The sequence below is a fragment of the Gopherus flavomarginatus genome, chromosome 19 (genome assembly GCF_025201925.1).
Source record: "Gopherus flavomarginatus isolate rGopFla2 chromosome 19, rGopFla2.mat.asm, whole genome shotgun sequence".
NCBI lineage: Eukaryota > Metazoa > Chordata > Testudines > Testudinidae > Gopherus > Gopherus flavomarginatus.
This window is the reverse complement of record NC_066635.1, coordinates 15,536,952-15,641,655: the sequence shown is the minus strand read 5'-3', so window position 1 is coordinate 15,641,655 and position 104,704 is coordinate 15,536,952. Positions and strand designations below refer to the sequence as shown.

General features: G+C 43.9%; 1 protein-coding gene across 1 annotated transcript; it reads right to left on the bottom strand.

Moving 5' to 3' along the window:
- Positions 1-1,882: 1,882 nt before the first annotated feature.
- Positions 1,883-69,667, bottom strand: MNT (MAX network transcriptional repressor). Its single transcript, XM_050929160.1, has 6 exons — positions 69,387-69,667; positions 44,788-45,373; positions 41,801-41,842; positions 41,023-41,134; positions 5,871-6,063; positions 1,883-3,363 (listed from the first exon to the last, which is right to left on the bottom strand). Exons 1-6 carry the CDS (start codon positions 69,457-69,459, stop codon positions 2,648-2,650), a joined length of 1,722 nt encoding a protein of 573 aa, XP_050785117.1. The 5' UTR covers positions 69,460-69,667; the 3' UTR covers positions 1,883-2,647.
- Between the last annotated feature and the right edge of the window lie 35,037 nt (positions 69,668-104,704).

Here is a 104,704-nt window from a genome sequence, read left to right as displayed (position 1 = left end):
AGAATGGGACTTCCTTGTTTTGCCTTTGCTTTCCTTTAGAGCTCCACCAATTGGACCTGTGCAAAGGGCAGGTGGGAGCTCTATTCCCCCTTTCCCTCTCAATAGGTTCAAGAGACAAAGCCACACAGTTATTCTTGAACAGGCAGGCAACCCTGCCACACACATTCCATGCTTTCGAGGCTCTCTGATGAAAAGTCACTGTCCTGCTGGCTAACTCTAGATCTCTGCTGAGATCCAAGTTACACAAGAAATACAATCTTACTGAGAAAGCATCTGAATGCATAAAAGGAGCACGTAACCCTGTAGCAATTCTGTTACCTCCACAATGTTAACAGGACATTAGTAGTGACTAGGAATCAATTTGTATAAAAGGTGGTTTGGGGATAGGGCCTAATTCACTTTAAGATCTGACTGCTCTGTAACTGACAGTGTGCTAGCAACACAGGCTTGTGAACAGGGATTATTTCCCCTGACAACTGTGCTCCTCACTTCATGCAAGGTTTTATAAACACGGGCCTATTACAATTCTTAGGAGAAATATCCTTGTCTACACGGGCAAGGGAAACTGTGTTAGATCTCTGCTAGCAGCAACCACTCCTTTTAACAGTTCCAACTGTAGTGTGGGGCAGGGGTAGATTTTCAAATTAAATTTAAACAACCCTGTAGTAACTATCTGACTCTGATGATGCCAGAGAGTCAAATCCTACAGTACTTAATCTGGTGAAAATCCCATTGAAGTGAATGGGAGTTTTGGACAAATACAGTCAAAAGGATCCATTCCCTAGGGAAGATCTCAATTTAGAAACAAATTTGCACACTAAAGTGGCTAGGGTGGTGAAGGTACCCGATCACTTGACTAGTCAACACACACCTGACATGCTAATCTGGGTTGGTGTCACTTCCAAAGGAGGCTGAGTTAATTGTACCTTTACTCTCACTGCTAGCCATTTCCAGACAGTAACATGATACGAAAGGACAGATGTTTGCATAGGGACCACCATCCCCTGGTCCTGACATGTGCAAAACTTCCCCTCACTGCAGTGGAAATTTTGCCTGTATCAGGATTACAGCTCAAAAAAGAAGAAAAAGGAGAACATTAGCAATAGTACGGCATGGGAAGTGGGACAAGGAACAGAAGATTTAAACAACGGATAATTAAACATGTCTTAAGCAATCACTGAAGAGAATGGCAAGTACCTGTAGAAAATCTGTGTCTCACTGAAGTCAACAGGAATTTTGCCACTGACTTCAGTGGGATCTTGTTCCACCACCACGAAAGATGGAACAAAATTGTACCAAAAACCTTGGGATGCTTTAAAGTAGTCACTTCAGATAAGAAGGGGGTTGCTCTCTAGTCAGATTTCACTGTGTTTCGTAAGACACACTGTCAGGTTCTATATACTGATTTATTGGAATATACTGTTATGCTAGACAAAATTAAATTCCATTTCATTTGATTTTTTTAAAAGCTCTTGCCCCTTGGAGCATTTCCCATGCATATTTATCCATTTTCTAATCCGTTCATTATCCTGCACTAAAACGTGGTCACGTTCAGGCAAAAAACCACCATAAACCAACCTCATTTTTGGCGGCTTTCTCGTCCCAGGTTCCATTCCACCCAACTGGTGAAATATATTGCAAAGCCACTAGTTCTAAACAACCGCCTCTGTCAAAATCATTTTAGGGAATGGGACTGGGGTGAGGAATCTTGAAATAGATAGAGCCGTGCACAGAGAGTTCTGTGAAATCAATTATTGCATTAGAAAAAAAAACCCAACCCCAACACAAAGCATATTTTTAAACCATGAAAACAACAAAGATGACATTTTCTTCTGACAAAGCTGTAAAAATAGAGTCATTTATGAAATCCCAACAAATGAAGTCCGGTTGTGTATTCGTTTTCCTTTTATTAAACAGGACAGAGAATTTCCTTTAAATGCCATAACAAGTCACAGTGATTTCAGATGGTTACTGAAATGTAATATACTGAAGGGAAATACCTTTAACATGTTTGTTTTTTTTAATTTGTCATCAAATATTTGTACCCTGGTCCACTAAACCATCCGTCTTTAAAGTTTCTTTTTTTAAAAGAGGACACTCTGCTTTCTTCCTCCAAAAATTAACATTTAAGTTGTCTAATAATCCTGAAAACAATCAACCTTGTCAAAGGCCTTCTCCACTGTTATATTTATTTATATATATGTAGCTTTGGGCAGATACATATACATATAAATATAGACTTCTATGATTTTTTTCCCATTCTACGCAATGCCTCAATAAAGAGATCAGCCTTTTTTATTCTACAAAGAAGCAACACATGAAAGGGAAAAATTAAAGTCTTAAGAACATCATATTCATATTTCACTGATTACACGTAAAAGGAAAAAAAATCACTATGAACAACTGTCATTAAAGTTTTCTCTGATTAGCGAAATTCAAGTGCAGAGAAGCCCCCGTTTCTCATTACCACTTCCAGGTTGGTTACTAAAAGATTAAGGATGGACTTGGCAGTCCCAACCTTAGGTGTGTCACTCTTCTCTGGTTCACAGAGTTCCTGCACTTTTCTCCCTTGGAATCGGACATGGTTGGAATGTATGGAGTTTCAGGAAAGGTGGCCTGCCAAAGACTTTGCCAGCGAGCTTCCACACTAGGCCAGTTTCAGCGTGCTCACAGGGAATGATGGCATGGTGACCATAGTTACCGGGTTTAGCACTGTTTGCCCAACTAACTGTTGATGGTGGACAACTTGGGTTCCTACAGCAGGTTTGGTCATCACCGCTTGCTGACCTAGGTTTGTGGTTCCATTCACTTGCTGGTGAGAAATCGTGTGAGCGATGTGGCTCACAACCGGTTGGCTGACGGCCACAGGCTGAGGATAAATGGGTAACTGCTGGCCGAGGTGGGTCATGTGATTTATGGTTGCCGGGTGCACAGTGATGTGGCCGATAGGCTGAGCAGCAGTGGTGAGTTGCACGGGGCTGGACGTGGAAGGTGCTATGTGAGCGATGTGCTTGGTCTGCGGACCCTGAATCACGTGGTTGACAGTCTGGATGACCGACGCGTGGGTGGTGGCGGTGTGGGCGATAACAGTCGATTGCACCGTCGAAGCCGCCACGATGTGAGTCTGTGCGGGGACGATCGCCTGCGGCTGGACCAGTGCCTGGGTCTGGAGGGGCGGCGGTGCGTGAGGTGGGGTTTGTTTCTGATGCAGAGGCAGGTGCTGAGGCAAGACTGCCGGGTGGTGGGAAGCAGCATTCGGAGGGATAACTTTCAGTAGCTCGGGGTGCTGGCGCTGGATTAGTTTTGGTAATGAGTTCACGGGCCTGTCGTCTTCCATGTCTTCGTCAATGTTGTCTTCGCCCTCTGGAAAAAATGAAAGGAAGAAACTGGGGTAAACAGAACAGCAGAGGATGAGCCGGACTATCCAGCCTCATCTCCACGGCACGAAGGGAGGAACTGATTATAAATGTAGGACGGAGTTATCACTCTAAAGCATGAAGGTAGCCCAACCACACTCAGGTTCAACATCTTCCTTTGAACATAGGCTTGGCCAATCCTTACAGACAACCTCTCCCCACTCCCACTCCCAGTAGATTGCCAAGAGGGGGATTCTCTCAGCAGGGCAAAGCCAGCCTTAGAAAGCGAGACACCCCAATTGAGAGTGGTGCCCTGAAGATGCCAGGCAGGGGGAGAGAAATCAGACAGTGAGAGTTGCCTCCTGTGATGGCAGCAGGGACGGTACTTAGTCCTCTCTTTACAAGGGGTGAATTCCGTCTCAGCTTCACAGGTGCTCAGGGGAGGTTATAAAAAAAGACTGCATGGGAAACAGATGGAGGTCTGCCCACCCAAGGGCTACAGGACTAGGCCAAATCCTAACTTGGGGAGTTTTCTTGTTGTAGAGAGACCTTGCTAATTGGGACTCTTGTTTTTACTTTCCGCCAAGTCATTTCATCTGTTTGCACCTCTCTTTCAGCCCTCGGATAGGAAGGAAACTGAGATGGGGAAATATGGCAGCTAGTTTCCCTACCCTCTGGCTACAGAAAAAGGAGACTGGTCCAGCCAGTGAACTGCTGAGTCAGTGCAGGACTGTAGGGACCCCAGCGAGACCAGGACCTTGAGCATGGTACTTTGCATTGCTCATTCTAAAGCCAGCAATGCAGTGGCAATTACATATCTTGAAAGATGCGGTGGCTTGGGAGAACTAGGGAAGACCTTTCCCTCTTCCCAACCCTTTAAGAGATCCTTCCCTGCAGATGGCAGCTCAAGAGAGGGCTGACATCATTCCACATTTGCATCAGCCTAAATTCTGAGTCTGTTGGTGCTCAGACACCATGGTGATGGGCATAGTACAAGAACCTGGACAGAACTGCTGAACTCAGGTTTTCCCTTTCCAGCTGCTGCTGTATCGATTGCCTGCAGTTTCACAGGCAGATTCCATTGCTGTTTGAAGGAATTGATACAAATGGTTACAGAGTGCTAACCTCAGCCAAAGTATGTCCTTGAATGGTCTATTCTTCATATGGCAGATCACAAGTCAAGCTAAAAGCATGGCCCCTCCTGTCTTACTGATAAACTTGTTACAGGGCAGATGTGTGTGAAAAGGTTTTACCTCCATTAACAACCGTTTACTTTTCATCATGGGTCCTTTTCAATATTAAGGCTCATTAAACTGTTCAAATGCACTGGTGACTTCCTCCTCCATTCAGCACCCTTCTAAAGGCTCCTGTCTACATGGCAGAAAAAACCTTGAGATTTCAATGCAAATACACCTGTTGCTTTATATTCGCTCAGTTCTGACAGACAGGAATACGCATTGGCATTAGAGTACAACTGGGTTTTGAATGTGGGGAGCTGAGTCTTACAATGTAGGAGGTCCAACATGCAGATTTTACTGGGGAAAACAGCACTTGCAAATAATAACACTTTGTATGTACATAGAACCTCTCCTGCAAGACCATCCCTTTGCTTTATGGAGGTGGATAAGAATGACCTCCCCCCAGGTGAGGGGCTAAGGACAACTTTTACAAAAGTGCTCTCTGACTTTGGATGCCGAACCCAAGAAATTTTGTGCCTGATTTCCAGACGTGCCAAGCACCCACAGTTCCAGGGGAAGTTGGCAAGAGCTTCTAGTGCTCTGCACTCTGATAACCAAGTACTGGGCTGTGAACCTGGGCACCCAAAAATGGAGGACAAAAAACTGGGCCAAATTGGTGTGATTAGAACTCAGGTCACCTGGTTCCTAATTCTGTGTTCGTATCACTAGGGCACTCTGCTTGAAGCCTGATTTCAGGATTGGATGTATTATTACAGCTCAACTTTTGATGATTACCCACCTGTCAAAGGGCATGAAAAAATCCCATTCAGTTCCATCTTCAGGAGAGGCCTGAAGTACCTAGTGCACGCAGCACAATTTAAAACTGGATAGCAGGGTTTGCAAACACATACTATTCTGTAATACGTAAGCATGTCGCATATCTGAATCCTCCAGCAACATTTCGAAAACATTGTTCACATGGTCGGATGCAACAATGGTCCTTAGAAAGGCAGCATGGATGCAACTACCTGCCTGTGAAAGCCATTTGGATGACAGTGTTAAACTGTGCTGGGAAGATATTTCAGTTAGCGTGGACCAGGCTAAAATGGAGCTTTTCACCAGCTGAAACTTGTCCACTTCCACGTTCTGTTCCAAAACCAAAACATGGGCTGGTTTAGTCAAAAGTCTTAATGACCCTGAAAGGAGATTCCATCATTTAGCACCACATTCATAGATCTGGGATGAAACTGAGAGGAAACTCAGGTTGCTTCACATGGTTTCAAGGTCAAATTAGCACCAGTCAATACCACAGCAATAACAGAGAAGCTAACGGTACCTGATGCAGTCGAGGTAGATGCCTGGTCATCCTCTGGCTGAACTGTCTGTCGAATAATCCTATCAATTTCCAGGATGTCCATCCACTGGCTCAACTCATTCTTCAGTTCGGCCAGTCGCTGCTGGGTAGCAATCTTCTCCCTTGCCAGCCGCTCCATCTCATGTTCATATTCCTTCTCCTTTCTCTTCAAAGTCTAAGGACAGGATGAAGAAAGCAATGGAAGAAATACAAATAAAAATGTGACCCACTGTAAACAGGACACGCCCATTGCCTTTGCCATTAGAACATAAGAACAAACATAGTGGGTCAGACCAAAGGTCCATCCAGCCCAGTGTCCTGTCTGCCGACAGTGGCCAATGCCAGGTGCTCCAGGGGGAATGAACAGAACAGGTAATCATCCAGTGATCCAACCCCTGTCACTCATTCCTAGTTTCTGCCAGTTGTCTTCACTTTATCACTCGTTTCCAGTCAAGGCTACACCTTCTAAATCCTCACAGTAAAGGAGAGGGCTGGAGACAACCATAAAAAACAGAATGCTCTACTTGGTCAATCCTATGGAATCTCCCCTACAATAGGAATAGTATTGATCCCAGTGTCTGAGCATAGCACCACAAATGAAGTGATTCATGGGCCAAAATCCAATCAGGTATAAGTAAACTCTAAGGATATAAGCAACCCTAAGCAACTCCACAGACATCAGTAGAACTGCACCTGCTTGCATTAGGTCTGAATTTAGCCCAGAATAGCCACTGGTCTGCATAAATAAGGGGTGTGTGTGGTTTAATAGTGCCAATAATCATTTCTCCTTTGGAAAGTCTTAATAGCCTTACATCAAAATAAACAGCGGCAACTGTGGCCGACCTCCCCTCAAATTACAAAATACTAGGCTAGGAATAAGCCCCAGCTACATTAAAGGCCTAATTTTGATCTCTGAACTGTCAAGGCAGTTGTGGCTCTCTGGAACAATGCAGATCACAAAACCCATGACGCAGTGTCTGAGACACGGGGGCAAAGCATTCTCGGTTGAAGGGAGCCAGCCATGGAACGAACTTCCAAAGGACACAGGAGACTTCAGAGTCGAACCGTCTTTAGAAAAAGCTGCAACACCTTCCTCTTCGAAAAAGCTTTTCCACCATAGCAAGGACGATGCCCCAATATTAACATCCCCAGCTACCAACATTCCCCCTCCATAAAAACCAAACCAAAACACCCCCATAAGACTTATAACAACCAAGGTTATCAACCAGTCAGGCCAAAAAATCCAAGAACAAACAAACAAACAAAAATACCCCAACAAGAGGATTTTACGTAAAAAAGTGAGGGAAGGAAGAGAGAGATATCCTTCCACTGACTTTCTTTCTGCTTCGGTTTAAGCAGAATGTATTTCTGCAGTGCACCTTATTATCACTGAAATCTTCAAAAGTGACTAGTGATTTCATGTCCTTCAGTTTTTGGGTGCCCAATCTAAGATGCCTTCAAGGGGCCTGATTCTCAGAAAGCACTGAGCTTCCCCCTCTAAAAATCAGACCCCTTTAAGCTGTCTGATGTTGGGCACCAAAAACACACACACAAAAAACCCAATAACCACTGTTGAAAATCTTGACCCAGAACTTGAAATCTATACGGAGCTATGATCTGTTTAGCCTTTACATACTCAGAAAGGGACTGCTTAATTTGTTACCGAAAAACACAGTGACCACTGTTCTCACCTCAAAGTGCAATGTCCTGTTGAAAAGGTAAGTCACGGTCATGAGATGCATTGACCATGACTTTGCAAGATCGGTCCCTTACTGTAGGACCACAGCACCAAGTAACAGAGTAGCATAATCTATGTTGTAGTAGCCAAGGCAAATTGTGGCCTACATTATAATAATCACACCTGCTATTTGCTTGCTGATGCTTTTGTTTCTGTATACAGTTTAGATCACAAAACTTACTGTATTTGTCAACCAAAACTTGTGAGAATCATGTTAACTGCAATCTAGAATAGGTGGCACTGGGCCAGGAGACGTAATCAGGAGAAACACACAACACAACAACTTATTGTGCAAGAAACTTCTCGATACTGCTTCCTTCCCTCCTTGACAAACGGTAACAGTTGGCTGCAAAGCTCATGAAGCCATGCTCTTCGAAATGTAAGATTTGCCACATTAGAGTGAACTTATAGTCTGCCAAGGTCGGCACCATGTCTCTGGCAGTGGGTCCTGCTGAATGCTTCAGAGCAATGTGAAAACATTCCCTAATCCACCTGGCAAACTCTGCAATGCTGTGCCAATTCTGGTAGCAAGTGATCCAAATCAACTAGGAAACAGAGCAGGCTTCCTGAAACTCATTCCTCTTTAATGGTAGGAAAATGGGCTCTCTAATGGCCTGATCCAGAGAAGTGCTGAGCACCTACAACTCCTTTTAACTCCAGTGGGAGCTCTGAGTGCTCAGCGCCTCTCAGGATCAGGTCCTAAGCATTCTACAGTGAAATGATTTACAGCCAGAGCATGGATTTGTCAAGTAAATAGATTCTGCTGTGTAAGTCATACCCGCTGGAACTCCATCTTTCTCTGGTCCATATTCCGCTTTGGATGGATCAACAGAAGAGATGACAGCAGCAAGGTGACAGAGGAGATTATAGAAGAGACACTGGAATATATGGATCAGTCAGACCTTCGACCTGTCCGGGCAGCGGTCTCATATGGAAGGTCTTTGCTTCAAGGACATTCTGCTCTCAGTTTTCAGATAACTAGACTCTCAAAAATGACAGATCCAAATCAAAGCAGGATAAACTCAATCCTTCCAAGGCAGATATTTCATATTTCATGGAGCATACCCCATACAGGGTCTTTCAGATGAGGTCTTAAAAGAAAATCAAGATCACATCTGGTCTCAATCAATACTAAAGATCCCACTCCATGTTTCATAAGAGAAAGGGTTTGCCCCGCATGCACATTTTCCCCTCCCCGAAGTGCTCTGTGGCTTCTTTACCCATCTGAGTGCAGCTCTGTCTCCCAGACATTTAAGTGAATTCTGCATGTGCACAGTTTGGGACCCATTAGAATTCAAGGCACAATCACTGATGAAAACTCAAGTAGTTTGCATTCTCCATTATCTAAATCTCAGATTTCATCTGTGAGGGTCGTAGCCTGTGGCAAGGAAGGGAGGAGGAGGAATGATTATAAATGAAAACAAGAAGAAAAATAATCATATACATGTTTTCTCCCATAAAACCACTTTAGCTCTATGCAAATATAACCCGGACTCTTGAACGCGTCTAAGTTCGTTAAGCGTTTTTCTTTCAAACAAACCAGACACTTCACTCTACATTCCGCCACCCCCACCCCCTGAACAAAACGCAGAAATTAAGACCCAAGAAATGAATCTGATTCCTGTGGAATGTGAAAGTCAGATCCTTCCCAGCACCGTGCTTCCACCCCGCTGACTTCCTAAGCTCCCTGCCAGAACACTCTGACTGTACGTGCGTGGCAAACACTGACATGGAAAGAGGCTCTCTTAAGGACATCGGCAAATGAATCACGGATGCAGAGCACATACAAAATGTAGGAAACATAAGCTGATGAAACAGCAAAGAAGGCAGTTCACAGCCCTAGCAGTGGCGTTCAGCCAAAGCAGCAGCATGAGCCTGAATACTCCTTCCACTCCCCTCCTCTATCCCAGTCTGAGGGCGTCCCTTGCTGCTTCTGTGCTGTAACCTGCCTTCAGCGCAATAGGAGTTACTCTCCGTTCCTGACTGTAGTCTCAGTTCACCTCTCCTAGATTCCTGATCAAATTAAGAAGCAGGGCTCCGGAAAGGGTGCAAAGGAGGTGGAATGGGCACAACTCTCTTTGCACCGCTGTGCTGGAGGCGGCCTGCGATCTGTGGTTTGGCCACTGAAGGGATGTGGCCAGTGAATCTGTAACTACACAGTGATCTGCTGTCCAAAATCTGGAAAAGGGCCATGGACAGCGTTGTCATAGTGAAACAGCTCCCCAGATGCTCTGTGGCTTGGGAAAGACAAGTAAACTCTTCCCATCCCAACATCTCCGCCGAGCTCACTTGTTCTGGCCTTATGCCAGGCCCTAAAACATTCATCTCTCAAAATATCTCCAAACAGGATGGCAGATTGCGTTTCCCATTCGGGGGGTGACATGGGCATTCTGAAGAGCAACACAGCTTGAAAAATGCTGCTAACAGGGGAGGGATGGATAAAAGCCAGCAATGCTTGCATCACACGGAAATGCTGAAGTCAAGTAAGAAAGAAAACTTATGCTGTCCTTTTCTGCTAGCACCCACTAACAGAGCAGTGGAACCCTTTAATATATTGATCACCAGAGAAGGAAAAAGATGCTGTATCAATGCAGTCTTCCCAGTACACAAAGGCATAACAAACAAAGCATCACTATGAACCTAGTTTTATTACAGTGCACTATACATGTAAAGTCAATGCATCAGATAGTGACCAATTTAGAAAGAAAGAGGAAGGAAGGAAGAAAGAAGCAACAGCTGATCTTGACAGACGTTTCCATTTGCTGAAGCCTTAAGCCAGCAGTGAGGCACAGGGGGTACGGACCCTAATGGGGTACAGACCCTTTCAGCTCTAGGTGTCTAATTACAACTGCATTCGACGTCAGTGCTGGCTGTGAATAAAGAAAGGCCTTAAGCCTCCTGGGCTTCAGTTATGAGCCCAAAAATGGGGTAATGAGTAAAATCTGCAGAAGTGTCCAAGTCCCACTTTCAAGGCCCCAGGAGCAGAAATCCCATTTTCAAAAGGGACAGAAATTTAGAAGTCTAAGTCACACAGCTGCTTTTGAAAATGTTACCCAAAGAGATTTTCACATAGCACATCATGGCTGTTTCTCCCCACTCACATCCAGAACTCACTGAACTCTAGGGCAAAACTTCCACTGATCTTCCTCATGCAGGATCAGCCCCATGATCTTCAGAATACAGGCACCGAGACCCCAGTTCTACCAGTGTGTTTCCCAACAGGAGATGACCCCATACACTTTAACAATCCTGAAAGTCAACTGACTCAAGATTTCTTTGGGAAACCCTCAGTGCTTGCTTAACTCTAGATTAAGATGAGGCTCTTAATTTGTTAGCTACAAAAACAATGAACTGGGGTGGCTCCTGCTTCCTTCTTACAGAAAAGCTGAGTCAAAACTATATTAGTGAACCACAAAAATTACTAGTCTCTTTTCTTCCCTCTAAAGCAAACAAAGCAACTATCTTAAAACTGAACCCAACTAATTTATACTAATTGGCCAAATTCACCTTCGGCATAAGCGAGGGGATGGATTTAAATCGGATTGCCCTCACTTTATGCCACAGCTGGATTTAGTCCAGTGTAAATAATCTTTTATAAGTTAATATATTCACTCCAAGGGGAGAATTTTTTCATTTTTTTTTTAAACAGGCAAATTATACTAGAATACCCTCTAATCCCAGAGGTATATAATGGAAATCACTGACAACTTATAGCAGCAGTGGCAGGCACTGGGACAACAAAATGCAGGCAAATCAGCTGTTCTATGGATACTCTAAATGGGGAATATAGGGGTCAGAGCTCTTGACTATATTCCAGCTCTGATCTCTAATCTTAGGAGACCTAGTTTAAATTCATACAAGGCTGCAGTGGCTTAAAATCCATACGGTTCTTCTAAAGCCCATTATTCTGCAGCTTCTCATCGGGCTGTGGCGGGTACATTACAAAACTATGCAACACAATACAAGGTAGCTGTGTTCTGATTTCTAAAGCAGCGGAGGAGAATGGGGGAAGACACATATTCCTATTCTCAGCCATAAAAAGATTCCTGCTCTGGAACAGCCCCCATGTGAGCTGAGTAGGAGCTGTCACTTTGCAATGTAAGCAAGGGAGAAATGAAAAGGAAAAAGCCTGCCAACAAAATCCTCATAAACCCATGTGCACACACAAGACCTGCTACCGCTCTCCACAAATAATCTCCCTCCAAAGACATCCCCACGTGATTCTCCACATGGCGTGATGAGTGAAAGAAGAACGCAGAGCCACGTCGCTTTCAAAAATCATTCCGCAGCCTCTGAACCCGTATCTCGCACGTCACCAGAATCCCGACTCAGATTTTGTTTCCTGCGAGCGAGCGAAGAATCCAGACAAGAGAAGAGTGCAACGCCAGGTGAGGCAGTGCAGCTACTTGGGTTTAATTAGCTACACACATTTAATTACCAAAAGGAAAGCAGCCCCCTAGCAACAGTGACTAGACACTCTCCTAGCTGCCGAGGTCAGAGATCGCGTGCTGATGCTCGCTTAGTAATCCACTCCTCCATGGCTCAGGGACTGCCCCTTGGAAAACAGACTGTCTGCATGGCAATGCTCCATCCCTTCCTCCTCCCATCCACCACCGCCTCCGCCCCCCCTTGGAAGCAGAGCTCCACATGTCAGCAGCCTGAGCCCCTCCCTCTGCTGGGAAATGACTTGACCGGGTGCCAGCTCACAACAGCCACCCACTGTAGCTACACATTCCTTGTAGGGCTTGTGCAAACAGCTCTCCTGACACTGGTGCACGCACGTACATGCACAGCGAGGCTCTCCAAGAGGAGGCTCTCCGCGCGCACTGAGATAAGCAGCACTGCCAGAGAGCTCTCTCTAACACCCCAAGCTCCTAAGAGGCTGCACATGCCAAGATGCATTTCGCAGCCACCGCAGCCGTGGAGCCTAATGACACACAAGGTGTTCTTGTTCATCAATCAGTACGGGCAGGATCTTTCCCTCTGCTTTAGTCTCACCCATCCAAGGCTCTCCTTGTCCCTTACAAACACGAACCACCCAGCTTTGCACCACCCAGCCCCTACGCACATATTGCTACAGCTTTTTTTTTTTTTAAATCAGACACTGGAGTTGCATTCACCAGAGACAGAGCTGGATGGAAATGAAACCGCTGGGCACCCGCTGATCCCTGTACAGCACAATGGATTCACCTCCAGCTGGAAACGTGGTCGCTGCGGACGCCCTCTCTCCCCAGGAGTTTCTGCTCCGAGGGCACGGAATCGGCTTTAGTGTGCAGCGAGGGCCCCTCGGGTGAAAAGCTGACTCAAGAGCATTCCCTGGCCGTTCTAGGCACTGGGGCCAATGCAGCAATTGCAAAGGTCTTGCTGTGCTTGCATCTCCCACACCGTAGGGCTTAAGTAGGTCAAAGGTGAATTTCATCCTGATTCTTTTAGCATCATCCAGAGATCATTTTAGACAAAGCATCTGCCTGTCCATAGCTGAGCATTCTCAACACCCACCAGTGTCAGACACGGGGTTGCCAGATAATTGACCTGGAAGGGCACAGGGATATCCAAACCCCATCTCTTCTGGATCTTCTTACCTATGCACCCTCAGCCATGCAAAGCATCTTCCAACAGCCCTCCCAGTTCCCCAGCACAACGGTTGCTAAAAGAAGAATTCTTATTATCGTGCCTCTCACAATGGGACCTAGCCTCCAGGTACTACTGCAACACAAACAATAGTCATCCCCTACAGCAATTGCATGTTTTTAAAAATAGGATCCAATTATCTATATTCTCCCATTTCACCTGATCTTGTCTGCTGGATCTGCAACAGACTTAGAAAATAACACTAGACCGGGCAGGGGAAGAAATATCAGACCACCAATAATGCAGAGCAAAATTTACAAGGAATTTACAAGTTTTGATATAGGAATTAATACCAATACCATGAATTCTCCTCTTTCTAGGTCTGATATTTTGTTAAAGCAGCTGCACATGTATCTGGGACAGTGGCAGGTTTTTAACTGCAACTGACCCACTTTCTCTAGCTGTCACTCCGAATGGAAACTGTAAGAGAAGACAAAGCTAAGACTCCGGGAAGGAGTTTTCAGGGGCTCCTAAATAGGAGGATGATTAAATTGTCTGCCAAGATATGGAGAGATGCATGTTGCCCATGTTTGGCCGGAGTCTCTGAGCCTGAATGGTCAAATCCTTTGCTTAGAGCAACGTCCTTTACAAAGGAACACTTCCTCCTTCCAGGCTGCTTTGCCATTTCCATCAGGATATAGTCCCATTAGGAGCTTCCTGTCCTGAAGTGGAGACGTGCACTTTGCACAGTCTCATCTGATCCCCTCTCACCAGATAATGGTCTGGCCTGACTGTGTTCACAGGAGACTGCTTGCCCTCTGCAGTTCTTCTCTCCCCTCAGCAAAACATGGCGGGTTTCAGCTTGTGAATATACTGAAACACTGCAACAAAGGAACTTTTGTACAACCCAGAGGGTGAGCTCACAAACATACCTAATAATAATACTCAGCACAGTACTCTGCCTCCCCCAAGTACGCTATGAGTATTAACTGTTGAATCCTCCCCAAGCTCTCATAAAGTAGTTCATAGTATTATCATTCTCACTTTATAGATGGGGGAAACTGAGGCAAAGAGACTAAGTGACAACGCCAGAGCTGGGATTAGAATTCCAGAGTCCAGTCTCCCAGTCCTGTCTCCCGTGCTTCCAATTTAAAAGGAAGCTGGGAAGTAGAAGATCCATCAACAAAAGGGGTGTGTGTGTGTGTGTGTGTGTGTGTGTGTGTGTGTGTGTGTGTGTGTGTGTGTGTGTGTGTGTGTGTGTGTGTGTGTGTGTGTGTGTGTGTGTGTGTGTGTTTCTCAAGCTTTCTGAAACCAAAGACTACTGTCTTATCTAGAGAGCATGTGGAGGGGTGGACGTGGAGGGGAGTGTGTGTGTGCATATGTGGAGGTGGGATTTAAAACCACAAATCAGCCATTCAATGTTATAGACAGCCAGACTCCTGCTGAGTCTCCCAAGAAACAGCTTGGAAAGAAGAACCAACTTCTCCACAAGAAGAACCATACAGTGATATCTTCCCATGGCCCTTTTACTGAGCAAGGGATGATCTGGCAGATGGTATATAGTTGATTTTTCCTTTGATGTGTCCTCTGAGCACCTCCCTATCGTCCTGCACCATCCCTCCAGCGGAGGACTGGAAGGAAGCCCATCTATATCTCCAATCATTTGCTGCTGAGCGACACGGAGGCCGTCACTCCTCTATAAGGGGAGAATGCATGAAAAGAGTCAGAACCCATGAATGGAAATCAAACGCAGGTAGTTTGCATGGCAGTGTGGGAAACTAACCACTAGGACACAGGGAGTTCTAGTGTTTTAAAACAGAAACCTCTCAGAGCAGATTGAACCACCAACATAGACCATTTTAAAACAGCAAACTCTCAACTACTCTCAGTTACCCAAGAATTCTTTCCATCTACCACGAAGCTCAAAAAAAACCCAACTGCACTAGATCATCAGGAGATTCATTTTTCACCTGCAGCGCTCCCCTCCTCCAGAGTGACAGAATAAGCACTTACAGAGATGATACATGATCAAGGACAATTGTGATGGTACTGCAGGAGTCCAAGGTTAGTGATCGCTTTGTCAGTGTTAAAAAATAAAGGCTTGTATTATATCATTGCAACACTGACACTATATTTAGGCATTTAGAATGTCCGGCTTTTTCAGGTTTAACCATTTTCCACCCAAAAAAGATCCTTTTGGCTAGAATTTCTCCTGGTGAATATTGGGAGAGAGCTGATTGAGATTTTCACTTAAATTAATTTGACTGGCTTTGAGCTATTGAAGCATGAAAAAATAAAAGAACAAAGCATTCTTCACCAGATATCCAATTGCCCACATGTGGTTTTCAGGCTCAGACTAACTTCAAAGTCGCAGCGCACTTCGGCCATGATGAGGACGAAAACCTTGCCCACGTCCGACAAAAGTTGTAAGTGTTCAAACCCTGCATCACAGAACACATGCAGCATCGAACGTCCAACTAATGTATTCTAATTAATGCACTGAAATACTTCAGATATATGTACCTGGAGATCTGCATATTCAAACAGGGTAAGCCAGTTAAGGCCAACTATCAGAGCTTTAAACTGATTGCTCAATACTCTTGATGCACCCTGGACAGCTATCCAGCCATACCACTTAATGCATTTATGTTTGTCAGAGAAAGCAGCAGGAACTAGTGGGTTAAGCATGGTAATTCACAGCCAAAAAGTCCTAAACTTAATCCTGGTTCAGCCACTGATTTCTTCTCTTGGCCTTGGGCAAATCACTTAAATTGTTTGTTACTCTGTTTCTCTACCTGAAAAATGGATACTTCCCTACCTCAGAGACTGTTGGGAGGATAAATTTATGTTGGAAGTGTAAACTATTACACAGGCAACCAATACTATCATGCAGCAAAATCTGTTCGCAGCGACCCAAGGGCTACTGTTATTCTGGCCATTCTAAGAGATGGACGCATGATCGTGTGAGCTAACTTGGAGGACGTGCAGACTGAGATTTTACTGGCTGTTTGGGAGGGTGACTCTAGTTTGGAGGTGATCGTTAGCATCACTGTATTCAAACGGGCACTTCTCAGAGCTCGTGTTCAATTCAAAATTTGTGGTTCAGAGGTTCCATACCTCAAAGGAAAGCTGAGATTGGATCATGCTACTCAGAAGAAGGAACCTAATGGGACCAGTAAATTTGGTGGGAGTTATTTTTATCCCGGACACCCATGTTACCAGTTTTATATATATGCACGCTCAGCAGGGTGGCGAGAGCCTAGATGTGAAGCTACAACCTGACAGCAGCACACGGTGCAATCTGATTTTAGCCGGCTCCACAAATGCACCACCTCTGGAGCCTTCTGTTTTCTAAGCAAAGAATTTATGTGAAAACCCCTGTCCTTATGTTCATGCAAAATTATGACTGCAATTTTTTCCCCCAACATGTCAGGAAATTGAAAGGACTGGTTGCCAAGGCAACTGTTACTCTACAGTGTTAAGGGGTTGCTGTGACAACCATAACTTTGAATTTCTTGACTTTTGTGCATATAAAAATCTCAGCCACAGTACCGCACTGATGGAGATAACAGACACTGGCCCCAACACTGCTGCTGTGGGAGTCACGGATTCCAGGATTTTCATGTTGTTTACCAAAAAGCATCTATGCCTTTTGACATTTGGGGATTTTTGCATGTGGGCTGGTGGCTCTGATGAGAAACAGTGGAGCCAATTTCACTGAGAATCTCCACAGCTGCTAAATTAAACCCTAAGCTGCGTGAGAAGTTAACAGAGAGCAGAAACTGAGCAATGACACACATGAACAGGACAGCAAGAGCCTGAATTCCTTTGTGGGCAGCAGCTTTTTCCATCCCCCACAAGGTAAAAAGATATTAACATGCTTTCTGGAGAGCACGGTTGTATTCAGAACGAGATATGCACACGCAGGCCCTGATACTGTAATGCATTTAAGCACGTGCTTAACTTTGCAGATGAGTAGTCCCATTGGGACACTTGTATACTTAAAGTTCAGCATGTGCTTAAGTGTTTTGCTGGATCTGTGTGACAAAGGGCTGGAACAGCTGGCTCCTAATGCTTTGGGATTATTCTCTGCTGCGTTGTGCCATCATTTACCCCTGTGCAAAGAGGGTGTAAAATGCAACTGCCAGTCTCAGCGGAGAATCCTGATTTGGTAGCACATTACAGCCACTGTGCACGGCTGTAAACGACGCACAAGGAGAATTAGACCCTTTCGTATTTTATTTAAATGGATGTCCACTAAATTAGGACCTGAACGTGTGTGTGGGTTTTCACGTCTCCCCCAAGAATCAGATTTTCTTCCTTGCCGTGCAACAGACAGGTTCAGGGCAGCCTTCCCCACTATGGATTATTAAACCAAAAAGCACAACATTCACAGCAGCAAATACACAATGCAACACCAGTCGTAACGTATCGCCCCTTCACGTTCCTTCTTTTCAGTGTTTCAGGCTGCTAATATGGTTCTTGTGGGGACATTGCCATGGCCCACCCACTTAGCATCCAGAGCATCATTTGGGCACCTGAAATCCAGGATGGAGCTGTGCACTCGCCCTTCAGAAAGCTACACTCCGGCTGCTCTGCCTTGCCATTTTCTGAGCCGCCCCATGTGCACGCCCAGCTCGGCCGGTGAAGCCCTGTGTCTGGGGGCACCAGGGCTAGGCAGCAGGCATAGTATCGGGGGAGAAGCTGAGCTAGCTCATTCTGTCATTGCCTGTTGGGTCCCACCCAAATTTCCACTTTTAGCTATGCTAGTGGGTCCTTGTGTGTATCTCACCTGCCACCATTTGATAAAAACACCAGAAACAAACTGCTGTTGTCAGTCCACAGCAACAGCCTTTTGTCACTCTACAAATATTTCCATTTTATAGCTAGCTGTGATTAACTTTCTTATGTCTGGATGAAAATAAGGCCCAGATTCTTCCTCTGCGTTTCACCTCCAGAATAACACTTGGCACCCAGGAAGTTTAAAAGGTGTTAATAAAACGCTTCCCTTACATACATTATATCAGCAATTTAAAAACACACTTCCAATCACGAGCTTTTCCAAGAGCAAGTTTTGGCCGTGATGCTACATTACTAGGCATCAGACGATTCAGAATGCCTCATCAGCAGAGTGATCGTGAAATGACTTGTAATTCAGAGCCCAATTTTGCAGTCCTTACTAATGAGAGTTGTGCCACCACACCAAAACGTGACTTTCTTATTTGGTTTTTACTCAAAGAAACTCCCCAGTGAAATCAACCCTACATGGCAAATTGCTACACAGTTTAACAGAAAATGATCAGTTCTGTAGGTTTCTTTGCACAGCACTGAATAGAGACTTCTATCCCTGCCGTAGAATTTGACAGGATGATTGAAAATAACCAGAAGCCTACAGAAAGAAATCTCATCCTCATAGGAACTAGAAGCACTTCCAGTCTGGCAACAGTGGCCAGAACCAGATGCTTCAAGTGAAGGTGCAAAACCACCTGCCCTGTAGGAAGCACTGGAATACATCCCCCACAAACCTAATTCTAGGGATTCAGAGCATGAGGTTTTATATTTTTGCACTATCTCAGAATTAATATAACAACTCTGGATATTTTTGTTATCCATACAAATGGCTAATCTCTGTCTGAATCTTGCTCAATTCTCTATTAAGTTCTATAGCTGTTTAGAATCGTTTCTACAGAACCCTGGTGCAGTTCTATACAAATCACTCCTACTACATTCTATAGCAGGGGTTCTCAACCGTTTTCTTCCCGAGGCCCTCCCAACTGCTATAAAAACTCCACGGCCCACCTGTGCCACAACAACTGGTTTTCTGCATATAAAAGCCAGGGTAATTGCCTGCGCCCCCCTGCCACAGGGGCCCCCATGAAGCTACATTGCTCAGGTTTTGGCTTCAGCCCCAGGTGGTGGGGCTCTGGGCCCAGCCTTCAGCCTTATGTGGTGAGGCTTCGGCTCTCTGCCCTGGGCCCCAGCAAGTTTAACACTGGCCCTGCTTGGCAGACCCCCTGAAACCTGCTCGTTGCCCCTCAGGGGGTCCCAGACCCTTGGTTGAGAACCACTGTCTCTACAGGACTTCTCCATAGGGTGGGATTTTCCCTGAGTAAGAAGAGCATGAAAACTAAGGGCTTGTTCTCTAAGCCCTCGGTCACACTAGTTGCTGCCTTTACCTAACTGGGATTGCTCATGTTAATAAAGACTAATTATCTGAGTCCAAGGTTATAATATCATGTCTTAGTCCTCACACAAAGGGCCTACTGCTATTACTGAAGTCACTTGCCCAATTCTCACTGACGTCAACAGGAGCAGACTCAGGCCCAATAGTCAATGAAGTCCCCAGGACTGCACAGTACAGCGCTCAGCACTTGGCAGGATCAGGCACAGCAGCAGAGGTACGAGTTGTATTTAATACTCTGCATGTGTGAAACCCCCGGCTGGTTTCCAAGGGAACAAAAACTAGGGTTTCTATAGCAACTGTTTCATTCAGCTGGCTTTTACCAGATGAAATCTTGCCATGGCAGCAGTGAAAGTTCCTGCTTCTTTAGCCTCCTGCTACAGAAAGAAAAATACGTGTCTCTGCACCAGAATATCATTATTATGCAAAGAAAAAGAACTGTCCAAGTAACCTCTTTGCTGCTGCAGATTTCAAATGCTTAGGGAAACACACACACACACACACACACACACACACACACACACACACACACGTATGTGCGTACAATTAAAATGAACCACACAGACCTACACCCAGCAATCTGTACCACAGCAAATTCCTTGCTGGTTTCAGTGGCAGTTCTGACTCAGTGAAGACTGGCATCTACGTTCTCCCCAAGCAGATTATGTGCTCATTAAAGGCCGGAGCCAAAGCGCGACAAAGTTAATAGGAAGATTTACATTCATTTCCACCGGCTTTTGATTGGGTGCTAAAATACTATCACTTCTAAGGAAAGGCAAAAATCTATAGCTCTGGTAGCTGATCAGTTTTCATTTGGGAGCCACTGAACTTGACTGTCACCTGATGGCTGTTTGGTGGCCTATGGAGAATGACTGTGATGGTCCCTGCTCCTGGCGGAGAAGGGTCTATATTACACAAACCACCACAACTAGCACCAAGTGCCCCTGTTTGTTGACAGCCTGGGCAGAGACATCAAGGACTGACTGAGCTCCAGAGACTGAATGCTCCTCTCGCCCCTCCTGGACAGGGTTGAGAAACGCGGATGGGGTAAGCTTGTGCTGCCACTGTCTCTTCGGGGACTTCAGTTTCCTGGGCTGTCAAGCCAGCTTTTTATACAAGCACTAAAATTCACATAAGCTGGAAATGGGCGGCAGGGGATGCATCACTTGATGATTACCTGTTCTGTTCATTCCCTCTGAAGCACCTGGCATTGGCCACTGTCGGAAGACAGGATGCTAGGCTAGATGGACCACTGGTCTGACCCACTGTTGGCCAACAAAATGTATGACCAAAGGAATAAAACAAAAGCACAGCCTGGTCAACCACCCCAACCTACCCCTCGCTCTATCACCAATCCCTGTATCCATCAAGGTTACTGTATTACATACAAATAGACAACCTACCAGCTACCTTTCACATTCTTTCAAGAAGGCTACATGAGCTGAAGTCTGACTGTGGGTAAGAGGGGCACAGGTCTACATATGGATCACATAGACCTGAATTGTCATTTGTTAGTGGCCTCGTCTTCTAGTTTTCCCTTAACACACTGGATGGGGATGGTAAACAAAGAGGTTTGCTATATTCTAGGGTGTGATTGCACGTATATAGCCAGCACGTGTTTTCAGGAAGTGAGCAACTCCCCTGCTGCAGGAACAGTGCTGTCCTTTCTACAAGTGGCCGGAGGACCACTTCAGTAAGGAGACTCACGCTGGTGATTAAATACATTTTTGGCACAGTCACTCCTATTCTTTTTAGTTTGATGGAAAAGATCTACCTACCTATCTATACAGAGTGCTTCCCAAACTAGAGGCTCCATGGGGCAGAGGAGAGCAGTGGTGGTGGAAGGGAAACATTTTATTAATTAGATTGTGTTTGCACTCAAAGCCCCGTTGTGCCAGTAGCTGTGCACATACATAACAAAAAGATAGTCCCTGCCCCAGTACCTGTATGAGCCAGGATCCAGCCTGCCTTTGAGAGCCAACGTGGCCCTCTGAATGAAACAGATTTAATCACCAAAGGAGGAGAAGCAAAAAGCAGCTAAACATTTCTCACTGTCAGAGCTGGATCCTGCAAAACTCACAGCCAAACTGATGTTCATGGAACAAACATTTTAGATGGGATATTAAACCTCATGCTCCAACACTTAAGCTAATCTCTCTTACTGACTGTCAGGATGAAACAACATGGGGATAGATTATTCTACATCTACCTGCTACAGGTTTCATACACTTTTCTCTGAAGCAACTGGCGCTGGTACTGGACCACGAGTCTGATTCAGGCTGGCAAATCCTAGGTTCCTTATCTAGTGTTTAGGTTCAGCCCGCTGAAAAATGCCAACGATGAGGTTCTGAAACCCGAATGTCCTCAAAGTTTATGGGGTGGGAGGAACGAACACATATTAGCTGTTTCACTCCTCTCCATATGGGTGACACCTCTATCACATGCAGTTTTGGCACCTCATAATCAGTTGATCCCATCAGGAACTTTCCTCCTCTCCTAGAACAGAAAGCAAAGAAGGTAACTCACAACTGGGCCAGCCCTATCTTAGATAGCAATGCTGGACAACTCGCCCCTATTACCAACAAAATAAAGTCAAACAGCCCTCAGTTCGTGTCCGCTGTACTAGAGCTCTAAGCAATCTGGTCCCATCCCAGGGAATCTGTGGAGAAGGAGTAAAGCCGTTGAGACTGTCCCAGTGAGACAGAGAATAAACTGGATGGATGAAAGAAAACCGTAGCACAGGGAGAGCAAGTGCAGAAGATGCCAAAAAATCAGATGATGGCTGATGCTAGTACACGTCATGAGGGAAACAAAGACAAGGAGGAGGTGCCTGTGACATGGATTCAAATTAGAACATCCAGGGCAAAGAAATATGGAGCCAATATAGCCTCTAGAGTGTATGGGCTTGCCTTTGTGTTTGCACACTACTGGGAATGCGGGAAGTTGGACTCTGAGTCATCTCATTCTGCTAGAAGGGAGAGGTAGGGCCATCCTGGGCCTTGTGAGCAAAGGCAATGCCTAAGCATTGCTTAAATTTTAATGCTACCATGTGTAAAGCACGGAAATGGGAGACAGGAAACCTGGGTCCTATTCCCAGCTCAGTCAATGAATGACTCAATGGGTGACAGGCCAAGCCATGCAATGTCTGTGCCTTGGTTTCCCTATCTGTAAATTGAGGAAAATAGAGTGAGACTTAATCCATAGTATGTAACACACTCTTAGCTTTTCAAGTGGAGAGTGACAGAGAGGCGCCAAACTACTGATCATAATGAATCCTGAATCACAATATATATATATTATCTTAAGTCTAAGGAGTAAAGCACTGCAGGGAATTTCCTACGGAATATTTTAATTAAAATTCTGTTTTATTTATGGCTCATTTCTATTATTAAAGTTTTCATAATTCTCAGCTGATCAGCATTCTGCAGCTTCTCCTCTGAATGTACTATTAGAGCACTATTCAAGTGCAGAATACATTGAAAAAAATGACATTTTTCTGAGGATAAAGCTAATGTCAGTGCTCAGGAATAATGGAACTATGTTTTATGTGCACAGTAGCATCACAGGTTATGGTTTCTTGCTTTGCTATCGTTTCCACTGACCTTTGTGTACCTGAAATGTTTTCCTGTGATTCCACAATGCAAACTGACAGGTTTTTTAGATGCTACAATTGGGGGGTGGGGGGGAAACGGGGCAAAGGGTAAAATTTTAAAAAGCACCTAAGTGACTTAGGACCCATTTTCAGAAGTAACTTTCCAATGATGCAAGCATTCCTGGTGAGCACATGCAGTGCTGACACAAATGTGCATGTACCCGAGTGACACACAAATTCTGGTGGCTATACGCAAATGTAACTTGCGTCAACCACAGTCTGTAATGTAGACATGACCTCAGAAACTTATAAACCTAACTCCCACTCCAACTCAACAGAACTTAGGCTCCTCAATCACCGGGGTGCTCTTGAAAATCTTACCTAAAATTAAAAGTGCAGATTGACTGAGAGATACCAACAAAGCACCAAGATCACAGGATCGTTCTTGTGCCCTGCAGCATCAGGGACAAAAATACAGAATAAGACCCATCAGATTCCTTTGTCTCCCAATGGAGCAATTTGCAGGGGAAAATACAGTGTTGCAGTGATCAATTCCAGAGCGTCCTAGTGACTAATCTCTTAACAGCAGCTGACAGCCAGACCCTCTCACGGTGCTGGGTCACTTAATTAAGGACAATGCACGAGGATTAACAAGAATATGTCAGTTACCTAGAAACACACGAATTAGACACAAATAAATGATGCATCTTTGCTGGGGAAGAGTTTTCTCTGGAAAATTTAATGTAGTTTTTTTTTTAATTGCACTTTCCATTTAATTAAAAATATCCCTGGCTTTTGGGAAGATGAGTACAGTAAAGGCCAGTCTTTCTAAGGCTAACGGAGGATTCAGGTGACACCACAAGGACAGTAGAGCTTAAATGTTAGGAACTGGATCCCCAAGATGGAACTATATCAAGGGAGTCAAAATGTTGCTCAACAGAGGGCACCTAACTTGCATAAAATAATAAGTCAGATGACATCTGCATTCCTTTTTCAAGCATGCTGTACTTTATCGTGAGCTGAGCAGCCCAGCTATTTGGATCAAGATGGATCATGGCATGATGAAAGCTGTAGTCTCTGCAGGATGTCCTCATGATTAGCATCTGTGAGCTGCGTTTGGAACTCTGTCGGCCATGTTTTCACCAGGGGCTGTATATTGGCTGCCCCTGGATTAGCTTTCAGGGCCACAGTGTTGTTATTAGGAAAAAGAATAATACAATGCTAAGATTAAAGGGACGCTCTCAACTTAATCAAACTTCTGCCTGAATTTTTTTAATGTACCAATGTTACAGATGACACTCCAGATCACTATAAATGAAAGAGATCAAAGAAAAGTGTTATTTCCCCAAACTGTATGAACAGTTTCACTTTTTCTCTCAAGATGGCAAGCCAATTTTCTCGTTTGTGTGGGTCTTTCCCATAGCAACAGGGGAGAGAAAAAACATTACTATAAAACAGAGGAGCATGCTGGTAAAGGCCTCAAAAGTTGGCAGGGGGAATCAGGGGCAGATGTAGAACCAAAAACTACATTTAACTCATCTCTGGAAAACGACAAGATTTCAAGTTGCTAGTCTCTGGAAATCCTGTCCTTATTTCCATTTCCTCCAAAATACGTTATATCGATGTCAGCAGTACACAACATCAACGTTATTATTACACCGGGGGGTGGGACGCACATCTCTAGATCTTTCTGATGGTGGGCATTAAAAAGTTGCAGAATCCCTCTCATTTATTATTTTGTAATTTATTAACCATGTCCAGTGAATATTGTAATTCACATCTGTGACTACAGCCCATTGAATAACAAGGATTACGCTCTGTATCACTCTAGTGCAATGCAATAGGCAATAACTGTTGCTTTCCTGTAATTATCTGTTAGTAATTTAATAGATTAATAACTAATTAATGGCAATTTACAAGAGTATAAATGCCTTGAGAATTTCTGGTGACACAAATCGGGTTATATAGAGAGTTTACTCAACAAAGTTATATAAATTATATACATATACACACACAATTATAGATATATACATAAGGTACATATATAGTTGTGTGTATATATACGAAGTTATGTAAGTACATCGTCTGATCTGTCACCACAAACTCTCTTTGCAATACACACACACACTACATATATGAAAAAGGACCTTAAATACCCTGCAGCTGTGTGCCATGGGGGTTTGGAGTGAAGATGCAAATATTCAGTCTGTCTCAGAAGAGCCGTCTGATGGACCAACACAGGGCTTCCTAAAATGGCCTGTTCCTTTGGTTGTTTGAGGGGCGGAAAGACAGATGGAATCATTGTTCTCTGGGTGAGTTGACTCTATCACTATGGATTCTGCAATTTCATGCCATACTTTCTATCGGTGCCTGGAAAGTCCTGTTAGAAAATTAACTGAAAAGTAGGAGAAAGATGATATTCCCATTTGTTTTTCCTCCACAATTCTCTTCGTTTTTTCCCTTCTCCCTCTGTCTTTTAATGGCTGATGCAGATGTTTAACAGTGTCCCAGGTGGAAAAGACACAAGAATCCCTTTAGGATAATAATACAAAAATAATATTTTTACATTTCTATAGACCCTTTCATCAGAGGATCTCAAAGCCCTTGATAGAAAAGGGTATGTATTATTAGCCCCACGTTAAAGACATGGAAACAGTGCAACAGCCAAATGACTTCACCAAAACAAGATATAATCCACACTGCTTCCTTCTCTAACCATTAGGCAATGCATTCCCCCCAGGGACAGGAATTACAAGAGAAAAGTGATTGCACTCACTCTGATTTCTAGAAAGCTCAAAGGCACTGTTTGGGCAGCCCTAGGAGAGATGTAAACTTACTGATTCATTTTTTGTTTTAAATATGAAACTGGGTCCAAAAAGAGCCAGAGAAAAATTTCACTGACATCTTTTTTACACAAGCATTTGTTTCTCTGGAACAAGACATTAGAAGGAAGGTGAACAATGGATCTGGCAAAGGTAGTAACTCATGCCTGTAGCATTGCACCTGTAAAATCCCAAAGGCTGACTTTTAAAATGCCTGTGATGTGATAGTTGTGAACGTTTAGACCGTTTATTCAGGATTAATTTGGCATGTCTGGGTACATACGTTCTGTACACTCACGTGTATATAAGTACAATACATGCAGTGCAAAATTGCAGTTGAACTCATTCACTGACACTCCAGTTATGGAACAGATCCCAGGTGAAGAGTCGTACTTACTAACCCATCACAAAGTGCACAATGCCCATTCCATTCAGTCCCCTGGAGGAAAAAGCTATGGCAGAGAAGCACTTGGCTTGGACCCCTTCTTGGTAGTTAGTCCTTCCTCCATTTGTATGTTAACATCTCTTCCCATTGGCAGTCACCAGAAGATCTGTGATCTGTACCACGCTAATTAAGGAAACAAGAGATCTGTTTGGGCAGTGACCTTAATCTGCTCACTCAGTTAGTGAAAAGTGTCAGGTCTGGAACATCAGGTGGCTTATGTAAACGAGGAGACGGGGTCAATGTGCTGTATGTGCCGCAGCCCTGTTGCGGAGTGCAATTATATCACATAACACGTTATACATTGTTTCGACAAACTGCCACGCTGGAGAACATTTTAACACCCTGGTTCTCCACCTTCTCATGACACTTCTGTGACTCCAAGAACTGAAGCAGCTGTTTCAGTCTCCGTGTGGCCAGGCTTAGTCTCATGTCACGGAGTTGTAATAGGAAGTCTAAGATTGAAAAGCAAAGGCCAACGATAATATTTTACTTATGAGTGAGTCCCAATGGAAGGTGACGGCCTGGGTAAACCCCGGGGACTGGTGGACAATAATGGAAGGCCACCTCCTCAAACGACAGCCCTGGGCACCAAAGTCCTTTCTCTAGACACAGAAAAGGTACAGCACCAGCAGCGCGAGCTTCCTCCACTCAGCCCCGCTAATGAGCCTCCATCCTGACCTGAAGAGACCACTTCTACTAGTATTACTATCACAATGCCTATGAGCATTAATCACGGACCCAGACCCCTACTGCGCGAGGTGCTGTGTAAACACAGAACAAAAAGCGACTGCCCGCCCTAAAAAGCTGACAATAGACCAAGAGAGGCAGCTCAGCCTCCAGGATCCATTCGATCCTTGTTCTGCCTGCTGAGACTGCCAGCAAGGGGTCACTTAGATCTACCCATGGTAGATTTCTTTGGTGCCCACTGGTTGCTGGCCTGGCACCATCAATCTCATTTCCCCATGGCCACCAAAACAAAACCATCAGATGGTCAATGCGGAGCTGAGCCAGATTCAAAACTGTTCACCCAGGAGCGAAAGGCTCTGTAGCCTGCTGCCCAGCCCCTCTATACAACCTGAAAAAAAATACCCCCCCCCAACAAAAAAGAAACAAAACAGCTATTTTGTTGGACAGCTTAAGAGTCTGCATGGCCATTGTCACTCTCTGCATTCAAATCCCTCCTGAAGACCCACTTCTAATGTGATGCCTGCAAAGAACTAACGACCTAATCACGACAAGGTTGGCAAGAGGGGATAACTGCTATATAGCTAATAGAAAATAAAGCCTGTGTGTTATCACGGCCTGGCCAATGATCATCTTGGTTGCTTGAATTCTCTTTCCCCCTAGGCTTTCTCGGCAGTTTTTAAGATCACAAGCACTTTGGAGCAGGGATTGCACCTTCCTTCGTGTTTGCACAGTTCCAAGCACATTGTGCATGCTACCTGATACAAGCTAGACACAAATAGCAATAATAAACACCTGCAGCCTGGGACAATGGTAGGCATCACAACCTCGACAATGGCTCTCTAAATTGCTTATGTGATAATGGTTTGACAGGCGTAGACTTTTTAACATTTAAAACAGATAAAAGAAAACTAATTTTTAAAACCCTGTTTCCATTTTGTGACCTCATGTGTGTCAGAAAACCGCCATCTCCCATGGTTAAGCTAACGTACACATCGATCATCCATCCAACAGGAGACAAACAGTGGGGCTGGATTTTTAAAAAGAGCAGGGTCATGTTATGCAACAGATCACACTGTCTTTTGCAGTCAAACATGCTAACGGAAAAGTCATCTGTTGGCTGCTGCAGCCCTCCAGGAGGAATCTTTCGTTGTGTCAAGAATTCCACGACTGGCAAAGGCTGCTGTACGTGTGGGTTGGAACTTTTCATTGTTCTGTGGCTGCTTTTGGACCCAGTCAGGCACTGGCCACTGCTCAAGCTAGGATGCCAGATCAGATGTATCAACTGTTTGATACAGTATGGAAATCCTACGTTTCTTCGGGTTAATGAATATGCGAGTTACTCAAAGGGAAGGCAACTATTGTCAAATGTAACAATGGCAGGAAGTTGAAGATAGACATATTCAGACTGGAAATAAGGTGTACATTTTTAACGAGAGGAGTACTTAACCACAGAAACAATTTGCCAAGGATTGTGGTAGATTCTCCAACAGTGACAATTTTTAAATCAAAACCATATTGCAAGATTTCTCATAAGTCCTGACTTGCTCCCCCTGAAGCCAGCGGCAGAAGAGTAGAATCCCTCCGGACAATACGATGGTGGCGCAGATCTGAACATCTTCGGACCCAGGCATGAAAGATGTCGAGTGCCCCCAGCACCAATGGACTGAAAGCCCGCACGGGATTGGCCCTTTAAACTCTAGGGCTCAGATGCTCCACTGATGTAAACTGGGATAGCACCACTGAAGTCAATGGAGCCACGCTGATTTACATGAGATGAGAAACTGGTCACAGAAGCTAAATTCTGCATTTCTTGTGAACCCCAAAACTCCCATTGACTCCAGCCCCTATATCTCACCTCCAATCTATATCATACTTTTAACACAGGGTTACAAACTGCTGCTCCACATAAATTTATCAGTGAGTTAAAAAAAAAAAAAGTCAGTTTCTCCTCTTTCTGACACCTGCAGATTACAAAATACCCTAGTGCATGAGCACAGCCTGTTGCTGCTGGAAGCCTTTATTCTGTGTAGTGAAATTCAGGCTAATTAGATGAGATGGAAACAACGGATCAGGTCAGGTAAACAACATGAATAGGCAGCACTTGGCACGTGAATGCTGGCCACATGAAGGAGGAATCCTCCGAACAGAGGCAGGCTCTGATCAGGCAAGTTTTATAAGAGGTCATTTCTCTAGTAATCGGCATAAAATAAAAAGGAACGAACGGGGTTATGTTTGTACTTTCAAAAGGTGGAGAAAGAAAAAAATGTAGTAATCGGATTGGACACCAAAGCTCATTTTCGGGCATTTTGATCAGTAATTCAGCTGTTGTGGCACTAGAGTTTAATGAGCTCAGTTCATTATAGAAGAACAATAGAGGGTAAGGTCAAATTTAGACATGGTGCAACTGGGGTTCACTGTGTATACTACTCCAGGGATGAACATGGGTCGCAGCGTTCGTCAAACACGGGGGGATTTTCTGTTATAGGGCCTGATCCAGCACTCACTGAAGTCAGTGACAAAACTTCCATTTATTTCAATGATGCAGGAGCAAGCTCATAGTGCAGTGTGAATTTCACCCCTGTGCATGACTACGTACCGTTTAAGGACTAGTCTGAGCGTTTCCGTGGGATGTAAAGTGGTGTACAGGCTTTGTTCTGATCCTCTGCACATGCAGGATGAATCCCTTATAGAGCACCACTGTATCCAGGCTCTGATTAGGTGGTACTAACTGCAACTTAAAACAAACAAGAGGTGTTGTGATATCAACTGGAAAACTCAGAACTAAGCTATGGGGCTTTCAGCAAATTCATTTGCCACTAAGCAAAAAGATCCCTCATGTCATCTCATGACAATGGTGTATCCCCAGCCCTCTCCTCTACAGGATCAGCCAAGAGACTGAGGACTAACATTTCTTAGCTGTGCTAATTTGACATCATTTGGATTATATTTGTACTGATTTGCCCTCAGGTAGTCAGTTTCGCTGCTGCTTACTAATGTGGATGGGCAGGGCCGGCTTCGGGCCGTGCAGGACCCGATTTGAAAGAGCTGCGGCCGAAATGCTGCCGAAGACAGCAGCAGCAATTGAACTGCAGCCGAAGATAGCAGTAGCAATTTGGCGGCAGCTCAATCGGTTGCCGCCATTTCAGGTGGCACTTCAGTGGAGGGTCCTTCCCTGGCAGCAGTTGTCTTCCGGGGCCTTACCTTGCAAGGCCCCTCTTCCGGACACTGCAGGGCCCTCTGAGGCACGGGGTCCGATTCACGGGAATCGAAGGAATCGGCCTAAAGCCGGCCCTGTGGATGGGTAATTTGCAGTAATAATTTGTTCACCTAAAGTGATGCAAGTAATTTTTTCCACTTTAAATTTATGAGAGAGGTTAGGCTGGAATTAACTGAAATCTCAGGACAAAAGTAAAAAACTAAAAGTACTTGATAAGAAGCAGCATTCTGATCATTACCAATTAACATGGACAAACTGATCCATGAGCAATCTTCTACCCCTTGTAGCAAGTTGGGAATCCTATCTTTATATATTATTTGTACTACAGTAGCATTGAGAGGCCCCCACAAGATGAGGCCACCACTGTACAAATGAATAGTAATAGACAGGCCCTCTCCTGAAGAACTTAGAATCTAAATAGAAAAGACAAAGGGGAAACCAAAACACAAAGTGATGAAGCTACTTGCCTAACATCACACAAAAGTCAGCGGTAGTGCTGGGAACAGAACCAACACCTCCTGAGTCACACTCCAGGACCTTATACACTGGACCAGAATCTGAACAAGACCCAGCCTTTACCGAAGAATTATTTCTATCGTCAATCATCTGATGGATCAAGCAACTGATCCTTCATTTTGATAATGAATATAAATTATGAACTTTCTTCCTTGCTTTAACTTCGAAGTGCTTGCATATGATGAGCGATAGTAATCTTGCTTTGGACAGTCATGACTTAGTCATAAGGTGAGCTGAGGTCAATGTTCTGTAATTTGAAGTTTGTTTGGGTTTTTTTAAATGAAGAAGCTTGTACTTGTAATTGGATGAGGAAGTCAGACACTCTTCCCTAGGAATGAACAACACACTAGATTCATTCGGGAATCTAAAAAGATTCCAACTAGCTCAATTCAATTATACTTCCATTTTTTGTGTGAATTCAGCTCCTGTGAAAGGAGTCAGATTGATAGCCATGGAAACTGCAGTTCATTACCTCGTTCAGACACGTGTGCACTTGTCTACACTGCAAAAAAACACAGTCTTAACTTGGCTTACAATAGCAGTGAAGACAAAGAAACATGGCTAGCCAGAGTTAAAACTTATAGGGGAGTCTGGAGCAGCAACAGATTCACATGGCTATAAAGTGGCCACGATATCATGTAGAATGGATTTCCATCTCAAACGATCCCTTGCAAGTTGTCTCCCTTCGTCAACAGTCAGTATGAGAGGATACAGGCTTAAATCCTCTAAAATTGCATCTTCCCACCTCATTTGTGGGTGGCCTTGTACTCTACTTCCTTTGACCTCAGCTCTGTAAACCTTTTGTAGAACTACTCTACCTTCTTCTACATGCTGGACATGATGCCACCATTGCAGTCATTGTCTTCTTTGGTTATTGAACCTCCTGCTGTCAGTTATCTACCCAGATAGACAAAACTGTTCATCCACTTGATGTCATTGTCATCATCCTCAGGCACCCCATACTGATATAGCAGTAACCACTGTACTGATTGAAAAACAGCTGCAAAGTCTACAAACATGGTAACTTCCTTGTGTCGCTCTAGTTGTTTTTCCACTGCATTCCACAAGGTACATATAGCATGGATTGTAGACTGACCTCTATGGAAACCACATTGGTTCTCTCTCATTTTAGGGTTGAGACAATATTTCAGTTGGTTCAGTAATATGAACTCAGGCTGCTAACCCAAGCTAAAAAGCTAAGCTGCCGCGTGTTCACTGCTATTTTAGACTCGGTACAGAACATCACCTGGGCAGCTGAAGTGCAAGCTCCTCCCACAAAACTCTGCCAATGTATCTCAACCAGGATTTGGAGGAACTAATGCTAGGGTGAGAGGTTATTTCAGGGTCTATATCCATGTAATGCTTGGCTTCTCAGAGCCAGTTATTCCCAGCTGAAGGCGTGTGGGTTTTATGATGTGCTCTCTTGGCCCCGGGGAATAGGACTGAGAGGACATTTCATAAAAACAAAACAAAGGTTATTTTATGTTATTTTGGAAAGGGGAAAAAATACCTCTCTAGTCAGCTGGTTTGGAGCAGTTCTATTGAATCAGGCCCTTACTGTGACGAGTGCTTTCTTAGTAAATCATTCATACAACTCCCCAAACATCTATGGCTACAACCAAAATCACATTGAATAAAAGTCGACTTCCGAAACAAGAATCCAGCCGATGATCATATGGATGCCTAGGAGGCAAATTCTGTGCCAGCTTAGTCCCCGTACAAGCCCATTGACTTCACCGGGTGTAACTCAGGACAGAATTTAACTTCTGACTTTCCATCTGTCCCAAGGCACAAATAACTCTTACCCTTCTCCCCTTTGCTCCTTCTCATGCCAAATATAGCTGATAGATCACAGTTTGGTATATTTCATTATTTTCCATCTGTTTGATGGCTACTCTATACAAAACCAGGAACAGGAAGCAGGGCTGGCAGACATCTTTTGTGAATAATAAACTAAGCCGACACCCCCTAACCGTAAACATTCCCGTGGTTTGCCTGAGCCTTAATATTTGTCTGTTTTATGCCTTTTACAGCACCCACCAGCATAGTAGCTAAGCCCTGTACATGGTAATTTAGATCTGCATGTCTTTGTCCATTACAGCCTTCACAATGGGATTCTGCCTCTGTAAGCTCTGGGAAGCTCAGCTTGGTCTTATTTTTTGTAAGCAGGTTGTTATTTAGTTGGCATTGGACTTTGGGTGGAGTGGGAAAGCTTTGGCAAATAAACAGGGCTTGCAGTGGGCTCTGAAACCTGTCAGGCTTTGACTCAGTCTGTAGCCACTGATCAGGCTGATTCTGACTGTCCTGATGCCCTCGTGTTACCCGGTGAGCTAATCACTTGGATCTTGTTTTAAACTAACACATAGTAGAAAATAACCTCTGCACCTGGCAAGTGTTCAGAGATGATGGTGATGAGCATGGTCTGAGAACACAAATAGAAGAGAAACACAGCCTTGCTTAAGGGCCTCATATATATCCCAGCTAAGATGCTTACATGCTTCCTGGAGGGGTAGGGGCAGGAGGGAAATCCTTCAAACTCAAAAGATGCTCAGAAACAAAACTCCTATCTGAGTTAGACTCTTGGCTATGCTTTGCCTCCTCTCTATCCTCCACTTACAATGTATATGCTTATTGGCCAGGAAGGCAGGGCCCTATTCAGCATAGCTAGAGACAGGCTCAATTCCACATCTCTGAGGTTCCCCAGTTTTTTGAAAGAAGGGAGCTTACTCCCCTGAGCTCTGAGTGGGCTTCACTGCACTTAGGATGAGGATCTGGCCCACCGTTTCGACCAAAAGAATATACTAAATAAACAATACTCATACTTCCTCCAAAGCACCTTTTCTCACAGCACCTCAAGGCATTTTAGATATACTGAACCTCACGACACCTGTATGAGTTAAGAATTGTTACCCATATTTTACATCAGAGTGAATTGTGGTACAGAGAGGTTAAGTGGCTTGCACAACAAATGCGTGGCAGAGCCTGGGTTATAACACAAGACTCCTAAGGCCCAGTCAGCTGCTCTAACCAACAGGGCACAGTCCCTCCCACTGAAAGCACTGGAGCAAGGTGCTTTGCAGAACAACTGCTACATTGCCTGGAGGTTTATTTTAAAAGAGTATTAACTTCCAACTGCATTCAGGCTAATTTCTTTGCGCAATAATTTGTTTAATTGTAGAAATCCTCATTTGCTATTGCAGATCACAAACCCAACTTGGAGGATAAATTAAAAGGACAGCTACATGGGACGTTCAGAATTTCACTGTCTGATTTATCTGATGTGACGCAGACACAAATATTTAAATCCAAGCAAGGAAACAAACAGGCTCATTTCCAAGAAGTTCCAGCTGGAACGAAAGGGGGGAAAAGTCTTTTGCCAGAAAAGATGCTCCAGAATTCGCACGACGCTTCTTGAGGGCACACAGCATCAGCTAACTGCAGCTTCAGAGTTGGCAAGGCTTACTTGTTTTGAAGGGGATTAATTTTATCGTAAGTTTTCTTTATGGGGGGCGGGGCATGAGAAGTCCTTCACTCTTGTGCTGAACTATTTTGCTGTGTCAAGACTTCTTAACTCTCCCTTGCACAAATCCTGTGCCACAATGGAGAGTAACAGGTAAGTGTCAACTCTGTTAATGAAGTGCTGGGATTCTGAGTGCTTCTTGTGGTACTCAGGACCATAAGAATGGCCCTACTAGGTCAGACTAAAGGTCTATCTAGCCCAGTATCCTGTCATCCGCCAGTGGCCAGTGCCAGGTGCTCCAGCCCCTGAGGGAATGAACACAACAGGTAATCATCCAGTGATCCATCTCCTGTCGCTCATTCCCAGCTTCTGGCAAACAGGAAGAAGGAGAGGAGAGCTGGTAGGGGAAGGGGAGTAGAGGAAAAGAGGAAGGGAATTTCTGACAGACTCAGACAGCATTAGGTAAATTCACTGTTTGTACCAGATATGTAGGTACATTCACTCAAGCTATGTCTTCACTGCAAAAAAGGAGCGTGTATTTTTGGCTTGAGATAGCTAACTCGATGTAAAATCCTAGTTGAGACGAGGCACAGGTAGTTTTTATAGTTGGGCTCAACCCTACACTGGAGTCTAATTTTTACCTTGAGGTAGGTAACTGAAGTAAAAACTCCACTGTGATTTTTACAGCAAGATAGTTATCTTGATGTAAAGACAAACCTCTTTTTTTGCAGTAAAGGCACAGCCTACATGTAACAGGCTGCCACTTCACCCTTCATAATTTCTGTGGATCCCACGCTGTATTTTTTGAGGGGGTGTTAAACTTTGAAAAAAAAATGGTTGCAAACAATAATTATGCATAGATACCTGGCAAAAAGCCAAGAGGGTGGCCAAGGGGGATTGCGGGGAACATATATTCCTGATTGTACATTTGACATTGAAAGCACTACCTAGGGTGACCAGATGTCCTGATTTTATAGGGACAGTCCTGATATTTGGTGCCTATTACCCTGCACCCCTGATTTTTCATACTTTCTATCTGGTCACCCTAGCACTACCGTTTCGGGGATGCTGTCGGATTGAAGGTGGCCCCACATTTAGGTTCCGAGGCTTTTCAAATTCAAACGCCATCGGTATTTCATTTGTAAGTAACCCTGGCGCCTCTGAAACCCTCACCCTGCCCTGCTGCCTTCCGGCAGGAACCTGACTTAAAGTGAAACTGACCCGTTTCTTTTCCTTACGAAAAGCGAAAGCTACAGCGGGGTTTGAAGGATCGCTTTATTACCCTTCATTAATTCTGATTATTATTCACTCTGAGATTCTGCAGAGCTGCGTCCCCCCTCTCGGTGCCCGACCCCAAGGACACGCCCCGCTCTCCGGGGGGCTCCTTCCCTGCATTACAACCCCCCACCTGCCAGAGAGGCGGCCGCTGCCTCCCCCCGCAGCAGGGCAGCCCCGGGCGGCTCGGCAGCTCCGCGCAGCCCGCCCGGCCGGTGACGTCCGCGGGCGTTCGCCATGTGCTCGCTGCACACGTGGCTGCTGGCGGAGGGGAAGGAAGAGGGCGGGCTGGTGCGGTCACCGCGACCTTCACCGCCATCAGGCAGGCGCTGCACCCCGGGGTGTGTGCACTGCACACAGCCTGGCTCCGCCTCCCCTCCCCCGGCCGGCCGGCATTGGCCGCCCTGCAGACTGGCAGGCGTTTACACGCCCCGATCCAACAGCTCTGACTCCGAAATGCTACCCCTACAGCCCCCTCGGTCTGTGTGTCTGCGCGGGCTCCTGGCTAAGGCACGACCCTGGGCCTGGGGAGAGCTGGGTTCCACTCTTTGCAGCCCCCCCACCACTAGGTCATTCCACTGAACCCCTGACATCCAAGAATCAACCCGAGATTTGATCTAATCCATCTGCTCCAAACTGCTCTGCCACGCCCCCAGGGATGGTGGGGAGACACAAAAGGGAGGTGGGTGTAAAACTGATGTGTGCATTTACAGAAGAATAGCGGAAAGGGGGGTGTTCTGTCAAGCAGGAGGATGTGATGATGTAGCCTACTCAGGCCACATTAAAAGGGACGTGTATTGATTCACCAGGACAGCATTCTGGAGGCAGCACTGGGTCATCCCGCTAGCATTGTAACATGCCCCTGGTGGGATGGGGGAATGATATTATCTTGAAGGATCCCAAAAAGATTTACAGAGAGAATCAAGCATTGTGGCCCATCTCTGAGCTACTTAACAGGCCACAGAAACACTCCAGAGCCATTTAGGAGAGGAAGTCAAAACTAGCCAGCTGAAACTGAAGAAGTTGTGCATCTACCTCCCTCACACGATGGTAGGCCCCCGATGTATGCAGCAAGAATAACAGAGCTGAAATTCAATCAGCAGGTGGTAGAAGGAATTTTACAACAGGACAGTCATGGGGATTTCGGGAGGGGAAGTCACCCTGATCGCACTTCTCTGCGCTTTTTTATGAAAAAGGCCTTCGGATCTTTTATGCCTACAAGTTGCTGGGGCCTCGGTTCATCCTCACTCTAAAGGCCTGGCCAGCAGTCCCCTGACACCATGCTGGAATTTGGGTTCACTATTGACTCAGCGTGAAAAAAGTGCCACCTGCTGAATCACCAATATCACTTCTCACAGCACCGAAGTGATCTTGGGGTTTTTCCTCCAAGTACTGTTCTGGCCTGACCTGGTTTAGCTTGTGAGATCTGCCAGGATCATAGCATGAGGTCCTAGTGTGTGGGGAGTCATACAATACAAATTAGCAGTACTATTCCTGTCTCAGCCTCCAAGCCCAGCACAAGACTCAGACGTGGCTATATGTAAACAACCCAGTGTTGCCTATACTGGGAAGAACAGGCCACTGCACTGGTGTTCAGAGGTAATAATCAAAGTGGGGGGACCTGTAATGATTCCCCTTCTGCAGCAAATTCATCAATACATAAGCAGGTGTTGCTCCACTATTGCCCAACAGAATCACACACACTTATGACAACTTCAAATTGGGTCCCCTACACTTATAACGAATCAACTCCACACACTGTCTCCTTAGTGCAAACACCAATTAATTAGCTTCACTTCCTCATCGCCCTGGGTAGGGCTAGCAGGCACAGCCCTACCGAGGAATGGGGAGAAATGCATTACTAACTACTGTGATGTTTCAGAGGCAGGATTGTTGGGGTATCTTTCTGCTCTACTGGTCTCGTCTTGGGGATTGAAATGGCAGGAAGAAAGAGATGTAAGGGCTACCAGAGACTGTACTGATTTTTTTTGGTGTGTGTGGGAGGAAGCATATTATTTCCCTCAGTGCCCAAAATGTGACTATATTAAATCTTTTATATAAGGATAGACAGACTGTCAGCTTCCAACTAGCCCTGCTGAATCCATCCACGGTAACACATTTTCTTATGACCAGCATGGCAAGTTCTAAATTGGTAGTGACATATGAATCTGACTGTAGAGGTGTTTTTCAAAAGGAAAGCACAGAATTGCCCATCTTCCACTTCTTACCACAAAACTTCAAAATATCTTCTAGAAATGATTCACCAGACAATAAGAGCAGCCTAACCAGTCCTGTTAGCAACATTGATGAAATTGCAATGGCAATCATGCTTGGCCTTCTGGTCCTTATTCCTCAGCCAGGCCGAAATGCTGTTCTTTTGCACAAACGCAAAGTGCACAGATCCTGTGGGAGTTTGCCTCTCCCCACCTCCCCGTCACAATGCTACAACAATCCACAAAAGCATCTACAAGCACTGTGCATCCACTATCTAGATGCACCTGCCCCCAGCCCTGTCCCCTGGCCTGCGTTACCACCAATGTAATCCCCACGATGCAAAGCTCCACAGTGGGCAGGTGGGTAGACATCCACACCCCATAGCCTTCCTAACCTTGCACAGTGAAACTGAAACAGTTCAGTTACCTGTAGGGCCACATGTGAGCAGAGCACAGGTAGGACAGGATCCGGACAATCCTCCACTGACATCAATGGCCTAACTGTTTTGATGGTTAAAGTCCAGAGCCCTCATTCTCTGGACTAGTCAAAGCCTTGTTCAGATGGGTTTGTGAAGATCTTCATGCCAATCTCTGACACCAGTGCATTGCACTTTTGAGAGGAAATCACCCCCGCTTTGTTTCTTAGTGCTTTCTCTTATTGTGAACCTTGGGATTATGGGGACAGAAGCTACCCTGAGCTTACCCACTGCATTTGGATTCATACACATTGCAATCCAGGCTATCTCCTACAGAAGGTTCACCGAGGGTGCTGCAAAATGCCCTTATGAGGTTAACACAGGTACTGTGGGCTGGCTGAAACACTGGATATATTCCAGAGACAAGACTGAAACTGGAGAGGCTTCAAATATTGCTGCCCCCCCATTTAACAACTCTTCACACCTGGCTTGGTCAGCTGCGCAGTTATGTTTTCATTCCCCACGCTGCACAATTCTCCAAGTCTGGCTGAAACATACCAAGGACTTCACTAGACGAAAGCTGATGAGATCACTCTTGGATCAGAAGGGGAAGAGGAAGCTGCTGCGTTGTTTTCTTACCCGTTCGCCTTCTCTTTTTTCTTTGCTTATAACTTCCAAGACAAGAAGTGGCTTTTACAAGGAGGAAGAAATGAACAGCAGGCACCTGAAAGCTCTGACACCACAATGTGGTCGTTGTGAACTTAACGGAAGGATGAATAGGGATAATTATACAAAGATCTGCTTTAGTTCAGAGCCATTTTTGTAATAGCTGGCATCAAAACAACAACATCAAAATGGCCTGGATTTCTGCATTTGTCACTTGACTGAATGGCTAGGTATGCTGCAATGAAAGACTACCTTTGACATGCCTTCCAGCTCCAATCGGTGGGTGGTGTACAGATGAGTGCATAGGCAGGTGTTTTTCCCCAAGCCGTCCCAAAACAGTACACAGCTCCCAAGACATTTTTCAAAGGCAACTGGGCAGCTGTAAACCCAGCATCACATTAGTTTCATTTGCCACTCAGGTCTGCACAAATAATGACCAGCCTCCTAAGTCAGGAATGGATGAGCAAAGGGGAGGCACTTCAGAGATAAAACTGAAGCAGATACCACATGGTGGAAACTCATGGGAAGCGCGCTGCTCTTCTGAGTCAACGGCCACGTTTTGGACTGTCCTAAACACAGATTATGCTTCCTAGGCACTTAAGGACATGACCACATATATCATTAACTGAATGGAAACATTTATCCTCCTCTTACAAACAGCTCCATCATCAGGAAAACATTCTGCTGTAACTAGTGCAAGAGCTTAATTCTTAGCGATTTACAGATCTGATTGCACATTTGTTTACAGTGTGGTGCTGCCGTCTGCACTGTTCCTAACCCTCAAAGCATTTTACAGTGGATCTAGACTACAGAGACAGAGAGAACCAATCATTCCCAATGACATCCTCAGGAGAATTTTAAGCTGCATTCCAGAGGCACAGCATAAGAATTCTGCTTGTGAACAGAGTTTGCATGGGGATAGATCTGCACTTGTATCAATATTCACAGAGCGTCAGCTAACAATGCCAGAGACGTCTCTGTTCGTGACATCGTGACTTCGGACTCGACTCCCAGATGTGAGAGGAGGCGATCAGCTCACTCTGTCTCTGTCAGCACAAACGGAAGCTCAACCCCTTACTGACAGAAACTTGCTTTGGAAATCAGACGAAAGGCTCACGACTTTCCCGATGCCCATTAGCTGCAAAACAGCTGCGTCTCCAGAAATGACCTTTCTCGGGAACACAGCTCTGCTCCTTTTGTTTACACAGATTTTAGGTGCTGGTTCCCACTGACATTTGTCTGGCTTCCACACCCCCACTGAAGGCAGCCCTCCTGGCAAAACACAAACAAACCAACAAAAAATTGAGCAAAGATGATAAGAAAGCCGAAGGATGAGTAATGGTCTCATCCTGAGAGTAGGCAAGTAATTGCCGGGCACCTCAATCTCCAAGTGAAGTCACTGGGAGCTGTGGGTGCTCAGCAACTCTGAAAGTCAGCAATAATATACCACATGTACAGATATTTAGGAAACACCCATCTTAAATAACAAAGCTAGTTTTAACTCATGCTTACGGTAACGTTCCAAATCACAGAGTACCGTGTTGGGAATTTCTTTTTAACCACTCTGACAAACGTTAAAGAAGGGAAAGGTGTTTGGTTATCTGCAGAGCAATGCATATGAACAAGGCTTCCGGCCTTCACCACTGACAGTGCCACACTTAGTTATAGATAATCATGAAAAACTTGTGCACCAATTTCAACAAGAGTCAGGCCTCCTTACACAAGGGCTGACTTTTATCCTTAATCTCTCACTGACAACTCCTGCATCACAACCACTCATAGCTTCCAGGCCAGTAGCTCAAGATTCCTGCCATAGAGCATATCATATATTCAGTACAGCCCTGTTTTCCCCACAAATTGTAGAGAAATTCAAAACCGTCACAAAAACTACTAGTGTTTTAGGTACCCAGGGAGAAAAATGCAAGAGAGGTGCAGAGAACCAGCGCCTGGGTTACATACCACTTACGTCCCCTTTTAAGCTCCCTAATATCAGGTTTAAGTGCTGCACAATCCTCCGGGTGGCCCACTGCGCCAGAGTGAAATATGATCCAAACTGGATTGCTCTCAGGGGCATGAATGACCATTGGTTAACTAGGAGTTTCTGACAACAGGCGTTTGGATTACACAAGGTAGTCCTAGCAGATCCAAAGATGCTGAAAATTTTGCAAGTTACGAATGACAACTATAAATTAAGGAGATGTTCCCTATTCCTTTTACCTTTGTAAGCACTGAAACCAAAAGAATTCAACCAAAGATTAAAACAATAAACTTTAAAAAACGTAATACTGGATTTTTGCTCCATCAAGTAAAGCATTCTCCAATCAGCAGGCCATACCTGGATGTATCGCAAGGCACTCCTTAGAACGCTGAGGTTTGAGGTCTTCTTGTCATCTACATTGGGGATGTTGCGTTTTAACGTCTCAAAGCATTCTTTCAAATGTGCACGTCTGAAGAAACAACAGGAGTTGCACGTCAGTTTGAGGGACCACAAACCAAAAGGGTGATTTGACTGAGGATTAGGACTTAATTTGGGGCCTGATCCAGCAAAGCATTTAAACCGGTGAGTTGCAGTCAGTGGGATTACTTGCACTCTTAAAACTGAGCCAGCGTATTCCAGTGGATAGGTTACTGGACGGGAGCATATGAGACCGGGATGCTATTCCCAATTATGCCAATAAAGTGTTGTGTAGTCTTAGGTCCTGTCAACTCTTTGTGCCTCTGTTTTCCCTCTCACCACTTACCTATTTAGATTGTAAGATCTTTGGGACAGGGATTGTTTCTTACTATTTAGTTGCAGTACAGTGGGGCCCTGATCTCAGGTGAGGCCTCTAGGTACTTCTTTAATACAATGATAAGCAACAATAATAATATGCATGTGCTGATGTGCTTTGCTGGATCAGGGCTTTGCAAGGTTATTGTAATGCAATTAGGTAGTAAGCAAAACATATTAGGAAGCAACAGAGACAAGAGTCAGCTAAAAGGAAGCCGGGTAACATAGGATTAATTAAAATCACTACAAATTTCATTCAAGTCTTTCTAGAAAAACGAGTATTTATAGACTGCAAGCAAAAGAAAGGGTGTTACAATAAACAAAAATCTGGCTTTCTACGCACCTGTTCTTCTCCAATTTATTATGTACTTCCCTGGTCCCAACCCTGCAACCCAAACAGAACAAAGATAAACTCAGTGTCAGGGTTAGAACTATGTCCATTCAGCTTGAGCTTGCAGCTGTGTGTGTATCTGAGATATAGGGGGAGATTGCAAAGAACGTTTGAAAAGTGTTCAGAAATCAGACATATTTATAATGTATTATTTGTAAATATAATATAGACCTATTATATATATGATCTATACTATAGATGTAAATAATATATTATAAACACACACACATATCTCATATACATACACAATATATAATGTATATACTGTATACTAGGTACATATAGGTTCCAGTTAGTATATTAGGTATATACATTAAAGAGGGGACAAGATGCAAAGCTCAGAGGTATTTACAGTAGTGTGAATTTTAGGTATGTATACACCACTAATCACTATAGTATCCAAGCTCTGACAGAGTGTTTGGAGCCAGATTTCAGGCCCATTTCTAATCCATGCCCACCCACCAGTTGGAGTGGGAGTTCTGCAATTATAAACTAAAACATATGCTACTTGGCAGGCCTACTTTAAAGCTTTTCATTTTCTGCTGCAATTGAAATAATGTAACCAAATATAAATATGAAATAATATAATCAAGGAAAACAGAATTCTCCAGTCACTGCCCAACAAAGACAGTAAGGGGCTAGGTGCTCCAGATTTGCATAAAAACAGAGAAAAACTTCTTTCAGAATGAATTCACCAACGTCACCTCCACCTCACTACAACTTAGCTCAGGTGTTCAGATTCTATGGTATATTGTTAGACAGGGAGAGAGCTCTAGTATCATCCACAAAGTCTCTACAAAATGATTTACCTTTAATTAAAAATATGCTGAAAGTGGGGTCATTTTTTTAATAAGGGCTAAAACCATTCAATCAATTAAAAATAAATAGCCAAGAGCCGAATAAAATATCTCTCCATATACGTGTGTCTGGACAAGCAGCTCTGGAGAGACAACAGCTCTGAAGAGACCATGAGGTGTCTGACCCACATGCATTAAACAGGGTAGCATTTCCAAGGTGGCTTGCTCAGGGTATGGTACACGCTCTTAGATCCCGGCACGCCTTGTATAGAGAGCAAAACTTAATAGTCCTGTTGTCCTGGAAACAAGCATATCATGTTTGAAACCAAACTGTCAAGTGTGTTGCACACTGTTAGAACCCTCCAGAAATAATGGGTGCAAGTCTGGAGATGGGCTGCTTACAACAAGCAGAGTCCTAGAAACTGACCCAGGGACTGGGGCTTTGGTGATCCATTTTGAAGCAGCAATTTTCCCATTGCACAAAAACAGAGCTAGTTCTACAAAGAGAAACGAACACTTAGGGCCTGTTCCCAAAAATCAGGCACCCAACTGCTCACTTATTAAGGAAGCGTAATCACTGGAATTGCATAGACCATGGACTTGCATGAACACAAAGGGCCAGTTACGTGTCTGTCTAGCCATCTGTACAAGCAATCTCTTTTTCACAAGCAATCCTGGTAGCAACTGGTATTTTTGATAATCAAGCGGTGAAGATCATAACCTTTCTAGCTGGAATTATAATCATATTTTGAGGAGAAAAACTGCCATCCTCTTCACAGCTTCCCGTTTTGACTCTTTTCTATCCCTGCTCCCAGGAAAGCAGGTAGAGGACAGAAAACTCTGCATCCCCCAAAGACACTATGGATCCTTTAATCTTCTCTCATACCATATAGCCCTCCCCTGCTCTCAGCCATTGTCCTTTGGCTGAGGCGAACAAGATGAGATTCCCCCTTGGCAGAGAGTCAATATCATGCCTCAGTCAGCCCAGGGATGGAGGACACTGTTCAGCAATGCCAGGCACCCTCTCTCCACAAATGAGCAGAATTCACAGCCCTCCATTCTTGTTGTTTTGTCAGTCATATCAGAGCAATGCCGAGAACTAATGCAGAGGGGCCTGGAGAGCACAGGAGATAAACAATGGACTATGGAGCTTTGAACCTCTTGACCAGAGGTACAAATCCAGCTCAGTTCGGTAATGAGCAAAAGACAATGCCACTTTTCGTTGCTTGGTACAACCCAGTTCTTGGTGAACAGCCATGCACACCAAAAAGGCCAGCATCACATCTGGCATCCTTGTTTTCAGCAGAGGCATGGAAGGCTGAATGGACTATAGGGACTGAATGCCGTCCCTACCCCTAAAGGTGATCTCTACAGGCCAGGACTGAGACATATTTCCAGGACAGCGTAGGAGCAGCATGCAGAGCCTTCACCTCTGCTGTACCTGTTACCTGCTTAAAGCGGGGACTTTAGTTACTGGTTAGGTATAATTTTGTCTCAAGAAGGTTCTCCTTTAATTCTTGAACTAAAGATACCAACCACAAAGACCTCAACCACCAGAGCTAAACGTGAGCATGTTTGCTCTGTTACTTTCAGCACATCAGAGCCAGGGCATTCCTTCTCCGTGAAGCACGGTGCCCGTGTGCTCACCTTTCATTTAATTTAGAATTTAAAATGATCATTGCAGAAAGAAATAATTACGATGATGTCTGCACTGGGATACTGTAATGACATGTTTAAACAGAGCTGTTGCTAAGGGGGTCCCTGCATGGTTTACCTGGCCATCAGGGACAGGTTTTTTGCCTGAGCACTGTTCCAGATCAGAAAGGTAGTCTAGAGAACTGTTTTATAATGTAGTGTGGGGTCAGACAAAAACCTGTGCTCTGGTCAGAGAAAGCCAAGGTAAAATCCCACCACCAACGAATGTATTCAAATGCTCATGGAGTTTGCATGGTTGTGATCTGACTATGGACAGGGTCAGAGAACCCTCCACAAAGCAGCGATGTCTCGAGTTTGAGGCAGTATTCAGAAATCCCATTCCCCTACTCCTCCTCCATTTCCTTTCCCTCACAAGCTCTCCAAAGATCCTACATCGCGGCAACATGACGTATTTGTACAACGGTTTATAAGTTTCTGGGGACTCACCCTCCAGGTCTCTTCTTCTGCTCATTTGGTTTGGCATCTTCTGCCGGGGCCAGCTTAAGAGCATTGAGCTGCTGAGGCGGTGCCTGGTGCTGCTGCAGAGGTTGGTGTGGTTGAGGCTGGGGCTGTATTGGCTGCTGAACCACATGATGCTGAGAGATGGCCAGTACTGGAGCTGCATACTGCGGTAACTGCTTGGGGCTACCTGAAGGGGGCGTAGCAGCCTTGACGTCTGGAAGAAGTGGGCCGGATGGTCTCTGTATAACAGGTGCAATAGATGACACTTCCTTGCTGATGCTGGGAGTGCTTATGAGAGGCTGATGACATTGTATGAGCGGAGGGGACAGAGTGGTTTGGGCTGCTTGCTGAGGTGAGCTAGTGACCACAGGGATGGGAATGACTGATATGGGGGGTGCTAGGGGTGGCGGCAGAGGAGGAGGAGGAGCTGGTGCAGGGGGAGAGGCGGGCACTGCTGGGATTTCATTCCTTGGCTCTTCTGGGTGAAAGGCATTGTTAACCCTTTGTACGCTGGCCTTCTTCTGCTCCTGTTCTCCTTCTAGGCGGAGCTTTTCGTGCTTTTCATTTTCTTCTGTAAAAGAAACAAAAAGCGCCAATAGTGAAGCACTTCCCTTTGACACCGTATTTTCCATCTTTAGGTCTCTTTACAAAATTGGTAAGTATCAGTATCCCCCCTCACCCGCTTTTCCTGATGGGGAAACTGAGGCCCAGGGACATGAAATGGCTTGCCCAGGGCCACGCAGTATGTCAGTGCAGAGTGAGGAATAGAGGTTAGGTCTCTTGATTCCCAGTCCTGCAATCCAGTCATTGGATCATGCTGCTCTCTCCCTCCATTTTCCCTTTATTCAAGCATAGATTATTAAAATACAACACAAGCTGCCTTCACGACCAGACCTTCAGCAAAAGAAACTGAAGGGACTGCTTGTTAACCCTCAGTTTTTAAGGTCCTGCACACATTCAACAACAAATCAACCAGCCTGCTCTCCCCAGCAGCAGTGAGACCAGGCGTTCTGGCAGAAACAGGGTTCAAAAAAGAACTAGATAAATTCATGGAGGACAGGTCCATCAATGGCTATTACCCAAGATGGGCAGGGATGATGTCCCTAGCCTCTGTTTGCCAGCAGCTGGGAATGGGCGACAGGGGATGGATCACTGGATGACTCCCTGTTCTGTTCATTCCCTCTGGGGCGCCTGTCATTGGCCACTGTCAGAAGACAGGATACTGGGCTAGATGGACCTTTGTTTGGTCTAACCCAGTCTGGCCGTTCTTATGTTCTTAAAAGAGACATAGTGCTAGACAATCCTTCCCCTACTGTCTCAAGCAGTGGGACTGCGGATGTCCTGGCCCAATTCCTCCTCCCAAAATCTGACACACAGACACACACACACACGAAGACTGGGCCCGACTGCCTTTATGGTTACACAGAACTTCCCAGACCAGACAAGACCAACAGATCATAAAGATCTGCATGTTGCCTCGGGTACTGGCCTTATTCCTGGTTCTTCAGAGGATGATAAAAACCCTTTCACAACAGGCCTAGCTAGTTGTGTAATAATGTACATATTGGTTGGGCCAGGGAATACCCTTTTGGCCCCCATAGCTATTATCTTATACCCTGAACTAGAGACAGGTCCAAAGCAAAACCTCAGCTCTAAATACCTCTGAACTCTGGTTACAAATCTGGAGTCTTGGCGTTAATAAACATGAAGTGCATTTATTTTAACGCTGTGCCTCCCAGAAGCTTGTTCTTAACATTTCATCATGAGAAAAAAACAAAACAAGGAAACTTAAGAAAAAGGAAGCCTTGGTCCTTGCCTACCTATGTTGTCACACAATTTTAAGTAGGCCCTTTGCACTGAACTCTCAAAACAGTGCATTTCTAGAGAACTCTTTTCCCGGTATGTTTATCCTCCAAGCTCTGTATGCCTATATTCTTCTAGAAAGAAACTGTGTAGCTTAATTTACTGCAGCAGAATTCAATCCACAGCACATCTGGCCAGTTCTTCCTTTTTCATTTATAAACAGGCAAAGGGGCTGCTGAATGTCTTTAAAAGGCCCCCGTCCTGCAACTGTTAAAGCTGCAATGACAAAACTCCTATGGATTTCAATGGGTGCAGAATCAGGCCCAAAGACAGCAGAGACAATGAGGGCATCCAGTATAAAAAAATCATTGCAGCCCCATCTCCCTAAGGACATCCTGTATGTGAGAGACTGGCAAACCCTACAGACTCAGGCATGCCTCTCTTCGAATTCACACAGATGTGATCCAGCACATTCAAAGGCTGAGTTATATCAACAGTGGGCATGTGGTTCAAATTGGTCTTCCTGGGGTGAGTTCAGGACAGAATGGATTTGTTGGGCTGGAGAACCTTCTGATTTACAGCTGTGTGAGGGTGTGATCCAGCAACACTGAAGTGAGTGGCAGGTTGGCCACTGACTTCAATGGGAACTGCATAAAGCCCTCAGTGAGGAGGAATCCAGCTGAAACCCACAGACTGATGTGAAACTGTTCAGAGAAGAGAGTAAGGCTCATTAACTACATTTCTTTGCCATTGTGCATTATAGTCGGCCCCTTAACTTAACTTTGACATGCATGTGGCCATGCGTTTTGACAACACCAGGCAAAATGTGTGTGTCCTGACTAGCAAAATAAACCTCATGAAATACATTCCAGGTCTCTGGCTTTCATAGTGCAAATACGGCACAACTGAAATTTATTTATAAAAAACAGATTGACGTGGAATCTCAACACCTCCCAGCTTTAAATCAAACATCTAGAAAACCAACTCACTCCTTTGAAATGGGCAGATAATCCACTGCCCTCAAGTTTTCAGGAGTGATTGCAGTCACAAATCTGGTCCATTGACTGCATCTGTGTACCAATGACCTCTCCTCCCTCTTAATGATCTACAAATACTTAGGAACCAAGGAATTACCAGGCTGTATCAGAGCAGGGATACATCTAGTCTAGTATCCTGTCTCTGACAGTGGCCAGTACCAAATACTTCAGAGAAAGATGCAAGAAATATCTACAATTGTCAAACACAACTGTCCACAGGAGAAACTAGTGGTTGGCTTGTACTATGAAGCATGAGGCCTTGTGTGTATGTAAGGTGTCTGACTCAGTGAACATATTTACACTGCACACCAGGACCTCCATGTTTTTACTACTTTCCCCCAAACAGCAGCATCAAAACAGGATGGATATAAAGGAGGTTCGTAATACCAGAAAATGGGGATTTTGAGCAAGTGGAATTTGAGCACTTGCTTATTCTAGCAGGGCTGGCATCTTCACCTCCTGAAGCTAGCCATGATCATCTCTGTACTACAGGAGCAGTGTGGTCCAAGGGAGTGGGCTCCGGACTATGAGTCAGAAAACCTCGGTTCTATGCCTGGCTCTGACACTGATTTGCTGTATGACCTTGGGCAAGATGCTTCTCCCGTCTAGGTCTCTGTTTAGACTGGGACCATCTCTCATTATCTGTGTGTACAGAGTCTACTACAATGGGTCCCTGCTCTCAGTTGTGGCCTCAAGGGGCTACCACAATATAAATAATACTATGCCATGGATGTAATTCCACCGAAGCATTTAGTTACTGTGGGAGAGCAGAATTTGGCCCTGAGTCAGTAATGAACCCCAAACATCTAACACTGTTCTTCATCCACCATAAAAATCTATACATCACATCACTCGCTTTACTTATAATGTAATGCAATTCCTCTATTGTCCACCTGGTCCTTTGATGACTCCTATCCCCACAGTACATTGGCCAGCACCATATGTGGGAAGAGTAGTCAAATTAAACAAACAAACAGAAACCCACATCAACCTACATTTAATAGGGGGTTTCCCTTTTGTACGAGAAAACAAACACCCCTGATAAAACTATTCCCTTTAGGGAATAACTAAATAAAAGTTAAACAAAACAAAAAATGAAAACCCCAAACCAAGCAATCTTCCAACACACACAGCTAAATAATCCTTTTCACATACACACAGCTGAAAGCTCAGTTCCACTTCATGGCCGTTTTCCTCTGTTAAAAACAAAAGCTTTTTGCATTAGTTAAGTTGCTTTGTGGGGCACGTGGGGAAGGAGGTGGGGGAATACAATGTTCTTCCAGATTCTGAAAGAACGCTTGTCCCGTTCCAACATGCATGCGCACTGTAGGACATGAGACAGGATATTTCCTCCCACCAACCCACTCACAGAAAAGTATTCAGGCCCAATTCTGCGTTCAGATAAACTGGCACAGACCTGCTTAGAATCAACCAGGTTTGCCACAGAGAGAAAGCAGACTTTGGCCCAGTGCATCAGGGAGGGGATACAAAATTCAGCAGGAAGAGTATCTGCAGCAGGAAGTGTAAAATATGCAAAGAGCAAATTCCAGCTGAGGGCAGCTCAGCATGGTTCCTACTGGCTCAGGCAGAGGAGGGAAAGAAGCCTCCCTTTTACTCCTCTATTACAGCTGCTGCCTACAAATGTTGAGAATCCTGGTTCATTTCTCAGCAGTAGTAATAAGCAAAGCATAAACCCAACCGGACCACAGCCTGGCCCAAGGACTTGGTGGTTCAGTAGACCTCGGCATCTGGAGCAGGAGTTCTCAAACTGGGGGGCATGACCCCTCTGGGCGTAGCAAGGTTATTATGTGGGGGGTCGTGAGCTGTCAGCCTCCACCCCAAGCCCTGCTTCGCCTCCACCATTTATAATAGTGCTAAATATAAAAAAGTGGTTTTAATGTATAAGAGGGTTGCACTCAAAGGTTTGCTGTGTGAAAGTGGTCACCAGTAGAAAACTTTGAGAACCACTGGTCCAGAAAAACTGAAGGCAGCCTTTGGATCATGCTCAAAACCTAGGACTAGGTTTCCATCCCTTTCAGTGAGATGGGGGCACTTTGGCTGGAAAGCATGTGAAACTCCCCGGCTTGGAAGGCGTTTCACATGTGATCTGGACTCTCCTAAGGTCGCAGAACATTCATACACAGCATTTGGATTCAGCCTGTTACGGAGAGCAAGGTGATGAAGTTGGGATCTGGACGTCCTCAAAGCAAGGGGGTGTTTGGCTCAGGGTGCCAACCTTGACTCTGGCTTCCTCTAATATAAGCGATATTGGGAAAATAACATTATCAACATGTTTTTTAAAAAAGGAAGATGTAAGGGCAAAAACCCATCAGCAGAAATCCACTGATGTAAATGGTTTTAAACCTGAGTTACCACCCATTTCAGACTGATTCACTTAAACCAAACAACATTAAGAACGAATAAATAAAAGCCCTTTTGTTTGCAATTCTTTTGCTCCAATTTGCAGCCTGGTTTGCAGCCAGAACCAACAGGATGGCCCTGGCACAGAATGCAAGAGGAAATTCGATCCGGGTGACCTGATGACTAATTGTTTGAGCAGGTATTCCAGCATCAGAGCTGCTGGGCACTTGTGCTCACAGAGGCAAGGAGTATGTCACCAGCGCCACGCTGGTGCCAGTTTTTACTGCCTGTGATGGATGGAAGGAGAACCTCTAACTAGTTGCAAGAAGTTAAATACTGGTCTGATAAACAGAAACTCCTGGACTTACTGCAAGTCTGGTTAGGGCTGGTAAATCCTGAAACCAAATTCATTCCTGGGATAACTCAACTGAAGTCAGTGATGAATGAATGTCTGTCCTGGCTCCTGGTATTTAAGTCGGGATAAAAATAGTGTAAGACCCCAGAATGTGGCTTGCAGCTGCCCTTGTGTTGTGACCCCAAAGTGAGGACAAAGCTAATCAATGTACAGATCAGTGTTGTTAGTGAAAATCATACAATGAGCAAATTTAATTCATCCAGGAAGATACGAGTGCAGGAAAGCAAGGTTACAGGCACATACTACTGCTCAGAAATATTTATGTAAATACATCTGCAAAGCAGGTACAGCCCTCACTCAGGCTCCCGACAAGCTGCCCATCAGGCCTTCGGCATCACAAATGCTGGGCTCCCCTGTGCTACAGGATTCATTTCAAGGATGTTGTAGCCCAAATCTGACACCAGTAGATCAATGACCCGAGTTGTTTACAAACACATAGGACCTGAACTGGCATCTGCTCCTGAAAATGCAAAAAGGAAAATTGTGCCTAAGACACCTCTCTTAATCACACCCGATATACCTCTGGGAAGCAGATTCCAAGGGATGGAAACAGTGCTTGTAGATGCATCAAACCACAGGGAACAGACTTCCTTCTCAGTTTTATACCTGTGCCTAACTGGTGAGGCCTCAGCTGGGGTATTGTGTCCAGCTCTGGATACCACACTTTAAGAAAGCGGTGAGCAAATTGGAAAAAATCCAGAAGAGAGCAACAAAAATGATAAGAGACTGAGAAAACATGACCTGTGAGAAAAGGTTGAAAGAAATAGGCATGTTTAGTTTAGAGATAACAGTCTTCAAATATGTAAAACATTGTTATAAAGAACTTGGTGAACAATCATTCTCCATGTCCACGGAGGGCAGGACAAGAAGCAATCAGCTTGGTTTGCAGCAAGGGAGAGTCAGGTTAGATATTAGGAAAACTTACTAACTTTAAGGAGAGTTAAGCACTGGTTACCTAGGGAGGTTGTGGATACTCCATCATTGGAGATTTTTAACAACAGGTCAGACAAACACTTCTCTGCCTCAATGTGAGACTAGATGACCTCTTGAACTCCCTTCCAGCCCTACATTTCTATGATTCTATGATTTTAAGTCCATCTAAGAGCTTTTTAGTAGTCTGTATGACATAACTTGGGTGGTCTCAAGCAAGTTTTTTTCATCTACTTCATATGCCCCGATATAGAAGCAAATGGCATACTATATATCAGATATCTACAGTCATACACACATATAAAGGGCTACTTACATATTAGTTCACCTACAAGCCAGTACATGATCTCATACAAATCCAACATGTAGGACACACGTGATGTCTGTGACATTCATGTACAAGTCACCAGTATTTCTGGCCCACACGGATTGCTGAACAGAGGTCAACATCCCAAAATTCACCCTCGTAACTGTGACCTGCTTTTGACATTCTCAGCAAAGAGAACAAGGTCTGAGTGGACCATGAAAGCGGAACCCCCCTGTGATCCCCAGGGATCACTCTAGGTCACAAAGGAGGCACACTGGAATAGGGAAACTTTCACTACCACCGCACAAGCTGCCTATGTTCTGTGAATAGATTTCAGTCCCTCGGGCTGAGGATTTTAGTTCAGCTGCCAACCCAACTACAGTGGCTGCACATAATAAAGGAGGAGGACGGCACCGCTAGCAGCAACAGAAACAGGACAGCAAATCATGTCACATGAGGATACAGGAAGCAGCGCCAACATTCTCTGACCAGTGGACTAGTACTAAAGCCTAACTGGTTCAAAGCACACAGTGGCAGGGACTCTAACTCCATTATCTAATAATCTGCTGGGTTTAAGTCTAACGCCTCCCCTTCGATTGGCCTGGACATTTTCTCAAGCTGCAATTACAAGCACTAGTTCTGCAGACAGAGCTACCCAGGCCTCCTGCTACCACCAGTCAGGAGCAGCCACTGTCAAGAATGCAGAAGTTCACTGAAGGAGCAGGCTGCATGCGGCCTTTTAAGAAAACACATTTTGCAAGACTACAATTTGAAGGATCCCTGCTGTTATTAGTGTTCCTAACTGGACAGACCGTCAGCATTCATAAATCAGGTGTAAAGAGCGCCTGCCTTTGCCAAATCAGTCATCTTATGCTGGAATATTGAGAGAGAACATTCCATAACTCTACACGCAATTAGTTATGCATTGGGCCTAATTCCCTTGGCGTAAATCAGAACTTCACTGCAGTCAATGCGAAGAGAAGCATGTCCAACATACTGACACATTTCAGTATATATCTGAACCATCTAATATTTCAGGTAGCTGGGAACACTCGAAAATTACTCTATTAACTTGTATGTGTCACACAGAAGCTCTGACTGATCGCACGCCGGTTTTACACCAGTGTGTGATTCAGTGTACTTACTCCCAATTGACACCAGTTTAAAATGGGTTGGGGATCGGTTCCCAGGTGTTTAATTCTTTTTCCTCTACCTCTGAATCACGTAATTTTTTTCTATATACGTGCCTATTGGCTGGAATTTCCAAAAGAATTTAAGAGAATTAGGGCTAGATTTTTAAAGGTAAAATCCCATTGGATGTTAATGTGGGTTGGCTGCCTAACTAAACAGGCCCTCTCATAAAAATGTTAGTAGTGTATATTGAATAACATGTCAATTAACTGTTTATTAAACACAGGATTACTTTCCTGGCAGTTTGGTTGCTTCATGGGGTAGGACTGGGGAAAATGGAACAAATAAATTCTGTTAAGTTGTGCTAGAAATGGATCTTAGCTCAGCTTTTAAAGACCATCTGTATCGGCGCATTTTGGTCATTTCATGTTTTAGTGCAGCACTAACATAAGCATCTTATGTTACAGCAAACATCACGTAACCCAGCATCGCAAGTGGACTGAAGCAATAAGCAGCTGTATGGAGGACAATGCCATTGAGCTAAAGTTTGCTTATAAATGTTTTGGCAGGACACTGTAGCTACAACCGAGTTCTGAAATGAATACATGCTTTGATTTGATCTTTCTAGTGGGAGTCCCCTAGTCGGGAATAGGAAAAAGGGACAGACTTTGACAAAGAAGGGATGGGGAGGAAGCTGTTTTTTTCACATTAGGGTCTTAGACTTCAAAAGCAACACAATACTTTTGGTTTACCATTGTAAAATAAAATAATACTCATGATGCAGCTCACGTCCTCATTCCTATAATCTACTGAGACCACTGTTAGTTGTGTTTGGAAAATGGCAGGACAAGGCCATTACAAATAACTACTATTGCAAGTGTGAAGACTATTTTCTACTTTTGCAGATCCCAGACTGCGGAGAGAGGGGCTGAGAAGATGAGAAACCGATGACAAGAACATGCATAGTGGGTGATGGTGGAGCCAATCCCTCTCTCAAGAGATGGTTCCCTGCTGACCCAAAGGTAGATAACAGCTGGGCACATGTGTGGGCCTGGATTCAGGTGTGAATAGGAGATGGAATGAAGTATGCATTCCTGAGCTTTGGCAATTCAGATAAAAATGACAAAACCCGACCCCAACTGCTCCCTCCCATCTCTACTGAATACACTTCTGCTTAGCTGTATTTTACCTTCTTCTCCAGTTAATAGTTCAACATCCATCTCTCAAATGTATAAGGACCATAGTAATGAGAGTCTATTAAGTCAGTATCTATTACGGTGAATAAGGCACTGGAGTAGAACTCTGCTCGGGCCTAGTTTTTAAGCCTAACCTGGACTCGAGCCCACCTGACCCAACCCACGCCCAAGAGGGTCGAGTCATTTTCCGACCTGGCCTGACCCCAACCATTCACCCCTTTATTCTCCACTGAAGTGGGAATCAAGAAACCTAGATTCTATCCCTGGCTCTACCTTCAACCTGCTGTGTAGCACTGGCCAAAATCATTCCACCTCCGTTTTCCCATCAGTAACATGATATTTATCTTCCTCTTTAAAGCATTTTGAAACCGATAGATGAAATAGGAGCTAAGTATTATTAGACGGTCAAGTCCATCCACCCTAGGAAAGGCAGGATATTGTCACCTGATTTTACAGAGGCAGCTCTTAGGATTCTCAAAACCTCCACCCTAAGCACTGAAAAGCCGGATTTGTGTGAGAGGAAGAGCATCCCAGTTTCAGGAACGTACCACATTGAACATAAGATTGATGCTGTAAAGCTAATGGAGGGTTGGTTTTTGGGGGAGGAGGAAGAGGGGGAATTTGTGAGCAACAAGAGATTGAGGAGGATGCTGTCTCAAAAAATAATCCTTCATTGTACCAGAGCAAAATACTACTAAATCTGGTCTTGGCTGGAGGCACTGGTTTGAATGGAAGGGACTTTCAAAGAAGCAAGGGACAGGAGTAAGAAACATGGGGATAAAACTACATATCTTATGGGTCTATTTGCCTTTAAAAGTTCCTATGGGCCTTTCACCTGTGACCGTTTTTATGCAGAATTATGACATACAGGCACAATCCTCACAAACTATTTTCTCCACACACAACACACGTGCACTTGGCACTAGCTCATCCGGAACATGCATAGCAAGAGGGTGAGTGCTGACCAGCTGCACTTAGCATCTGCCTCGCTTTATGCACACCTCAAATACCAGGGGTTATGGTTTATTTATAATACTCTCCTGGCTCTGGGACTTGCACTGTTCACTCCTTCCTCTATAAGAGATGTTAACGCCTTCCTGCTATCTGCTCTCTATCCTCTATCTTTTGTCTCTGTGGTCACAGATTCACAGATTCCAAGATCAAAAGGAACCATTGTGATCTAGACTGACCTCTGGTATAACACAAGCCATAAACTTCCCCAAAATAATTTCTAGAGCATATGTTTTAGAAAAAATATCCACTCTTGATTTAAAAATGGTTAGTGATAGAGAATACACCATGACCCTGGTCCAACTGTTCCAATGTAACTCTCACTGTTAAAAATTTGTGCTTAATTTCCTATTTCCAGTTTGTCTAGCTTCAACTTCTAGCTACTTGATCATGGTTTACCTTTTTCTGCTAGACTGAAGAGCCCATTATCAAATATCTGATCCTCACGCAGGTACTTAGAGACTGTGATCAAGTCACCCCTTGACCTTCTCTTTGTAGCAAAATAGATTGAGCTCCTTGAGTCTATCACTCTAAGGTAGGTTTTCTAATTCTTTAATCATTCTTGTGGCTCTTCTCTGAACCCTCTCCAATTTATCATAAGAACATAAGAACGGCTGTATCGGGTCAGACCAAAGGTCCATCTAGCCCAGTATCTGTCTGCCGACAGTGGTCAATGCCAGGTGCCCCAGAGGGAGTGAACCTAATAGGCACTCATCAAGTGATCTCTCTCCTGCCATCCATCTCCATCCTCTGACAAACAGAGGCTAGGGACACCATTCCTTACCTATCCTGGCTAATAGCCATTTATAGCCATCAACATCTTTCTAGTATAATGTGGTTTGACAGATATCTCCAGTGTGGGGCTGGGCCTTCATTAACACAACAAAAATGTGCCCACAGGAAGAAGTGCCAGCTGTTTCTCCTCCATCAGTGTTTCCCCAACTGTTGCTGATCCAAGTACTTCACTCAAATTCCAGGGTGCTAGCAAGATGCCCTGTTCTCATGCCATATGGAGATGGGGCTACTGACACTGTATTATTCAAGTGAAGATAAATCACAATCAATATCTCAGTATTTCCAAGATGGTTTTTCATCACAAAAGATGGTAAAATGTTTCACTAGTTGTTTGTATGTACAGTGCCACTGAAATGCATCCACCTCTGGAGTGTGACACTGTCTGCCAAAGTGGTAGAAAGCTGAAATACTGGCAAAAAGGACCCAAGACAAATTACGACACTTTGGAATGTACCCGAGACAAATTACGACACTTAGGAATGTACCTTAGTATCTCTAATGTCAGTGCAAAAGAGACACAGCTTTGGTTTATTACCAATCCATGATATCATCTCCCACCCTGGAGCCCTGCAGAAACCCTTTTGCTGAAGCTCTGTGGTGTATTTCTGGGGAACAGGAAGGGACAGAGCCAGGAAGCAGCTATTTTCCACCACAGCAGCTGAACCCCAGAGGATTTCCAAGTGGGAGTCAATGCTGCTTCGGCTGTGGGAAAGGCAGCCAACGATAAGCCACTTGCCCAAAGCCCTGGAGGGAGTCGGCAGCAGAGCAAGGATTAGAACTCAAGAGATCCTGGCTCCCAGTCCTGTGCTCAGACAGCACCACACTCTAAAGGATGAAGTCAAATCTGCTGGGATTTGAATTTGTGGTTCTAGGAAGGGTACGTCTGCCTAGCTGATGCCCACCCCACAAAGTAATCCTTTCTAACACTGAGGTAATATTTGCTATTAGCAATTCAGGTGCAGAAGATTAGTCACTAGGGACTACTACCGCCAAAAAGCTTGAGTCCCTGTTTCCCCACTCAGAAGAAATATGAGCATATCTGTTTAAGCAGATCAAATCAGACTTTACACAGAAAGGCCTTCTGCAGCATCAACTAAGAGAGGCTATTGGAGGTTTCACTATGACGTGCTTATTTGAAACTCTTTCGGAAAACTAAGCAACACTCATAACCCAGCCTAAATGAACAGAGAAGGAAATGACTGCAAGATCCTATAAGCTGCTAAGTGAGAGGAAGGGGCACACGTACTTTACCATATTTTATGGGGGATGGACAGCTTGTTGGGCAGTGCATACTTCCCCTCACCACAATCACCAATCTGCTCCTGAAACCCTAATTCAAGTCCCGTTGGTCAAAAGCTGGATCTAGTTGTCCTTATGCAGTTCTGAGTGGGGGAAAAAATAGAATGCTTCAAAGGATTTGACATCTCAAAAGAGACCAGATAAAGTGCTAGGAAACTTCCAGCTGCGGTTTCTAGAGTTTTAAGATGCACACAGTCAGCTGGCATAGAATCACATTCCTGACTGGATATAGGGCCCTTAAATTAAAAATCAAGTATGGGGATGGGGTGGGAACTCAAATCAACATAGGTACACGGGAAAATCGTTTAACCTTATTCTCCCAAGGACTCTGCTAAGGGAGCTCTGACCCCAGCCTGGGAGGGGAAAGTTCTAAATAAGACCCTCAGAGTGGTGTTATGTGGACTCCCAGAGTAATAGCGCCAAAGCTGGTCTTCAGATAATAAAGAGGTGCCATTTAAGCTTAGCAGGGGTGTCTAACACAAGAGGCTTGGACAAATGAGATGTTTCTGGCCCACAGATAACATGTGAGGTTACTGATCAGGCACAGTTGGAAGGAACGCAAGTTACAACATCACACCTGGCTTCTGGATGACAAGAGAAAACTCAACCCTAAGTACACTTATACTTGAAGGCCTTTGTCTCTCAAAATGGCTTCTAATGATCTGCACGTGGACTCAGAAAGCTTTAGGGCCCTTGTTCCATCAGGTCTCCAATGCTGGCAGTTTCCCAACGCAGCAGATCTAGAGGTTTGTATATTATGCTCCCATTTTGGGCTGGGGCGTAGTGGTTTTTGTGTTATGTACATGATAGTGCCTACTTGCCAAGAGAAAAAACACTCAAAGGAAAACAATCAAAGGAAAGACCAGGGTTTATTTTTCCCCCTTTGTTAGTCATCACGACACAATTTATACAAAAGCTCTAATGTTGTTGCCTTCAAAAGGTAACGCTGTATAATAACTGAGCCCCTTTCCCTGGCGCATGCTAAGGGTCTGACAGTCTGAAATCGGCGGAAGGTACAAAGATATAGAGAGTCCAGATGCGAAAATGCAGAACTATGATGGCTTCAGCAGACAGAACAACCACAAATGGCACCTGATTTACTACTGACTGCACTGCATCATATGATGGGCCCTTAGGAGTATAATCACCAGAGTTGTTTGTAAATAGGATGTTTATTTAAATTTTTTTTTCTATTCGGCATCAGTTGCTTTTTTTGAAGGAATACCCAGAAAACCAGTTTATTCTTATAAGAAGCTATTTGTCAGCTGAATGGCTTCCATGGAAGACCCCACAGGAAGAAGGAACTTTTCATGGAATCCAGTCCCATGTTCTCTAAACAAACACTCACATGAGAGACTGTGAATTGCAAATTGGGTTGGCTTGAGATCTATCAGAAAGCCTGCAGAAACCCAATGGAACTATGAGCTATTTAAATATGCAGGTCAAATGTTAAATGTAAATCTGTGCTTACTTTAATAAAACATATTTCAAAAGAAAACAAGAAATTACTTGCTAAAACAAAAATCCTTAGCACGTCTCTCACAACTTCCAGCCAAGGATCTCAAAGATATAGATGAAGTAAGCCTCACAATGCTTCTGGCAGGGGGGTGAATTAATATTTCAGTTTTAGAGATTCTGGAAGGTAAGCCACAGGCTGGTTAAGTGGCTTACCCAAAGTCACACTGAGTCATAATGGCAGCATTGTAACTGTGCGTTACCCATCTGTCTCTTTGTTTGGCACTATTTTACGCAACACTAAGTACAAAGCATGCAATACCAGTGTTATTAGATTCTAATAACAGAAGCACAGTACACCATAGCTTACTAGTCAAAAGGCTGCAAGAGTGGGATTTTCGAAAGCAGTTAGCACTGGGCTAATTCTACTCTTACCGAAGTCAATGGGAGCACATGGAGTGCTTCTGAAATTTCCACTCTAATGTTTGCAAATGAGAAGCAGCTAAGAATGTAAAGACACCTACTTATCAAAGGACAGCACACAAGCATTGGAGTCACCAGCCTTCACAGCTTTTTTGATATCAAGGACTCCTCATAGTGCAACGAGCATTCACACTGTCTCCAAGTTCACTAGAACGTCAATATTCATCTTCACACAAGGGTTTTTCCAGTCATTTTTAATAAACAGGATCAAAGAGGGAACAGGTGGTATGCCCAGGCATCTGCTTAGCAAAACAGGGCCGTGTCCTCTTGTGGCACAATTAATAGCATCATTGCAACTCTTTACCTCCATGGCATCTTTCATCAGCGGTTCAGGCAAGCTCAAAACTTGCCTGTTCCTCATGGAACTGACTTGATAAGAGCCTAGTGTGCTCTGCTTACGGCAAGGCTGACAAGAGCTCTCTCCAGATCGCAGTTCAAATTCTGCCATATTGTTGCAAGCAGGCTTCTGGCACTGATTCCATGGCCAACAAGGCCAGAGATATTTTTTAGAGAAAAAAATGCTAACCCGGAAAAGTGCGCAAACCTGTTTGAATGCTTCAAGCTGTATGGCTAGGAGCAGGATATTTTCAGGAGATGGTCCTGGCCTCTAGAATTCTTTCCTCATTTGATCTGTCAGAACCTGGACCTACCGACTTTTGTGGAAAACTGTAAGACCTATCTATTCCCAGGCTTTCCACAAAGGGTGGCAGGAATGGGGTAGCAATCCGTTGACAAGAGAGGATTTTAGTTGTGCAGTGACGGGAGAGACTTCTGAACCCTGAGCCCTATGAATTCTCCGAGGTGTATTTAAAGACTATAGAGGCTATCTAGAGTTCCAGAGAGGCATTTCTAACAAACTGGATGGATAGCTGGATGAAAGAATGAACTAAGGGATAAAACCTAGATATCCTGTAACGGATGATCAACTCAAACACTTTCCAACCCTATTTGAAGGGTGCCGGGAGCGGTAGGAATTTGGGTTTCATACCCACTGAACAGCAGTCTCCTAGCACAGACAAAGCCCAAAACATTGCCTCCTCTAGTTAGTCCATAACATGGGCCTAAAGGGCCTCTCAGACATGCACAAAACTTCTTCCCCATACAGTCCAGGGAAACCAAGAATCCCATTAGCAGCTTTAAACAGAGCTGCTACTAGCATGATTTCATTTGTGCCATGCAGAGCACCTTACAACTATGCTAACACATGGGAGGTCCATCCCTCACCTTCCAAGAGGTTATCGCCACTTTGTAGGCTTTCCCCAGGTGCCCTTAGCTAAACATTTTGCTTTTTTAAAACAGATTCTACTAGTCTTATGAAGAAGATTCAGGAAGCAGAAAGCGGGGAGAGGTAGCAAGCCAGGAGATTCTAGGACGGTGCCGGGATTAATGCGAACACTGAAACATATACAGTTATTCCTGGTTTTGTAGGGACCTGTATGTTGTATTAGGGAAAAATAAACACAGTACATCAGAAGAAATATAGCAGCTTTCCTAACAAGCAGAGGAGTATGATCATGCAAGAGCATGTGGATTCAGAAGCCAAACTGAGATGATCTCTTTCTGAATAGGTAAGAATTAGAAGAGACAGCTGCCCCACTTTGACTGGGACAGTCATAGATTTTTAAGTCAGTTAAAAATCCTCATTATTCACCCCATTCCCATGCTCTGCAATGTTCTTGTGCCATTATATGAACCTAGGGTCCCCTTGTCCTTGAATGCTCTGTTCAACCCTGCTCCTCTCCCTGAACCCTGCGAGGAGAGAGTAGAAATTGAGGTGGTTCAGAAATGAATGATGAATATGAGAGAAATGGAAAGACTTCTGTACAAAGAGAGATTGTGCTTTTATTTTAGACAGAGAAATCAGAGGGGATGTGGCAAAGGTACATAAACTAACAAATGGACCAGAGACAGTAAATTGGGAACGCTGTTTCACTCTGTTTCATAATACAAAAACCACGGGACTCTCAACAGAACTGAAAAGTAAGAAGTTGAAAACTTATCAAAGGAAAGCCTCTTGCTCTTTAAATGGACATTGTCCAGGAGTCCCTCATAATTTGCACACACACACACACTTAACCTGTGCAATTCACTGAAATCATATCACAGAGGCCAAGAGTTCCGTGAGATTAAAAATAATATAAATTAGACATTATATGGATGAAAACACCTTAAAACACAAAGAACTCTAAGCCTTTATCCCTCAGGGCATAAACGAACCATCTTCTGCCAAAGGTTAAGAAGAAACTTTCCCTATGGGCAGGTGGTTGCTAACTGTCCACTACAAAATTTCTTACACCTTCTTCTGAAGCTGCTAGTACAGACAACTGTTTAATCTGGGATATTGGACTAGATGGACTTCCTGTCTGATCTGGTAAGACAATTCCCATGTTCCTGATGGAATTATGCAGGCACTTACATGCAATTTGTTCTCGGGAACCCCAATTCCTGAACAGCAAGGTTCAGACTATACAGAATGGTAAGTCTGAAACATTTATAGAGCCTGAAGAACAAAGTGTTATGAAAATGCTATGCATGTGTGGGGGAGGGTTGGAGGCAGATGGTTTCCTTCCTTCCCTGAATTTTTCATAGCAGCCCCAGCATATGCATCCATCAAACACTCATGTATAAAATACTAAGGATTGGATCTGTTGAACTCAACAAAGCTACATCGATTATACCAGTAGAAAGTCTGGTCCTAGGAACATATATAACTTTTCACACACTTCAAGGGCCATCCAAAATGTAGGAAATTTATCAGCATAGTATCCCTGTGAGGTAGATAAATGCTATTACCCCCATTTTACAGACTGGAAAACAAACACCACTGAAGTCAAATGGGAGTTATGTCATTTGCTTTAGGGGGTCAGGATTTCACCTGTAGAATTTAAATGACTTTCCCAAGGCCACACAAGGAGACAGCAGCAGAGCTAGGAGAAGAAGCCAGGAGTTTCTGGTTTCTTTTCTGCTCAGCCCACTATCCAACCCCATCTCCTTAGACAATGATACAAAATAATTTCTTTTTAGTGTGTCAAATGCAAATGAATTGTGAAGACAGCACCAGATTGAGAGAAGATTTAAATTCCAGCTACGCAGAGATACTCTTCTGCTCATCAGATCACCTGTCCTGATTATCTGTACGCATGCACTAGGTTTGCATTCATCATAACGTTAAAAAAAAAAAAGGTGAACACAACAGCTATTTAGTCAAGCGGTAAAGTAACAAGATAGGTCAGGGATATGAGAGGCAATTATTTTCCTGAAACCAGCCTCCTGTCAATTTATTCTGTGGTTTCAGCCGGCCTGTGCAGACTCACAAAAGTCAAGCTAGTGTTTACATCAACAGAGCTATGTCCACCTGCCATCCATCCATTATGGCACACTCCTCCTCTCTGACCACAGTGGAGCACCAGTGCAATTGAACCGGAAGTCTTTGAGGGAAGAAAAAAATAAAATTCCCACCATATTATTTGGGGAAGCAGAGTCTAACCCCTGGAAAGAATCAAGCTGCTGCATGCAGCATGACTAACGATCAAGTAGCTGGCAAGGCTAGTGGTTAGAGTGGGAGACTGTGAATCAAGATACCTGGGTTCTATGCTTAGTCTGCCAGCAAACTGTAGTGTGCTCTTGGGCGTGTCACTTACAGCCTGATTTTCAGGGGGTGCCTGCAATGGGGAACAGGGGAGCTCAGCACTTCTAAAATTAGGCCATTCATCTCTTGGTGCTTCAATTTCCTCATCAGCAAACTAGGCATGCAGCAATCTTGAGCAACTCTACAATAGCAAACCCCTGCATGCAACTGGCAATTAAGAGCAACACTACAGTAACAAAGATCAAGAAAAAAATAAATGTTAGTAAAGAAGCAGATATTTTCATGTTGCAAAGACCTTATGAAGCATGTGTATAGGCAACTCATGAGGGACTGCTGGACAGTGTCCATTTAAAGAGGCAATGCATGCACAGTTCCCCTAAAACACAATCTACAAATTATATTTGTATGTGTTGCAGAGTCTGTGCTCCAACGCTGAATGGAGATGGCAGTTTCCCACTCATGCCATCTTTTGGAGACCCTGGTGCATCTTTTAGCAAAGGCTGAAAACTTGGCACCTCTTTTAACCATGGTACAACTTTAAGATCCTCTACGCACTGGCGTTCACTCCAGAGGTCCCTACCTAACCTACACCATGCTGTTGTATACCATTTAATAAAATATTTAGGACCTGTTTATGCTGCTATTTGAAACCGTGTTAGCAGGTATCTTAGGCATATTAAAATATCATAGCATCCGAGCACTTTTGTAGTAAGAACCATTTTTAAACACAGTTTGAACAGTAGACAAGGCCTTACAATCCATGTATAGAAAAATACTTACCATTTTGGGGCACTGGGTAACAACAAGGCAGTATCCCAACTGGGTCAGAAATTGTTTGGTTTTGATGAGGAATGTTAACATGGCTAATGGCATGATTTTATCTCATCCACAAAGGCAAGACCAAATTGTGTTATAAACACAATTCCACAACACAGTAAATGTCCTAGTTTACACAAGTCGTTAGAGAACTGAAGGAGACGATCATCCAGGTTACCAGTTACGGTAAACAATCCCCTACCTGGTTTAGTTTTTTCTTCACATCAGAAAGGATGGAAGAGCAACAAAGAGCCACGTATGTCTGATAGGAAATGCAGAACGGCCAAGAGCAAAGGCATCAGTGTAACTTCTGGGGAAATGAAATATTTGGAAATACTTGAGTCAGCTTTACAAAACATTTGGAAGCCACATGTATGATCAGGGAAAACCAGCCTTCTGAGATACACAATTAAACCAAAGAGACATGATGCTAAGGAGCTAGTACTGTTTCTGCTGTGAAACTGACAATGTTTTATGCACTAGATTTGACAGTGACATGACAGTCCTACAAACACAGGACTTGCCATCTCAGCTCAGACCACATAGCTCATTCTATCAAGCCTGGTATCCTACAGGCCTTTTCTAGATGCTTCAGAGATCTCTTAAGCAACTGTTCAGTGCAATATATAGAGATAGAGATCCCCTTCACACTTCTGCAGAGATCAGCTGACTCCCTTAAGAATGTGATTTCATTACTGTTTAGCAAACAAAGCCTTCCCAGTAGTTCTTCCTTGCTGTAATTCCCTGAAGTTTGAGAACATTCAAGCTGCAATCCACTAACAGGGTCAATCTGGAAAAAAAAATACAAACCAGCTGGTGATAGAAGCTGCTCAGCAAGTCAAACAACAGAATAACCATTGCTCTCTTCACTGGATCTTATGGATTCCTCTGTTTTCAAGCAGATCTTCTCCTCCTCAACCCTGACTTGCTGTCAAGACCAGTCCATCCATCATGCCTGCCCAGATGGGTGGAGGTCACTGAGCCTCTGCAGGTGGGTGCACTGCCCTAGATAGAAATCAAACTGGCCACAATGCCTCCTTTGAATAGTCTTCCACTTCCTGCTATAAAGAACTCTAGAGTGTTCAGCCAATCTGGATTTCTGGACTGGCTGAACGCATCGGCACCTTGTGCTCCAACCAAAGGCCTCACCCAGTAGGCTGTCCACTGGCCTCTTCCACTCTTACTGCCAGAGGGGGAAGGGGGGTAGGAAGGGTGGCGCCTTTGTAATTTTGTGTCAAAGTGAAAGCTACATGTTTCACACTGTATTAATATTTGTCTCCATTGGTATCGCTCGTCCCGAGTTTGTGTTATGTATTGGGGTCAAAGAAGGATCAAGTGCTTTAATACTACTTCGCAATTCTCTTCCCTTTAGCACCCTCTGCCCAGGGACCTCAAGGCAATTGACAGATATTAGTGAATTAAGCTTCACAACACCCTTGGGAGGCATATCAGCACTGATAGCCTCATTTCACACACGAAGCACAGAGAGGTAAAGTAATTTGCCGACACTCATATGGCACAAGTCACAGAGCCAGGTACAGAACTCAGATTTCCTGGGTCCCCATCCCATGTTTTAATTGAAGATTTCCTGAGACAGCATATACTGTATCCCAGCCACTGTCTCCTCACCAGCAAATCAACATTCTAACACATTGCTCTTACATTGCTCCCACAGTTCAATACAAGACTTGTGCAAACCTCTACATCAATAGATGTACCTCCCACAGTATGTAGTCACAGACAGTATGGAACCCTGGGTAACAAATACTGAAGCGAAAAGTTCCACCGCCACCCTCAACAATTACGGGGATCTCCAAAAACAGGCTCAGCCTTACTTTAATCTTCTCCCCCTTCCCCAAAACAATTCCTTCCCCCTTTACATTTAACATTTATATTGTGGAAGAGCCTGGAGGCCAACAGATTGCTGTCCCATTGGGCCAAGTGCTGTACAAAGGCACAGAAAATGACAGTCCACACTATAAAGTGTTTACTAGTGGCTGGAGCTCTCCCTAGAGCAGCACAGCAAATGATACACTGATCTTTACTCTGCTAGCTCTGTCAAATGAAGAGTTCCATGTTAGACACATGATAGTCTTGCCAAAAAAAAAAAAAAGGAAACTGTAGCAGAGGGACCTCTGAGAGCAGTGATTTCTTCCCATCCAGTTCCATGGCTGGGTGGAGGCATAAGAAGCCATGGCCGAAAGTTTTCTCCTTCTCCGGCAATGGAATGGAGAGGGAGAGCGACATGGTCTGTGAGTTTGGAGTCTGCCCTGGACAGCAGAGCCTCCCCAGCAGCTTCCTGTTTCGCTTTCCCACAAGGCCAGTACATTCCAGTGTGTCCTTGCAAGAGCAACATCAAACCCCAGCAGCACTGGCAGACACTCTTCCGGGGTCTTCCTCCTTCCAGTGTCAGCCCCACGCATTTGCGGTTGCCCAAAATATGTTTTCTTGCCCATCCCTTCAACTATGTCACTCCCCCCGATCTTTGAGTTGCTCATCTGTTTCCTCCGTACACCAAGGCCGTACAACTTGCTGCTCCTTTGAGACTGTTCACCAGACAATTACTACCCATTTCTCTGACCTGGTCTCCTTTCACATTGACTCTCCCCTGCCACATGTCCTCTCCACTCTGCCAGTGTTGAGACCACCTCTCACAGCATTCCTAGTCAGTATTTCTATGATGGTAGCACCCAAAGAGCCCACTCAGGATCTGGGGCATTTGTGCCAAGTGCTGTACAAGCAGAGGGGGGAGAAGAGACAATCCCTGCCTTAAAGGGTTTACAGACTCAAGAAGACATCTCGGGCCCTTTTTTCTTTGGGCTTGGTTTGCCACATCACCTTGCTCAAGCCCCTCCTCAAACTCAGTTCTGCCACAAAGTCTATTTTTAACAAAAGTCCCCCGCAGCTCGCAAGCGGTCCACAAGCCTGGCTGACCTGAGTCATTCTTGTGCCTTCTCGCTCATGCTGCTGCCACCTGCTCCCGTGTGTTTGTGACCCTCATTTGTTGTGTCATGATGAGCTCACCTTGCCAGCCACAGCTGGGACCATTCCTCTACTTGTTCTGAGATAGACCTTGCACATTTTTGGGAGCCTGAAAAATAACCATCTTCTCAAGAGGTGGTTTGCGCAATGAACGGCACGGCCTGACACCATGTCTCACATATTTAATCTCTTCTATTTCTAGAATGCATTTGTCATGCTGCTAGGAATATTAGCACTAACCAGTGAGCAAGTCTGAATATGGAGACTGTAAACCATCACTGTCTTAAACGTACACATGGATTTTTCAATTCATCCTAAAGCTGTACTGCTCCAGGATGCAGGTACAACTTCCAGGCCCCAGCAATGACATTAGCACTTGCTCAGGAGGAGAAGATATGTTAACCCACAAGCATAGGTTGACTATTTTTCCTTCTTAGTTAACCAGAAAGCTGTCTGCCCTTTCATGTCTCCAAGCTGCCTTTCTTCACAACCACCACTATCTCCTGCATGACTCATCAGTGAAACAATAGATTTTCAGCTCCATGACACACAAAGAGAACTGTTCCTTCTTGCTTTTGCAGCAGGTACAGTAGTGTCACCGAGCTAATGCTGCATTACAGCTCTAGCAGCCTTGACAACATGTACATAAAATGAATAGATAAAAAGGGGAATCCCAAAATTCTACTGCAATATTTTCAAGAATAATTAACTGAAAGCCCACTAATTGTATTAATACATTGCTAATCTAAAAACACACATGTGCATGCGCGCGCACACACACACACACACTTGATCTTCTCCTTTTGAAAAGATTACACTCAAAGTGAATTATGTCTGGGTTAAGGTCAATAACAAGCACAGTGATGCATCAGGAAAGGTGGCATTCTTGCCAAGCAGCAAGTACCATCTGCACCTACAACTATCCTACCATGTGATTAAAAATGACAGGTTGGAAGTGGGGATGCCCTACTCTATACTACCTCATACAGGAGGTCTCATCCTGCCTATACCGTCCTGCGGCCACTATTATGAATGCCAGTCAAGGCTCCGAGTTCAGCTTTGTCTAGGCTTGTCATGATGTAGGCCCAGGTCTAAAGTTCAATTAGAATGAGATTTCCACACCCACTCAGCCAAAAATATCCCCACAAACTAAGTGCTGTACTTGTACACACACACATAAAATCATTGTCAGCGACAGGACGACAATTTTAAAACTATCACTAAAATTGATCAAAACACTGAAGGAGCCTCCCTGCAAGCAAGTGGGAATTGGTAGATCAGACTGATGCACTTCGGGACCAGGTCTGCCTTTGTGTGTGTGGCACGCCTAGCACCATGGCTGCCACCACAATATAAGAAATTAAATAATCATTGTAACATATACACACGTTGTTATCTGCAGGATGAAGATCACATGGGGAGGTGGCGGGGAGGGGGTTAGAGAGATGAGCTGGAGGGGAAATTCCAAAGTATAGTCCTTGCTGCCCTATTTTTATCCAGTTTAGACTATAAACTCCTTGGGGGGACAACTGGTTCTTCCTGCATCAGGAGATGCACTACTAAACATATTTTGCACTTTACATTTTCAAAGCAGTGCACCAACATTCATTAGCAGATGATCGGGAGTGTGTGTGTGTGTGTGTGGAAATATTCTTTAACACCCTGCACTTCTGATCGCACCAGCTCCGACTGGAGAAGCCCTTCCCCCAACCAACCACACGCTCTGTTGTAAGAATGAAAGTGCAGCTGTGAAGCAACCCAGCAGAAGCCCCAGAGGGAGTGTCCCCGGCGCACGTGGTAGAAGGCGGGACTTTACACGTCATCCTCCCCCCCCATGAAACTAACTAGTTTGGAACGCAGCAACACGCTACATTCCAAATGAGAGAGGAAAGCTACAGCCCTGCCTTTGCCTTGGCCCAGATCCTTCCCCACAGACAGAATCAAGGGCGCACGGATCTCCCCGCCCACCCCATCGGCTGGGAGGCGGGAGGGAGGGCAGAGAACAAGCCAAGGTTCCCCTCTGCACATTTCCAGGAAGGCAGAACATACAAAAAAAGGAGAGAGGCGGAACGGTGGAGTGTATCATATGACGCTCTATGTCATTTCATTATGCAAAAGCAGCCTCCTCTCTGCTGGAGTACTGCCACCGCCCTAAGATCTGAAATACAGGAGGAGATTTTCCCCACAAGGGGAAAAAAAAACAACTGTACACGTTACATATATTAATGACCATTGTACGAATTCAACTGCAAAGCAAATTGCCGGCAGGTTCTATGAAGACAGGCTGCGGGTCATTTTGGGGAATAACTACTCCCTCCCAACGCACCAGCACAGACACACTATAATAATGATTAAAATACTTTAGGTTTTGAACAAAAAAAATATAAAAATAAAACAGGCTTCGATTGCTCTGACTTTTTGAACCCGATCGTTTTCACCATTTCAGCAACAGGGGAAAAAAAGTGCATTTTGCAGACTCCCATCCAAAGAATAATAGTCTCTGTATTATGGATGAATGAGAGAGAAATGGGGGGGGGGCAAGGTTAATCTCCCGAAAATCTGGGCTTTCCGATCGCCCACAAGCATGTGTCAGCATAACGCTACTAAATGCTCAACTCCCAACAAAAATGAAGACATGCCTGCTTCAGAGGCGACGGGACAGGCTAAAGGAAGACTGATTTAACTCCAAGCCTCTTCGCAATCATCTCTTCAATTTATTTTAATTCAGAACATAATGTACCGGAGACCATGCTTTTTTTCTTACCAAATCAGCTTTGAAAGCAAGGTGTACCCTCCACCCGCCTAAGCCACAGTAAGTAACACACAGTACAGCGACGGCTGGCTGGAAATCAGGCTGCTTTCTTGTAAAAATAAAAGACTATATATATTTTTTCCAGCTTTTGGAAAATGGTGTCCTGTGTCTTTAAACAGCTCTAATTCCGATTTTGCATGCTGTCTTCTCCCCCCCCCTTACCACGTGTTTTCTGTTGTTGCTGGGCTTGCCATTCCAGAAATCTGGCCGCTTCCAAAAGTGTCTCAATGCTCATCGCTTGGGTTGCCTTTCAGTGGAGGATCCAAAATCCTGGAGACTTAAAAAAAAACAAAAACAAAACCGGGGGTTTCCTTCTCCTTGCCTTCTCCCCAGTAAAAATGCCGAATCGAACCACCCCCCACCCCGATCCCCTGCGAATCTTCCAGACAAGAAAAGGGTTTGCAACAAGATGGCGATGAGTATGTAACAGAAACACAACAGAAAAAAGGACTAACTCTGCCCTCAGCTACTATACAGACAGCTGCAGACAAAACCCGGCCTGGATCTTTGTAGGTCACTGGACTGGAACTCGTCAATACCATGCTGCAGGGGTGGAGTTTAATCTCTGCTGTTTTGAGTGAATCCTCTTTACTCAGAGGAATCAGAACTGCCAAAGCTCTTATTTGGGATCCTTTTCAAATGTGTTGGATTTTATTTTTAATTTCTCCTTTTCGTGACAGATTTATTTTTGCTAGTGTGTATTTGAATGAGACATTTAAAATGCCATCTGTCATTCAAACTGGCATAGATTGACAATATCTTCATGGAACTTTACTGTAACTTGGACTTGTTTGAGATAGTTTTTAAACTATCTACAGCTTAATCCAAAAAGACTCTGTCCCACAAATTAGACTGGTTTGGTCTGATTTTGGATGGTCATTCATGGAATTATAATGATTATAGATGGAAAAAATGAGATCATTTTGCTCTCTGTTCTCTTTCCCAGCCCACTGCTCCTGCAGTATCATTGCTCACATGTAATTTCCAGTCGAATTTGCCTGTTATTATTTATTGGGACCTGATTTTTCAGAGGTGTTAAGTACCTCCAGCTCCCCTGGACTTCATCTGGACTTTTGGGTGCTCTGCACTACCAGGCCCGAAATAGCTTATGCCGATTTAACAGTCACCTGATATTTTATTAACACAAACCGATCTTGGAACTCCCACCTCAGCTGATTTTTCGGCAGATGTCATGAATTATTTGGAAATACCTCTATTAATTGTGCATACAACTCAATGTAAATGACAGAGCTTTCATAAAAAAACAGATAAACATGATAATGTTGCAGTTACTGATTCTGCAAGATGGCCTATGCCAGGACAGGGAACAACCTATATGGCTCAGTTTACGGCACCAGGTCCCTAGAAAAGGAAAGGATATTGTATCATCGTACCCGTATGTACTTTTCAAATATTTAACTTATGGGATTTTACAAGGAAATGGAAAGATGACAAAATGTTACCACAATTGTCGATATATGCCTGTATGTATTACTGAATAGAAATGAGGTTCCATGCATAATATAGGACAAGCTAAATAAACTATGTATCCAAATAGAGATGGAAAAGGCCTGTTAGACCATTTAATTCACCCCTTTTTGCCAACACAGGATTACTCCTTGCAGCACAGGGAGGGAAGTTTCATTGTACACAACTGTGTACAAATACAGATTAAGGCTACTTCAGGTGTTTCTGCAGAGGAAAAAAAACTCTGCAGCATTTATTTTGACAAAGACATCTGCCTTGTTTTCAGCCCCACGGTGTCAGTTTCTTTTACTTTGTTCATTCCTAGGGAGAAAGGATGCATCTTGCTTTCAGATAAGCTTTGCCCACAAGAGAGAAAGAGACAGACCCATGATCCCAATTTATTATTTTGTATTAAATGGTGTCTAAGGTCTAATTGCAAGGCGATGAAGGAGGGAGGTGAGTTTTCTGTGGGATGCAGGAGGGATAATCCAGTAGCCGCGTTTTCCACCTGGTCCTCCCCCCGCAGTGCGTTTGCATCCTATTAAAATATGTCATCCTGCCCTGAGCCAATCCGCTTGGAAAACAACAAGGCATGGAGCAGCTCCACATGGGCACCCTGCTCCGTCTGCCTCCGACGGCGTCTTCTTTAAAGGGCCAGCCACCCTTGGAGTTTCCCCAGCAGCCATGAACAGCGCACTGGAGAGGGAGGAGGGCACGTTACCCCCGGTGAACCCTGATGGCTGCTGCTCCGTCAGTATGCCACTGGGAGAGGGTTTTTCCTTCCCACGCTCCTGGTACAGAGATGCGCAAAGTCATGGAGTATAAGGGGGGGGGAGAGGGAAAGAGGGACGGACGAATAAAACAACCTGCAATGGGATCAGGAAACAAAAATCCTAATATACTGCGAACACAATGAACCAGTGAAACGTTTTATCGAGGGTCAGAAAACTGCAAGGCACAGAAACCCCTGCCTGTTTCCAGGAGGGGAGGTCTCTGCATCCAGTAGGCGCATTGCATTCATTTCTGAGCCAAATGAATTACCTCCAATCAAGGGCAGACGAAGTACAGGGCAGACGCCTCTCACGGTCTGCTGGGTGCAGCTGATACCAGGTGCTCAGAAGCTGGTGCAATCCGGAGCCCCTAATGATTCGCTGCTTTCCAATACCCGGCCTAGTGCAGGACACCGCAGTTTGGGGGTATGTGCTGAGCACGCTTGATTTTGGGTGATACCGGAAGCATTATCGCGGGGGAGTCCGCTCGGTGCGTTCGATCTTCGCTGATAAGGAATTGGCGCATTTTCCTGCGCGCAGCAGGGCGTCTTGTTTTGCGGGAGGGGAGAGATTCCGCTCAGTTTGGTTATAAATGGCTCCAGTGAAAGGTACATAATGATGGGGTGCAGTGCCAGGTGTATTAACCTTGAGGGTGGGGGCACCTTTTATTTGACACCCAAGTAAAGAACCGTACTTCACACTGCGCTGCAAGGTTTATGAGCATGGGGGAGGGGGGGGAAAGGATGCATTTAAGGAGGTGATCTCCACTCCTTCCCCCTCCCCCATTCACGGGGCTGTGCGTCATTCCCGACCGCTAACCCCGTAGACAGTAAAGTGCACAGAAACTGCTCCGATCTCCCAGGCTCCTTATTCATTTTGCTTGTGGTCTCTCTCCTCTGCATGTTGCTGATTAAGAAAGAAGACGACAGATCGGGGGGGGGGGGCTGAAGGAGGAGGGTGTGGTGCGGAAAGAAAGGGCAAAGCAACATCGTCTGCGGCGTTTAATCTTTCACAATAAATCAGAAAAACAACGTGGAGGTAGGCGGAGCTCCAGGGATTACACAAACCGCCTGATTTTGCAGGGGGTGGGAGCGGGAGGCGGAGCTCAGTCACCCCGGACAGGATAATGTCTAGTCATGGCTTGCTCTGGGCAAGCCTGCTCCTTAAAGGGAACTGCGCCCCATTTCTGCAAAGGCCCCGCCGGGGAAACACGGGAGCCAGGACTACACTACGTGACAGACAAGGCAGGGAAGTTTGTGCAGCACACAGGAAAATGGAGCTGGCTCTGCCCGTGATTTGAATACAGGGAGTTCCCTGCTGTTATTCATCCCTGCACGAAAAAAAAAAACAGATAGAAAAGCAGCGTCTAAGCGTCACACGTGGAAAAATATCTTTCAGCACCCAAGGGAAAGGCTTAACAATAATGGCCTGATCCCGCAAAGCATCGGTCGCTCAGCTCCATTTGTCTTCAGTGAGAGCTGCAGGATGCTCAGCACCTCTGAAAGTCAGGCCCTAAGCGCCAGATCCTGCAAAACTGAGCACCTCCTGAGCAGCTGGCCTGAAGAAGAGCCCTCTGTATGCTCCAGAGCTTGTCTCTCTCGCTAGCCAAGTTGGTGCAATAAAAGATATTACCTCATTCACTTCTCTCTCATATATCCTGGGACCACACTGCTACACCACCATTGCACTCAACTCCCATGGCAGGCTCCCCATTGTAAATCTCTCTCATGGCAGCTGAGGGGCACAGCACCTCTCAGAAGCTGCTCAGCGCTTTGCATGATCAGGCCCTAAACCAGGGGTTCTCAAACGGGGGGAAGGACCGCTCAGGGGATCACATGGTTATTACATGGGGGGTTGTGAACAGCCTCCACCCCAAACCCCGCTTTGCATCCAGCATTTATAGTGGGGTTAAATATATATAAAAAAGTGTTTTTAATTTATAAGGGGGATAACACTCCGAGGCTTGCTATGTGAAAGGGGTCACCAGTACAAAACTTTGAGAACCACTGCCCCCTAAAGGAATCCCGGCTCCAGCTGCCCCTTTGCAAAGCAACTCAAACAGTTCCTAGTTGATAGGATGTAACCCTCGAATGGATTAATATTTAAATTGGATTACAACTATACTCAAAACAGTGCAATTACAGTAACAAAGGGGAAGGGACTAGAAATGGGAAAAGAACAAAAGGAGAGAAAAATGGGAATAGGATCAATAACGCTACTCCCAGCTGAATGAATGGAACTGGCTCTGGGGATATGGGGAAAGTGGTGGACGGGATATACCTTGACATTAGCAATGGACAGGATATACCTTGGCCATATATGATACAGTCTCCCACGGTATTCTTGCCACCAAGTTAAAGAAGTATGGATTGGATGAATGGACTATAAAGTGGATAGAAAGCTGGCTAGATCATCGGACTCAACAGGCAGTGATCAACGGCTCGATGTCTAGTTGGCAGCTGGTAACAGACAGTGCTCCAGGGGTCGGTCCTTGGGCTGGTTTTGTTCAACATCTTCATTAATGATCTGGATGATGGGATGAATTGCACCCTCAGCAAGTTCTCGGATGACATTAAGCTGGGGGGAGAGGTAGATACGCTGGAGGGTAGGGATAGGGTCCAGAATGACCTAGACAAATTGGAGAATTGGGCCAAAAGAAATCGGATGAGGTTCAACAGGACAAGTGCAGAGTCCTACACTTAGGAGGGAAGAATCCCATGTACTGCTACAGGCTGCGGATCGACTGGCTAAACAGCAGTTCTGCAGAAAAGGACCTGGGGATTACAGTGGATGAGAAGCGGAATATGAGTCAACAGTGTGCCCTTGTTGCCAAGAAGCCAACCGCATATTGGGCTGCATTAGTAGGAGCATTGCCACCAGATCGAGGGAAGTGATTATTCCCCTCTATTCAGCGCTGGTGAGGCCACATCTGGAGAACAGCATCCAGTTTCCCCCCCCCCACTACAAAAAGGATGTGAACAAATTGGAGAGTGTCCAGTGGAGGGCAACAAAAATGATTAGGGGGGTTGGGGCACATGACTTATAAGGAGAGGCTGATGGAACTGGGCTTATTTAGTCTGCAAAAGAGAACAGTGAGGGAGGATTTGATAGCTGTCTTCAACTACCTGAAGGTGGGGGTTCCAAAAAGGATGGAGCTCGGCTGTTCTCAGTGGTGGCAGATGACAGAACAAGGAGCAATGGTCTCAAGTTGCAGTGGGAGAGGTCTAGGTTGGATATTAGGAAAAAATATTTCACTGGAACGGTGGTGAAGCACTGGAATGGGTTACCTAGGGTGGTGGTGGAAACTCCATCCTTAGAGGTTTTTAAGGCCTGGCTTGACAAAGCCCTGGCTGGGATGATTTAGTTGGCATTGGTCCTGCTTTGAGCAGGGGGTTGGACTAGATGACCCCCTGAGGTCTCTTCCAATCATAGTCTTCTATGATTCTTCTATGATTCTAATGATGTCTTTCCCATGATTGGTGTGAATGTAGTGTCAGTGAAAGGTACTGGGGCTTGGCAACCCTAGAGACTAAAGTCCATTGTCTACACTACAGGTACAGCGTGTGCAGTGCGAGCTCACTGTATTCTGTCCTGCCTTTGTAGCTCAACCCTGACCTGGTGATGGTGAGAAGGTAGCTAAGTCCTCAAGTCCACTTCAGTCATTGGCCTCTTCGATAAGAATGCCAGATCTTGCCAGCTGTGGTCACAGATTTGTGAGACTGGTTAAAATCAGATCTATATCTTTCCAATCAATCTATAAAGAAATATATCGGGGTTTCTGGTTGTGTTGCTGTGCTCCCTCTACCCACCCTTAAATTTTACATGGGGCTGCTGAGTCCTTTAGTGTGTGTATTGGTCCAGCTTTTTAGGCACTGGGTCCTGGATGTGGGCATGTGATCAGTATCATTACTAAAAAGATTGTGCTGCACTGCCCTGTATATTTGGTGTCCCAGGTGACTGATTGAACTGTATAATAGAAGGCCTAGTTCTCATGGCAATGGACACAAATGCTTCCACTGAATGGGAGTTAGGTGCCTAAAGACCTGTGAGGATATGGTCCAAAGACCTGAAACCCATTGCCCTTTGTAAGAGCAATGTTTGATCTGTAAACAAAGCCGGAGGCCATGGACTGCAAAGAGAAAAGCAGTTTAAAAATCAGTTTTGGTAACAAGAACATTAAACTTATATGAAAAGTCCAACAAAAGCTTGTTTATGGCATAAAAATATAGAATTTCAGGGTTGGAAGGGACCTCAGGAGGTCATCTAGTCCAACCCTCTGCTCAAAGCAGGACCAATCCCAAACTAAACCATCCATCCCCAACTAAAGCATATTGGAGGTTTCCTCTCTCTTGTGTTGAAAACTTTTCAGTGATCAAAATAGAGTTATGGTCTGGGCAAATATTAGAGCCAAATAATAATACCACTCATTTATATTCTCCAGCACCTTCCAGCTAAAGGTTTGAAAGCACTTTACAAATGTTAATATTATAAGTCTCACAGCACCCCCATGAGGTAGGTCTGTTAAGTATTATCCTTATTTTATAGCTAGGTGATCTGAGACAGAGAGATTAAGTGATTTGGCCAAGGTCATGTAGTGAACCTATGGCTGATCTAGGAACAGAACCCACATCTGCTGACTCCCAGTGCTGAGCTTTAACCACAGACAATCCTTTCCCATCCTGCTCTTTATAGGAAGCATTTGGGGCAGAACTCTTTAAGACTAAGGGTCAGATCCAAAGCCCACAGAAGACAATGGACTGACTTCCACTGATATCACAGGGCTTCAGATTAGATTTCAAAAAGACTAGAAAGGCGTAAGTTTAGCAAGTGCAACATTATAGTGTGCAACACTATACAGTTTCAACCCAGTCAAAATCATGAGTTTCCAAAAGTAAAGCTTGATGGGGAAGTTGGGATTTGATTCAGTGACCCAGAGGTGAGATTTGCAACTCTCTCTTTCCTTGTTGCCCCAAGCTCATGGCAGCAAAAAAAATAAAATAACAAGACATGAATTCATATTTAAGAGAGAGACAAGGACTAATACGTACAGTGGTGATGTGGCAACGAGAGAAACCTTGGGCAATTATCAACCTTTCTGTAATTCTGCTGATCTCACTGGAGCAGTGTTGATCTGACATATCTTTAGAGGAAGTGCAAGATTTATTTGGAAACAGAAGACAGTTTCTCCACTCTATTTTCTCTTCCTTTGGGCTGTTCTCTCTACCAGCACTACCTGCTACTCCCAATCCCAACCCCATCCAGTCCATTGACTAACAAATGGATGCCATGGGGATGCAGTGATGCTGCATGTGTGACTTTAGGCCCAGCTCTGTGTTGAAGGTGCATCTTTTTACAGGAGGGCTGGAACTGGTTGCTTGAGTGTGTAACAAACAATGGCCATATAGCATACAGACACCATGGCCATCAGTTGGCACTGAACCTAGGACCTTCAGCACCACAGGCCTCTATTTTAACAGCAGCCAGATGAGTCAATGGATGCTGACCCTTCCCATGTGATGGGGTGCAACTTTTTGTAATCCTATTCCCCGTAACTGAAGCCAGAGAATAAAGACCAGTCTCTTAGCAGCTCACCCTTGTTACATCTACCACTCAAGAGAAAGGTCTGAATTCCTTTAGCTGTGAGATAATAAAAGGCTGTATAGAGGCCAGGCCCAGGAACCATGATCACGTGCTCTGGACCACTGCATTGTAAATCAACAGTAGGGTTAACCATGCCCTAGTAACGCATTTTTAAAAGTGATTGTCCTTGTCCACCCTAAGGACAACATTGTGTTTAAGATTATGGTTGCTAGCATGTTTTTTAACATGATGCCTTTTCGCGGCACAGACAAGGGCTAACGGTCCAGTGTGCAGGGCCGGTTCCAGGCCACAGCACGCCAAGCGCGTGCTTGGGGAGGCACGCCGCAAGGGGCGCTCTGCCGGCAGCTCCACCAGAGCCGCGGGACCAGCGGACCATCCGCAGAAACGCCTGCGAGAGATCCACTGGAGCCGCGGGACCGGCGAGCGGCAGAGCGCCCCCCACAGCGTGCCGCCGTGCTTGGGGCGGCGAAATTGCTAGAGCCAGCCCTGCCACTGCGCTAGACTTTGCCTTAAAAACTGGTCCCAAATCACCCACCAGAGCAGTGTCATCCTTTGTAAGGAAAGTTCTACACCAGATCCATCCTCAGACAGCAGCAGCCAAGAAGTTCTGTTTAGTTTTTAGAGGGAGGAAGCACAATTCTAATACCTGAGCTACCTTCCTCATCACCTCTTTATCAATATACTGAGCCGCTCTGGCATGAGAGCTGCTTTAACCTCTCAAACCATCTGCAATCCTCATAACTCGGCACTTTTCAACTACAACATGCTGTAAAATACTAATTAATCAGTCTTCACCATTATTAAGGTAAGTGTGATTATCTTCATTTGATAGACGGGGAAACCCAAAGTGCAGATGAATAAAGTGTCTTGTCCAAGGCCACTGTCGGAACTGGGACTTCTGCTGCTTCAAATGCTGAAGTCTTTTGCCCTCAGTTGAGGTCCTCGTGTATTTTTTTAAGGGAATCCTATATTTTAAATTTAATTTCAATAATTTCCTCCATGTGCCATCATGCAATATTTCTGAAGGACCCAGGGTCTCTGTAGAGGCCATGCTCGAAATAGGTCATTTACCTCCTTTGGTGTTATTAATTTGGACCAATAAAAGGAGTAGAGAATTGTAATATAACTCATCTCTTTGTCTCAGTGCCTCTTAATAGGCGTATGCATCACATAACACAATAGCACATGCAGAACAAAAGCCCAGTTATTTGGTGTTGCAAACTAAGAATTCCATCAGAATTTCAGATGACAACATAAAGGCCGTGATTATCAAGCAAAGCTTTCAATTTAGCATGGCTCTCTGAGGAGGGAGAGGACCAGATTACTCAGTTCTCCATGGTAATGTAAAGGAGAAGTTTTAAATATGCTGCGTGGAAAAAAAAAACACCCAATAACAATGTTGCCCTTCTATAGCCCCTTTCACATGAGGGGCCAGATCCTGTGTTGGTATAAATTGGGATAGATCCAAGTCAACAGAGTTGTTCTGACTGACACTAGCTGAGGATCTGGCCCAAAGCACTTCACAGAATTGTAGGCTTTTGTAAAAACAATCGAGCACCATATAGAAACAATACCATTCAATCCAAATAGGGTTTTAATGAAATCCATTCAATCTAAATAGGTTTAATTAAACACCAGACGTTCCTTCTGCAGACCTTGCAACACAAAAACTGCATCCTCGCGTTAGTGCACTGGAGCCAGAAAGTGGAACTGACCAGAAATTAACTATATATAGACAAGTGAAATTAATAAGTCTTCCTAATCATGGCTGCAGGTGTGTGTGCCACTGTGACCAGGCTCTCCTGTTATTGATCATTCTGTGGAGGAATGAAGCCATACAATCCCCACTGGGGGAGTGGACTGTGAACACTGCCCCTACAGTGCCCAGGCTTCAGAGGTGCTCCCTGCTGGGGGTGCTAGTGGAGGTACATACAGAGGGCTGTAAATGGTGCTGTGCTCTGCCTGCCCTGTGTAGACCCTACTGGCACACTGTAAAAGGTACCTACGTCCACAGACAGGGTAATGCAAGCAAGGTATTTACAGCATGCTGGCAGGTATACACAGGGCAGTTAGCGCACAGCACCACGATAGAGCACTTTACCTACACACCCCTCTAAGGTGCCAGGGCTTTGCCACTGTGCAGGGCTGGGCCTCTGTAGACAAACCCTAAGTAAAATCGCCCAAGTTTTGGAGCAGGCAACAAATTGGCAGCCCCAAAAGTCCTCTGTCACTGATTCCAGCCTTCCAAACATAGCCCATCTGGTGAAAATCATTGAGGTTGGCAATGTTGCTCCAGTCACTCAGAGCTACTGCTCATGTTCTGTCCCAGGGCTGCCTGAGTGGGACTTTCCTTGCAATTGCTCACCCTGGCTGCTGGGAACTGGGCAAGGAACTGACAGGAAGGGGTATGTTTCTACTGTGCTCTCAATGCTCCCCTTGCTGGCACCCAAGAAATGAGGAGGAGGAAGCATCTGACTCTCATGCATGGGGACAATAACCAAAATTGGGTAAGAGAGGAAGGAGTAGATTGGGACAAGGATTTGGGGGGACTAGGACTGGGGCAGAGAGGAGTGTGGAGAAGACTGGGATTGGGATGAGGTGGTGGCGGGGGTGATATGGGATGGACACCTGGATGAGGAGCTGGTGGGGAGAAGTGCTTGAGTCATGGACAAGCTAGAAGGGAATAGAGGCTTGGTGGGAACAGAGACAGAAGAGTCTGTGACCACTAGAGGACACTCCCCTCCTGAAACTGGAATGGAACCTGAGATTCCTGAGTTTCACCTTTCCCCTGTTGTCGGCAAATATCTGTGAAACTCACTGGCAAAATGTGTGTCTCATCGTCCTCTAGTGGCTGGTCCACACAAAGGATGACAACCTACATTGTTGTCAGTTACTCAACTAGCTTAAGTGGCAGAGGTCTGTGCTGTGGATCTAAGAGTTTCAACCCGATGAGGGTGTCAATATGATGCCACATGATGGAATTCTCAGTTTGCTTTTTAGAACACCTAGGAATTTAAATACAAAAAAACTACATTAAAAGAATATTATTAAGGTTGCAAAGTCAAACACTCAGCAGTGAGGAAATGCCAGATAGGGAACTGCACAGAGTTATTAATGTCAAAAGTGTACATCAATTTTGGGTGCCCAATCTCAGATGCTTACGGTATGACATTTCGGGGAACTTGGGTTTATACAGCACTCAAGTACAACTCCCATTGACTTCAGCTGCAGATGTGAGTTTTCAGCATTTCTGAAAATCAGAGCCCATGGTCTCAAGTCAGGCCCCAGAGAATGAAAAACACACAATTAGTGACCACATGTGAAAAGGTTGTTTTAGTGACTTATTCTAGCATCGGACAGGAACTCCCTACCAGAGAACTACCCTTTCTCTTCCCGCAGTCCCCTGCCTCATTCATTACACACCTTCCAACTTCTGCAACAAATGAAGCCTGGGTCCTATAGACAAGAATCTTTCACTACACGACCCTGATTCATCCCTGAACAGGTCCATCCTGTGCACTGAATGAGACAAGGGTCCTATGGAAAAAATAAAGTGATCACGTAATGAAAACGGTCTCATCGTGCACAGATGCACAACAGAGCTGACTTAAGGCTACACAGGCAATGTTAATTCTGGCATTTGTTAATTTGTTCTTTTAACACATTTTTTTGTGTGTATAACATTATATGCAAAACAACGATGTTTGGCGAGTCCCAGCAGAGAAGCCAAGTGAATGGTCCCTGAGAGTCAGACTTGAAGCACATTAGCAAGGTACTGTGAGGGAACGCGCACAATTCCTGCTACCTGTACCGACTAGCTGAGAGAAGCAAGAAATAGAATTTCTCAGTCTCAGACAAAATCATTTGTTGCACTTTGAGTTGCTGCAGTGGGGCTGTAACCTAGTGGCAATAGGCCTATGTATGCGACTTTATTTATTGAAAATTCTTCCTCAAACTCCCTCTCTCTTTCCTTTTTTATACACTATATCTAATCCTGTATATCATGCACCCAAATGTTCCTATATGTGGCCTTTTCCAGGAATGGATAGCTAATTTGTTATCAAAGGTTGTGGTTTTACAAATAACACCAGGTTACACTGCGAAAGGCATAATTTGGCCTCTTCGTAACTACATATATTATTCTTTTGTTTGCTATATAGCTCCCTCCTGCTTTATAGTCAATTGTCAAAACAGCCAACTGAGGTCTATATAGCATCCACATGTAGAAATGTTGTAAACGATTCATTTTTAGCAGATTGGTTAAAAAAGAGAAACTTTCCAAAACTGGAAAAGCGAATTGGATCTGATGTTCATTAAAAATAGAACAACAAACAATTGTAGTGGAGTATGTGTTAGAACATGGCTCGGTAAGGAAATGATTTCAGATGCACTGGAATAGCTGAAGCATGTGTCATGTTAACTGATTAACAGGAGGTAAAAATCTCTCTCTCACTGTCTAGTAACCTCTTTCGCAACACTGTAATCTCCAAAGAGAGCCGTCTGTTCTAAAACCTTTAGTCCACTGGCCTCTTGTTCACTATGATGCCTCCTGGCTTTGTCTGGCAGCGGTAGGTACAAATTACTGCTGCTACAAATTCGTATCAAAGTAACGCTTCTTACACAGCACCTGATTAAATTCGTTTATTGAGGGCTTTGGGACCCAACTAATACAGCATTTTGGGAAATGATCCAAAATCCATCACTCCTGAATTCATTTACCACTGGAGGATTATCCTAAGAAAGTTTTTTTCTGAATTATTTGATCCCGTTACGATGGCCAGCAATAAAATAAAACATTCCAGTTATTTGGATTGACTTCTTCAACCCTCATTAAGAGCCTTTAAACTGTGCGGACATGTTATAGGTCCATAGTAGGTCAAGTTCTGCCTTCTGTTTCACCCTGTAGCTTATAGAAAGAGCAGAACTTGATCTATGCTGTGTAGCTGAAGGTGGAAGTTCAGGTTTTGATGGTGCCTAAGTGTATTTTTTGTTTGTTTGTTTTTTTATTATCACTCAAATTTTATTAAACTCAGAGCCTTTTCTTGTAGAAACAACTCTCATCACAGCAATCCACACCTTGGTGAGCTCTGTACTGGGGTCATTCTATGCTGTTTATCTAGGCTACCCTTGAAAACCAAACATGGGTTGCAAATAATTGCAGGATGCACAGCTGGGCAAGGGCCTCCTCTCAGGAGAGTCACTGAGGATTGTGCTGTGAGACCTGCACTGTCTGCTTATTCTTTAACAACCCTGCCTTTAGTATTCAAAGCCTTAAATATCACTCCTGTGTAGTTATGGGACCACCTGCTTCCTTATTTTCCGTCACAGTAGGACTGAAATGGTCAACTTTCCCCCAAGGTATAATCCTGAAAGTTTGGGCAGCAAGGCCTGTGAGTGAAATTTTCTTCTCTTTGATCTATTTGAAAGATCAGATGTAGCATCCAGAGTGCAGAATCTCAAGCCTCCCTTTCCTTTTCAAGTGGATGTGGTCTGGCAGGTCTATATTTGATTGCAGGTGGTGGAGGGATGTTGAGGTTTTTCTCTTTTCCTACTTGTCCCACTCTGTGGTTTATTTAGTACATGTTGCCGTTTGTAAATATTCAGTCAGTTTTATCCTTGATGAAGTGAACCTGAAATCAACGGAGTTGCACGGGGAATAAAATTGGCTCAATTTCTTGTACAATATGAGTGATGATTTGGGCTACCACAATTAAGCATGAAGGCTGGTTGCCAGAACATAATTTAAGTGCCCCAAATAGGCTCGACAAAGCACAAACATAACGCCGTATTGTACTTTGTGAAATGTGCTGTCCTCCCTTCAGTTCTTGTGAGGGGCACTGTGTACATATATTTGGATGTAAGTAGGTAACATTAAGATCAGGATAGTTATGTGCAGAAAGAGCAAGTGAACGAGCAGTGATTATTGGGCTCATTATCTTTCCTCGGACCAACATCTTGTTAACAAGGGAAGAAAATAAATCACAGCTGAAGATAAGAAACAGATACTGTAGAGAAGTTCTTATTGTCCAATGCCATATACTCACATAATGGGATAAGTATGACATAATAATCTAAGCATCTAAACAACCTACTGTAGATCATGTAGTAACAACTTGGATGTTTAGACCTTGCCTGTCTGACCATGGGAGAAACACTCTAATATGGTTAAGGACTGGACAGTTCTCCTTTTTCTAATATTCCGTTCTTATTTCCTTTCTCCTATTATGCAAAGCCATATGCACAACTTTTGCCAACACAAGCTTTTATACGGTCTGCTTCTTTGTAATATTTGCAATTCAGTCTATGATTTTTGTTTTATTTTTTTTTCCTTTGGAGAACCAGCTTAAGGAAATTATTTGCATTTGGTTTTTCTTGCATAAAATGTTTGGACCAGAATGTCATGTTGGTTTGGCTTTTTTATCCCTGCCCATCCTGGCTAATAACCATTGTTGCGTTTATAAGGAACAGCTGTTGGGGGTTTATGCTCTTGGCATTATGGACTCTCTTAAGGCACTGCTCTGGAGGAGGCATGCTGGCCGCACTGCGATCACTTAGGCGCAGCCAGTTTTCTCCCAGTCTCCTCACACAGTTACATTGCTACTGAGCCCAAGTACAAACTTTCTGTCAGTTGCAGACATTCTGCTGCGTCATACTCTGACATGGAATGCAAGAGTCCAGTATGCTTGTATCACAGCTGTTTGCATGTTCTTCTCATTTGGAAAGCATGAGAAGTAGCCACCTCCACTTATATTGGTGTCTGAGTAGCTCTATTATGAGATCCTCCAAAAATGCAGGCTTTATTTTGAACAGTTCTATATAACTTCTGTGACCAAACCCTGGCAGAGTGGCCTCCTGTGGTGTCACATTTTTATGGCCAAGGTTAAAAATCGGGTACAAACCAAAACTCTTCTTTCCTAGCTGTCATGGTATAGTCCCCCCACTCTGAACCTTAGCGTCCAAAAGATGGGGTACCAGCATGAATTCCTCTAAGCTCAATTACCAGCTTAGTACTTGTAGCGCTGCCACCAACCAGGAATTCCAGTGCCTTGTACACTCTGGTCCCCCCAAAACCTTGCCCGGGGCCCCCAAGACCCTATCCCTCTGGATCTTAACACAAGGAAAGTAAACCCTTTCCCTCACCGTTGCCTCTCCCAGGCTTCCCCTCCCTGGGTTACCCTGGAAGATTACTGTGATTCAAACTCCTTGAATCTCAAAACAGAGAGGAAAATTCACCTTCCCCCTCCTTCTCTCTCCCCCTCCCAGACTCTCCCTGAGAGAGAAAGTAATCCTAACACAGAGAGAAATTAACCTTTCTCTCCCCCTTCCCTTCTTTCTCCCCACCAATTCCCTGGTGAATCCAGACCCCGTCCCCTGGGATCTCACACCAGAATAAAAAAAAAAAACAATCAGGTTCTTAAACAAGAAAAGCTTTTAATTAAAGAAAAACAATAAAAAATTATCTTTGTAAATTTAAGATGGAATATGTTACAGGGTCTTTCAGCTATAGACACTGGGAATACCCTCCCAGCCTAAGTATACAAGTACAAATTAAAATCCTTTCAGCAAAATACAAATTTGAACTCCTTCCAGCCAAATACACATTTGCAAATAAAGAAAACAACCTAACTCACCTTATCTACCTAGTACTTACTATTCTGAGCACATAAGAGCCTGTATCGGAGAGATTGGAGAGAAACCTGGCTGCACATCTGGTCACTCTCAGAACCCAGAGAGAACAACAACCAAACACTACAGCACACACAAAAACTTCCTCCCTCAAGATTTGAAAGTATCCTGTCCCCTGATTGGTCCTCTGGTCAGGTGACAGCCAGGCTCACTGAACTTGTTAACCTTTACAGGCAAAAGAGACATGAAGTACTCCTGTTCTATTAACCCTTACTATCTGTTTATGACACTAGTTTACAAAACAAATGACTTACAATGCGCATTGGGCACCTAACTCCATTTTATAAGATTCATTAGATTTCACTATTTATGCTATTTGTACTGTTTTCAGTTTGGACACAGAAATCAGACCAGTTTGTGCTGCCAGTCAGTTTTACTTGCAGGTTCTCAGTTATCTAAGGTCTTTAGATGACTTCTATTACCATAGTATCTGAGTGCCGCACAACATGCCTGCAAGGTGGGGTGTGCTATTGTCCTCATTTTCCAGATGAGGATCTGAGGCACAGAGAGACTGTGACGTACCCCAGGTCACATAGGAAGTCTGTGACAGAGCAGGGAATTGAACCTTTGTCTCCCCAGTCGCAGTCCTACGTCCTAATGGACCACATTGCCCCTCTAAGAATAGAACCCAGGATTCCTGATTCCACCTCCCATGTTCTAACCATGCACAATATTGCACTGTTGACCACTGTCTTTTCAACTTGCTTTTCTCTAATAGGCCCTGATTCAGCAAGATATATGCTAAACTTTAGGCAGGTGAATATTTCCATTGAAGTCAACAGGAATACTCAAATGCTAAAGTTAACCACATGCTTAAATACTTTGCTGAACTGGGGCCTGAAAGAGCTAAGATTTAAGTTAAGAAGGTGAGATTATTTCTTTCCTCTTTTAGCCAATCTCCTTCATACTGGACTAGACGGTTAGATCTAAGAAACTATTCCAGTTGTACTTATTTAAAAACTGGACTTCAGCTTAATATTTTGGTCTTTGAATGCCGGTGCTGCATGCAAACAATACAGTGGTGAAAATAGCTAGTAGTCTTACCTAACTGGATTCCTGTGGGTCTTTTTTCTAACAGGACACTCAGTATTGATTGCAGAGTTTTAATCATTACAATAGAAGGCTAGTTCAGTCTGACATGATGGGTGAAATTAACCCTGGTGTGGAGAGCCAGCTCAAGGCCCAGGCACTAGTGAATTCTGTAAGGATTAACTGGGACTTAAATGATGCCCAGGCCATGTCCGGGCCTTCTGCGCACAGGAATGAATTTCATTGTGTGTGCATAACAGCTTCTTACGTCCCCCCTGCAATAAAAATGCAATGCAGGATGTAAATGACAAATATGCCACCTTCTGGCAACCACTGGAAGTGCTGAGATTTTATTTGTAAAGTCTTCAAATCAAATCTTCACGTTTCTCTTAGGCGCACAGTGGATTTTGTGTGTGTCTGTGTGTCGGGGGTGGGGAACTAAATCGTATTTTGCAATTTATCAGAAGACATCACCAATTCCTAGATTCATAGACTTCAAGGCCAGAAGAGACCTTAGATCATCTAATCTGCTCTCCTGTAGATCACAAGCCATTACATTTTACCCAGTTATCCCTGTATTGAGCTCAATAACTTGGCTCTGACTAAAACATAACTTGTGTTTGGCTAAAGCATATCTTCCAGAAAGGCTTCACATCTTAATCTGAAGACATCAAAAGAAGGAGAATCCACCATGTCCCTTGGAAACTTACTCCAATGGTTAATCAACCTCGTTGCTAAAAAACGGTGTCTGATTTCTAGTTTGAATTTGTCTAGCTTCAGCTTCCAGCCATTGGTTCTTGTTCTGCCTTCCTCTGCTAGATTAAAGAGCCCTTTACTACCTAGTATTTTCTCAGCATGAAGATACTTATACTCTGTAATAGAGACTGAGTCACCTCTCAATCTTCTCTTTGATCAGCTAAACAGATTGAGCTCTTTAAGTCTCTGACTGTCACACATTTTCTCCCTCCTTCAAATAATTTTTGTGGGACTTTTCTGCACCCTCTCCAATTTTTAACATCCTCTTTAAAACTTGGACGCCAGAAGTGAGCATTGGCCTGCTAAACCCATGGTTGTGAGTTCAAGCCTTGAGGGGCCCACTTAGGAATCTGGGGCAAAAAATCTGTCTGGGATTGGTCCTGCTTTGAGCAGGGGGTTGGACTAGATGACCTCCTGAGGTCCCTTCAAACCCTGACATTTTATGATCTATTCTCAGCATTCTGTATCAGTCTCACCAATGCCCTATATAACGCTAAAATCACCTCCTGACTTCTACTTGCTACCTCCTTGTTTATACAGCCAAGGATTGCATTAGCCCTTTTTGTCACAGCATTGCACTGGAAACGTGATTGTGCATTCTGTTTCTGGAAATGGCTAGATTCCCCTTGCATCATTAATAATATTCTTACAAAATGTATCATAAATGGCCCTAAATACACAAGAGATATTGGTTCAGCAAAACTGAACTACAAAGTCACTCTTATTTTCAGAAATACCGATTGTCTTCTCAATATTTACACGTAGGGCTGCTCTTTAGGACTGGACTGCACAATCCTTACTCCTGCAATCTATATGTCTCAAGTCTGAACTTGAGCTCCATGTAAGGTCTGATCCAAAGCCCACTGAAGTCAACAGAAGCCCTGTATAGTTCCAGAGAGGCAAAGGCCTTGTCCTGTTGCCGAGCATGTGAAAGACCAAATCATAACTGGCTCTAGAAATGTTTCTGAAATGGTTTATACACCAGTGAGACAAAAGCAGCTCCAAGGACCACGTGTGTGAGCTCTGGGGATCATCAGTGGTCTATGTCCCACAGTTTAAGAACCGCTTGGCCAAAGGATCAATACCCACTTAAAAATTAATACTAGTCTGTGCACATCTTCCCAATCAAATATAAACCAATGCCTGCTATCTGCAATAAAGTACTTCGCTGAAATTATATAATGTCATGCATCAAATATGAAAAGAAATCTAAATATTCTCCAAACAAAACTCTCTTACATTTTTTCTTAACTGGAAAACCATGCTGATCTTTCAAAAGCAGGCCTTTTCATCAAGCAGAAAGAGCAGATACTTTACAGACATACTTTACAACATTTTACACATTTTCACTTTTTTATTTCCAGTTAAACCAATGTGTTACTTGTACTTGCCCTTCCGATGAATCTGTTTTCAAATTATCAGGCAGTTTGCCAAAAAATTAGAATGTTTCTGTTAGAAAGAATGGAGATGACTCACCTCCACTTTCCTCTGAGTGAGTCACCTCAAAATTGTGTTAAAATCTGAGCCAAATAAAATAACTCTGATAAAGCAACAGAATAGTTTTGACACACCAAAGCCAACACTGTGTCCCTGCTTAGCTAAATTTCAGAGACAGATTTGACAGATAACGTGTCTGGTTTCCCTAGTGCAAAAGCCAGATGTGAGTTCTACTACATTTTCTGGAATCCTTCATGAATAAAGTGAGAAAATATTTCAAGTATTCCTCACGGACTAGCTTAGCATTTGTTGTAATGCATTGTCAATTAACCTTCCTTTTTTTTTACAGTGGAATCCTATTTATCGTATCTGAACAGGGGTGTTGAATTTATTAGACAGGAGGGGGAGTTTTTCCATGTAGGTGATGCATCTTAGATACACCTTGGATAAGTGAACTCCTCCTGTATAACCGCAGAATCACAGAATATCAGGGTTGGAAGGGACCTCAGGAGGTCATCTAGTCCAACCTCCTGCTCAAAGCAGGACCAATCTCCTGACAGATTTTTGCCCCAGATCCCTGGTAGAACTAGAACATCAGGAAGGGTATAGAACTGAGCCTACGCTGTGGAGGCCAGTGCAAGTACCATTCACTCCTTAGATCCTTGCTAACCACAGCCTCTCCTTTTAGCTCACTCCATCCACACCTGCGGTTCAGTGGCCTTCTAGGAGAATTCAAAATTCTCTTCACTGACAACAAGGGCTGACATGTGAGAGGCCTGCAAAGGAGATCACATGGTCAGGGAGGAATGATGGTCCAGTGATTTGGGTGCTAGCCTGGGCCATGGGAAACTCAGGTCTAATTCCTTGCTCTGCCACACTATCTGTGTGACCTTGGGCAAATCACTTAGTCTAACTGTGCTTCAGTTCCCCATCTGTAAAATGGGGACCATAGCACTGCCCTGCCTCACAGGGGCGCTGTTAAAAAGAGTGAGGATCTCAGGTACTATGGTAATGAGGCCACAGAAGTACTTGAGACAGACAGGGATGCATGCCAAATGCATGCTCGGTGCCTACCCAGGGAAGTTATCTCTTCTTGCATCTGCCTAGTAAGTACTTGTAAGGGATTAGTGTACATCTGTATGAAGTTGTTGTCTTCATGACTATGAGATACCAGAATTCTAGTGCTTGTTATGTCTACTTACTTTAAAAATTCAGTGCAGGAGAAAAAAAATATGTCAGCATCTTGGCTTTGCTTGTTGGTTCATTGGTGGCTTTCTTTCCCCCTTAGGGTAGGTCTGCCCTGGAATAAAAGACCCACAGCACAGTTGTGGCTGGCCCGGGTCAGCTGACTTGGGCCCGCAGGACTTGGGCTGTGGGGCTAAAATTTGTTGTGGGCTCTTGGACCTCCTTCCTCACGGGATCCCAGGGCTTGGGCTCCAGTCTGAACATCCACACAGCTGTTTTACAACCCTGCAGCATGGAACCAGCGAGCCAGAGTCAGCTGAACTGAGTCAGCGACAGGTGTTTAATTGTTTGTAGACGTATCCTTATAGGCACTTAATTTGCTTTCACTGATGAGATACACAAGACAAGGGCTGTGACAGGAAAATACCACTACTCATAGGCGCGGACTCCGTGGGTGCTCCAAAAAATTAGTGGGTGCTAAGCACCCACCAGCAACCAGCTCCCCCAACGCCTCCTGCCCACCAGTGGCCCCACTGATCAACTCCTCCCCCTCCCTCCCAAGTCCTCTTGCCCGCCACGATCAGCTGTTCTGTGGTATGCAGGAGGTGCTGAGGTGGGCAGGGAGAGGGAAGGAATGGGGCAAGCTTGGAGGAGGGGGTGGGAACCGAGAAGAGGCGGCATGGGGGCTTGTGGGAAGGGGGCGGAGTGTGGACTGGTCCTGGGATGGAGTAGGGGTGGGAAGAGGCAGGGCAGGGGTGGGAACTTGGGGGGAAGGGGTGAGTGGGGTTGGGGCCAAGCAGGGAGTTGAGCTCCCTTGGGGCCCGGAAGAAGCTGGCGCCTGTGCCACTGCTACTAAAATGTACAGCTGAAAACTGGTTACAGCTATGCAATCTGGTTGGTCTCTGATGTTCCTTTTATTATTTATTCATTAGATGTGTATACAAAGCTAAAAGCGGAAACACTCTTGGTGCCTTTACTATAAATCACAAAAACACACACACAAATTAAACAACCAGCGAAACACAAATCACCCCTCCTCTTCCTTCTTTATCAAGCAAGACAACTAACAAACAATTCTTTACTACAGAGACAAGGTGGATGAGGTAATACCTTTTATAGGACCAACTTCTTTTGGTGAGAGAGACAAGCTTTTGAGCTAACACAGAGCTCTTCTTCAGGTCTGAGAAATGTACTCAGAGAGTCAAAACTAAATACAAGGTGGAACAGATTGTTTTACCCATGAAAGCTTATGTCCAAATAAATCCGTTAGTCTTTCAGGTGCCACCAGACTCACTCCTCGTTGTTTTTTTAGCATCAGGAGTTAACACACATTTCAAGGGACCATTCATGGTGAAGTGGCCAGTTTACACCTCTCCAGTCATAGTGGGGAAAGGAGAGAGAGAAAAAAAGCTGTGTTGGGGAGGGGGGAGGTAGTGGATAATAGATTTTTGTAATAAACCATAAATCCAGTGCCTCTATTCAGTCCATGATTTTTGGTGTCTAGCAAAGTTATGTATTTAAGCTCCTAGGCTCATCTTTTAAAGGCGTTGTGCAGGTTTCCTTTGAGGATGAGGACTGAGAGGCCAGACACAGAGTAACTGCTTTGTGAAAAGTGTTCACTCACAGGTGATATGGTGTTTTTTTGTCTTTTTATAATTTTCTGTGCGAGTTCATTCGAGAGCATGGCAATTGTCTCATTTCACCCACCTGCTTGTTATTTGGGCATTTAGTGGACTGCGTGAGTTACACTACATGTTTATTTTCTTTATATTTATAAAATATATTTATGGTTATCTTCTTTACTACCACCACTAGATGGACCCAAACTCTGCTACAAACTGATGACTCCAGAACATGTATTTTCACGTTAAAAATTCAGGTCTTCAAGTTGATTTTGTAAAGAGCAATATCTCTAGATGGTTTTTAGGCTTTGTCTACACTGCCAGTTGAATGACAAAACTACTTCTGTCATTCACAGGTTCTTTAAAAAGCCCCACCTTACTCTCAGACAAAAATTTTGCCATGGCAAGTGGCAGCATAAACGGCTCGTTGTCGGCAGGAGCGCTCTCCTGTTGACAACGTAAACCCTGCTCAGAGAGGGTGGATGTATTTTGTCTGCAAAAGTGCCAACAAACAGTGTTTACACTGTCCGACTTTTAGTGACATGGCTGTGTCACTAAAAGCTGTGTAGTGTAGACAAATTCTTATGAGTTTTGTGCTTTGACAGAGACGTGGCAATTCAGATTTTCAAAAAACATCCGGTCTCTCACTGAAACAATTACAATTTATGTAGGTCAGGGTTAATGTGTAGTAACAGCACATGCAGCCAGGAGAGAAAAAGCTTTATCACAGCAAGGAAAACACCTGAAGTTGCTTTATAAAGGCACCTTTTCAAAGAACCAGACATTATAGATAGAGATCATTAACTGAAAAAATGTTTTACAGTTTTTAGCAGGCAATAATTAGCTTTAGGTCTAAAGCTATGTGGAACTAAGCATAAATGGAGCTAACTCACCTGATGTAGTGTAAATTGAGAGGCAAAGCTATTATAGTGCCAGTGCTCTTGTACAGCAGCACTGATTCCCTTGTGTAAACTGGATTTCACTTATTGCTGGAGCGACTAGCCAGTCAGAAATCTATTTGCTATAGCGAAGTGGAGCAGTAGTTTCCCTTTGAGGCTGTAAACCAAGATTTGGTTTTCAGCATTTGGCTGAACCATTTAAATAATGTTAGCCCTTGATTTGGGGGGAAAATATTAAAAATTACAGTGGACTCACTTTATCAGGGAAATTAAAACCCCAACCAAGCAATAGCAGCTAGTTTAAAAAAAAAAAACCAGAAGGTCCTGAAGAAGGAGCTACAAGTAGAAAACTCCATTTAGTGCCATCTAGCCAATACACAGGTTTAGTTAGGGATGGTGGAAAGCAATAACTGATTTGCCAAGCTAGGTAGTAATACTCAAAGAGCAAGTACTATTAATTGGGAGAAGATATGCTATATTTTTCATACATAACAGTGTCTGAATCCCTGCTTTAAGTCTTTACCTTTGGAGCTGTGACTGGCGTCTCCGTAATGCATGCCCTGAACTGGAGAGCAGGAATGATCCCTCAGCCAATGTGTTTATAAAGCTAGCGATAAACACGCTAAGATACCGGTAAAAAGCTATAAGCAGCCAATCTATTAACAACATGGGACAATCACTGTGAATAACTCTGCTATAAATGTCAACATCTGACACTGTGTCAATAGCCTTTTGTGTAAGGATAATGCACTGTCTTAGGTAAAGGCTACTATAAAGAATAGTTTGCCATCAGGCATTGTGTTATTACAATTACCTATTCTCATCCCCCATCCTATTATATATAGGGTCAATCGTTTTGATGGATGGAAGTTAGTGCAGTTGAGTGAGATTATTGTACTGTCGCTGAATAGCTGCTTTTGGACTTGTTTAGACCAGTGTCTCCCAGACACTGGGGAGGCTTTGACCTCTGAAAGATGCAGAAGCCAGTCCAGGGAAAAAGGGAGGAGGAAAAATTGCTGCTTCTTGCAAATTCATTTATATTGAGGATTCAGCAAAAGAGCATTTAATAGATGTTTCTTGCTTTTGATGAGTCTTAAGTAAAGCTGACCCAGCATTAGAGGATCATCAACACACTCTGGCCACTTTTCCAATGGTCTATAAAAATGCACTATATTAAAAAAAAATAAAATCCTTAAGGAGAATACTTTCCCCAGCACCAATGCCCCAACATCTGGGTCTTCAGCAAAGGTATATAAAGCTCTTCAGTTCACCTAAACAAGTTACTCCTCAAAACGCGGTTTTCTTTTTAAGCGGCAGTGCGCAGTATTATTCATGAATATAGTAAAGCCTGAACGTCTCAAATTTATTTGATGGAAGTTCTGACAGGATTTCATTTCCATTTATGATTAACCCCAAAGTGGTTACTAAAAATACAATTGCTCCCCAGCTATATGGATTCCAGTTTGTACTGAACATTCCTGATTGCAGTGTATGCTTGTATTAAAAGGAAATGAATAACAAGGGAAGATTTTAACCACTTCAGAATCATCCACAAGGCTCCCAGTAGCACTGTGCAATTGGAAACCATAAAATAAGCCCACCAATAAAATAGGACAGCCTTGGAAAAGATGTGCTCACTTTTTTAACGAGGGTGATAGCCAAACAAAAGAATGATAAGTTTGCCAATCTCTAACCCGGTCATTATCTGGACCTATTTTAGAAAGGGACACACCAGTCAAACTGCTACAATCTAGTTTAGCAGGCAATGTGCACATACATTATTCAACATTTTAAAGTCGAAAAATCAATGCTTTACGCTGGGTAATCCAGCTTAATGCAACAACCAGAAGGCCAATTTATGAGTGATTTCAGATTAAGTTTCCCCACAAAACCACATAACTGAAATCACTATATGGAACAAGAAGCCTCTGCCTTTTCCATGTTACACACATTTATACCATTTTCTAGAATACGGGTTTCATTCATGACATTACGCTGTGGCTCAGAGTGCTGGCTCCCTCCTCACACAGTATAATTAATGGGCATCTCTCTATAAAATGCTGACAAGTCCTTTAAAATATTCCTACTCACTGAACTAGTAGGACCAGGCTTGCTTGAATCCCCAAGTATCTGACCGTCATTTCTAAGTGTTATGGCATGAACAGCAAATGCAGGGAGGCTAATGTGAGGTTTCTGCTAATTACAACCTACACAGTTTACTGACAGCTGCATCACTTTGCCTATCTGCAATCAATGTAAAAACTAGTAATAAATAGACAGGCAATAACAGATCACAAGCTTACCTGTATTTTCTATAATATTGAGCATTCTATCAGCGCTTAAATAATTAATACTTTGCACTCACACAGTGCCTTTCATCCAGGGATTTCCAAGCACTTTGTAGGGTGAGGGTATGTATTCCCATTGTACAGGTGGGGATACTGATGCAGAGAGGTTAACTGACAGTCCATGGTCACTGAGTTACTGGCTGAATCTATTCCTGGGTTTTATTCCCCGAACTTCTGCTTTAACCATTGACTGGATACCTGCTTAATCAAACTAGCAAGAAGACAGCATGTTAACACTAACAATATAATCTCCCTTAAAGCATACCATATGTTTGTGATTAGGAGGACGAACGCTCCAGAGGAATCCATGGCCGTACTAATCTTCATAGTGTTCTTTGGTACATTAAGACTGAGCTTTTCAACGGAGGCTAAGGGAGTTAGACACACTCTTCTGGTAGGATTTCAATGGCAGATGGGTTCCAACCTTCCCAGGGCTCCTTTGAAAAGCCATGCCTAAATGTCTATACTGGTTCCCCAATAATAAACTGGAATTGTAGGGTCAGATCCTTGATGCCAGACTGATTCTCACCATTTGAAGATCTGGCCCATAGAGCTCATATCTAGAGTGAGATTACAAAAATTTAAAGCCTGAATTAAACCATTTTTGAAATGGAGACTAGCAAGTTTTGGAAAAATAATTTTGGACATAGCCATTAATCGAGGTCAATGTTCTAACCAAGCCATGATAAAAGAAGTGACTTTTTAAAAATAGTACACAGTTACAGATATACATAGATAGGAGTCTACCTTGCATTGCCTGGTGTGAGGCTCTGAGCATGTACTGATTCCTTCAAGCCATCGGGTCCAAAAGCACCCTGAATCCCCTTAAGGCAGCAATTATGCAGGCTCCGAGCAAGGCCCTGGTATTATACTGCTCCCTTCATTCTAAACTATCATCTCCAAAGTAATCCCAAAGTACCATCTCTTTATTTCAAAAGCTTCTGATACTCCTCACTGAATGTGAGAGATGTTCCAAAAGGATCACCACACATTCAACGTCCTTACCCAAGGCTGTCATCTTTGCAAAGCCTCAACTGGTCTAAAGCAAGACTCAGCTGGCTTCTATATGAGATACAGCCATGTGCTAATAGCTAAGCTATACAGGGTTACATTTTCAAGACCTAATGGAGGACTGTGTGCATACAAATCCCAGAAGGCAATGACAGAGTCTGTGCACAGCGTTCCAGTCAAAATGATCAAATACATCGTAGATGCATATTTTGAGTTAGTCTTTGTTAGAGACATTGCATTTGTGTCTCACAAAATGGGTAAGTCACAATGGTCTGATAGCTACTGCCCCATTTGCAGATGTTTTTCTCGAGGGAAATGCTACCTTCTTGGCATAACACTGCTTTATCTCAAGGAGCACTGACCTAATGCATTCCCATGTTCTAACTAGGCTGATGTGTTATTTTAAGATATGGCAAAGTAAAGCTTCCTTATGGCAATTCTTCAAAAAGAGGAGGGTGTTTTACGTGTAATTGTCTTTTGTTGTCAATCTAAACAGCGAGAATTGTGCCAGCATCGAACACCAGACATTTTGTCGCTCTGACAAACTCAGACAAGAGCAATGGGCTACAAAAAAGGAGCCACTTGACATGGCAGGGAAAGAAAAAAATTTTTTTTCCAGTGTGCAGCTCTTACACAAAATGAGTCAGTAGGCCTTACAGAACAGAAAACAGAAGTTGCCATAGAAACTTGCCTGCCTTACACTAAAGAGAAGGAAAAAATGTAGGCCAATATTTCTGCTTAGCTGGCTCCCATTCTTGGCTGGCTCTTCAGCTTGTCTGGATTCTGGAGCTACATGAGGTGCATCTATTTTTTTTCCAACACAGAAATGCCCTTGCCCCCACCTCCCCAGGAAAACTGCTGCTGTTCTGCACACACATCAGCTGAGCCCGTGCTAAGAAACTGTTGCTGGGTTACTACGAATCAGGAATCAGCGTTGTTTCCTGCAGCAGTTTAAGTGCATCTAATGGAACGCTTGGGAATGTGTTATTAACAGTAGGGTGATGAGTACTCCAGTACATGAGCGGTTTTAAGCCTTCAGCAAACAGCATTCTTCATATTATTCACAATGAACAGGGCAAAAAGGACTGAAAGAAATCAGCAAGAGTTTTGGATTTCAAACATGCTATTTACACTGTAATATTGCAGTCAGCTTCTTATTTAAAATAAACTTTTCCTTTTCTCAGTTTACCTCAGTTTTCCCATCTGTAAAATGAAGACAATACTTCGTTCCCTCACTGAGATGGTGTGAAGTGCTTGTAAACCCCCCTGAGATGCTCAGATGGAAAGAATTATACAAAGTATATAAATACAGACTGATGGCCTGAACCTTTAGCCCCCGCTAATCCGCATATGTTTTCTATTCAAGGAGCTGCTGCAGATAATGCTAGAACTAGTAATTACAAGCCCTGCTACGTACTCTGCAATTTCAATGGGCTTTGGATCAGGTCTGCAATTCTGAAAGCCTGTGCAATATGTGATTGAAAACAGCCACAGACCTATCCCTTTGCAGTTGCTGATGATTGCCTGCAAAGAAAAAATGCTTTTAAGAGTTTAATGTAAATGATGATTGCTGAACTGTTATTTATTTTTGCGCCTAAGGAGCACGTTATTGTTACATCTTCCTTTTAATCATGTGGACAGGACAATCTATTTAATTCCATCGTCACTGCTTCACTTAAGGACTGAGCAAAAGCAGAAGAGCCTACTAAATATTCAGTGGGCTGTTTTGCTTTTACAGAATCCTAAGTGAAAATATGCCAGCAAAAGAAGAAACCTTTTTTTTTTTAAACTCATTTCTGCCTTGGCTATGTTGCGTCCCTCTTGTAAGAAAGGAACTCTAGCATAAATATTTGCTCAGATAATATGTATCTCTGTCTTTATCTAGCTAGCAGATACCACCAATCTTTACAAAACACCCATTAAAAGAAATTCATTTGAAAGTCATTGTTTTCATCTATTTTGAATATAGAGCACTTTAAAATAAAAGAGTGTGTGCAGCTTTTACCCATCGAACTTGATATATGTTAATGAAAGAACAACACTATTTACAAGTGCAGGTCAAGATACCTGACGACTACACAAGCCAACATTTCCAGAACAAAATCATGAGCAAGCTGATTTCTAGAAGATATTTTTAAACATTTAAAATGCATTCTAATGTTTATTTAGTTATCTCAGGTATTCAGGGTAAATCATTACACCTTTCCTTCAGCTTTTCCATCCTTAACATCGCTACCCCTTTTGAGCTGAGCAGCTAGCCAAAAATTCAGGGTCTTGCAGGTTGTTCCAGTTAGGAAAAGAAATTGATGATGGAGTCAGAGATCTTTGACATATTCTTGTTTATCTATAATGAATGTATGAAGTCTGTTCCTCTGAACATGGGAGGAACCCAGTGGTGTGCCGTGACATTTTCAGGAAGGCATGCAATGCTACATGTGCATGGTGTGCCGAGGATTTCTGGGGTCTGGCGGAATCATTCCTTGGGCACAAGTGGTCCTGGGATATGCAATGCATGTGTTGCATACATAGATGGCATGCCACAGGAGGAACCAAACAACATGTGACAGTTTCCTTGCTCGCGGCCCCCAAGCCTCTTTTAGTCAGCACCAGACCCAAAAGCCCATTTTCTAATCTTCTCTGAAGGCTGAACATGGTGCTTGTGTAGGGCGGCTGAGTCTGGTGCTTCCTTCCTTCTCTGTTTGTTTCTGTGTGTCTCTTTCTCTGCTTGTCTTCCCCTACACCTCTAGTCAAGCAATGTCCAGCAAAGCCCTCCCCCCACATAGTTCAAATTCCTGAGTGGCCTTGAGTGTGCCTTTGTTTTGAATGGGAAACGGCTATTATATCATAAAGGAGTTTAACTGCTTGAGCTGTCTTAGGTGAAGGGCTGGGGTTATAACACCCACCAGCTTCAAGGAAGTTTACCCTCACCTATAACAGCAGCATACCATGAAAGCATTTCAGTTGGTACTATCTATGAAGTGGCGCCTTTCAAGTCTCACACATGGTGCAAGGCTGCATATCTTGTAAAATCAGCTATTGCATTTGCCCAGTTTGACGTAGTTCATGTATCTAAAAATCAGAGACCCTGTGAGTTAATACAAACATATTTCAAGACTAAGGACCTACACATTTGTGCAACTAGCTCATTGTTGTCCATCATTCTATGAACTCCTGCCTCTCTCTGTTCCCTCTACTTGCCCATGGCAAGGGAATAACAGGCAATCCCACTCTCATCCCCATGTAGGGACCTTAGTACTGTAATGCAGCCATGGGGTGGGGCTGGGGGGCTATTTCCTACTACTCCCCTGCATAGCTCCATTAGGGGGAGTCATGATCTACCCCACAATGAACAACCAACTTCTTTCAAATTCCCTTCAACCTTGGTCTCACAAATAAATGCTTTCCTTGGTTAATAAACAAACCACAACAACAACTAGTTCTTACAGAGCAGCTTTTCATCAGCAGAAGTCACAATGCTTTATTAAAGTAACAACGTTTAAAAGAAAATGGCCAAAAACAATGCAAGAGGTATAAAGCAAGGGGAAGCAGAACTCTTTCACAACCGGTCATATTGTCCAGCATGGCTCGGTTTAAGAATGTTTTAATGTGCACGGTAAAAATATTGTTTAACTGAATTCAATAGACTCATGAAAACATATGATCAACTGCATAATTTGAAAACTTGCATGTCTTTAATCAATTAACTCAAGAACTTGACAGCTGGAGAAACAGGTAGCTGACAATAATATCTTTCCCTTTAAAAGGTTTTGCAGGGGGAGAGAACATCTTAATCTGTAAGTGATCTATGTCCCTGAAGCTATGATATGACTGTTACATTTAATATGATTTTCAAATCCCTCTAAATAATGATAGTTTAATGCAATTATCTGCTGATTGTGAATCAAGAAATAGCCATAAAAGCCAGTTTCCTGCTCGGTGTGTACTTCAAAACATTCCCATGGATTAAGTTCTAGTTTATTCTGTAAATAAATAAATAAATAAATAAATGATAGCAGTCTATTACGGTACAAGGCCCAGATACTTCATTCGGAATGTTTCCCCGTGTACTAATGTTGCATAGTGTGTGATTTTTTTTTAATGACATTTTTATACTGGCACAAGTCCTAGTGTAAATGCAGTTGTGCTGGCAGAAGAGTGCTTTTGCCTGCATTGTTTATTTTGTCCGGGGACTGGTATATGCGATAGCAGGCATTTGCCAATATAAACTGTGTCTATACGAAGAGAGTTTGCTGGTATAGCAACACTGGCAAGCCTTTCTCTAGTATAGATGAGGTCTAAGCCCTGAGATCAGTTCTTGGCTCTGATGTGTGATCCTGGGCAATCCACTTCCCCGCTCTGTGTCTTTGTTTTCCCTGCCACCATTTGATTTTCTTGTCAATTTAGGTTGTGAGCTCTTCAGGCGGGAACTCTTACTATGTGTTTGGACAGTGCTCTGAACAATGAGGCCGCAATCTTGGTTGCAGCCTCTCTAAGTGCTCCTGTAATACAAGTAATTCATAATAATTGTACTTCAAGCACCTGCTTTTGATGGGTGGGGGCGAAGTGGGAGGACAACTGATCACAGCTGCTAGCATTAAAGACATAAAAGGAACCTGTTTGTACCCTCTATTGCAGCGGTCGGCAACCTTTCAGAAGTGGGGTGCCGAGTTTTCATTTATTCACTCTAATTTTAAGGTTTCACGTGCCAGTAATACATTTTAACGTTCTTAGAAGGTCTCTTTTTATAAGCCTATAATATAGAATCAAACTATTGTTGTATGTAAAGTAAATAAAGTTTTTAAAATGTTTAATAAGCTTCATTTAAAATTAAATTAAAATGCAGAGCCACTTGGACTGGTGGCCAGGACTCAGGCAGTGTGAGTGCCACTGAAAATCAGCTTGCATGCCACTTTCGGCACGCGTGCCATAGGTTGCCTACCACTGCTCTATTGTATAGGTTTTAGCAGTGAATTCATAGGGAAAGCAAGAGTCTAATTCTATGTCTGCTACTCTGCTTGATTTGATATGTGGGACACCTCCCTCCGGGAAGGAAAAAGTAAGTCAGTGAAGAACAAAACACACAAAAAAAACCCACTTCAGGATAAAAGGGTCTTAAATCCACAAGAAGATATCTTGAGACCATGTTAAAATCCAATTGTTGTTTAAAGACATTTCTAGAAGGTTGGGGTTTTTTTATTCAAATTAAAAATCGAAGAACACATGTCTCCCTGTGTATGTTGTACTAGTAAATAATTCTCAAATGGCCAAAAGGTTTTTTTATTAATTAAGCGTAAATGAGGGATCAAGTAAAATGTAGCATAAAAGAAGCATGTTGCATTGCAGCCTTCTTCACAGGCTGTAGCATTGCCAATTCTCTTCCCACTCCCTCCCGCTCTGTGTAACACAGCAGCTATTTCAGCGCCTGAGCTCTGTAAATAGGGATAATATGTCACTTGTGTCAAAACGATACCAATTACATCATGTTTTTCTGTTGGTTTTAGTGGTTTTCAGACAGAAAAATGCCTACAATTATACTGAGACTGCTAGTCACACTGCAGTTAAGAATTTAGTCAGATTTAAAGCTATGTTTTTATCTACCGCTATGACAGCTACCACTGAAACAGCTAATGTAAATTAGCTAAAGGTCTTTTGACCTAAAAATGTCAAAATTAAGATCAGCTCTTGCAAACACTTATGTAAATGTGTAAATTTACTCTCTCTATTAATATTAATAGGGCAATTCATATGAGTAAAGTTACTCAGATACTCTTTTGTAGGATTGGGCCTGCATTATGCCACAATGGGATTTTTTTAAAATTAAAAATGATATCTTGCCATTTATAAAGTAATACTACATCTTTAAAAATACTAGAAACTTCAGAATTTCATGTTAAAAATCATTAAATCAAAAGAGAAGCAAATCATTCTGTTTTATCCTAAAAACAAATCCACAGTATGATCCAGGCCCGAGTTCAGCAAGGTACATGCTTAACTCTAAGCATATGAGTAGTCCTGAAGCCAATGGGACCACTCAGTACCTGTACTTACATGTTCTTACTGGCCTAGTGGATGAGGGAAGGAAGCTGTAGAAGTGATATATCTTGATTTTAGTAAGGCTTTTGCCACGGTCCCACTTGACATTCTCATAAGCAAATTAGGGAAATGTGCTCTATATGAAATTACCATAAAGTGGGTGCAAAACTGGTTGAAAAACTATACTTAAAGCGTAGGCACCGATTCCCTGGGTGCTCCAGGGCTGGAGCGCCATGGAAAAAAATAGCGGGTGCTTAGCACCACTGGCAGCCAGCTCTCCCACACCCACCCCAGCACCTCCTGCCCACCAGTGACCCTGCCGATCAACTGCTCCTACCCCCTCTCAGCACCTCCCATCTGCTGCGATCAGCTGTTCCCTGGTGTGCAGGAGATGCTAGGAGGGAGCAAAGTGGGGACAGGGTGCGCGTGAGGGAGAGGCTGGGGGCGGAGCTGAGGTGGGGGCTTGGAGGAAGAGGTGGAGTGGGGCCTGGGGCTGAATGGGTCTTGAGCACTCCCAGGGAAAGTTAGAAGCCAGTGCCTGTGACTTAAAGAGTAGTTATCATTGGTTTACCAACAAACTGGGGGGACATACCTAGTGGAGTCCCGCAGGGGTTAGTCCTGGATCCAGTACTATTCAATATTTTCATTAATGACTTGGATAATGAAGTCAAGAATCTGCTTATAAAATTTGTAGATGATACCAAGCTGGGACGGTTTGCAAGCACTTTAGAGGCTAGGATTTTAATTCAAAATGACCTTGAGAAATTGGAGAATTGGTCTGAAATCAACAAGATGAAATTAATAAAGACAAGTGCAAAGTACTACACTTAAGAAGAACAATCAAAGCATAACTACAAAATGAGGAATAACTGGCTAGGCAGCAGTACTGCAGAAAAGTTCTTGGAGATTGTAGAGGATCACAAATTTAATATGATGCAGTTACGAAAAACACTAATATCATTTGTGTATTAACTGTTTTGCTAGTCAGCACTAGTGAGACCTCAGGTGGAGTACGGTGTCCCGTTCTGGGTGCCACACTTTAAGAAAGATGTGGAGAAATTGGAAAGAGTCCAGAGGAGAGCAACAAAATGATAAAAGGTTTAGAAAACGTGACCTATTAGGAAAGGTTAAAAAAACTGGACATGATTAGTTTTGAGACAGGAAGACTGACGGGGATATGATTGTCTTCAAATATGCTAAGGGCTTTTTGAAAGAGGATGGTGATCAATTATTCTCCATGTCCACTGATGGTAGAACAAGAAGAAATCAGCTTAATTTGCAACAATGGAAATTTAGGTTAGATATTAGGAAAACCTTTCTAACTATATGGATAGTTAAGGCTGAGAACAGACTTCCAAGGAAGGTTGGGAAAACTTGAGGTCCCTTTCAGCCCTACAGTTCTATGCTTCTATGGATCTATGTTTCGCTGGAGCAGGGCTTTATTGCTCTATTTCTTTCCACCATTTTCTCAGGAAGAAATAAAAAAACCATGTGTAAATCCATCAGAGGAAATAACTAATGGTATTCAAGTAAACTTAGCAAGTTGATGTTCATACCTATTATAAAGATTTATATAAAAAGGAACAGGATAAATGAAGAACCACAGAGCAGATTTTCTCTGCAGGAAGAAGCAACAGATATCTATCCTTTTAACATACAGACTTAAAATGTTACTCTTTGTACTGGAACTATGAGAGTTATCTCGCTAACAGGAAGAGGGACAATTTGTTAGTATTCAAAGATTGATCTCTGGGAATTTAGGAATAATGCCTAAAAGAAGAAAATAGACATCAGTAGGATGCCAAATGAAAGAAAGAACCTACACTAGGAGTTTGCACATTTATCCCAATCCTTTGTAAAAATGAAGCGACCTTCTAGGACTTGTAAACGTGCTTTTCAGAACAGGAAACTTGTGGCAAAAATGTGCATCTTTCATGTTAAATAGGGAAAGATTATGCTATTTTTCTTTCAATACACAGTAAAAGCTTTGTTATCTGGCATGTTGGGTGGAATGGAGGATGCCAGTTAGTCAAAAGTTCCGGTTAACTAAGAGTTATACTTACCAATGGAAGGAGGGAGATTGGGTGTAAGAGGGGACTCAGGGCTGGGGTTGGAGCACAGGAGGTATTTCAGGGTGCCGCATCTGGGTGGCACTCACCTAGGTTGGCTTCCCGCAAGTGGCGATATGTCCCTGCAGCTCCTCGGTGGAAGCTTGGCCAGGCAGATTTGCATGCTGACTCCACCTGCAGGCGCCACCTCTGCAGCTCCCATTGGCTGCAGTTCCCGGCCAATGGGAGCTGCAGAGCCAGTGCTCAGGGCGGGGACAGTGCATGGAGCTCCCGTGGCCGTTCCTTCACCTAGGAGCAGCAGGGACATGTCACCACTTCCGGGGAGCCATGCAGAGTCAGGTAGTGAGCCTGGCAACCCTACTGAAGATTTGTATTGGAGAATATCAGAAATGTTGGTTTCTAGGGCTTTCTGGATGGTAAAGTGCTGGATAACACAGCTTTTTCTTTTTCTGTATTAACTACCCTCTAAAAAGATCTTGTTTTAGAAAAGTCTCCAAGTTTGACATAAGTAGCTATGATTTTCTTAAGTAAGGCTATTGACTTCAATAGTACTGCTCACGAGAGTAAAATTATTCACAAAGTCATTACAAGATTGGACTCATAGTCCATTTAGGATGAGCAAACATTCATAATCTTTCCACCATTATTGAATGCTTTCCAAGTTACTAATCTGCCATGTTAGCAAAGAGACAGTATGGAAACTTTACAGATTGATGTTGCAATTTCAATGTGAAGCAGGAATTAGTTATCCACTAATAAACCACAGCTATAAGAAAAGCTGAAAGTATAACTGCATGTACAAGAATCTAGTGCAACATTTTTTAAAATATGCACATTTTATTATAAGATTATGTACAATTTTGAGTGTCAAAAACAGTTTGTGGTTTCAGCCAGCAATTTACGTACATGATGTGAAAAGTTCCCAGAAAAAAAATATTCAAAATATATGGAGCAATAGTCTCAATCTCCATGCAAACCCCTATGTAAAATAATGCATTGTGGCACCGAGATAGCTCAGAGCTGTCCCATCTGGTGCATTTTGTAAAGCTGCTTTGAAAAAAATGTTTGGGTCAAACTTTTTAGGTAAAAAAAAACATATTATCACCATACTGTTTTCACCTAATAGCTAGAAAACGTTACCAAGTACACACGCTTTTGAATACACTCCAAGTCTCTGTCCTGATATTCAAAGCCTTTCATTGGATTGGGCCTACCTGACTGAGAACCTGTCTCTTCCTATTGATTGTTAGCTGTCCACCACAGTTCTGTCCACTTATCCGCTGACCATCTGGGAAAGCTCATTAGGGAAGAGACAGAACTTTCACAGGAGCTGGCCTCAAGATTAAGCAACTTTTTCTGGCAAGAAAATAGAATGACCACAGACCTAAGCGCTCTGAGAACGCAGGCTCTGATCTGCAAACACTTTACAACTGCCATAAGTACAAATTGAACTGAGTGGCACAATTCAAGTGAGACTCTTATGCATGTGCTTAAGTGTTTGTAAGACAGGGGTTTTGATGCAAAATATATTTCTTTGACTTAGTTGTTCCCAGCAATGCTTCAACAC

Bases quoted from the DNA above. Each gene is read 5' to 3' on its own strand.
- MNT (XM_050929160.1), bottom strand. From the start codon at position 69,459: ATGAGCATTGAGACACTTTTGGAAGCGGCCAGATTTCTGGAATGGCAA. The intron at 45,374-69,386 runs GTAAGGGGGGGG...TTTCTTTTACAG, and splicing joins GCAACAACAGAAAACACGTG to AAGAAAATGAAAAGCACGAA. The intron at 3,364-5,870 runs GTACCGTTAGCT...CATTTTTTCCAG, and splicing joins ATCTACCTCGACTGCATCAG to AGGGCGAAGACAACATTGAC.